Below are 144179 nucleotides of genomic sequence, written 5' to 3'. Positions count from 1 at the left end.
CGCAGGCACCACAATAGGTTGGTTCAAATGAAAAGCAGATACCACCTTAGGAAGAAATTGGGGACGAGTCCTCAATTCTGCCCTATCCATATGGAAAATGAGATAAGGGCTTTTACATGACAAAGCCGCCAATTCTGACACACGCCTGGCCGAAGCCAAGGCCAACAGCATGACCACTTTCCACGTGAGATATTTTAGTTCCACGGTTTTAAGTGGCTCAAACCAATGTGACTTAAGGAAATCCAACACCACGTTGAGATCCCAAGGTGCCACTGGAGGCACAAAAGGGGGCTGAATATGCAGCACTCCTTTAACAAACGTCTGAACTTCAGGCAGTTAAGCCAGTTCTTTTTGGAAGAAAATCGACAGAGCCGAAATCTGGACCTTAATGGAACCTAATTTGAGGCCCATAGTCACCCCTGACTGTAGGAAGTGCAGAAATCGACCCAGCTGAAATTCCTCCGTTGGGGCCCTTCTGGCCTCACACCACGCAACATATTTTCGCCATATGCGGTGATAATGGTTTGCGGTCACCTCCTTCCTAGCTTTAATCAGCGTAGGGATGACTTCCTCCGGAATGCCCTTTTCCTTCAGGATCCGGCGTTCAACCGCCATGCCATCAAACGCAGTCGCGGTAAGTCTTGGAACAGACAGGGTCCCTGCTGCAGCAGGTCCTGTCTGAGCGGCAGAGGCCATGGGTCCTCTGAGAGCATTTTTTGAAGTTCTGGGTACCAAGCTCTTCTTGGCCAATCCGGAACCACAAGTATAGTTCTTACTCCTCTCCTTCTTATTATTCTCAGTACCTTGGGTATGAGAGGCAGAGGAGGGAACACATAAACCGACTGGTACACCCACGGTGTCACTAGAGCGTCCACAGCTATCGCCTGAGGGTCCCTTGACCTGGCGCAATATCTTTTTAGCTTTTTGTTGAGGCGGGACGCCATCATGTCCACCTGTGGCCTTTCCCAAAAGTGTACAATCATTTGGAAGACTTCTGGATGAAGTCCCCACTCTCCCGGGTGGAGGTCGTGCCTGCTGAGGAAGTCTGCTTCCCAGTTGTCCACTCCCGGAATGAACACTGCTGACAGTGCTAACACATGATTTTCCGCCCATCTGAGAATCCTTGTGGCTTCTGCCATCGCCAGCCTGCTTCTTGTGCCGCCCTGACGATTTACATGGGCGACCGCCGTGATGTTGTCTGACTGTATCAGCACCGGCTGGTGTTGAAGCAGGGGTCTTGCCTGACTTAGGGCATTGTAAATGGCCCTTAGTTCCAGAATATTTATGTGTAGGGAAGTCTCCTGACTTGTCCATAGTCCTTGGAAGTTTCTTCCCTGTGTGACTGCCCCCCAACCTCGAAGGCTGGAATCCGTGGTCACCAGGATCCAGTCCTGTATGTCGAATCTGCGGCCCTCTAGAAGATGAGCACTCTGCAGCCACCACAGTAGCGACACCCTGGCCCTTGGAGACAGGGTTATCAGCCGATGCATCTGAAGATGCGACCCGGACCACTTGTCCAACAGATCCCACTGAAAGATCCTTGCATGAAACCTTCCGAATGGAATTGCTTCGTAAGAAGCTACCATCTTTCCCAGGACTTGCGTGCAGTGGTGCACCGACACCTGTTTTGGTTTTAGGAGGTCTCTGACTAGAGACGATAACTCCTTGGCCTTCTCCTCCGGGAGAAACACTTTTTTCTGTTCTGTGTCCAGAACCATCCCCAGGAACAGTAGACGCGTTGTAGGAACCAGCTGCGACTTCGGAATGTTCAGGATCCAGCCGTGCTGTTGTAGCACTGCCCGAGCCAGTGCTACTCCGATCAACAACTGTTCCCTGGACCTCGCCTTTATAAGGAGATCGTCCAAGTACGGGATAATTATAACTCCCTTTTTTCGAAGGAGTATCATCACCTCTGCCATTACCTTGGTAAATACCCTCGGTGCCGTGGACAGACCAAACGGCAACGTCTGGAATTGGTAATGACAGTCCTGTACCACAAATCTGAGGTACTCCTGGTGAGGAGGGTAAATGGGGACATGCAGGTAAGCATCCTTGATGTCCAGTGATTCCATGTAATCCCCCTCGTCCAAGCTTGCAATCACCGCTCTGAGCGATTCCATCTTGAACTTGAACCTTCTTATATAAGTGTTCAAAGATTTTAAATTTAAAATGGGTCTCACCGAACCGTCCGGTTTCGGTACCTCAAACATTGTGGAATAGTAACCCCGTCCTTGTTGAAGGAGGGGTACCTTGATTATCACCTGCTGAGAATACAGCATGTGAATCGCCTCCAGCACTGCCTCCCTGTCCGGGGGAGCTGTCGGCAAGGCAGATTTGAGGAAACGGCGAGGGGGAGACGTCTCGAATTCCAGCTTGTACCCCCGAGATACTACCTGTAGAATCCAGGGATCCACCCGTGAACGAGCCCACTGGTTGCTGAAGTTCTTGAGACGGGCCCCCACCGTACCTGGCTCCGCCTGTGGAGCCCCAGCGTCATGCGGTGGACTTAGAGGAAGCGGGGGAGGACTTTTGTTCCTGGGAACTGGCTGTATGTTGCAGCTTTTTCCCTCTACCTCTGCCTCTGGGCAGAAAGGACGCGCCTCTAACCCGCTTGCCTTTCTGGGGCCGAAAGGACTGTACCTGATAATACGGTGCTTTCTTTGGCTGTGAGGGAACATGGGGTAAAAATGCTGACTTCCCAGCTGTTGCTGTGGAAACGAGGTCCGAGAGACCATCCCCAAACAACTCCTCACCCTTGTAAGGCAAAACTTCCATGTGCCTTTTAGAATCTGCATCTCCTGTCCACTGCCGAGTCCACAATCCTCTCCTGGCAGAAATGGACATTGCGTTTATTTTAGATGCCAGCCGGCAAATATCCCTCTGTGCATCTCTCATGTATAAGACAGCGTCTTTAATATACTCTACGGTTAGCAATATAGTGTCCCTGTCTAGGGTATCAATGTTTTCCGACAGGGAATCTGACCACGCAGCTGCAGCACTGCACATCCATGCTGAAGCAATAGCCGGTCTCAGTATAATTCCTGAGTGTGTATATACAGACTTCAGGATAGCCTCCTGCTTCCTATCAGCAGGATCCTTTAGGGCGGCCGTGTCCGGAGACGGTAGTGCCACCTTCTTTGACAGGCGTGTGAGCGCTTTATCCACCCTAGGGGATGTCTCCCAACGTGACCTATCCTCTGGCGGGAAAGGGTACGCCATTAGTAACTTTTTAGAAATTACCAGTTTCTTATCGGGGGAAGCCCACGCTTCTTCACATACTTCATTTAATTCATCAGAAGGGGGAAAAACCACTGGTAGTTTTTTCTCCCCAAACATAATACCCTTTTTTGTGGTACCTGGGGTAATATCAGAAATGTGCAACACATTTTTCATTGCCGTAATCATGTAACGGGTGGCTCTATTGGAATGTACACTAGTCTCATCATCGTCGACACTGGAGTCAGTATCCGTGTCGACACCTGTGTCTGCCATCTGAGGTAGCGGGCGTTTCAGAGCCCCTGATGGCTTTTGAGACGCCTGGGCAGGCACGAGCTGAGAAGCCGGCTGTCCCACATCTGCTATGTCGTCAAACCTTTTATGTAAGGAGTTGACACTGTCACGTAATTCCTTCCACATGTCCATCCATTCAGGTGTCGACCCCGCAGGGGGTGACATCACATTTATCGGCCCCTGCTCCACCTCCACATAAGCCTCCTCATCAAACATGTCGACACAGCCGTACCGACACACCGCACACACACAGGGAATGCTCTGAACGAGGACAGGACCCCACAAAGTCCTTTGGGGAGACAGAGAGAGAGTATGCCAGCACACACCAGAGAGCTATATAATGCAGGGATACACACTACACAAGTGATTGTTCCGTATAGCAGCTATATATATATTATATGCGCCTAAATTTACTGCCCCCCCTCTCTTTTTTACCCTATGTAGTCTGGAAACTGCAGGGGAGAGCCTTGGGAGCGTCCTTCCAGCGGAGCTGTGAGGGAAAATGGCGCCAGTGTGCTGAGGGAGGTAGCCCCGCCCCTTTTCCGGCGGACTTCTCCCGCTTTTTAAATGTATATTTGGCAGGGGTATTTTACACACATATATAGTCTTTATGACTATATTATGTGGTATTTGCCAGCAAGGTACTCATATTGCAGCCCAGGGCGCCCCCCCCCCCCAGCGCCCTGCACCCATCAGTGACCGGAGTATGTGGTGTGCATGGGGAGCAATGGCGCACAGCTGCAGTGCTGTGCGCTACCTTGATGAAGACCGAAGTCTTCTGCCGCCAATTTCCAGGAACGTCTTCTTGCTTCTGGCTCTGTAAGGGGGACGGCGGCGCGGCTCCGGGACCGGACGACCGAGGCTGGGCCTGTGTTCGATCCCTCTGGAGCTAATGGTGTCCAGTAGCCTAGAAGCCCAAGCTAGCTGCAAGCAGGTAGGTTCGCTTCTCTCCCCCTAGTCCCACGTAGCAGTGAGTCTGTTGCCAGCAGATCTCACTGAAAATAAAAAAACCTAAAATATACTTTCTGTTCTAGGAGCTCAGGAGAGCCCCTAGTGTGCATCCAGCTCGGCCGGGCACAAAATTCTAACTGAGGTCTGGAGGAGGGGCATAGAGGGAGGAGCCAGTGCACACCAGGTAGTCCTAAATCTTTCTTAGTTGTGCCCAGTCTCCTGCGGAGCCGATATTCCCCATGGTCCTTACGGAGTTCCCAGCATCCACTAGGACGTCAGAGAAAAATAACAGTTCGGAGACATGTCAGCGGGCTGCTGTGTGTGAGATTGGTGTGCTGCCTTACTTGGGAACCAGTTGCAGTTGCTTTGTACATAAAGCCCACAGTGTGATTGGAGTATTCTTAATACTAGTGTGTAGCCAGCCTTATTTGGGGCCTAATTCAGAGTTGAGCGCAGCAGCAAATTTGTTAGCAGTTGGGCCATACCATGGGGGTCATTCCGAGTTGATCGCTCGCTGGCTAGTTTTAGCAGCCGTGCAAACGCTATGCTGCCGCCCACTGGGGAGTGTATTTTAGCTTAGCAGAAGTGCGAACGCATGTGCAGCCGAGCTCTGCAAAAACAGTTTTTGCAGTTTCTGAGTAGCTCTGAACCTACTCAGCGCTTGCGATCACTTCAGCCTATTCGTGTCCGGTTTTGACGTCATACACCCGCCCAGCCACGCCTGCGTTTTTTCGGACACGCCTGCGTTTTTACAAACACTCCCTGAAAACGGTCAACTGACACCCAGAAACACCCCCTTCCTGTCAATCTTCTTGCAGCCGCCAGTGCGAAGGAAAACTTCGCTAGAACCTGAGCACAACGACAAAGAGCTTTGTACCCGTACGTCGTGCGTGTGTATTGCGGGGCATACGCATGCGCAGAAATGCCGTTTTTTCACCTGATCGCTACACTGTTAAAATCTGCAGCCAGCGATGAACTCGGAATGACCCCCCATGTGCACTGCAGGTGGGGCAGATATCAGTGGCGTGCGGTGAGGTCAGTGGCTGGTGAAGCACTACAGCCATAATGTCCGCCAAATCCTGCAGATGACCCCTACCGCCGCCGAGCCAATGCCCGCTACTGCCCCTGATCCGATGCCCGCTGCCACCGCCAATGGCTTACAAACTCGCCCACAATCAACTGACCCAGCCCTCCGCCACTAATTTGCATCTCAGTCCGATGCCGCCAATGTCCGCTGCCTGCCTGCTCATCATACTTGTGATATATTGTACATTTTTATAGAAAAAAAAAAAATAATGTTTGGGAAGGGAGTGGGAGGAGGACATGAATGCAATTTTGTTGTCCAGGGCTTCCATTAACTTAATGGAGAAGGGTCTGAATGGGTTAAAAAAAATAAATTAAAAAAATGCGTGAGGTCCCCCCTCCTAAGTATAACCAGCCTCGGGCTCTTTGAGCCGGTCCTGGTCGTTTAAATACTGGGGGAAAAATTGGACAGGGGTTCCCCATATTTAGACAACCAGCATCGGGCTCTTAGTCCGGTCCTGGTTCCAAAAATACGGGGGACAAAAGATGTAGGGGTCCCCCGTATTTTTAAAACCAGCATCGGGCTCCACTAGCCAGGGACATAATGCCACAGCCGGGGGACACATTTATGTAGGTCCCTGCGGCCGTGGCATTACCCCCCCCAACTAGTCACTCCGGGCCAGGGTTCCCTGGAGGAGTGGGGACCCCTTAATTCAAGGGGTCTCCCCCCCCTCCAGGCACCCAAGCGCCAGGGGTGAAGCCCGAGGTTGTCCCAAGCACCCCTGGGCGGTGGGTGCCGGGCTGATAGCCATGTGTGTAAAAAAAAGAATATTGTTTTTTTTGTGGAACTACAAGGCCCAGCAAGCCTCCTCGCTTGCTGGTACTTGGAGAACCTCAAGTACCAGCATGCGGGGAAATAACGGGCCCGCTGGTACCTGTAGTTCTACAACAACAAAAATTCCCAAATAAAAACACAACTCACACACCGTGAAAGTAAAAATTTATTAAAACACACTTACACACTCACACATACTTACCTACATCCCACGTCGATCACGTCCACTTGTCCAGTAGAATCCAATAGGGGTACCTGTAAAAATGAACATTATACTTACTAACTTCAAGCCACAGGAGGGGGAGAGAGAGTGAGAGAGAGAGAGATACTAACCTGCTGCTGTGAGCGGGAGGACGGAGCCGGCGGAGGAGGTCGGGGGAGAGCCGCACACCGCTGCCCCTGTCAGCGGGAGGACGGAGCCGGCGGAGGAGGTCGGGGGAGAGCCGCAAGGGGGAGAGCCGCACACCGCTGCTCCTGTCAGCGGGAGGATGGAACCGGCGGAGGACGGGGGGAGAGCCGCACACACTGCAGGGCCATCCCGGCTACCTCCAACGCCACTCACCGCCGGGACCCGCCGCGTGTGGGTGATTGGACAGCGGATCCAGCACTGGATCCGCTGTCCAGTCACAGGTGCCTCGCTGACATGAGGGTGGTGTCCCTGTCAGCGAGGCACTTTTTTCAGTGCCGCTTTCATCATCTTTTTGAATGGGCTTTTACAGCCCAGTGCTTGGACCCGCCCCCCGCTCTGTCCCCGTTGCTATCAGTGCCTCCCAAACGCATTTAAGCACAGAAAATTATTAGAATTAAATAAAGAAGATACTTATGACACAGAATATGTGTCATAAGTATCTTCTTTATATTATTTTCATAATTAATCACAGGGGAGGCACTGCCTCCCCTGCCTCCCCTGACTGCACGTCCCTGGCAGATATAACATGTGCAGAGAGAGTTAGATTTGGGTGGGGTGTATTCAAACTGAAATCTAACTTGCAGTGTAAAAATAAAGCAGCCAGTATTTACCCTGCACAGAAACAATATAACCCACCCAAATCTAACTCTATCTGCACATGTTATATCTGCCCCCCCTGCAGTGCACATGGTTTTGCCCAACTGCTAACAAATTTGCTGCTGCGATCAACTCTAAATGACCCCCTTAGTGCTTACTGACTGCCTACAGCTCACACTGAATGCAGGCCTGTGAGCGACTGGTATAGAACAAAAACTATTATTGTTCTATTTTTCAGGAAGAGCTGAGGTAATAAATAAGCTCAAAATAATACACAGCAAACAAAAAGAACTGATGCTACAGTACAGGTCCTTGTTGTGCTTATATTGCAGTCCTACACCCCTTTAGTTATACCTCCCCCACCACAAGGTGATATATCATCCTCCCTATGCCTATTTGGAACGGATTAAAACCCAGTTCCAAGATTTCTGGTAATAATTACCCATTTGCAATCACTGCCTGTCTGATCCCATTCTTGAGTTTTGTATACATGTACCTTTGGACTTATTTTACTGTATGATATGTGATTTTTTTATCATGAAAAAAAAAAATGTATCATGCTATGCGTTTTTTTCACTCTTTCTTGCATGTACTAAAAAAATATGAGACATCACTGAAAGAGGCATTTGGCACAGTACTGATGAAATTTCTATTGGAAAAAGGGGCCCCTCTCCTCTCTTAAAACACCACTAAAATACATATATATATATATATATATATATATATATATATATACACACACATTTATAGAACACTGGGAGGTCATTCCGAGTTGTTCGCTCGTTGCCGATTTTCGCTACGGAGCGATTAAGGCAAAAATGCGCATGCGCATTGTACGCAGTGCGCATGCGCTAAGTATTTTTGCTCAAAACTTAGTAGATTTACTCACGCCCGAACGAAGATTTTTCATCGTTGAAGTGATCGTAGTGTGATTGACAGGAAGTGGGTGTTTCTGGGCGGAAACTGGCCGTTTTCTGGGAGTGTGCGGAAAAACGCAGGCGTGTCAGGCAAAAACGCGGGAGTGTCTGGAGAAACGGGGGATTGGTTGGCCGGACGCTGGGCGTGTGTGTGACGTCAAACCAGGAACGAAACGGCCTGAGCTGATCGCTATTTGTGAGTAGGTATGGAGCTACTCCGAAACTGCTCATAAATTTCTATTCGCTATTTTGCGAATCTTTCGTTCGCTATTCTGCTAAACTAAGATTCACTCCCAGAGGGCGGCGGCTTAGCGTGTGCAATGCTGCTAAAAGCAGCTAACGAGCGAACAACTCGGAATGAGGGCCACTGCAAGAAAATGGATACGTACACAAATCCTCTTTATACCACATTCATGCACTGAACCCAAGAGCTCGCCGCCATTCAGCCACAATACCCCTCATTAAATAATACATTCCAATACACTGCCACACACGGGACTCCAACCCACAACCTGCTGCATCCCAGCCAAACAACCTACCCACCAAGCCACTTGATCCGGCATAAAAACTATGAGATTTCTGACTATATGAAGCTACCTGTAAAAAATTACCAGAACCATAAATCGAGCAGATCCAGGGGTTAAAGTGGGCCGGAACAGGGCGGAACTGCGTTCCGTCACCTCCTTCTGGAGGCGGAACTGTTCCGCCTCCGCCAGCCCACCTTCCCCTGGTTATACCCGAACAGATTCTGCAGATGAGCCGCGCTGCATGTCTAAATAGATGAGGGAGGCGGGCGGCACTACAGTGACATGGCCCGCCTCCCCCCTCCTATGGCAAGCTGGGAATGAGACGCGGTGACGTCATGGAGCGACGTCTGCCTCATTCCCAGCGACGCGCCGCACACGCCGCACAGAGAGCAGCAGAGGAGCTGCTGCTGGACTTGCAAGGCGGAAAGAATGCCGTCACTGTGCAGATTAGGAGCACCCAGACAGCCCCTACCTTACACGCGGCTGCACCCACTCTGTTCTGGATGTGGGAGGTGCACACAGCAGCCCACAGGGTACAGCGAGTGAATGCTGAAGGGAGGTATGGGGGGGGGGGGGGGGGGTTCTACTTATATCACATGTCTCTAAATAGTATTCTGAGGTTTAGGTTTTTTTTTTTCAAATCGTTTTTTTTTGGGGGGGGGGGGGGTTGGGGGGTGTTGTTAGTACTCATTGAGGATTTCTAGGGTTGTTATTAGTGAATAAGGGTGTGGGTGCTTTGGGGTGTTATTAATGAATGAGGGTGTTGAGTGCTTTGGGGTGTTATTAATGAATGAGGGTGTGGGTGCTCTGGGGATTTTATTAATGAATGAGGGTGTGGGTGCTTTGGGGTGTTTTTAATGAATGAGGAGTGTGGGTGCTGCTGAGGCATTAATGAAGGTAATGGTGGATTGAGGTGTGTTAGGTCAGGTTATGGATCTGCTTAGCTGACAAATGAAACAAAACTAATATAAAGTGTGTGTTGGGGGCAGCAGTGACTAGGGCAGTGGTTCTCAACTGTGTACCGTGCCTCTGGACCAGTGGCAATCAAAAGAAGGCACGGCTATTTCAAAATCTGGCATGAGCCAATCACGGCTCGCAGACTGGCAGCTTCTCATTAGCTGGCGGTCCGGGAGCTATGAATGGCGCACAATTGGCGCCAGATTCACAGTGCAGCCTTGCTTCTTTTGAATAGCAGCCGGTCTGTGAGCCAGGACTATCTGGCAGCTGCTGCCAGCTTTACACCACAGCCAGGACCTGATGATTCAGGCCACAGCCACTGATGCAGGAGACCCAATGCTCCAGAGTCCAGGCTTTCAGGATGCAGGGGGTGAGAAAGAAGCAGGGGGTGAGTTTGGGGAGGGCGTGAAAGAAGCAGGGGGTGAGTTGGGTGAGTGAGAGGAGCAGGTGGTTGAGTTGGGGGAGTGAGAGGAGCAGGTGGTGAGATGGGGAAGTGAGAGGAGCAGGGGGTGAGATGGGGGAGTGAGAGGAGCAGGGGGTGAGATGGGGGAGTGAGAGGAGCAGGGAGTGAGTTGGGGGAGTGAGAGGAGCAGGTGGTTGAGTTGGGGGAGTGAGAGGAGCAGGTGGTTGAGTTGGGGGAGTGAGAGGAGCAGGTGGTTGAGTTGGGGGAGTGAGAGGAGCAGGTGGTTGAGTTGGGGGAGTGAGAGGAGCAGGGAGTGAGTTGGGGGAGTGAGAGGAGCAGGGAGTGAGTTGGGGGAGTGAGAGGAGCAGGGAGTGAGTTGGGGGAGTGAGAGGAGCAGGTGGTGAGATGGGGGAGTGAGAGGAGCAGGGAGTGAGTTGGGGGAGTGAGAGGAGCAGGGGGTGAGATGGGGGAGTGAGAGGAGCAGGGAGTGAGTTGGTGGAGTGAGAGGAGCAGGGGGTGAGATAGGGCAGTGAGAGGAGCAGGGGGTGAGATGGGGGAGTGAGAGGAGCAGGGAGTGAGTTGGGGGAGTGAGAGGAGCAGGTGGTGAGATGGGGGAGTGAGAGGAGCAGGTGGTGAGATGGGGGAGTGAGAGGAGCAGGTGGTGAGTTGGGGGAGTGAGAGGAGCAGGGAGTGAGTTAGGGGAGTGAGAGGAGCAGGGAGTGAGTTGGGGGAGTGAGAGGAGCAGGGAGTGAGTTGGGGGAGTGAGAGGAGCAGGGAGTGAGATAGAAGCAGAGGCTGAAAGGGTCGCAGGGAGTGAGAGGTGCAGGGGGTGAGATGGGGGAATGAGGCACAGGGAGTGAGAGGTGTAGGGGGTAAGAAAAGGAGAGAAAGATTCAGATGATTAGACACAAAGGAGAGCATATAGGGAGTATGGGATACCTAGGATGAAGATATGGACACATGAGGAGAGTGACAGACAAAGGAAACAAGAGAGAGGTGAGCAAAGGTTGTTCAACATATACTGCTATATTGTGAATCGAATCTAAAATTAGGAGGGGGAGGGCACTGCTGTGGGCATTGTGTGTGTAAAGGGCACTAGTATGTTGGGCGGGCAATGTGAATAAGAGTGTGCTACTGTGAGGTATTATTTTTAATTAGGGGTACTTTTGTGGGGCCACGCCCCTTCCTTGTGAGGCCACACCCCTTTTGCGGTGCACATAGGGGGAGGGGTCGTGGGGGAGATGAGTTCCCCCACCTCTCCAGTACCACTTTAAGCCCTGAGCAGATCCATGCAGTGTGCAGCTACACATCCAATCCCTTGCAGCCACACACTACATAGATCTGCCCAGCTGCAACGCTGATCACCCCTTCACAAAATACAAGGTAAGCTTCAAATAGTTAGAACTCTCCAGCTTGGAATTCTCTAGCTTTCTATGCAAGGGCAGCAAGCTGAATGAATAGTGTCCAACTGCAATGCCATAGGCAACGAACGGGTTCGAATCCAGGGCACATCAGCATCCTGAAATGTAATAAAGGACAGTGTGACTGAACAAAAAAGAGCTATCAAGTCAACTCCATGAATGCTGTATAGCAAACATGTCAAACTCAAAATCCCACCTGGCCTGAATTATAAAGGTCCAAGTCTTGTGTGGGCCGCAAGAAAGAGATATTTATATACTGTATACAGTAAGTATCCTTGAAAAAGGGCATGCCGCCTGAAACGCGTTGGTTAGCACACATTACAGACACCAGCTACAGCCCCCGGAGAACGCAAGTCCAATATCTGCCACCGACGGGCACACGGGAGAAGGTGCAAGAAGGGAACCAGCTAGGAACAGCTTACCATACAAGCGTTCAGCATTTACCGCCAACGAGCGCACAGAAGAAGCCGCAAGAGGGAACCAGCCGGAAACCGCTGACTATACAGGTACTAGTGTTAGGAAGAGATAGTGGCTGTAAGTACCTGCTTCCGCTCCCACTCATCTACCAACAGTAATACAGTGGACTCTCTAATCATCACACTTAAAAGAGCTGTAGACAGTATTATCTAACAATTGTTTCCCCACAGGTGTGTATTCACATACAAACAAGCGCTCTGTTATTAATAGGGACACCACTGGGTTGCCAGGAGCGGGCACGGTGATATAAGAGGCCGGGCAGGTGAGCAGAGCCGCACCGTGCTGCAGATGAGATGCTGGGCGGGATGTGATGGAGTTGCTCCCCTGCTCGCTGCTCTTGCTGGCCGAGCTGTGTGTGCTGGGGGCTGTGCTGCTCGCCTGTGCCGGGAGCATCCTCCTCAGCCTGTTGCCCCTACTCCAGCCCACTCCCTTCCTTGCTCTCTGCTGCTGTCAGGAGCCCGCTCCTGCCCGTGGTGCTGCTGCCGCCGCTGGGGCGTGGCAGCTGCTGAGCCAGCCCCTGGTCATCCTACGGAGCCCAGATGAGGTGGGCTACATCCCGGGGCCGGATACCACTAACCTGGTCAGCGCTCAGGATCAATTCCCTTCCAACGGACCACATAAGGACCCCTGGCCAGGGACCGCAAAAGGATGCTGTAGGGACTGCGAGTTTACCACGCTTGCTGTACAGGTATTAGCGACGGAAGGGGTGGGGGAAGGAGACGGGACAGTCAAGAGATGCTGGGCTTAAAAAAGGGGGTAAGCTGCAAGTGAAAGTAATTAAAACAGGTAATTGACAAGTGCTGCCAACTGCCCCCCTACCCTGCAGCGCTATGTGCGGTACCCCCTCCGCACACACCTGGTTACGGCCCTAGTGTGAAGGGTCGCACATGTGCACTACGGCAAGTGCATATGTGGAGACAACCCGAATGCAGCCGCTGCATAGGAACGTGTGGCTGCGTTCGGGTCTGAATAGACCCCTTATTGTCCAACCTGGCTGGTTGGAACGAAAACCTGGTAATGTATGGGAGCAAATGACTGTTGACCATTTGCTCTGAAATGACAGAAAACTGACAAAAATGGTCACTCAGACTGTCATGTTTAAATACAGAAAGGAGGATCACAAATTATATGTGATCTAAGGTGTGGTGATTAACTGCAGGAATAATCACCAATAATGTTTTCAAGTGACTGTATATATATACTTTTGTATTCTTTCAGCCTAGATGTAACAAAATGGCTGACAGGCAATGTCCTGCGTTTAACCTCCATACATCCAGGCTGGGTGAGATCTGCAGACCATAAAGTATGACATGTGCAGTGACCAGACCAGAGGTTATGTTATGCACACCAGTGCCTGCAGGAATGTACTGGTGTCAGAACTGTTATGCACTCCAGTGCCTGCAGGAATGTACTGGTGTTTGAACTGTTATGCACACCAGTGCCTGCAGGAATGTACTGGTGTCTGAACGGATAGGTATGCAAAGCAAATGAACTCACAGACAGACACAGAAGGTGATAGGGTAACAAAATACACACAAAGTGAACAGAGAAGCCCAGAGGCTAAGGAACTGGGTGTCTCCCTAGTATTAGTAATGCTCAGATGGGAAAAGCAAGATGTTGTGTTTTAATACGTAGAGAACCCGAAATGCTGTTGCTAAGGGCAATAGCAAAACCCTAAAGGGTTACCAACGGGTGTGGCAGTAAACTCCTTGGTCAGAGATGGAATGATAGACACAAGGAGAGTCTCCACAATCCTAATTCTCACTTGCAGTGCACAGGTTCAGCTTACTGCCACTAAACTGACACCTGACACCTTGCACAGTGAGACAGGATTTAGGCAGGCAAGTCTTAGAATACAGCCGCAAACTTGCTAAGTTCACAGAGTAGTAAAAGAACCCCAGCAAGCTAAACGACTGACTCCAGTCTTACTGCTAGGTCTGGATTGGCAGAGTGTAGTACCAAATCCCCAGGCCTATTTGCAGTAAGCAACAACAAATACAAAGCTACACAGTACTGGCTAACTTTCAGGAACTGACTAACCAACAAAGATTCAGCAGCATCTGCTTAACCTGAGAAGAGGCCTTATAAAGCAGGTGCTGTCCACGCCCTACTCAGACCTCACAGACTGTGGGCACAAAAACCAGCACCGGATCCCCTGCCGTGCACAGAGCCTGTAACCACTGCACAGCAAAAGACCCGAACCGGAGTATCAGCTGCGCTCAGGTTACTCCGCTAGCACTTGTCTCCCGGTTGCCATGACGACGTGGCAGCACAGGGCAGGAGACCCTAACAGGTTATGAGTACTGATAAGAGGGAGAATTGTATATTTTTCAAAATATAAATTATCTGTGGCCTGGATCCTGACATGGCCATTTTAAAGGGGGATTACATTTCTACATCAAAAGCAGATATTGCCAAGCTCTAGACATTGAGGGCTGATAAGGCCAATTCGTTTGTTATGTCAACAGAGCGGCTGTAAACAGACCAGGGAAGTGTGTCCAAATTTCCTGATTGGAATGCAGGGATCCTATTTCCTGGCTAATGTCATAAACCTCATTCTCTGAAAGAGATTCATACAGTATAGCTTTGGGCTACACACCTTACCTCCCACCTTGGCTGTTGCCAAGCACCAAGTATGTAAAACTAGTGTACAGTATGTGTAGTGTCCAGCAGGGAAGTAGTTAAAAATCCCAAGGGAGGGGGCTGATGAAGCTGGAGACTATATATGTCTCCTTCATGGAAACAGAAAGTGTGATCTCTTCGGGACTCAACAATATGTTGGAGATGAGTTATTCTGTGAATTCCCCCACAACAGAAACAACTAAATTCGTTTAGAGTAAGTGAGTTAGGGTTTCTGCCGTTTTTATTTCTTTTCATTTATTGAGATTGCTGTATTCTGTGTTTTTTAAATATTATTAATAATCTTTTTAATCTTTTTGTAACTAAAGCTCTGAAGTATTCTTGAAATTAAAATTCTAATTTTAGTTCTGATTCTGTGAGTCTTATGAACTCAGGGCCTGTGTGGCTTACGCCTAGCTATTTTTCTAAGTATTGCAGTGCATGTGTGGCAGGTAAAGCTAAAGACGCCTGCAACGTACGTAAAACATTGAAAAGTCTTTGCTGGTGGCAGCTGAAGGTATTTAAGTAATCCCGTGTGTCAAAGGTGACCCCGCACGGCGTATGTGGCAATTCACAAACTGGCGTATTTGTGGAATTGGCCGGCAGCGTCGTCACACAGACAAATTGGTTAAATCCATTCGATTTGACCAATGTGTCTGAACGAGCGTTTTGTCAGTTTTCTGGAAATTCAGAGCAAATGGTTAACGGTCATTTGCTCCCATACATTACCAGGTTTTCGTTCCAACCAGCCAGATAGGACAATAAATCGTAGAATGTATGGCCAGCTTTATTCAGACTCGCCGTTGGAACCCCTCTGCCAGGTCCAGGAAGTCTGTGTCTGACGACGCAGACCTGAGCTCGGCAAGCCTACAAAAACACCCCTGTTTTGTTGACTGGTCCCAGTTCTTGCCCAACGAACGCCACAGCTAAGGGGGGACTGCAAGCAATCATGCAGGACTCGTTCTGCACATGCCCAGTTCCCCAGGTCCTCCACCATCAGCTTCGTACAGAAACCAGCGGGGTTGCGTAGAAAGCCAAATCAGGAGCAGAGCACTCAGTGCATATTCTGGAAAGGTCTCTTAGATACATATAACAGGAATGAGATACAGATTGGAAGTGGGGGCCAATGGACAGTAAGGTAAGGATGACATCTAGTGAGATTGAAGTAGAAATAGAGATGTCAGGTAGGTAACATCTAATGGGGATAATTACTATCTTTGTGAGTCTGAGGTGGTGAGAAGACATCCTAGATAATATAGCAGCAATAAATAAATCTGTATCTTGGGGTGAGGCTGGGTAACCCCACGCGTTAATTTGCCGCTGCAGCCCTGGCGGAGATCATAACTGGCCCCGTGTCACCAAAAAGGTTAAGTCCCAGTGCAATATGCTGAGGTTGCTAATAAGCGTATTTCAGTATGAAAGTGTATAGTAAGATTGTGTACAATAGTGTGAGAGATACAGCCTGGTGTAGTGGCAGTGAATGTGCTCACAGATAAATGTATAAGTGTTTCAAAATGTATTTAGTAAATTAAAATGTTCACTTATTCTAATGAGGAATTGGGGCTCCCCTGAAACTGTGGAGGGGTCGCAACCCCTTTACCCAGCTGAGATATGTCACCCACCATCCCTGCGGTCGCAGTGCAATGCCTTGTGATAAGCCTCCTGGACAGTGCCTCTTGGTGGCTCCAGGCTGCAAAGCACCATACAGGATCCTTGTGGGCTCAGGTAGTGGCGGCCAGTGGACTGCTCTCCCGGTATATGGGACTCAGCCCCTGGAGTTGATTTCAGCAGATCCTGGAGCAGTTCTCCTGCAAGTATTCTTGGATGGGAAATGTTTGAAGCTTAAATCTCCCACACAGACTAATGCTGGATACACACCTAGTTGACTTGATGGCTTGATACACCGTTGCGCCAACATAGCGGCCTGTTCAGGTAAGAATATACACTTACTGACTGGCCGCTCGATGTGTCATCCCGATGTCACAACTTTGCAGGACCATCTGTTCACACAGATATATCTGCAGATGAATCAGGCATCGGCTGTGCCGTACAGCCGACGTGTTATGTCCGTGAATGACGGTGTTCACAGACAAATCAGGTGTTCTCACCCGCCGGCCCGGCTCGCAATATATCGTCCTTTCGCTCGAACGGCTGATATATCGCCTTGTGTCAGTAGTGCACGCAGTGAAGGGGGGGGTCTGAGTACCCAGAAATCCCTCCCAGATGAGCCAAATTCCCTTTTTGAGAGGAGAGAGCTGTGTCTCCATCTCATCAATAACCGTGATCGTGACAGCTACCGCGATCGCAGTTGCAGGAAGCCATAGCTGGGACTCAGCAGAGCGGTGAGCTCTCTGCAGACATTGGGGGTCATTCCGAGTTATCATAGCTGTGCTAAATTTATCACAGCTACGATCATTCACACTGCCATGCGGGGGGATGCCCAGCACAGGGCTAGTCCGCCCCGCATGTCAGTGCCGGCCCCCCCTCCCCCGCAGAAGTGCATAGGCATCGCACAGTGGCGATGCCTTTGCACTTCAAGAGTATCTCCCGACCAGCGCAGCTTTAGCGTGCTGGCTGGGAGCTACTCGTCGCTCCCCGGCCTGCAGCGGCTGCGTATGACGTCACGCAGCCGCCGCCCCCCCCCACCCCCCCAACGGTGGCTTAACGCCACTGTCCAGCCCCCTCCAGCCTCTGCCTCAGAGGCGATAGCTAGGCAACGACAGCTGCCATGCGCCGGCGCATGCGCAGTTCCGACCCGATCGCTGCGCTGCGACAAACTGCAACGAGCGGTCGGGTCGGAATGACCCCCAATATCCGGAGCCAAAGCCACAGCAGCTCCCTCTCCTCACATGCAGCTTTGCCATGGCCGCCAGTGTCCTCTCATCATATGGTGGTGAGTGCGGGCAGTGACTGGCAGCAGTTCCTTAGTGCCCCTAGTTCTACTGCCAGTCAGTTCATTAACCCTGTAATTCCTGGACCTGTACCGCTGGTGAGAATGTTTTCTTATCTAAAGTTAAGTATATATTTATTTACACAGGTGATACTTGTTCTGCACACTTCCATGCAGCCTTAACTACTACTTGTTTTAATGGGTTGGGTATGGGTGACCGGCGCTTGGGATCCCGCCAGCCACCATCCTGACGTCTGGACACGCACAAGTGGGAATAGCCCGTTAGTCGGCATGCCGACTGTCTGGATTTTGAGGGGGCAGGATGTAGGCGTGGGTATATAATTTTAATTGTATTTTCTAAATAATGCTAATGTAATAGTAGCATTGTAATTCATGAGATATGCCTGCTTTCAGAAACACCCTACTGTGTGATTATCATATGTGATATATACTGTAAGTAGTGCATGTGTAAATACACAGAAATGTAATTTGGATACCCCCCTTCACAAATCCTGCGTTTGCCCCTGAGTGTGTACCCAGCTTTAGAGGCGCAAGAGTGCAGAATGGGGGTGAGCCCTTTTCTCTCCGGAATTGTGTGGACAGGAAGGACGAAAATACGCACCTGCCACAGGATCAGGGCTGTCTTAACAACAGTGTAGGCTCCCGGGCAAATCAATGCACTGGGGCCCCAATCCCAGCAGTCAGGGGGATGGAGGGGCTATCAGCGGCAGCTTTGATGTCCCGCGGGCGGTAGGGGGTGTTCTACCTTCCACTCAGCATGTAGGACCTGGAGCAATAATTTCTGCTAATTACTCCTTTACTGCACAGATGGTGGGAGATTGGGCAGGAGGGAGAACACTAATCTGTAGAAGGGGGCATTGGGCTGAATGAAGGGGCCCCGGTACATGACTTCCAGGGTGGTACGGGGTGTTTAATACGCAGGGGAGGGGTGGATAGTGGAGTGGGCATAATATTCATCATTTTCCGGTAGGATGGCAGCTTGCTTGACTGCAGATATCTCCAGTTCCTGAAAATAATAAGATTTTACTTACCGATAAATCTATTTCTCGTAGTCCGTAGTGGATGCTGGGACTCCGTAAGGACCATGGGGAATAGCGGCTCCGCAGGAGACAGGGCACAAAATAAAAGCTTGAGATATCAGGTGGTGTGCACTGGCTCCTCCCCCTATGACCCTCCTCCAAGCCAGTTAGGACACTGTGCCCGGACGAGCGTACATAATAAGGAAGGATATTGAATCCCGGGTAAGACTCATACCAGCCACACCAATCACACCGTACAACTTGTGATCTGAACCCAGTTAACAGTATGATAAATTTAAAGGAGCCTCTGAAAGGATGGCTCAACAATAATAACCCGAATTTTTTGTAACAATAACTATATACAAGTATTGCAGACAATCCGCACTAGGGATGGGCGCCCAGCATCCACTACGGACTACGAGAAATAGATTTATCGGTAAGTAAAATCTTATTTTCTCTAACGTCCTAAGTGGATGCTGGGACTCCGTAAGGACCATGGGGATTATACCAAAGCTCCCAAACGGGCGGGAGAGTGCGGATGACTCTGCAGCACCGAATGAGAGAACTCCAGGTCCTCCTCAGCCAGGGTATCAAATTTGTAGAATTTAGCAAACGTGTTTGCCCCTGACCAAGTAGCTGCTCGGCAAAGTTGTAAAGCCGAGACCCCTCGGGCAGCCGCCCAAGATGAGCCCACTTTCCTTGTGGAATGGGCTTTTACTGATTTTGGCTGTGGCAATCCTGCCACGGAATGTGCAAGCTGAATTGTACTACAAATCCAACGAGCAATCGTCTGCTTTGAAGCAGGAGCACCCAGCTTGTTGGGTGCATACAGGATAAACAGCGAGTCAGTTTTCCTGACTCCAGCCGTCCTGGAAACATATATTTTCAAGGCCCTGACAACGTCCAGCAACTTAGAGTCCTCTAAGTCCCTAGTAGCCGCAGGTACCACAATAGGTTGGTTCATGTGAAATGCAGAAACCACCTTAGGTAGAAATTGAGGACGAGTCCTCAATTCCGCCCTGTCAGAATGAAAATTTAGGTAAGGGCTTTTACATGAGAAAGCCGCCAATTCTGACACACGCCTAGCTGAAGCCAAGGCCAACAGCATCGACACCTTCCACGTGAGATATTTTAAATCTACCGTAGACAATGGTTCAAACCAGTGTGATTTTAGAAATCTCAACACAACATTGAGATCCCAAGGTGCCACTGGAGGCACAAAAGGAGGCTGTATGTGCAGCACCCCTTTCACAAATGTCTGAACTTCAGGTACTGAAGCCAGTTCTTTCTGGAAGAATATCGACAGGGCCGAAATTTGAACCTTAATGGACCCTAATTTTAGGCCCATAGACAGTCCTGTTTGCAGGAAATGCAAGAAACGACCCAGTTGAAATTCCTGTGTAGGGGCCTTCTTGGCCTCACACCACGCAACATATTTACGCCAAATGCGGTGATAATGTTTTGCGGTTACTTCCTTTCTGGCTTTTACCAGAGTAGGGATGACTTCTTCTGGAATGCCCTTGTCCTTCAGGATCCGGCGTTCAACCGCCATGCCGTCAAACGCAGCCGCGGTAAGTCTTGGAACAGACAAGGCCCCTGCAGTAGCAGGTCCTGTCTTAGAGGTAGAGGCCACGGTTCGTCCGTGAGCATCTCTTGAAGTTCCGGGTACCAAGACCTTCTTGGCCAATCCGGAACCACGAGTATAGTTCTTACTCCTCTCCTTCTTATGATTCTCAATACTTTCGGTATGAGGGGCAGAGGAGGGAATACATACACTGACTGGTACACCCACGGCGTTACCAGAGCGTCCACTGCTATTGCCTGAGGGTCCCTTGACCTGGCGCAATATCTGTCCAGTTTTTTGTTTAGACGTGACGCCATCATGTCCACCTTTGGTCTTTCCCAACGGTTTACAATTTGGTGGAAGACTTCTGGGTGAAGTCCCCACTCTCCCGGGTGAAGGTCGTGTCTGCTGAGGAAGTCTGCTTCCCAGTTGTCCACTCCCGGAATGAACACTGCTGACAGTGCTATCACATGATTTTCCGCCCAGCGAAGAATCCTTGCAGTTTCTGCCATTGCCCTCCTGCTTCTCGTGCCGCCCTGTCTGTTTATGTGGGCGACTGACGTGATGTTGTCCGACTGGATCAACACCGCCTGACCCTGAAGCAGAGGTTTTGCTTGAATTAAGGCATTGTAAATGGCCCTTAGTTCTAGAATGTTTATATGAAGAGATGTTTCCATGCTTGACCACAAGCCCTGGAAATTCCTTCCCTGTGTGACTGCTCCCCAGCCTCTCAGGCTGGCATCCGTGGTTACCAGGATCCAATCCTGAATGCCAAATCTGCGGCCCTCTAGTAGATGAGCCCTCTGAAGCCACCACAGGAGAGACACCCTTGTCCTTGGCGACAGGGTTATCCGTTGATGCATCTGAAGATGCGATCCGGACCATTTTCCCAGTAGATCCCACTGAAAAGTTCTTGCATGGAATCTTCCGAATGGAATCGCTTCGTAAGAAGCCACCATTTTTCCCAGGACCCTTGTGCACTGATGCACTGAGACCTGTCCTGGTTTTAGGAGGTTCCTGACTAGCTCGGATAACTCCCTGGCCTTCTCCTCCGGGAGAAACACCTTCTTCTGGACTGTGTCCAGAATCATTCCTAAGAACAGTAGACGTGTCGTTGGAATCAGCTGCGATTTTGGAATATTTAGAATCCATCCGTGCTGACTTAGCACTACCTGAGATAGTGCCACTCCGACTTCTAACTGTTCCTTGGTTCTTGCCCTTATCAGGAGATCGTCCAAGTAAGGGATAATTAAGATGCCTTTTCTTCGTAGAAGAATCATCATTTCGGCCATTACCTTGGTAAAGACCCGAGGCGCCGTGGACAATCCAAACGGCAGCATCTGAAACTGATAATGACAGTTTTGTACTACAAACCTGAGGTACCCTTGGTGAGAAGGATATATTGGGACGTGGAGATAAGCATCCTTGATGTCCAGCGACACCATATAGTCCCCCTCTTCCAGGTTCGCTATCACCGCTCTGAGTGACTCCATCTTGAATTTGAACCTTTTTATGTAAGTGTTCAAAGATTTTAGATTTAATATTGGTCTCACCGAGCCGTCCGGCTTCGGTACCACAAATAGTGTGGAATAATACCCCTTCCCCTGTTGTAAGAGGGGTACCTTGATTATCACCTGCTGGGAGTACAGCTTGTGAATGGCTTCCAGAACTGCCTCCCTGTCGGAGGGAGACTTTGGTAAAGCAGACTTCAGGAACCGATGAGGAGGAAACGCCTCGAATTCCAGTTTGTACCCCTGTGATACTACCTGTAGAATCCAGGGATCCACTTGCGAGTGAGCCCACTGCGCGTTGAAATTCTTGAGACGGGCCCCCACCGTGTCTGAGTCTGCTTGTAAAGCCCCAGCGTCATGCTGAAGACTTGGCAGAAGCAGGGGAGGGCTTCTGCTCCTGGGAAGCGGCTGCATGGTGCTGCCTTTTTCCTCTTCCTCTGCCCTTGGGCAGAAAAGAGTGACCTTTTGCTCGCTTGTACTTATGGGAACGAAAGGACTGAGTTTGAAAAGACTGTGTCTTTTTCTGTTGATGTGAAGTAACCTGGGGTAAAAAGGTGGATTTTCCAGCCGTTGCCGTGGCCACCAGGTCTGTTAGACCAGCCCCAAATAACTCCTCCCCCTTATACGGCAATACTTCCATGTGCCGTTTGGAATCTGCGTCCCCTGACCACTGTCTGGTCCATAATGCTCTTCTGGCAGAGATGGACATTGCGCTTACTCTTGATGCCAGGGTACAAATATCCCTCTGCGCATCACGCATATATAGCAATGCATCCTTTAAATGTTCTATAGTTAACAGAATATTGTCCCTATCCAGGGTATCAATATTCTCAGTCAGGGAATCCGCCCATGCGACTCCAGCACTGCACATCCAGGCTGATGCGATTGCTGGTCGCAGTATAACACCAGTATGTGTGTATATACTTTTCAGGATATTTTCCAGCCTCCTATCAGCTGGTTCTTTGAGGGTGGCCGTATCAGGGGACGGTAACGCTACTTGTTTAGATAAACGTGTGAGCGCCTTATCTACCCTAGGGGGTGTTTCCCACCGTGCCCTAACCTCTGGCGGGAAAGGGTATCATTTATTTCCTCAGACTCAGGAAAAACTATTGGCAGTTTTTTCACACCCCACATAATACCCGCCTTTGAGGTATTTGTAGTGTCAGAAAGGTTCAATGCCTCTTTCATTGCCGTGATCATGTAACGTGTGGCCCTACTGGACATTACGTTTGTCTCGTCACCGTCGACACTAGATTCAGTATCTGTATCTGGATCCGTGTCGACCCACTGAGGTAGCGGCCGTTTTAGGGCCCCTGAGGGTGTCTGAGACGCCTGAACAGGCACTAATTGATTTGCCGGCTTTCTCATGTCGTCAACAGTTTTTTGTAAATTGCTGACATTATCACTTAATTGCTTAAACACAATCATCCAGTCAGGTGTCGACTCCCTAGGGGGTGACATCACTAACACAGGCAACTGCTCCGCCTCCACCTCATTTTCCTCCTCATACATGTCGACACACGCGTACCGACACACAGCACACACACCGGGAATGCTCTGATAGAGGACAGGACCCTACTTAGCCCTTTGGAGAGACAGAGGGAGAGTCTGCCAGCACACACCCAGCGCTATATATATATACAGGGATAACCTTATATAAGTGTTAATCCCTTATAGCTGCTGTTAATCTAGTTATTTGCTGCCAAAATGCCCCCCCTTCTCTTTTTTACCCTGAATCAGATGCAGTACTGCAGGGGAGAATCAGGGAGCCGTCCTTCCAGCGGAGCTGTGAGGGAATAATGGCGCCAGTGTGCTGAGGAGATAGGCCCCGCCCCTTCACGACGTCCTTAACTCCCGCTTTTTTGTGTAAAATGGCAGGGGAAAAAATACATCCATATAGCCCTGGAGCTATATGTGATGTATTCCTTTTGCCAGCTAAGGTATATGTGTGTTATATTGCGTCTCAGGGCGCTCCCCCCCAGCGCCCTGCACCCTCAGTGACCGGAGTGTGAAGTGTGCTGAGAGCAATGGCGCACAGCTGCGGTGCTGTGCGCTACCTTAGTCTTGAAGACAGGATGTCTTCTGCCGCCGCTTTCACCGGACCTTCGTCTCTTCTGGCTCTGTAAGGGGGACGGCGGCGCGGCTCCGGTGACCCATCCAGGCTGAACCTGTGATCGTCCCTCTGGAGCTAACGTCCAGTAGCCTAAGAAGCCCAATCCACTCTGCACTCAGGTGAGTTCGCTTCTTCTCCCCTTAGTCCCACGATGCAGTGAGCCTGTTGCCAGCAGGACTCACTGAAAATAAAAAAACCTAACTAAACTTTTATTCTAAGCAGCTCTGGAGAGCCACCTAGTTTGCACCCTTCTCGGCCGGGCACAAAAATCTAACTGGCTTGGAGGAGGGTCATAGGGGGAGGAGCCAGTGCACACCACCTGATATCTCAAGCTTTTATTTTGTGCCCTGTCTCCTGCGGAGACGCTATTCCCCATGGTCCTTACGGAGTCCCAGCATCCACTTAGGACGTTAGAGAAAAATTTATTAGCTTTCAGTGGGATAACAAAGTTGAGAGTCCCACCTGTCAGGAGGTTCTGAGGTCTTGGGGATCAGAGTTCAGGAGTCAGAGTAATCCACCAATGAAAATATAAAACTGCATACCAGGCGTGTGGAGCTGGAGCAGGGACCGGCGGCTGGAAGGCGGATATCTCTGGTTCTGGGCGTAGTAGGGACGGGAGGCATTCGATATGACGGCTGTCGGGATCCAGGCGCTCAGCATACCGGCACCGGGATCCCAACAACTATTCTCCCTCTTGGGGTGTCCACGGCACCCTTGGAGGGAGAATAAATAGCATGGCCACTGAAAGGGGAGAGTCCCAGCTTTTGCCGTATACCCTCAGAAACACTAAGTCAGACAGAACCTGAGATATCTGGCTGGGATAAGCAATTAACAAGCTCAGATGGGGAGCACTGCTTTGAAGAATTATATCTCCGGTTCCCCTGGGTCGATTTTCAAAAAGCTGGTGCACCTGGAAAAAGGGGACCCTCAGCTATCAGCCCAGGGCCCTTATACTGCTGTGGCCCTTGGGCAAGTGCTCATTGAGCCCATACAAAAAGACGGCCCTGCACAGGATACAATGTTAAAATGTGTGAAACTCTCCAGGCCGATTAATAAGCTGCATGAATCAGCCAGGACTGTTTCCAGGGACGGGGGGATTGTTAACTCCATACCAATGTGGGTAGACATTGTTTATAAAGAGCATGTGAAGTGTGTACTGGCCGGTGTTTCTAGATGAATCACCAGAAGCACAAACTGTTGACCAGTTCTTATAGGATTATTTTCTACAAATAAAGTATAATTCTGCTTGTACGATTCTCCCGGATGCCTATTGCCTGCTGCATATCTGCTTTTCTGCATCACTGATGAAGTCTAGCTCAGACTAAACGAAACGCTTTGGCTTATATTCTCCTGGGACAAACACACCACCCTAGAAGGGCTGGGTACGGCGGTCAGAATACCAAACCTGGGATCCTGACTGCCAGAATGCCGGCAGGGGGAAGAGTGCAAAGAACCCCTTGCTTTCGGCGCCCGCCACAGCTATTCCTAGGAGTGGGAATAGCTGTGGCGGCGCTGCTGGCATTCTTGCATTTGGGATTCCGGCATCGGTATCCTGACCGCTGGGATCCCGACCGTCGGGATCCTCACTACTTTCCCCCTAGAAGTATAGCAAACAACTGTGGTCAGCAACATCAGTAAGGTCAGTGGGAGTAGCCGATTCCCCACTATAAGGGACTCAGCAGACATGACTGATACTACGGGTGGGGTTTGGGTGGCATCTACGGAATTCTCCCCGAGACCTGAATGAGTTTGACACTTATATCGTACACAGCACAGTGTGCATATACTTTGATACGGATTAGAAAATCCATGTATAATGGAACATCTCACTTACGCAATGTCGAACTTGTCTATGAAATATTATGACATTCTAGGCTTGCTGAATGGAGTCCTGAACTACCCTCTATAAACTGCTCAGATTATTCCATATACCCTACAGTAAGGCTGTGTACACCCCTATACAATCGTCAGCCCGTTCTCCCGATATTAGGTGATCGGGCCAACCATTGTACATCATATGTGTTTTTATTGCAGGTGCGTTAGCCAATAAACGCCCTTTAACGCTTCTGCATGACCGGGTCAGGAGGTCGCATGTCATGTACTGTTTAATATTTGTCGGGCCGACCTCCCGGTTATATAGAAGCCCGTACACACAGAGATATTTTAACAGTGTGCACTGGGCTGGGAGAAGGCTGACGGGGGGGTTACTCTGCAGGCACACTGCTCTGCTGATCGGGAGCGTTCACCCAATCAGCAGAGTGATGGTGAAAGGGTGTACCCAGCATTACCCACCGTCTGGAATACAATGATTTCTGCTATATGTGGTTCTGTGCGTTTACGTTGGTCTTTATGAGGTATGTAGGAGCTGTTTGATAAGTGGGATAGGAACCACTTGGCTCATCTAGTCTGCCCTGACAATGCAGCATTTGAGGAGCAGTAATTGGGCAACAACAGAGGAAAACACAAGCAGGTATTGTCTCAGGTGTAGCAATGAGGAAATCATTGTCGTCCTCAGCCAGTGAAGTCTCTGTGGAATGTTGGGTGTGGGAGCCTGCCTGCGGCGGGTCCAATAGCTTGTGCAAGGAAAGGAAATGTGCGAAGAAAGTGTAAGATGTGTGCAAGTCTAGGAGCTTGTCGAGGCCCGGTAGCTGAGAGATGGGACGGTAATCCGAGAGTCTGATCGGTATCACGGCGGTACCAGTGGAGAAAATAAGATTTTACTCACCGGTAAATCTATTTCTCGTAGTCAGTAGTGGATGCTGGGAACTCCGTAAGGACCATGGGGAATAGCGGCTCCGCAGGAGACTGGGCACAACTAAAGAAAGCTTTAGGACTACCTGGTGTGCACTGGCTCCTCCCTCTATGACCCTCCTCCAGACCTCAGTTAGGATACTGTGCCCGGAAGAGCTGACACAATAAGGAAAGGATTTTGAATCCCGGGTAAGACTCATACCAGCCACACCAATCACACCGTATAACTCGTGATACTATACCCAGTTAACAGTATGAAATATAACTGAGCCTCACTACAGATGGCTCATAACAATAACCCTTTAGTTAAGCAATAACTATATACAAGTATTGCAGACAATCCGCACTTGGGATGGGCGCCCAGCATCCACTACGGACTACGAGAAATAGATTTACCGGTGAGTAAAATCTTATTTTCTCTGACGTCCTAGTGGATGCTGGGAACTCCGTAAGGACCATGGGGATTATACCAAAGCTCCCAAACGGGTGGGAGAGTGCGGATGACTCTGCAGCACCGAATGAGCAAACTCAAGGTCCTCCTCAGCCAGGGTATCAAACTTGTAGACTCTTGCAAAAGTGTTTGAACCCGACCAAGTAGCAGCTCGGCAAAGTTGTAAAGCCGAGACCCCTCGGGCAGCCGCCCAAGAAGAGCCCACTTTCCTCGTGGAATGGGCTTTTACAGATTTAGGGTGCGGCAGTCCAGCCGCAGAATGTGCAAGTTGAATCGTGTTACAGATCCAGCGAGCAATAGTCTGCTTAGAAGCAGGAGCACCCAGCTTGTTGGGTGCATACAGGATAAATAGCGAGTCAGTCTTCCTGACTTCAGCTGTCCTGGAAACATATATTTTCAGGGCCCTGACTACGTCCAGTAACTTGGAGTCCTCCAAGTCCCAAGTAGCCGCAGGCACCACAATAGGTTGGTTCACATGAAAAGCTGATACCACCTTAGGAAGGAATTGGGAATGAGTCCTCAATTCCGCCCTACCCATATGAAAAATCAGATAAGGGCTTTTGTATGACAAAGCCGCCAATTCTGATACACGCCTGGCCGACGCCAAGGCCAACAGCATGACCACTTTCCACGTGAGGTATTTTAGCTCTACGGATTTAAGTGACTCAAACCAATGCGACTTCAGGGAATCCAACACCACGTAGAGATCCCACGGTGCCACTGGAGGCACAAACGGGGGCTGAATATGCAGCACTCCCTTAACAAAAGTCTGAACTTCAGGCAGTGAAGCCAGTTCTTTTTGGAAGAAAATGTACAGAGCCGAAATCTGGACCTTAATGGAAACCAATTTTAGGCCCATAGTCACTCCTGACTGTAGGAAGTGCAGAAATCGACCCAGTTGAAATTCCTCCGTTGGGGCCTTCCTGGCCTCACACCAAGCAACATATTTTCGCCATATGTGGTGATAATGTTTTGCGGTCACATCTTTCCTAGCCTTAATCAGCGTAGGAATGACTTTCTCCGGAATGCCTTTTTCCTTTAGGATCCGGTGTTCAACCGCCATGCCGTCAAACGCAGCCACGGCAAATCTTGGAACAGACAGGGCCCCTGCTGCAGCAGGTCCTGTCTGAGCGGCAGAGGCCATGGGTCCTCTGAGATCACTTCATGAAGTTCTGGGTACCAAGCTCTTCTTGGCCCATCCAAAACCACGAGTATAGTTCTTACTCCTCTCCTTCTTATTATTCTCAGTACCTTGGGTATGAGAGGCAGAGGAAGGAACACATACACCGACTGGTACACCCCACGGTGTTACCAGAGCGTCCACAGCTATCGCCTGAGGGTCCCTTGACCTGGCGCAATATCATTTTAGCTTTTTGTTGAGGCGGGACGCCATCATGTCCACCTGTGGCCTTTCCCAAAAGTGTACAATCATTTGGAAGACTTCTGGATGAAGTCCCCACTCTCCCGGGTGGAGGTCGTGCCTGCTGAGAAAGTCTGCTTCCCAGTTGTCCACTCCGGGAATGAACACTGCTGACAGTGCTAACACATGATTTTCCGCCCATCGGAAAATCCTTGTGGCTTCTGCCATCGCCATCTTGCTTCTTGTGCCGCCCTGTTGGTTTACATGGGCGACCGCCGTGATGTTGTCTGACTGGATCAGCACCGGCTGGTGTTGAAGCAGGGGTCTTGCCTGACTTAGGGCATTGTAAATGGCCCTTAGTTCCAGAATATTTACGTGTAGGGAAGTCTCCTGACTCGACCATAGTCTTTGGAAGTTTCTTCCCTGTGTGACTGCCCCCCAGCCTCGAAGGCTGGCATCCGTGGTCACCAGGACCCAGTCCTGTATGCCGAATCTGCGGCCCTCTAGAAGATGAGCACTCTGCAGCCACCACAACAGTGACACCCTGGCCCTTGGAGACAGGGTTATCAGCCGATGCATCTGAAGATGCGACCCGGACCACTTGTCCAACAGATCCCACTGGAAGATCCTTGCATGGAACCTGCCGAATGGAATTTCTTCGTAAGAAGCTTCCCAGGACTCGCGTGCATTGATGCACCGACACCTGTATTTGTTTTAGGAGGTCTCTGACTAGAGGTGACAACTCCTTGGCCTTCTCCTCCGGGAGAAACACTTTTTTCTGTTCTGTGTCCAGAACCATACCCAGGAACAGTAGACGCGTCGTAGGAACCAGCTGCGACCTTGGAATATTCAGAATCCAGCCGTGCTGTTGTAGCACTTCCCGAGACAGTGCTACTCCGACCAACAACTGCTCCCTGGACCCCGCCTTTATAAGGAGATCGTCCAAGTACGGGATAATTATAACTCCCTTTTTTCGAAGGAGTATCATCATTTCGGCCATTACCTTGGTAAATACCCTCGGTGCCGGGGACAGACCAACGGCAACGTCTGGAATTGGTAATGACAGTCCTGTACCACAATTTTGAGGTACTCCTGGTGAGGAGGGTAAATGGGGACATGCAGGTAAGCATCCTTGATGTCCAGTGATACCATGTAATCCCCTTCGTCCAGGCTTGCAATAACCGCCCTAAGCGATTCCATTTTGAACTTGAACCTTTGTATATAAGTGTTCAAGGATTTCAATTTTAGAATGGGTCACACCGAACCGTCTGGTTTCGGAACCACAGACATTGTGGAATAGTAACCCCGGCCTTGTTGAAGGAGGGGTACCTTGATTATCACCTGCTGGAAGTACAGCTTGTGAATCTGCCGCCAGTACTATCTCCCTTTCTCTGAGGGCAGCAGGCAAGGCTGATTTGAGGTAACGGCGAGGGGGAGTCGCCTCGAAACTCCAGCTTGTATCCCTGTGATACTACTTGTAGAACCCAGGGATCGACCTGTGAGCGAGCCCACTGGTCGCTGAAGTTCCCGAGACGTGCCCCCACCGCACCTGGCTCCACCTGTAGAGCCCCAGCGTCATGCGGTGGACTCAGAGGAAGCGGGGGAAGATTTTTGATCCTGGGAACTGGCTGTCTGGTGCAGCTCTTTCCCTCTTCCCTTGTCTCTGTGCAGAAAGGAAGCGCCTTTGACCCGCTTGCTTTTCTGAAGCCGAAAGGACTGTACCTGATAATACGGTGCTTTCTTAGGTTGTGAGGAAACCGGAGGTAAAAATTTTTCTTCCCAGCTGTTGCTGTGGATACGAGGTCCCAGAGACCATCCCCAAACAATTCCTCACCCTTATAAGGCAGACTCTCCATGTGCCTTTTAAAATCAGCATCACCTGTCCACTGCCGGGTCCCTAATACCCTCCTGGCAGAATGGACATTGCCTTAATTTTGGATGCCAGCCGGCAAATATCCCCCTGTGCATCCCTCATATATAAGACGACGTCTTTAATATGCTCTATGGTTAGCCAAATAGTATCCCTGTCGAGGTAACAATCTGACAGGGTAACAGACCACGCTGCAGCAGCACTATCCATGCTGAGGCAATTTTAAGGTCTCAGTATAGTACCGGAGTGTGTAAATACCGACTTCAGGATAGCCTCCTGCTTTTTATCAGCAGGATCCTTCAAAGTGGCCGTATCCTAAGACGGCAGTGCCACCCTTTTTTTTTACAAACGTGTGAGCGCCTTATCCACCCTAGGAGATATCTCCCCACGTGACCTATCCTCTGGCGGGAAAGGGTACGCCATCAGTAATTTTTTTAGAAATTACCAGTTTCTTATCGGGGGAACCCACGCTTCTACACACACTTCATTCACTCATCTGATGGGGGAACAAAACACTGGCTGCTTTTTCTCCCCAAACATAAAACCCTTTTTTAGTGGTACTTGGGTTAATGTCAGAAATGTGTAACACATTTTTCATTGCCGAGATCATGCTACGGATGTTCCTAGTGGATTGTGTATATGTCTCAACCTCGTCGACACTGGAGTCAGACTCCGTGTCGACATCTGTGTCTGCCATCTGAGGTAGCTGGCGTTTTTGAGCCCCTGATGACATTTGAGATGCCTGGGCAGGCGCGGGCTGAGAAGCCGGCTGTCCCACAGCTGTTACGTCATCCAGCCTTTTATGTAAGGAGTTGACACTGTCGGTTAATACCTTCCACCTATCCATCCACTCTGGTGTCGGCCCCACAGGGGGCGACATCACATTTATCGGCATCTGCTTCGCCTCCACATAACCTTCCTCCTCAAACATGTCGACACAGCCGTACCGACACACCGCACACACACAGGGAATGCTCTGACTGAGGACAGGACCCCACAAAGTCCTTTGGGGAGACAGAGAGAGAGTATGCCAGCACACACCAGAGCGCTATATAATGCAGGGATTAACACTATAACTGAGTGATTTTTCCCAATAGCTGCTTGTATACACAATATTGCGCCTACATTTTGTGCCCCCCCTCTCTTTTTAACCCTTTGAGCCTGAAAACTACAGGGGAGAGCCTGGGGAGCTGTCTTCCAGCTGCACTGTGAAGAAAAAATGGCGCCAGTGTGCTGAGGGAGATAGCCCCGCCCCTTTTTCGGCTGACTTCTCCCGCTTTTTTATGGATCTCTGGCAGGGGTATTTTACACATATATAGCCTGTATGACTATATATTGTGTAGATTTGCCAGCCAAGGTGTTTAATACTGCTGCTCAGGGCGCCCCCCCCCCCCCCCCAGCGCCCTGCACCCATCAGTGACCGGAGTGTGAGGTGTGCATGAGGAGCAATGGCGCACAGCTGCAGTGCTGTGCGCTACCTTGGTGAAGACCGAAGTCTTCTGCCGCCGATTTCCAGGACCGTCTTCTTGCTTCTGGCTCTGTAAGGGGGACGGCGGCGCGGCTCCGGGACCGGACGATCGAGGTCGGGCCCTGTGTTCGATCCCTCTGGAGCTAATGGTGTCCAGTAGCCTAAGAAGCCCAAGCTAGCTGCAAGCAGGTAGGTTCGCTTCTTCTCCCCTTAGTCCCTCGTAGCAGTGAGTCTGTTGCCAGCAGATCTCACTGAAAATAAAAAACCTAAAATATACTTTCTTTTCTAGGAGCTCAGGAGAGCCCCTAGTGTGCATCCAGCTCAGCCGGGCACAAGATTCTAACTGAGGTCTGGAGGAGGGTCATAGAGGGAGGAGCCAGTGCACACCAGGTAGTCCTAAAGCTTTCTTTAGTTGTGCCCAGTCTCCTGCGGAGCCGCTATTCCCCATGGTCCTTACGGAGTTCCCAGCATCCACTAGGACGTCAGAGAAAGAGAGACTACAGATTGGCTGAGCACAGGAGGCAGTGGCCAACTAATTTATGGGGAGTTGAGTAGATAGCTAGTAATAGGTAGTATAATGGGGGAGGGAGAGGTTTCATAATTTATTGGATGAAATGAAAACGGTGCAGGAAACGGAATTAAACATGTACAAACCAAGGGGCCGATTCAGACCTGATGGCTGCTGTGCGTTTTCTCACAGGCTGCGATCAGGTCTGCACTGCGCACACGTATGCACTGCAATGCGCAGGCGTGACGGACCGCAGCAACGGGGATCACCGGTCAGCGACGGGTTGGTGCGAAAATTCCGCACGCACTGGCGATCGCAAGGAGATTGACAGGAAGAGGGCATTTGTGGGTGGCAACTGACCGTTTATAGGGAGTGTCCGGAAAAACACAGGAGGGACCAAGCGTTTTGTGGGAGAATTTCTGACAACAGCTCCGGCCTCGATCATCGCAGTGTGTAAGTCCTGGGCTGTACAGAGAATGCACAAACTGTTGTTTGTGCAGCTCTCCAGCACAAGCGATCGCACACCTGCACACATACAATACCCTCCCCCTATAGGGGCGACTACCTGATCGCAGGGAGGTAAAAAACGCACGATCAGGTCTGAATCACCCCCCCCCCCCCCCCCCCAAGACATTTTAGTGGTTTGAGGGTTGAAACGCCTTTGAATGAAAACTTGCACTAAAACCAGATCTACGTTTCAAATGATTTTACTTTAAAATTGGAGAACATAACGAGCAGCATAAGAACAGGTTATAATATGGTTGTGCTATCATAATTGGTGAAGCTTAGTAACAATGGTTCCATTATTTTGTAAACATGTGGTTGTATATACAAACAGGTTACGTATTGACCTGATAATACAGGATGTCCCCATATTTTCACATTAAGAAAAGAAAAAAAAACAACCGACTGCCAAAAAGGAACAGTGGTCATAAAAAACATACAATGTCCGGTTACCTCCTCATGTACCCAGAGGAAAGGTGTTCATCAGAACCATCATTTGAGTTACTGTCCTCCTCTTCTTCCTCACTGCATCCGCCCTCAAATCTAGGCATTCTTAGTTCATCAATACTTATGTCACAGGGGAAATCTCTACAGTTTTCTGTGTCCAATGTAATCCCAGCTAGCTGTGGACTCATTAAAACCACTGGCTCCGCCTTTGGAGCCCCTTGTAAGCCTGTCCAGGCATCCTCCGGATCCGCTATGGCTACAGAGTTTAAATTGATGTCAAAAACTCCACTGTTGCTGAACAGGGAGCTTGAAGTCTTATTCAATGCATTTACTGGCAAAGGCGTACTGGAAGAGCAGCTGCCTTCTGATACTGCAGAAGAGATGTCCAGGCCTGCTGAAAGCTGCGCAGAAGTGTCTTCTTCAGAAGAGTCACTAGGTGGCCCGCTGGATTCTTCAGATGAAGACGTAGCCGAGGGCGGCTGATCACCACTGCCCGTGCCACTGACGGACTTGGTCAGGAACGGCTTTCTGCTTGCGTAGCCTTCCCCGCAGGATTTCTCTTTATCCTTGATGTCCTCCACCTCAATTTTTTTCTCCATGATCTCCACGGGGACGATGCGTGTCGACCAACCAAAGTCATTGCTTCCACTAAACGCACTTGGTGATGCCGGGATGGATTTCTTGAAGAGAAAGAAGACAGGTACTGTTAGAGACACACCAGGCTATACGCATTAAGAATCGCATACGGTCAGGCTCACCCACCCTCCAATACGATCATGGAGTCAGAAATATTAACACTGAGTTTTGGATTCTATTGGACGCAATGTCGCAGTCGGACGCAGTTGAGCAGTCCAACAATTGAGCATCCGTAGGCCGCGGCCACAGATGTCGCAGTTACAATTGAGATGCACGGGGAGGTGGCTATCAGACGCACACGATGGTCCGTCTTATGCCCGTGCTATGGGAGTCACGGCTATAGAGTCGGTACACCAAACCCACGACTACTCTATTTAACTACTGTCCATATCCAACTATTTCATGAATGGCAAATGTATTTTTATAAGTAACAAATCTACTTTAGTAAAATGGTAGCACAAGGCATCGTCATCACCACCACATACACCAGGCCACTTACACTGATATTTATCTATATTTTATAAAAATTTCTGTAGAAACTTTGAAAAATTCAAATGAAAGTATATATGCAAAATATGCACCATATACTGTAACGTTGCCATCGTAATGCGGACTAGCTGAACTCTAACAATAGAGCTGACGTATCTGTGCATGCCGCAAGTAAAGTCATGCAGTATTTTCCATGCAAGTAAAATTGAAAAAAATAAGATTTTACTCACCGGTAAATCTATTTCTCGTAGTCCGTAGTGGATGCTGGGACTCCGTAAGGACCATGGGGAATAGCGGCTCCGCAGGAGACTGGGCACAAACTACAGAAAGCTTTAGGACTAACTGGTGTGCACTGGCTCCTCCCACTATGACCCTCCTCCAGACCTCAGTTAGGATACTGTGCCCGGAAGAGCTGACACAATTAGGAAAGGATTTTGAATCCCGGGTAAGACTCATACCAGCCACACCAATCACACCGTACAACTCGTGATACTATACCCAGTTAACAGTATGAAAAACAACGAAGCCTCTCAACAGATGGCTTCTCAACAATAACCCGTTAGTTTAACAATAACTATATACAAGTATTGCAGACAATCCGCACTTGGGATGGGCGCCCAGCATCCACTACGGACTACGAGAAATAGATTTACCGGTGAGTAAAATCTTATTTTCTCTGACGTCCTAAGTGGATGCTGGGACTCCGTAAGGACCATGGGGATTATACCAAAGCTCCCAAACGGGCGGGAGAGTGCGGATGACTCTGCAGCACCGAATAAGCGAACTCTAGGTCCTCCTCAGCCAGGGTGTCAAACTTGTAGAATCTAGCAAACGTATTTGACCCCGACCAAGTAGCTGCTCGGCAAAGTTGCAAAGCCGAAACCCCTCGGGCAGCCGCCCAAGAAGAGCCCACCTTCCTCGTGGAATGGGCTTTTACAGATTTAGGATGCGGCAGTCCAGCCGCAGAATGCGCAAGCTGAATTGTGCTACATATCCAGCGAGCAATAGTCTGCTTCGAAGCAGGAGCACCCAGCTTGTTGGGTGCATACAGGATAAATAGCGAGTCAGTTTTCCTTACTTCAGCCGTCCTGGAAACATATTTTCAAGGCCCTGACTACGTCAAGTAACTTGGAGTCCTCCAAGTCCCTAGTAGCCGCAGTCACCACAATAGGTTGGTTCACGTGAAAAGCAGATACCACCTTAGGGAGAAACTGGGGACGAGTCCTCAATTCTGCCCTATCCATATGGAAAATCAGATAAGGGCTTTTACATGACAAAGCCGCCAATTCTGACACACGCCTGGCCGAAGCCAAGGCCAACAACATGACCACTTTCCACGTGAGATATTTAAATTCCACGGACTTAAGTGGTTCGAACCAATGTGACTTTAGGAAATTCAACACCACGTTGAGATCCCAAGGTGCCACTGGGGGCACAAAAGGGGGCTGAATATGCAGCACTCCCTTAACAAAAGTCTGAACTTCAGGCAGTGAAGCCAGTTCTTTCTGGAAGAAAATCGACAGAGCCGAAATTTGGACCTTAATGGAACCCAATTTTAGGCCCATAGTCACCCCTGACTGTAGGAAGTGCAGGAATCGACGCAGCTGAAATTCCTCCGTTGGGGCCTTTCTGGCCTCACACCAAGCAACATATTTCCGCCATATGCGGTGATAATGTTTTGCTGTAACATCCTTCCTAGCTTTAATCAGCGTAGGAATGACTTCCTCCGGAATGCCCTTTTCCTTTAGGATCCGGTGTTCAACCGCCATGCCGTCAAACGTAGTCGCGGTAAGTCTTGGAACAGACAGGGCCCCTGCTGCAGCAGGTCCTGTCTGATCGGCAGAGGCCATGGGTCCTCTGATATCATCTCTTGAAGTTCTGGGTACCAAGCTCTTCTTGGCCAATCCGGAACCACGAGTATAGTTCTTACTCCTCTTCGTCGTATTATTCTCAGTACCTTGGGTATGAGAGGCAGAGGAGGGAACACATAAACCGACTGGTACACCCACGGTGTCACTAGAGCGTCCCCAGCTATCGCCTGAGGGTCTCTTGACCTGGCGCAATATCTTTTTAGCTTTTTGTTGAGGCGGGACGCCATCATGTCCACCTGTGGCCTTTCCCAACGATTTACAATCATTTGGAAGACTTCTGGATGAAGTCCCCACTCTCCCGGGTGGAGGTCGTGCCTGCTGAGGAAGTCTGCTTCCCAGTTGTCCACTCCCGGAATGAACACTGCTGACAGTGCTAACACGTGATTTTCCGCCCAACGGAGAATCCTTGTGGCTTCTGCCATCGCCATCCTGCTTCTCGTGCCGCCCTGTCGGTTTACATGGGCGACTGCCGTGATGTTGTCTGACTGAATCAGTACTGGCTGGTTCTGAAGCAGGGGTCTTGCTTGACTTAGGGCATTGTAAATGGCCCTTAGTTCCAGAATATTTATGTGTAGGGAAGTCTCCTGACTTGACCACAGCCCTTGGAAGTTTCTTAACTGTGTGACTGCCCCCCAGCCTCGAAGGCTGGCATCCGTGGTCACCAGGATCCAGTCCTGTATGCCGAATCTGCGGCCCTCTAGAAGATGAGCACTCTGCAGCCACCACAACAGTGACACCCTGGCCCTTGGAGACAATAGGTCCCACTGAAAAGTTCTTGCATGGAACCTGCCGAATGGAATTGCTTCGTAGGAAGCTACCATCTTTCCCAGGACTCGCGTGCAGTGATGCACCGACACCTGTCTTGGTTTCAGGAGGCCTCTGACTAGAGATGACAGCTCCTTGGCTTTCTCCTCCGGGAGAAACACTTTTTTCTGGTCTGTGTCCAGAACCATCCCCAGGAACAGTAGACGTGTCGTAGGGACCAGCTGTGACTTTGGAATATTGAGAATCCAACCGTGCTGTTGTAGCACCTCCTGAGATAGTGCTACCCCGACCAACAACTGCTCCCTGGACCTCGCCCTTATCAGGAGATCGTCCAAGTACGGGATAATTAAAACTCCCTTTTTTCGAAGGAGTATCATCATTTCGGCCATTACCTTGGTAAATACCCTTGGTGCCGTGGACAGACCGAACGGCAACGTCTGGAATTGGTAATGACAATCCTGTACCACAAATCTGAGGTACTCCTGGTGAGCATGGTAAATGGGGACATGCAGGTAAGCATCCTTGATGTCCAGTGATACCATGTAATCCCCCTCTTCCAGGCTTGCAATAACCGCCCTGAGCGATTCCATCTTGAACTTGAATTTTTTTTTTATATATGTGTTCAAGGATTTTAAATTTAAAATGGGTCTCACCGAACCGTCCGGTTTCGGTACCACAAACATTGTGGAATAGCAGCCCCGTCCTTGTTGAAGGAGGGGCACCTTGACTATCACCTGCTGGGAATACAGCTTGTGTATTGCCTCTAACACTGCCTCCCTGCCTGAGGGAGTTGTTGGCAAGGCAGGTTTGAAGAAACGGCGAGGGGGAGACGTCTCGAATTCCAGCTTGTACCCCTGAGATACTACTTGAAGGATCCAGGGATCCACCTGTGAGCGAGCCCACTGATAGCTAAAGTTTTTGAGACGGGCCCCCACCGTACCTGACTCCGCCTGTGGAGCCCCAGCGTCATGCGGCGGACTTGGCGGAAGCGGGAGAGGACTTTTGCTCCTGGGAACTGGCTGTATGTTGCAGCTTTTTCCCCCTACCTCTGCCTCTGGGCAGAAAGGACGCGCCTCTAACCCGCTTGCCCTTATGGGGCCGAAAGGACTGTACCTGATAATACGGTGCTTTCTTTGGCTGTGAGGGAACCTGGGGTAGAAACGCTGTCGCTGTGGAAACAAGGTCCGAGAGACCATCCCCGAACAACTCCTCACCCTTATAAGGCAAAACTTCCATGTGCCTTTTAGAATCTGCATCACCTGTCCACTGCCGAGTCCATAAACTCCTCCTGGCAGAAATGGACATTGCACTAATTTTAGATGCCAGCCGGCAAATATCCCTCTGTGCATCTCTCATGTATAAGACAGCGTCTTTTATATGCTCTATGGTTAGCAATATAGTGTCCCTGTCTAGGGTATCAATATTTTCCGACAGGGAATCTGACTACGCAGCTGCAGCACTGCACATCCATGCTGAAGCAATAGCAGGTCTCAGTATAATACCTGTGTGTGTATATACAGACTTCAGGATCGCCTCCTGCTTCCTATCAGCAGGCTCCTTTAGGGCGGCCGTATCCGGAGACGGTAGTGCCACCTTTTTTGACAAGCGTGTGAGCGCTTTATCTACCCTAGGGGGTGTTTCCCAACGTGACCTATCCTCTGGCAGGAAAGGGTACGTCATTAGTAACCTTTTAGAAATTACCAATTTCTTATCGGGTGAAGCCCACGCTTCTTCACACACTTCGTTTAATTCCTCAGATGAGGGAAAAACTACTGGTAGTTTTTTCTCCCCAAACATAATACCCTTTTTTGTGGTACCGGGGGGTAATATCAGTAATGTGCAACACATTTTTCATTGCCTCAATCATGTAACGTGTGGCCCTATTGGAAGTCACATTTGTCTCATCGTCGTCGACACTGGAGTCAGTATCCGTGTCGACATCTGTGTCTGCCATCTGAGGTAGCGGGCGTTTTAGAGCCCCTGATGGCTTTTGAGACGCCTGGGCAGGCACAGGCTGAGAAGCCGGCTGTCCCATGTCGTCAAACCTTTTATGTAAGGAATTGACACTTTCACGTAATTCCTTCCATAAGTCCATCCACTCAGGTGTCGACCCCGCAGGGGGTGACATCACATTTACTGGCATCTGCTACGCCTCCACATAATTTTCATCATACATGTCGACACAGCTGTACCGACACACCGCACACACACAGGGAATGCTCTGACAGAGGACAGGACCCCACAAAGCCCTTTGGGGAGACAGAGAGAGAGTATGCCAGCACACACCAGAGCGCTATATAACACAGGGATCCCACTATAATGAGTATTTTTTCCCTTATAGCTGCTTATATTAAATATATACTACGCCTAAATTTAGTGCCCCCCCTCTCTTTTTTACCCTTCTGTAGTCAGGACTGCAGGGGAGAGCCAGGGAGCGATCCTTCCAGCGGAGCTGTGAGGGAAAAATGGCGCCAGTGTGCTGAGGGAGATAGCCCCGCCCCTTTTTCGGCGGACTTCTCCCGCTTTTTATGGAAATCTGGCAGGGGTATTTTTACACCTATATAGCCTTACTGACTATATATGGTGTAGATTTGCCAGCCAAGGTGTATTATATTGCCCTCAGGGCGCCCCCCCCCCCCCCCCAGCGAGTGTGAGGTGTGCATGAGGAGCAATGGCGCACAGCTGCAGTGCTGTGCGCTACCTTGTTGAAGACCGAAGTCTTCTGCCGCCGATTTTCCGGACCACCTTCTTGCTTCTGGCTCTGTAAGGGGGACGGCGGCGCGGCTCCGGGACCGGACGATCGAGGTCGGGTCCTGTGTTCGATCCCTCTGGAGCTAATGGTGTCCAGTAGCCTAAGAAGCCCAAGCTAGCTGCAAGCAGGTAGGTTCGCTTCTTCTCCCCTTAGTCCCTCGTAGCAGTGAGTCTGTTGCCAGCAGATCTCACTGAAAATAAAAACCTAAATTATACTTTCTTTTCTAGGAGCTCAGGAGAGCCCCTAGTGTGCATCCAGCTCAGCCGGGCACAGAAATCTAACTGAGGTCTGGAGGAGGGTCATAGTGGGAGGACCCAGTGCACACCAGTTAGTCCTAAAGCTTTCTTTAGTTTGTGCCCAGTCTCCTGCGGAGCCGCTATTCCCCATGGTCCTTACGGAGTCCCAGCATCCACTTAGGACGTCAGAGAAAATAAGAATTTACTTACCGATAATTCTATTTCTCGTAGTCCGTAGTGGATGCTGGGGACTCCGTCAGGACCATGGGGATTAGCGGCTCCGCAGGAGACAGGGCACAAAAGTAAAGCTTTAGGACTAGGTGGTGTGCACTGGCTCCTCCCCCTATGACCCTCCTCCAAGCCTCAGCTAGGATACTGTGCCCGGACGAGCGTACACAATAAGGAAAGATTTTGAATCCCGGGTAAGACTCATACCAGCCACACCAATCACACTGTACAACTTGTGATCTGAACCCAGTTAACAGCATGATAACAGAGGAGCCTCTGAAAAGATGGCTCACAACAATAATAACCCGATTTTTGTAACAATAACTATGTACAAGTATTGCAGACAATCCGCACTTGGGATGGGCGCCCAGCATCCACTACGGACTACGAGAAATAGAATTATCGGTAAGTAAATTCTTATTTTCTCTGACGTCCTAAGTGGATGCTGGGGACTCCGTCAGGACCATGGGGATTATACCAAAGCTCCCAAACGGGCGGGAGAGTGCGGATGACTCTGCAGCACCGAATGAGAGAACTCCAGGTCCTCCTCAGCCAGGGTATCAAATTTGTAGAATTTAGCAAACGTGTTTGCCCCTGACCAAGTAGCAGCTCGGCAAAGTTGTAAAGCCGAGACCCCTCGGGCAGCCGCCCAAGATGAGCCCACCTTCCTTGTGGAATGGGCATTTACAGATTTTGGCTGTGGCAGGCCTGCCACAGAATGTGCAAGCTGAATTGTACTACAAATCCAACGAGCAATCGTCTGCTTAGAAGCAGGAGCACCCAGCTTGTTGGGTGCATACAGGATAAACAGCGAGTCAGTTTTCCTGACTCCAGCCGTCCTGGAAATATATATTTTCAGGGCCCTGGCAACGTCTAGCAACTTGGAGTCCTCCAAGTCCCTAGTAGCCGCAGGCACCACAATAGGTTGGTTCAGGTGAAACGCTGACACCACCTTAGGGAGAAACTGGGGACGAGTCCGCAGTTCTGCCCTGTCCGAATGGAAAATCAGATATGGGCTTTTGTGAGACAAAGCCGCCAATTCTGACACTCGCCTGGCCGAGGCCAGGGCCAACAGCATGGTCACTTTCCATGTGAGATATTTCAAATCCACAGATTTGAGCGGTTCAAACCAATGTGATTTGAGGAATCCCAGAACTACGTTGAGATCCCACGGTGCCACTGGAGGCACAAAAGGGGGTTGTATATGCAGTACTCCCTTGACGAATGTCTGGACTTCAGGAACTGAAGCCAATTCTTTCTGGAAGAAAATCGACAGGGCCGAAATTTGAACCTTAATGGACCCCAATTTGAGGCCCATAGACACTCCTGTTTGCAGGAAATGCAGGAATCGACCGAGTTGAAATTCCTCCGTGGGGGCCTTCCTGGCCTCACACCACGCAACATATTTTTGCCAAATGCGATGATAATGTTGTGCGGTCACCTCCTTCCTGGCTTTGACCAGGGTAGGTATGACCTCTTCCGGAATGCCTTTTTCCCTTAGGATCCGGCGTTCAACCGCCATGCCGTCAAACGCAGCCGCGGTAAGTCTTGGAACAGACAGGGTCCTTGCTGAAGCAAGTCCCTTCTTAACGGCAGAGGCCATGGGTCCTCTGTGAGCATCTCTTGAAGTTCCGGGTACCAAGTCCTCCTTGGCCAATCCGGAGCCACGAGTATAGTTCTTACTCCTCTCAGTCTTATAATTCTCAGTACCTTGGGTATGAGAGGAAGAGGAGGGAACACATACACTGACTGGTACACCCACGGTGTTACCAGAGCGTCCACAGCTATTGCCTGAGGGTCCCTTGACCTGGCGCAATACCTGTCCAGTTTTTTGTTGAGGCGGGACGCCATCATGTCCACCTTTGGTTTTTCCCAACGGTTCACAATCATGTGGAAGACTTCCGTGTGAAGTCCCCACTCTCCCGGGTGGAGGTCGTGCCTGCTGAGGAAGTCTGCTTCCCAGTTGTCCACTCCCGGAATGAACACTGCTGACAGTGCTATCACATGATTTTCCGCCCAGCGAAGAATCCTTGCAGCTTCTGCCATTGCCCTCCTGCTTCTTGTGCCGCCCTGTCTGTTTACGTGGGCGACTGCCGTGATGTTGTCCGACTGGATCAGCACCGGCTGACCTTGAAGCAGAGGTCTTGCTAGGCATAGAGCATTGTAAATTGCCCTTAGCTCCAGTATATTTATGTGGAGAGAAGTCTCTAGACTTGACCACGTTCCCTGGAAATTTCTTCCCTGTGTGACTGCTCCCCAGCCTCTCAGGCTGGCATCCGTGGTCACCAGGATCCAATCCTGAATGCCGAATCTGCGGCCCTCTAGTAGATGAGCACTCTGCAGCCACCACAGAAGAGACACCCTTGTCCTTGGAGACAGGGTTATCCGCTGATGCATCTGAAGATGCGATCCGGACCATTTGTCCAGCAGATCCCACTGAAAAGTTCTTGCGTGAAATCTGCCGAATGGAATCGCTTCGTAAGAAGCCACCATTTTTCCCAGGACCCTTGTGCAATGATGCACTGACACTTTTCCTGGTTTTAGGAGGTTCCTGACTAGCTCGGATAACTCCCTGGCTTTCTCCTCCGGGAGAAACACCTTTTTCTGGACTGTGTCCAGAATCATCCCTAGGAACAGCAGACGTGTCGTCGGGATCAGCTGCGATTTTGGAATATTTAGAATCCACCCGTGCTGTTGTAGCAGTACCCGAGATAGTGCTACTCCGACCTCCAACTGTTCCCTGGACTTTGCCCTTATCAGGAGATCGTCCAAGTAAGGGATAATTAAGACGCCTTTTCTTCGAAGAAGAATCATCATTTCGGCCATTACCTTGGTAAAGACCCGGGGTGCCGTGGACAATCCAAACGGCAGCGTCTGAAACTGATAATGACAGTTCTGTACTACGAACCTGAGGTACCCTTGGTGAGAAGGGCAAATTGGGACATGAAGGTAAGCATCCTTGATGTCCAGGGACACCATATAGTCCCCTTCTTCCAGGTTCGCTATCACTGCTCTGAGTGATTCCATCTTGAATTTGAACCTTTGTATGTAAGTGTTCAAAGATTTCAGATTTAGAATAGGTCTCACCGAGCCGTCTGGCTTCGGTACAACAAATAGTGTGGAATAATACCCCTTTCCCTGTTGTAGGAGGGGTACTTTGATTATCACCTGCTGGGAATACAGCTTGTGAATTGCTTCCAATACTGCCTCCCTGTCGGAGGGAGACGTTGGTAAAGCAGACTTCAGGAACCTGCGAGGGGGAGACGTCTCGAATTCCAATCTGTACCCCTGGGATACTACCTGTAGGATCCAGGGGTCCACTTGCGAGTGAGCCCACTGCGCGCTGAAACTCTTGAGACGACCCCCCACCGCACCCGAGTCCGCTTGTAAGGCCCCAGCGTCATGCTGAGGACTTGGCAGAAGCGGTGGAGGGCTTCTGTTCCTGGGAAGAGGCTGTCTGCTGCAGTCTTTTTCCCTTTCCTCTACCCCGGGGCAGATATGACTGGCCTTTTGCCCGCTTGCCCTTATGGGGACGAAAGGACTGAGGCTGAAAAGACGGTGTCTTTTTCTGCTGAGAGGTGAGTTGGGGTAAAAAAGGTGGATTTTCCAGCTGTTGCCGTGGCCACCAGGTCCGAAAGACCGACCCCAAATAACTCCTCCCCTTTATACGGCAATACTTCCATATGCCGTTTGGAATCCGCATCACCTGACCACTGTCGTGTCCATAAACATCTTCTGGCAGAAATGGACATCGCACTTACTCTTGATGCCAGGGTGCAAATATCCCTCTGTGCATCACGCATATATAGAAACGCATCTTTTAAACGCTCTATAGTCAATAAAATACTGTCCCTGTCCAGGGTATCAATATTTTCAGTCAGGGACTCCGACCACGCCACCCCAGCGCTGCACATCCAGGCTGAGGCAATCGCTGGTCGCAGTATAACACCAGTATGTGTGTATATACTTTTTAGGACATTTTCCAGCTTCCTATCAACTGGCTCCTTGAGGGCGGCCGTATCAGGAGACGGTAACGCCACTTGTTTTGATAAGCGTGTGAGTGCCTTATCCACCCTAGGGGGTGTTTCCCAACGCGCCCTAACTTCTGGCGGGAAAGGGTATAATGCCAATAATTTCTTAGATATCAGCATTTTTTTATCGGGGGAGACCCACGCATCATCACACACTTCATTTAATTCTTCTGATTCAGGAAAAACTACGGGTAGTTTTTTCACACCCCACATAATACCCTTTTTTGTGGTACTTGTAGTATCAGAAATATGCAAAGCCTCCTTCATTGCCGTGATCATGTAACGTGTGGCCCTACTGGAAAATACGTTTGTTTCTTCACCGTCGACACTGGAGTCAGTGTCCGTGTCTGTGTCGACCGACTGAGGTAATGGGCGCTTTAGAGCCCCTGACGGTGTTTGAGACGCCTGGACAGGCACTAACTGACTTGCCGGCTGTCTCATGTCGTCAACAGTTTTTTGTAAAGTGCTGACACTATCACGTAATTTCTTAAATAAGACCATCCAGTCAGGTGTCGACTCCCTAGGGGGTGACATCACTAATACAGGCAATTGCTCCGCCTCCACACCATTTTCCTCCTCATACATGTCGACACACGCGTACCGACACACAGCACACACACAGGGAATGCTCTGATAGAGGACAGGACCCCACTAGCCCTTTGGGGAGACAGAGGGAGAGTTTGCCAGCACACACCAGAGCGCTATATATGTATAGGGACAACCTTATAAATAAGTGTTTCTCCCTTATAGCTGCTATATATGTTTTTATATGCCAAATTAGTGCCCCCCCCCTCTCTTTTTTACCCTGTTTCTGTAGTGCAGGACTGCAGGGGAGAGTCAGGGAGACGTCCTTCCAGCGGAGCTGTGAGGGAAAATGGCGCTTGTGTGCTGAGGAGATAGGCTCCGCCCCCTTCACGGCGGCCTTTCTCCCGCTTTTTATGAGGTAAAATGGCAGGAGTTAAATACATCCATATAGCCCAGGAGCTATATGTGATGTATTTTTTACCATAAATAGTGTTTTCATTGCGTCTCAGGGCGCCCCCCCCCAGCGCCCTGCACCCTCAGTGACCGGAGTGTGAAGTGTGCTGAGAGCAATGGCGCACAGCTGCAGTGCTGTGCGCTACCTTTCTTGAAGACAAGATGCCTTCTGCCGCCGATTTCTGGACCTCTTCACTCTTCTGGCTCTGTAAGGGGGCCGGCGGCGCGGCTCCGGGACCCATCCATGGCTGGGCCTGTGATCGTCCCTCTGGAGCTAATGTCCAGTAGCCAAGAAGCCCAATCCACTCTGCACGCAGGTGAGTTCGCTTCTTCTCCCCTTAGTCCCTCGATGCAGTGAGCCTGTTGCCAGCAGGACTCACTGAAAATAAAAAAACCTAAGTCTATACTTTTATTCTAAGCAGCTCAGGAGAGCTACCTAGATTGCACCCTTCTCGGCCGGGCACAAAAACCTAACTGGGGCTTGGAGGAGGGTCATAGGGGGAGGAGCCAGTGCACACCACCTAGTCCTAAAGCTTTTACTTTTGTGCCCTGTCTCCTGCGGAGCCGCTAATCCCCATGGTCCTGACGGAGTCCCCAGCATCCACTTAGGACGTCAGAGAAAATAATAATATTCATTTACACACTCAGCTGGGAGGGTATACGGTCAGCATACCGTTCGTCGGGACCCTGGCTGTCACAATACCGAAGCTAGAATCCCGACTGTGGCATCATACCATCGCCGGTATACCGGCAAGGTAGGTGATTCCCCCTCTATTGGTGTCCACGACACCCACAGAGGGAGAATAGAACCTGTGGAGAGCATAGCTCACCACCAAGCCCTCAAGGGCCTTTGTTGCGCTTGTCCCCCTGCCGGCATTCCACCGCTCAGGATGCCGATGTCGGTATACTGACCTTCGACATCCCATGCAGTGGGATCACATACCGATCCCGCTGGCAGTGCTATATGGTTTGGACAAAAAGTTTTTATTTTGAAGCTGAAGTCAGAACATTTCTACCGACTCGGACTTCCTCCAACAGACCTGATGGGAGTGTCGCAGGTGTGTCACTAAACTAGTTTCAAATGCAGACCCATTACGGCTCACACAGGAGGCCATACGCTCACAATCTGCACCTAGCACAGGGCTGGAGTCAGTTTCCACAGTGCGACAGATAGTTGAGCCCGAAGACAGAATTATACGCTGAAAATGGGCATCTCCGTCCTTGCACATGCAGACGCACAGCTGCACCCCAGGGAAGAGCTTGTACTGTAACGGTATTTGTCTAAAGTCGCAGAAGCAATACAGGCAAAAGATGCACAAACAGGCGCTGCAACGTCCGACTGAGAATCAGGCCCTGTGTTTTTAGGATTTACATTCTTTCAGGAGTCTACAGGACTACAAATCATCCAGTGACTAGATCACGATAATCCATTACCCAGTGTTCGCTGAAGCAAAATGTTACAGTAGAATGCTAGATAAAGATGAGTCTATAGAGCGCTGAAGGACTTACAAAAAGGAGGCTGAGGCCAGTTTTCATTATGGAGGTTCTTCAGCACTTTCTTGCCGGGATGTTCTGAAGTCCGACTTCGGCGGCCGTGCGGGATACCGGCCGAACAGAGACGTTTTTTAAAAGGGGCAATCATTTGCAAGACATGGTTTAGCCTTGTAAATGATTGCCCCTTTAAAAAAAAGGTCATTGTTCGCCCAGCAGCACGCACGGCCACGAACTTGGACTTTATTACATCCCGGCCTTAGGGGGGCATTCACTTAGTGCCGTTTAAAAAACTGCACTTTGACAGATTTTAGCTCAAATTTACATTCAACCTATTCAATGCCCGTGCCGGTTTTTTGACTGGTTAAAATATCCAGGACTGGCGAAAACCACGTTTATTGGTGAATTTGTCGTCAATACATGTGTTTTGGCAAATTTGCGGGCGTTTTCGCCCGTTTTTGGCGCAATGTTTGCCCATGCCGATTTGACAAAAAAAAAGTGAAACTGCATGGGCGAAAAATGGATTAAAAAACGTGCAAAAATGGCCACAATTGAATACCTTGTGTTGAATTGGTGCAGTTTTTCATGTGTGGGGTGGGGGGGAGGAACTTAATTGAATACCCCCCTAAGTGTTAAAGCGCACATATCCTATTCTCGATTTTTAAAGCAAAATGGTGTAAGATACTACAAACATGACATACAGCATTCAGAGTGTTTGTACAAAAGTTAGATTTTTTGTTAAGTGAAAATGTAATCGAATAGAGAAGAATGAACAGGACTGTTTTCCACCATATAGGCACATACTGGGCAAACATCTCACTTCATGACCAGGAAGGAAATTAATCCCCTGACAATGTGGTTTCAGAGATTTAAGGCAGTACAAATGTTAGTTTACCTCAGAAAAGATTTCTCAAGATGCTGAATAGGTCACACAGCGGTGTCATAAGGACATCCACCGGCGGCCCCTCCATATGCTGGTATAAAAATATCTAATAAGAAATCAAGTGAAGCGGATTCACTTAGACCAGCGCTAAGATCTGATAGTGTATGCCAACCACTTTACTTAATGTGAAGTGTAAATATAGTATATATACAAACTACCCCAAAACAACAATAAAAGCTCTCCTTTAAAGGCAAAAAACAAAACAAAAAAACAATAAAACAATTATTCTGTATCTCAAACACCAACAAAAAAAGAAGCAACCCAGGATTAATATATTGTCTTGGCCATAGAGTGTAATAAATAGATATGGTAAATAATCTAGCACAGGCTGGCCGTCTAAAGAAATGCAGCATTTTTTCTTTCAGCCTCAGGAGGTGCGAGATAAAAAATGTGTTAAAAAGTCCATAGTTTGGCCACCCAAAAGGCGGCCTTCAGATGCCCATTTAAGCACTTTAGATGGGTTTAGCTGCTTTGCGCTTCAAAACCCTGAGCTGCCAGGAGCGTTATGGGCGTCTGATCGGAGCAATAATTTAATAACTCCGATAGACGCCCATTGCTATAGACACCCAGCTGGGAGCAGAGAAAACAACTGAATTGGCCCCAGTGAGTTCAGAAAATCTGCCCGCAGAAATAAAGTAAGTTTTTCACCTTCTTCCAAATAACAACCTGAAGCCCAGCGGATCCCCTGACTGTTGGGGGTGCTGACCTTGTGGCGTTATTGGTATAACTGGATTAGTGAGGCCAGAGCTGCATGTGCCAGGGAAAGTGCCATGTTGTGAATGGAGGCAAGCTAGGACGTCACAGACAGACAATGGGGTGATCAGGGTCCACTGACAGTAATGAAACTGCTGTGTTGGGAGACCCTGGTGTCGGATGCATCATGCAGCTTCCACAGACCTAGCATATGCTGGGGTCACTTCATCCTGCCTCACTCCTGGCCCCCCTGCTCTGTCCCACTCCGCCCCCCTCTCTGCTCGCTCACAACACATCTCTCCCACATCAGCCCGTGAATACGGGCTTTAAGGGCCTGGGGATGCAGGAGTTACAGATTGCTACTAACAGCTTTATAAAGGGGGAACGCATCCCACACAAACGCCGGCTCCAAGGCCACAGGCTACAAAGGGAAATGACTGCGAGTTCTGCAGCAGCGACAGCCCGATCTCTGGATTCACTTATAATGAGGTGGGAGTACCGGGACCAGTCTGAGCAATCATGTGCAGCAGCTCTGTATGGAGTGACCTAGACAGTGGCTGCGGCAACCAGGTCACACTGAGCTTATCCTTGTGGACAATAGACGAGACCCGACACAGGCTCCCAGGTTACAAACTTATCACTAAAAATGTAACAGAAGAAGAAGAAGACGACGGAGGAAGAGGAGGAGGAGAAGGAAAATATAGTAAATGTGAACTCTAAAAAAAAAAAAAAAAAAAAGAAATTATAGATATACTAGGTGATTCATCGCGCCCTGCGGGCGCTCTTCACACCGTCGTAAGGGGCTACACCCCCTTAACCCTTGCACACCCTTGTGGCGTGCAATATTTTTATTATATGGAGTATTACATCCAATCATAATTGTATGAGTGGTTAAATATTGCACGGACAAAGGGCGTGCAGTGGTTAGTACAGTGAGTTTGGAGGGTGTATGTGGTGTGGGGAGTGTATGAGTTGGTGTAGGGGTGAGGGGATATGAGGTGTTGGAGTTGTATGTGTGTGTTTGTGACAGTTGTTGTAAGGTGGCATAGGTGTGGGTTTTCTGTAGGGTGTTGTGTGTAATATATTGTGTTGTGTGGTGTGTGGATGGGAGTTTGTGGTGGGGAGCAGAAAATGCCATGTGGGCGGGTGGTAGTGATAGTTGAAATGTTGTGGTCTAATAGGTGGGGTGATGGTTTGTCATAATTCATGGGGTGTATAGAGAGGGAGGTGGGTGTGTATCGAAAGTAGTGTGGTGTTGTGCAGGGTTGTGTCGGCTGTGTAAGGGAATGGGGGTGTTGGAGTGTTATGTTGGAGTGGTGAGTTGGTGTGTGGGTGGGGTTAAGAAAAAGAGTAGGGTAGTGATGTATGTTGGCTGTGGAATAGAGTGGGGGTGAGTGTCTGGCTCTGTATGTATTGTTGTAGGGGTGAGGGATGGGGGTAGTGGTAGGAATTATAAAGTAGGTTGAACAGCAGTAGGGTCTTAGTAGTAATGAGTTGTTGGTGAGGGGGTGTTGTGATTGGGTGTGTGTAGGGTGTGGAAAGTAGTGGATTTTGTTGACTGGTGGTAGGGTGTGTGAAGTAGAAAGTGTGGAGTGTGCGTAGAAATCTGTCTGTAGTGCATGTGTGTGTTTGTAGGGTAGAGGGGTAGTGTTGTAGGGTAGTAATAATCATTGTTGAGGGTCATAGTGTGTATTTGGTAGGTGTTGTATGTATTGCATGGTGGATTGTGGTGGGTGGTGAAGGAACAATGTGTGGACTGTAGTTTGCTGTACAAGGGGTACATGGATTGTGTTTGGTGTATAAAATGTGGTGTGTTTGGGGGCCTCAGGTGAGTGAGTTTGGAGGGAGGATGTGGTGTGGTCAGTGTATAAATTGGTGTAGGGGTGAGGGCTGGGTGAGGTTATAGGAGGTGTGGTAGTTGTAGGAGTTGTATGTGTGTGTTGTAGGATGAGTTTGTTGTAAGGTGGCATGGCTGTGTGTTGTATGTTTTGTGAGCTTTGTGTAGGGTATTGTGGTGTGTGGAAGTGTGAGGGGGTGGGGGTGGGGGGGGACATGAATTGGCATGTTCTTGGTTGTGTGTGGGACGGGTCCATTGTGGGCAGATTGTTGTGTTAATGGGTTGACAGAATGCATGGGCAGTATAGAGAGGGAGGTGGGTGTATAGTAGGTGAAGTGTGGTGGTGTGCAGGATTGTGGAGGGTCTGGAAGGTACTGTAGGTGTTGCCGTGTAATTGTAGAGGGGTAAGTGGTTGTGTGTGTGGGTAAGTTAACAGTGTTGGGTAGTGATGTATGGTGTTTGCGTAGTACAGGCAGCTTCCCCACCATGCCGTGACAGACAGGGGTAACAGAGTGGTGTGCAAACCCCCCCACCATGTTTTGGTTTGCAGGTGTGCTGCGGACACACAGTGATGTAATGATGGGGTCCACAGTTAAGGTTCCAGGGCTCCCCACTACCTCAGTACAAAGTGTATGATAGAGGGGACTCCGTTCCACACTGTACCAGGAGGCCCCATCATCAGAATGTCGGGACACTGTCGATGTCCACATTACCGTCAGCCGCAGCTGCCTGGGTGGGGGAGACTGGGCTGTTGGCACTGTAGTCCCCAGCGGCAGGTATAAAAAAAATCTCTCCCCCATGGCAGCAGTATTCTGCGGCACCCCCACCCTGGCAAGAGGCACACAATAATAGATGGGCATCTCCCCCCCATAATATAAGCCATCCCGCTCCCCCAATATCAGTCATCTTCCCCCCTTTATAAGGCATGACACTTCCCCCCCTTCCAGCACAATAGCAGCCATCAAGTTATCTTCCCCACCCCTCCACCAATATCAGCCTTCCTCCCAAAGTGTGGAGGGGGGGGAAGGAGCGCTACTGCTGGCTCCTATATAGTCCACATATATTCTTGTGTGGCTGATGGTGGTGGGGGGTGGATGGGGAGGGTGTTGTTTGAAGGATTGTGCTGGGTGATGGTGGAGTGGCGAAAGGGCTGGCGGCCGCAAGCAGACAGGTGCGGGTGACGGGGCTCACGGAGGCGGAGCTGGCGTGGTAGTGAGGGAGGCTTGCGGTCTGTTGTGGGCCTGCTCCGTGAAACAGGGTGTGCAGCGGTAGTGGAGAGGGGGTGAGCGCTCTGTGCGCTCCTGTCGTCCGCCGGAAGACAGCTGCGGGTGACGGGGCTGGTGAAGGGCGGAGGGAGCTGCTGTGGTAGGCTGGCTGTCGGGTGTCGTCCGCCTCCGTGAATGGGAGCTGGCGCGGTAGTGAGGTAGCCTGGGTGTCCGGTGTGGTCCGCCTCCGTGAGTCTGTGTGCAGCGGTAGTGTGGAGCGGTGTGTGAGGGCTGGGTGTTAGACGTGAGTGTGTGGGCACGGCTGCACTCTTACAGATGATGGGGGGGGGCTAGCAGCGGGCTCGGTTGCGGCTGTGTGTCCCGCCGTGGTGGGTAAGGTGGGTGTGGGTGTTTGCAGGGTATGGGGTGGTGAGGGTGTCTGGGTCTCCATGCTTACCTGGCAGTCTGGGGCGTCAGTGCACTGCTGGCTTGTGGAAGGGAATGGTGTGTCTGGGTGCTGGTCCCTTCTGCTAGTGATGTGTGCTGTGCTGACACTGGGACAGGCCAGGAGCTGCTAAGTCCGCCCAGGTCTGGTCTGTGACTCCACCCAGCGTTAGAAATGCGGGCACAGAGTCACAGGGCTAATATATAGGAGATAAATATAACATCAAATTTTACTTCTAGGCCCTGTAACACCATTGTGGATTTTTATAATGAACTCAAATCTGCAGTAATTGGAGTGTAAATTTCTGGGGTTGGACTAACTGGATAACGACAAGAAATGATCAGGGTAAAGTATATATTGTGTTCTTACACAAAGCAGTGAAAACAAAATACATGAGAAAAGGAAAGCATACGCACCAGGACTTTTGGAATGTAATTCTTCCCCTTGAAGATATATCCCGTTCTGTCCAGTCCAAATAAGATAAGCAATAAAGTGACCAATAGGATGACAGCACAGACCACAGAGACTACTATAAGGAGTGTGTTGTGCTCTGCAACGATAAATAAAACATCATGTGAATGTGCTACAAAAACAAAGAAGAAAAAACTGTATATTATGCACATACACACACACACACACACACACACACACACAAATAGATAGATACATACATAAATACATACATGGAAAATTTACCTATCATCATCTAGCTATCTCTCTGGAACTAGCGATATGATATATACACACATATACAGTATATTTTATATTATATTGCAATACCTGGAGGACAACATAGATAAAGTTGCAAAACTACCTCCCGTGCTGCGTTGCCTAGGGTTAAATCCAATGACACATTTTCCAAACTCATATGGTTGAGTATTTATTATCTTGACCTATTGCAATCACACTATAGACCACACGGCTGAATTTACATGGAACGATGTTGCGGTGATAGCCCGGCTATGGCACTAATCCAGTCAGGTGCCGCTCAGATATAACTATCCACCTGACAACTGAATCTGGGGAGAAGAATTAGGCACATACAGTACAGAGACAGGTGGGTCGCTGCAGTGGTACTTACCTGGGGAAGGGCATCCCTAGGGTGCGGCCACTTATAACAAAGCTGTTAATACTTCTTGTCTATATGATACAATGTATTGTGGGAGCGCTTGGTGAGGGGCCACACTTACCATTAGAATGGTTTGGCCCCGTGATGACACATTTGGGTGCAGATGGTATGGAAGGCGTGAGATTTATAGCTGTAGCCACAGTTACCGACACGCAGTAATTGGCTCTGGGCAGCAGATTTGAAATAATCGTGTTGTTTTCTCTACCAAACTCTACATCAATGCTGACAACCTGCTAGGAAAAGAACAGTGTATTATTAGAAAACATAGATTCACGGTTATCATCAAAATGTCACTTTAAGTAAGTTGTACAGTTATTAAATTATAAAGCAATTCTATTATTATTATTATTCTTTTATTTCTAAGGCACCACCAAATGTACAGGATAAACAGAAACAGGGTGCTACATCTTAAATACAATATATAAAAGGAATTTCATAGAACAGGGGTATTCAACATACTGCCCTCCAGCTGCGGTGGAACTACATATCCCAGCATTCCCTGCCACAGTCTTACCATGCCCTAATAAGAAAACTGTGGCAGGGCATGCTGGGATGTGTAGTTCCACAGCAGCTGGAGGGCCGCATACTGAATACCCCTGGAATAGAATAAGGACAGATGACTGGGGCAACGCCCTGAAGATAGGAGTTGAGGTTGGTAATAAACTCAGTACTCAGTGATCCTTTACGTATGGGCGAGCAGACAGAATCAGTAGCTGAAGGGGAGAGTCAGACAAGGGCGTGGAGCACGGGGGACACGGCTAAGGGAGAGATTAAATACTAATTAAGACATATATTTACATACTATAATAATGCACATGCGTTACTTTTATTTAAATGGAGTCAAATAGCACCTTTTAGTCTGCAGACAGGGCTGTAATGAGGGCAGTGCGGCTAGTCCCATCGCCAAAAGCACAATTCCCTGAGGCCCCATCCCGTAAGGACCCTGTCCACCTACTGCGGGATGATACACGCACGCCTGCCCCCAGCTCCACTCATAGGTCTCTGGCTGTTTACACTGGTGAACAGGACGTCATGGCAAATATGCTGTCAAAGTCAGAAAAATATCACGCTGCACACTGCCATATATGCACCTCATGCGTGTGCCCGCTGCACGTGCACAGGCCCTCCCGTGTGTGCGCATATTCGCAGTCGCGTGCACGGTCAGGCGCACGGTATGTGCATTTACGGTAGAGTTTGTGCGCGTCTAGCATGCGACTCGATCGCTACATATTTAATCAAAATAATGTATATTATAAGTTAATATTCCCCTGAGTTCAGCAGGTATCAATGGGTCTAAGATGGCTCTTAGACCTTAGAGATTCCCCTTTGCATGTTGGGAGGGCTTCACATGTTCTTATGCATAGTTAAGCACAGAAATAGTAATTGAAGATTAATTGTATTCCGAATAAATTACACCTAAGACCAGTCAGTTTCTTTCCCGCAGACGGAATACAATAGCCTTTAATTACTCTACGCTTTGAGATTCAATGAAGAGGACTGGCACCTTTGTTTACGAATGGGTTTAGGGTTGTCTCCAGAAGAATGATTGCTGAGATGTCATTGTCTCAACTGAAAGTGGACAGTGAGAAGACAAAACAAAACCCAGAGACAGGGGTTGTTTTGTATTCGCCAAACAATAGCTTCCCACAAGACAGGAATTTGAAATAATAACAAGTGTTAGTCATCACCCAACGTTTTGCATAACCAAGATCACATGGCCAGCTCAGCTCACTGATACAGCTAGCCCACATGCTGTGAAAGACACACACTTCCTGTGGATCACCCACCCCCCCCCACAGCTGGAACGCAGGTATGATATATCCACTGGAAATCACAGGGCTCACTCACTCAGAACCAACCTAGCATCCAGAAGCATGGCTTGCTCATCACCAGGACTGATCTCCTTACTAAGGCTAAGTATTGTATACACATGGCTTAATGGCATAGAATAGTTAAATATGTGTTTGTGGTAAAGTAGTTGTGAAATGATTGGCATAGAATAGTTAGTTTGGAGATACAAATGGCTTAAGGTTAATGATGCTTGTGCAGTTATGTGATTGTTGTGTGTTTGTGATGATACTCTATGAAATCTGTAATGAATTGGAACAGTAGACAATCTGTAGCATAGCATCTCTGGTATACATTTATGGATGGTGATTTATAACAGATTATAGTAGTTTCACATGATGCATCTTGCTGAAGGTTAGAAGTCAAAACATACTTCCTTTTGTTACTGTAGTCATGTGCTTGTAGCAATAGCAGGCTGATACTTGTGGGTACCTGGTGATCTGGTCTTGTGATGGCTCATATGGACAGCATGAGATATGTGGTGCTGATTCTGGAAGGATAGCATAGTCAGCATACCATATGCTCTGGTTATTGAGATACTGTGTTGGCTTGAAATTGTGAAAGGTGATTTAGATGGTTTGGAATTGTAAAATCAGCACATATGCATTATATTGAAGCTTAGACATTTTGCAATATAGTGGAGTCTTATGTCTTCTGCTATGTGATTATGGTGTAGCAAAGAATGCCATGTGTTTGGACTTGCAAATCTAAAATGGCTGCTGGCATTCCCTTTTGAACCATATGTTACAGACTTTGGAATCATGGGAGTTTTTCCCAAAATGGAGTCTAGCTTCTGTCCCATGCGGTATTGTAGGGACCATTGTGTTGTTGCTGTGTGTTGTGTATATAGGGACAGCCAGCCTGGGTGAGCTCATTTTTCTCTCCACAAAGGTTCTCAGCATTGACTAACTGCGCAGCGATCATTCCCACATGTGTAAGTTCTCTGCAGACATTTTACCTCCTATTTGTTGTAAGCCATTCTCCCTCTCCTTCCCCTTAAATGTAATTGTGCCACTATTGTATTTTAACGTGTAGTAATTCTGTTAGGTGTTTGTTAGTTTGGTAGTGTATAAATTGTATTGTGTATTCTTTTGCAATTGTACGTTCATTCTCTCCCTTAAAAGGTGTTAGAACCTTAAACCGGTATTTGAGTGTTTATTATATTGCTAAGTGTTCTCAGAGCGTCACAGACGCTCATACAGCTTTTAAACTAACAAGGTTACACTGCGTTGCATTTACACCTTATCACTGCACAAAGGTTTACAGTATAAGTACATTCCTTATGGTATAGTTATTGAGGTTTAATTCTGTGAGCGTCAGCGCCGCTTGTGATCTCCTCATGGTCTAGAGCGTCCGCTATGCTGGTAGCGTATCATTACGGTAGTCGGCAGCCTATAGCGTGCTTGCCTCTACGCATTAAGCCGTGAGCGAACGTGCCGCTCGTGCGTCTCTACCACGGCTAAGCGTTTGCTACGCTAAGTGCGTACCCTTACGGTATATCATACGCCAATTGCGTACTGTGTTCATTAACCTTTTAGAGTGTTTAAAATAGGATAAATCAGTTAGGCTTTATCAATTGCGGGCTCGTCCGTCCTCCACATATCCGCACTAACGAAAACAGACGTTATCTGTCAGCAAGGGCGGGAAGGCAGTAGTGCTGGCTAGATAAGCGTCTGTTTCGCTACGTTGTAGGAGTGCTGGTGGAATCCGGAACCAGAGGTAGGAACATTAAGCTATTGTCTTTGTAAATCTGGTTTTATTTCTATTTAGTGCCAACTACACACGCAGATTGGATGGTTTGTCTGTTTAAATAGGTTTAAAATTATTTTTAATCGCTCTGCATAGCGTGATAACTAAAAGGAGCTGGCATGATGATTTTCTTTGTGACAAAAGGTCTGTTCCCCATTTTGTGTAAACCTCATGGAGGTGGAAGGGGGAGGAGCAGCGGCCATTTTGGGAAGGTAAAAATTTTTTTTTTCCCCTAAGCGGCTGATTTTCAGTTGACTCAGGAAATAATCAGCCATCCATTGTCAAAAAGAAATCATCATTTAATGAGTTTTTTTTAAAATGCATTTATTTAATCTATATCATAGTCAATCATAAGTGGTTCAGATAGAGTTTAATAAAGGTTAATAATAAATTAAATATTTGATTTAGGAAATCCACAAATAAAACGTAGTGTTTTTTTTTTTTTTTTTTTGGTTTTTGTTTTGTCACTGTCTCTCTTCAAGAGCTTTAACTCTGCTTGGTGTAGGATAATCATTGAAGTGCAAATTAACCTTTGGGTTTTTTTTTTCTCTCCCAGCAGTGAAAGAAATCGCCTTTACAGAGTTAGTTAAAAAAAAAAGCACATTCATATGCAAATTAGAAGCACTGAATAAGGTCTCACATAAGTAATAGTGATTGGTACATATATGTAATATCTATATGCGTGTGCTTACAACAATGTATGTTATTAGATTAAATTTAGAATTGCATTTTCATCTGTGTATTTTCACATATCACTCTCCTGTTTGCCATTTCATAATTGATAACGTGCTAAGAAAGATTTGTTGCTATTGGTAGTTAAAAGAGTAAAATAATACATTAAGGGGTAATTTGTAAAACACGCACACAGCCCTGCCTAAAGACATAAGGAAAGACCTGTGTGGTGTTCGGTAGATGATTAAAGATCATCTACATTGATATAAACGTGTTAATTGTATTTCTGTGGACATATCTGGCTGGCATACACGTGTCTCTAACAAAAGGGTGAGACTAGTGTACGCAACACAAGGGTGGACGCACGGAGCGTATATTACGCAACGGAGCGTACGGATACACCCACATAATACAAACCGCACAATAGTATTGTTTAGTAGGCGATAAGGAAGTAACGCGATAACGCAAATCTATCTCAAATCCAAAAGTTTAAAGTTAAAAGAAAAAACCTTCTCTGTTGCAATTCTTCTGGGTTAGGCTAATACCGAATGAAAGGAATTCTGTACAGAAATAAGAGTGTTCGAATGTAAGAGTGTGTATATATAAGATTTCTCTTTTATTACGGACGTGGGAACCATAGGCCAGTAGAAAGAGGTACACCAGCGAGAGTGATAGCGCGGGGTGGCTTGGGAGGCGTCCCTTGTTAGTCTCGACATTAGGAGCAGTAGAGTCTGCTGTACATAACAGACCAGGAGGTCACGAACCAGGAGGTTCAGGTACAGCAGATTAGAAGTAGAGAGCACAACCCAGGGGGTTGGTGCGAGACCCATATAGGCCAATAAAGCTCCGGCTGAAGGAATTCGCAGCCGCAATTTTCGATTCCGTTGATCGTTCCGCACATAAGATTAGTTGCTTGTGTGCAGATACGATTGTACCGCATGTGATTGTGTGCATTAGCGTGTCTTGAATATTCATAAGAACGCTACTTGCACATTGTTAACGTGATTTGTGTAAATTTTTTTATTTTAAGGGAAGTAGCCTGATCACTCAGGGACATTCTAACGACTGATACTTGCTGGGGAGGATAGCATACTTCCACACGCCCGAGCAAGTAGACGTTCATAGGTGCCCTAGGTTGGGTACGGAACCTCTGGGAACTTTGGTCGCCGTATTGGCCAGCGTGGGCGGGAGTTAAGTGGGCGGACCTCGGTGCAAAACCCCCACCGCAGCCTTACCCCGGACATCTTGGTTTTTGTAAGGGTTGCCGAAGACCCTGATTTGAAGTCAGAGGTAGTGAAAGCAGCACCTGCAGAGATGGGGGCCAGTTGTTCAGGTAAGGGGCGATCAACCCAGGTTCAGGTTGATTTGGTAAACCGACCAATCGGGTCGGCAAGGTATATCATGTGTGAGAAATATGGTCATCACACAGAAATGTTGTGCAATGAATGGGAAAGGATGACTGTGCACGACGGGGAGAAGTTTCCCCGGGTAGGTACTTTTAATCCAGAAGTATTACAGAATTTAAGGAGAAGAGTTTGCCTGATTAAATCTTCAAAAAGGCGTATTAGACATTATGACTATTTACAATTGTGGCAACAGGAAAGTGAAATGCAAAGAAATTTAACTTACATATCTGACTCTCATCTTGGGAAGAGAGACATGGCAATGGAGAGGATTATGGCTGCAGAGAATGGCGCGATGGTGTACGATAAAAATGCACTTAGTAACTGTATTAAGAATGAAAGTAACAAATGTAATAATGTTTATAAAAATGAAAGTGTCAAAATTACAAATGTTAACCTGTGCAAGTCGCACCCCATGTTAAACTCCCCTCAGGATTACCAGCGAGAAGGTGAAACCAACACGATGTCAACACTCTACCCAGCAGTCATCATACGAGACACCCAGAGGGACACGGCCAAGTTGGTAAAGGCAATAGCAGAACCCCGTAACGGAGGGTCAGGTGAGGTCGTGTCAACAGGTAAGTACGGTATTGTATGTTTCTCACAGACAAATGCATCTTACACCGAAGAGTTAACACAAAATAGCATAATGGAACAAAATCCTGTCAGGGTGAACACAATATATTAAAACAAATGTACACTACAGGAAAGTAGCAGTTTATGTGTTAATAAATGGTTTAAAGGAAGTATTAAGAACGAGTATACAAGCCTCTCTACCTAACTAGAGAGATATCTCAGTGACCGATTTGAAAGAGTCCGCTATTAATCATGACCGGAACATCAAAAGCAAGCCACAAACCCCTGTGTATAGGTCAAAAGTAAGAAGGTGTTACAACTGCTTAAGGGAAGGTCATGTTGCACGAGATTGTAGGTCTAAAAAACACACACAAGGTATATAAACCCCCTAGACAAAGATATGAGCAAAGTTATGACACACCAAATTGTAATCAGAGATCACATAGGAAGGAGTTTGGGCCGCACCTGTAACATGCAATCAGGAAAGGTGATCATTAGGACTGATAGTAAGCCTGAGGTTACAGTTAATGAAATGGGAGGTCAGTTCCTTGCAGGCACAAGGACGGCCGGGTAGACGTTGTAATTTATCTGTAAATGTTCTTTTCCCCATCTCTGACGTTCATCGGCAGGACCCAAATATCACATAGCTATTTGGTCCTTGCACAAGTCTACCTAACCCCGTATGACCTACCAGCATCGATGTATCCTGGCCAGATACAAAGGGTGGAGTATGGAAATACTGGTGGGAGAGACTATGCAAAGATACCATTGGACATGTAGATGTGACAGCCTGATGTTGAACGGAAGATCTGACAATGTTTTTTTTTCTCTCCTGAAAAATGTTTGAAAAATGTTTTTTTTTCTGTTGTTGTTTATTGTTGATTTATGTGATGCATATATATATGAACGGTTCTCTCTCTTGTTGTTTTTTTCTCTCTCTCTCTTTTTTCTCATGTTCTCATAACGTTACAGATGGTATGTCACACATTAGTTGGACAAATGGTAATGCAAGATTTATTCTCCTTACAGAAAGAGCGCTGAGCTAGAAGAAATATTGTATCACCAGAATGTTTAGAAGACTGAGAGACAGCACCTTTGAGATGACAGCAGAACAAGAAGAACAACAAGACTAGAGAACTAATTATCGTAACAAGTTTCTCTCCCCCTCAAACTGTTTTCCTGTACCCCCATTACAAATTTCTCCTTTCTCCTCCTGTAAGATGGACTCGCCTCAAGAGACTGTGATCCGTGTTTTCATGTTGACCCTGATGTTGACCAGAGCAGTCTGTTTCGGTGAGAGTACCAGTGAGGTCGAGAAAGGATCCAGAAAGGTTCTGATGACAGAGATGGAGGCGTAGATTTCCAAGAACAACATAATCACCAAGCAAAGGCGAGTATCAGAAAACGATCTGGTAGCATTGACCATAGAAGGAATTGTGAAGGATTGTTAGCTGAAGAAAATTGCATCTGTAGGCATTATGATAACTTAGTTGAGGATGGGTGCATCAAGAAATGTCAGTCCAGTTTTAACATTAACATGGACCGGCATCCATTGGGTGACTATCACTCATTAGTGGGTAAGGTGTTAAACCAAACAGACTGTTGGGTATGCTCTCAAGTACCTCAAGGTCACAGCAAGTCAGGACTAGTACCATTTCCTTTAACGATAGGGGAGGTACTTGAGTTAAGTGGTGGGAGGCCGGTGGACAAGAGGTTTAATATCTCTAGTCCTCCTAGTTTGAAGCTCCACCAATATCATGTGGATAGGTCCTTAGTGTGTTTTAACATTTCCAATCCCCGAAAGCCGGGAAATTGGGAAGTGTCATGGAATAACAAAACCATGACCTTTTCATATAGAGCCGATAGAATGCCTACAGATACAGAGCTCATACGCCACATAGCCGATAGTGGAAAATATTTCCGATATAGGTATACCCTAGGAAGTAGGACCATGAGAGTTGGAGAAGTATCACCAGGATACTGTGCACATATCATACAACCGGATACGTGTACTAGACAGATGGGAGAATTAGGGTTAGGAGAGTCCACATGGAAAATGTGTAACATGGTAATGACATATTCAGTCCCATATGTTCTCCGCGATGATGCATATTTCATATGCGGGAGAAAGGCGTATGAGCGGCTTGCCCCAAACTCAGAGGGATTATGTTATATTGGAAAAGTACCGCCTGAAGTAATGACTGTATCGCATAACAAAATTGATTTGATTTACGACCCAACCATTGAAACCACGCTGTGATAAAAGGTGATTCCACGACCTGTTTCTTTCACCCGTTTCTACTTTGTTTTCCTCCAAGGTACAAGGACTCGCTTGGAAGAAGAATTTGAGGACCACATTTATACAAAGATTTTCTTTTATGGACAATGCCATAGACCCCCCATATCCCTAGTAACTTTAACTTTACGCTAGCCCAACACTTTTAAAAATTGTAAGTCTATGGACATTGAGAAAGCTTTTTGCTCGCATTTTGGCAAAAGCCCAAAGAGACTACAGTCAACATGTACATCAAGACAAGACACCAGACAAGACTTCAATCAACAAATGTATATTAAACTCACATAGTTTATGACTGCATTTGCCATAATTGCTCCTTATCTTCATTTCTACAACCTTCAGGTAATGACACACATAGTCGATAGGGAATACAGGCACAGATATCAGCACTCACATATCCCCCCATTCATGTATCATCAACTAAAATGTGCTCCCCCATTTTGTTGCAACCAAAAGCCGAAAAGAGCTCGGTAAAGTTTGACAGCCCATCCACAGACCCTTAATACGGGATAAGAAGGAATTCAAATGTATACTTCGCAATACCTCGAAGCTTGATTTAAAACACGTACGGCACGATGATACATGACCCCCCAAACATGGATTCATACACACATGCTTCTGCTATCTCACTAGGTCATACCCTTGTCCTACCTTCTTCTCTCCTCCCTTACCCAATCATAGAAATGTATTTACATATGACATATATTTTTCTCTTTTTGAACTGTTTTAGGAAGTGGCAGTTATTGGTGACTGCCAAAGGGTGGACTGTCAAAGTCAGAAAAATATCACGCTGCACATTGCCATATATGCACCTCATGCGTGTGCCCTCTGCACGTGCACAGGCCCTCCCGTGTGTGCGCATATTCGCAGTCGCGTGCACGCTCAGGCGCACGGTATGTGCATTTACGGTAGAGTTTGTGCGCGTCTAGCATGCGACTCGATCGCTACATATTTAATCAAAATAATGTATATTATAAGTTAATATTCCCCTGAGTTCAGCAGGTATCAATGGGTCTAAGATGGCTCTTAGACCTTAGAGATTCCCCTTTGCATGTTGGGAGGGCTTCACATGTTCTTGTGCATAGTTAAGCACAGAAATAGTAATTGAAGATTAATTGTATTCCGAATAAATTACACCTAAGACCAGTCAGTTTCTTTCCCGCAGACGGAATACAATAGCCTTTAATTACTTTACGCTTTCAGATTCAATGAAGAGGACTGGCACCTTTGTTTACGAATGGGTTTAGGGTTGTCTCCAGAAGAATGATTGCTGAGATGTCATTGTCTCAACTGAAAGTGGACAGTGAGAAGACAAAACAAAACCCAGAGACAGGGGTTGTTTTGTATTCGCCAAACAATAGCTTCCCACAAGACAGGAATTTGAAATAATAACAAGTGTTAGTCATCACCCAACGTTTTGCATAACCAAGATCACATGGCCAGCTCAGCTCACTGATACAGCTAGCCCACATGCTGTGAAAGACACACACTTCCTGTGGATCACACACCCCCACAGCTGGAACGCAGGTATGATATATCCACTGGAAATCACAGGGCTCACTCACTCAGAACCAACCTAGCATCCAGAAGCATGGCTTGCTCATCACCAGGACTGATCTCCTTACTAAGGCTAAGTATTGTATACACATGGCTTAATGGCATAGAATAGTTAAATATGTGTTTGTGGTAAAGTAGTTGTGAAATGATTGGCATAGAATAGTTAGTTTGGAGATACAAATGGCTTAAGGTTAATGATGCTTGTGCAGTTATGTGATTGTTGTGTGTTTGTGATGATACTCTATGAAATCTGTAATGAATTGGAACAGTAGACAATCTGTAGCATAGCATCTCTGGTATACATTTATGGATGGTGATTTATAACAGATTATAGTAGTTTCACATGATGCATCTTGCTGAAGGTTAGAAGTCAAAACATACTTCCTTTTGTTACTGTAGTCATGTGCTTGTAGCAATAGCAGGCTGATACTTGTGGGTACCTGGTGATCTGGTCTTGTGATGGCTCATATGGACAGCATGAGATATGTGGTGCTGATTCTGGAAGGATAGCATAGTCAGCATACCATATGCTCTGGTTATTGAGATACTGTGTTGGCTTGAAATTGTGAAAGGTGATTTAGATGGTTTGGAATTGTAAAATCAGCACATATGCATTATATTGAAGCTTAGACATTTTGCAATATAGTGGAGTCTTATGTCTTCTGCTATGTGATTATGGTGTAGCAAAGAATGCCATGTGTTTGGACTTGCAAATCTAAAATGGCTGCTGGCATTCCCTTTTGAACCATATGTTACAGACTTTGGAATCATGGGAGTTTTTCCCAAAATGGAGTCTAGCTTCTGTCCCATGCGGTATTGTAGGGACCATTGTGTTGTTGCTGTGTGTTGTGTATATAGGGACAGCCAGCCTGGGTGAGCTCATTTTTCTCTCCACAAAGGTTCTCAGCATTGACTAACTGCGCAGCGATCATTCCCACATGTGTAAGTTCTCTGCAGACATTTTACCTCCTATTTGTTGTAAGCCATTCTCCCTCTCCTTCCCCTTAAATGTAATTGTGCCACTATTGTATTTTAACGTGTAGTAATTCTGTTAGGTGTTTATGTTAGTTTGGTAGTGTATAAATTGTATTGTGTATTCTTTTGCAATTGTACGTTCATTCTCTCCCTTAATAGGTGTTAGAAGCTTAAACCGGTATTTGAGTGTTTATTATATTGCTAAGTGTTTTAGAGCGTCACAGACGCTCATACAGCTTTTAAACTAACAAGGTTACACTGCGTTGCATTTACACCTTATCACTGCACAACGGTTTACAGTATAAGTACATTCCTTATGGTATAGTTATTGAGGTTTAATTCTGTGAGCGTCAGCGCCGCTTGTAAATCTCCTCGTGGTCTAGAGCGTCCGCTATGCTGGTAGCGTATCATTACGGTAGTCGGCAGCCTATAGCGTGCTTGCCTCTATGCATTAAGCCGTGAGCGAACGTGCGTCTCTACCACAGCTAAGCGTTTGCTACGCTAAGTGCGTACCCTTACGGTATATCATACGCCAATTGCGTACTGTGTTCATTAACCTTTTAGAGTGTTTAAAATAGGATAAATCAGTTAGGCTTTATCAATGCCAACGTGATTCCACGTCGGTTATTGGCAATGGTGCCATTTGTCCAGTCACGATACACATTCACCACAGCACCACGCGGATAGGTCACACACTACGCTGTGTCAGAAATACCGCCACCCTTGGCCCGAAAGCCGATAATCAGCCCTTTTAGCAACTTGGATAAATCGCCCCTTTTACCAATGACAGCAGTGTGTGATATGTGTGCAGACGGCCTATCACACACCTTATATACCCACCAAGCCAGCGCATGACACGTGACGTCCTTCATGGGCTATGCGCTGCCGACGTCACATTTAGGCGGTAGTCCTAATAAAGTGTATATAGATTATATATAGACATACTGTATATAGAGGAGGTGCGTGCAGGTTATAGGCCTGAATAAAAAAAATAGGATTTTGGTTACCCACCGGTAAATCCTTTTCTCTATCGTCCTAGTGGATGCTGGGGTTCCTGAAAGGACCATGGGGAATAGCGGCTCCGCAGGAGACAGGGCACAAAAAGTAAAGCTTTACGATCAGGTGGTGTGTACTGGCTCCTCCCCCTATGACCCTCCTCCAAGCCTCAGTTAGATTTTTGTGCCCGGCCGAGAAGGGTGCAATCTAGGTGGCTCTCCTAAAGAGCTGCTTAGAAAAGTTTAGCTTAGGTTTTTTATTTTACAGTGAGTCCTGCTGGCAACAGGATCACTGCAACGAGGGACTTAGGGGAGAAGAAGTGAACTCACCTGCGTGCAGGATGGATTGGCTTCTTGGCTACTGGACATCAGCTCCAGAGGGACGATCACAGGTACAGCCTGGATGGTCACCGGAGCCTTGCCGCCGGCCCCCTTGCAGATGCTGAAGTAAGAAGAGGTCCAGAATCGGCGGCAGAAGACTCCTCAGTCTTCTAAAGGTAGCGCACAGCACTGCAGCTGTGCGCCATTTTCCTCTCAGCACACTTCACACGGCAGTCACTGAGGGTGCAGGGCGCTGGGAGGGGGGCGCCCTGGGAGGCAAATGAAAACCTATTTTGGCTAAAAATACCTCACATATAGCCTCCGGAGGCTATATGGAGATATTTAACCCCTGCCAGAATCCGTTAAGAGCGGGAGACGAGGCCGCCGAAAAAGGGGCGGGGCCTATCTCCTCAGCACACAGCACCATTTTCCCTCACAGAAAGGCTGGAGGGAAGGCTCCCAGGCTCTCCCCTGCACTGCACTACAGAAACAGGGTTAAAACAGAGAGGGGGGGCACTAATTTGGCGTTAGAAATATATAATAAAGATGCTATAAGGGAAAACACTTATATAAGGTTGTCCCTATATAATTATAGCGTTTTTGGTGTGTGCTGGCAAACTCTCCCTCTGTCTCTCCAAAGGGCTAGTGGGTCCTGTCCTCTATCAGAGCATTCCCTGTGTGTGTGCTGTGTGTCGGTACGTGTGTGTCGACATGTATGAGGACGATGTTGGTGAGGAGGCGGAGCAATTGCCTGTAATGGTGATGTCACTCTCTAGGGAGTCGACACCGGAATGGATGGCTTATTTAGGGAATTACGTGATAATGTCAACACGCTGCAAGGTCGGTTGACGACATGAGACGGCCGACAAACAATTAGTACCGGTCCAGACGTCTCAAAAACACCGTCAGGGGTTTTAAAACGCCCGTTTACTTTAGTCGGTCGACACAGACACAGACAGGGACACTGAATCCAGTCTCGACGGTGAATAAACAAACGTATTCCTTATTAGGGCCACACGTTAAAGGCAATGAAGGAGGTGTTACATATTTCTGATACTACAAGTACCACAAAAGAGGGTATTATGTGGGATGTGAAAAAACTACCGTAGTTTTTCCTGAATCAGATAAATTAAATAAAGTGTGTGATGATGCGTGGGTTCCCCCCGATAGAAAATTAGGGGCGGTATACCCTTTCCCGCCAGAAGTTAGGGCGCGTTGGGAAACACCCCTTAGGGTGGCTAAGGCGCTCACACGCTTATCAAAACAAGTGGCGGTACCGTCTATAGATAGGGCCGTCCTCAAGGACCAGCTGACAGGAGGCTGGAAAATATCATAAAAAGTATATACACACATACTGGTGTTATACTGCGACCAGCGATCGCCTCAGCCTGGATGTGCAGAGCTGGGGTGGCTTGGTCGGATTCCCTGACTAAAAATATTGATACCCTTGACAGGGACAGTATTTTATTGACTATAGAGCATTTAAAGGATGCATTTCTATATATGCGAGATGCACAGAGGGATATTTGCACTCTGGCATCAAGAGTAAATGCGATGTCCATATCTGCCAGAAGATGTTATGGACACGACAGTGGTCAGGTGATGCAGATTCCAAACGGCACAAAGGTGTATTGCCGTATAAAGGAAGAGGAGTTATTTGGGGTCGGTCCATCGGACCTGGTGGCCACGGCAACTGCTGGAAAATCCACCGTTTTTACCCTAAGTCACATCTCTGCAGAAAAAGACACCGTCTTTTCAGCCTCAGTCCTTTCGTCCCTATAAGATCATATCTGCCCAGGGATAGAGGAAAGGGAAGAAGACTGCAGCAGGCAGCCCATTCCCAGGAACAGAAGCGTTCCACCGCTTCTGACAAGTTCTCAGCATGGCGCTGAGACCGTACAGGACCCCTGGATCCTACAAGTAGTATCCCAGGGGTACAGATTGGAATGTCGAGACGTTTCCCCTTCGCAGGCTCCTGAAGTCTGCTTTACCAAGGTCTCCCTCCGACAAGGAGGCAGTATGGGAAAAAATTCACAAGCTGTATTCCCAGCAGGTGATAATTAAATTACCTCTCCTACTACAAGAAAAGGGGTATTATTCCACACTATATTGTGGTACTGAAGCCAGAAGGCTAGGTGAGACTTATTCTAAAAAATTTTTGAACACTTACAAAGGTTCAAATCAAGATGGAGTCACTCAGAGCAGTGATAACGAACCAGGAAGAAGGGGACTATATAGTGTCCCGGGACATCAGGGATGCTTACCTCTATGTCCCAAATTTGCCCTTCTCACTAAGGGTACCTCAGGTTCGTGGTGCAGAACTGTCACTATCAGTTTCAGACGCTGCCGTTTGGATTGTCCACGGCACCCCGGGTCTTTACCAAGGTAATGGCGTCTTAATTATCCCTTACTTGGACGATCTCCTGATAAGGGCATAGTCCAGGGAACAGTTGGAGGTCGGAGTAGCACTATCTCGGATACTGCTACAACAGCACGGGTGGATTCTAAATATTCCAAAATCGCAGCTGATCCCGACGACACGTCTGCTGTGCCTAGGGATGAGGCATAGGTGGAGCCAGCATTAGGAGGGCATGCTGGGTCCTGTGGTGCCATTTGGAGGATACAGGGGTGCCTCCAGGTAAACTAGCTCTCAACCTGGATATGTTCTGTATGTGCCATTATCATGTGGCCATACATTAAGCAATTGTATGACCCATAGTGGATGTTATTATTATTATTATTATGCTGTGTATGGGTTTGGGGAGTGGTACCCCCCGGGTCTGGTGGGGCTGGGCCACCTTGGGGTAGCATGCCATATTATTTATTTAGCACTTATGTAACACTCCTATTTTTTCACTAACATTACTCTTTTGAGTATTTTATTAACACCCTTATTTTTGTAGCACTTTCTAACCCATAGCTTCTGCTTCTTTCTTAACACATATTAACACTTTAGTATTTCAATGGTGTGCTGCCCTGGGGTGGTCGGGCCTGAGCCGACTTTGTGGGGTCCAAGCCCTGGACCTATGCTTAGATAGGGACCTCCAGTAATAGAGCAGCCGTGAAGTGGCCTGGAGGCTTATCATATCTTTTGCAAAACATATGTAACGAAGAGCTCTAAATTTCCTATTATTACATAGTATATAGCTCTTCTTACTAACAGCCAGCAGAGTGCGTGGGAAAAATCCCTTTTGTATTTCGTGCCTAGGGATGATTCTGGACACAGTCCAGAAAAAGGTGTTTCTCCCGGAAGAGAAAGCCAGGGAGTTATCCGAGCTAGTCAGGAACCTCCTAAAAACAGTGCATCATTGCACAAGGGTCCTGGTAAAAATGGTGGCTTCCTACGAAGCAATTCCATTCGGCAGATTTCACGCAAGAACTTTTCAGTGGGATCTGCTGGACAAATGGTCCGGATCGCATCTTCAGATGCATCAGCGGATAACCCTATATCCAAGGACAAGGGTGTCTCTCCTGTGGTGGTTATAGAGTGCTCATCTTCTAGAGGGCCGCAGATTCGGCATTCAGGATTGGATGCTGGTGACCACGGAGCCCAGCCCGAGAGGCTGGGGAGCAGTCACACAAGGAAAAAATTTCCAGGGAGTGTGATCAAGTCTGGAGACTTTTCTCCACATAAATATACTGGAGCTAAGGGTAAATTTATAATGCTCTAAGCTTAGCAAGACCTCTGCTTCTAGGTCAGCCGGTATTGATCCAGTGGGAAAAACATCACGGCAGTCGCCCACGTAAACAGACAGGGCGACACAAGAAGCAGGAGGGCAATGGCAAAAACTGCAAGGACTTTTCGCTGGGCGGAAAATCATGTGATAGCACTGTCAGCAGTGTTTCATCCCGGGAATGGAAACTGGGAAGCAGACTTCCTCAGCAGGCACGACCTCCACCCGGGAGAGTGGAAACTTCATCGGGAAGTTTTTTCCACATGATTGTAAACCGTTGGGAAATACCAAAGGTGGACATGATGGCGTCCCGTCTGAACAAAAAACGGGACAGGTATTGCGCCAGGTCAAGAGACCCTCAGGCAATAGCTGTGGACGTTCTGGTAACACCGTGGGTGTACCAGTCGGTGTATGTGTTCCCTCCTCTGCTTCTCATACCTAAGGTGCTGAGAATTATAAGACGTAGAGGAGTAAGAACTATACTCATGGCTCCGGATTGGCCAAGAAGGACTTGGTACCCGGAACTTCAAGAGATGCTTACAGAGGTCTTATGGCCTCTGGCTGCTAAGAAGGGATTTGCTTCAGCAAGTACCATGTCTGTTCCAAGACTTACCGCAGCTGCGTTTGTCGGCATGGCGGTGGAACGCCGGATCCTAAGGGAAAAAGGCATTCCGGAAGAGGTCATTCCTACCCTGGTCAAAGCCAGAAAGGAGGTGACCGCACAACATTATCACCACATGTGGCGAAAATATGTTGCGTGGTGTGAGGCCAGGATGGCCCCACAAAGAAATTTCAACTCGGTCGTTTCCTGCATTTCCTGCAAACAGGAGTGTCTATGGGCCGCAAATTGGGGTCCATTAAGGTTCAAATTTCGGCCCTGTCGATTTTCTTCCAGAAAGAATTGGCTTCAGTTCCTGAAGTCCAGAAGTTTGTCAAGGGAGTATTGCATATACAACCCCCTTTTGTGCCTCCAGTGGCACTGTGGGATCTCAACGTAGTTCTGGGATTCCTCAAATCACATTGGTTTAAAACCAGTCAAATCTGTGGATTTGAAGCATCTCACATGAAAAGTGACCATGCTCTTGGCCCTGGCCTGGACCAGGCGAGTGTCAAATTGGTGGTTTTTTCTCAAAAAAGCCCATATCTGTTTGTCCATTCGGACAGGGCAGAGCTGCGGACTCGTCCCCAGTTCTCTCCCTAAGGTGGTGTCAGTGTTTCACCTGAACCAGCTTATTGTGGTGCCTTGCACCTACTAGGGACTTGGAGGACTCCAAGTTGCTAGATGTTGTCAGGGCCCTGAAAATATGTTCCAGGACGGCTGGAGTCAAGAAAACTGACTTGCTGTTATCCTGTATGCACCCAACAAACTGGGTGCTCTTGCTTCTAAGCAGACTATTGCTAGTTGGATGTGTAATACAATTCAGCTTGCACATTCTGTGGCAGGCCTGCCACAGCCAAAATATGTAAATGCCCATTCCACAAGGAAGGTGGGCTCATCTTGGGCGGCTGCCCGAGGGGTCTCGGCTTTACAACTTTGCCGAGCGGTTATTTAGTCAGGGGCAAACACGTTTGTAAAATCCTACAAATTTGATACCCTGGCTAAGGAGGACCTGGAGTTCTCTCATTCGGTGCTGCAGAGTCATCCGCACTCTCCCGCCGGTTTGGGAGCTTTGGTATTATCCCCATGGTCCTTTCAGGAACCCCAGCATCCACTAGGACGATAGAGAAAATAAGAATTTACTTACCGATAATTCTATTTCTCGGAGTCCGTAGTGGATGCTGGGCGCCCATCCCAAGTGCGGATTGTCTGCAATACTTGTACATAGTTACAAAAATCGGGTTATTATTGTTGTGAGCCATCTTTTCAGAGGCTCCTCTGTTATCATACTGTTAACTGGGTTCAGATCACAGGTTGTACAGTGTGATTGGTGTGGCTGGTATGAGTCTTACCCGGGATTCAAAATCCTTCCTTATTGTGTACGCTCGTCCGGGCACAGTACCTAACAGAGGCTTGGAGGAGGGTCATAGGGGGAGGAGCCAGTACACACCACCTGATCGTAAAGCTTTACTTTTTGTGCCCTGTCTCCTGTGGAGCCGCTATTCCCCATGGTCCTTTCAGGAACCCCAGCATCCACTACGGACTCCGAGAAATAGAATTATCGGTAAGTAAATTCTTATTTTCTCGTAGTCCGTAGAGGATGCTGGGGTCCACATTAGTACCATGGGGTATAGACGGGTCCACCGGGAGCCATTGGCACTTTAAAGAGTTTGAGAGTGTGGCCTGGCTACTCCCTCTATGCCCCTCCTACCAGACTCAGTCTAGAAACTGTGCCCGAGGAGACGGACATCTTCGAGAGAATAAATTAACAAAGATAGTGGCGAGATTCACACCAGCTCACACATACAAGGCACGTCAAGCTAACTTGCTTGAAACTCTCAGCAACTGCTGAAACATTACTTACTAAATAACAATGCAGTACATAACTAAACAAAGATGTACTGAACCAGATAACGATCGCAGGAAAACGAAGCGCTGGGCGGGCGCCCAGCATCCTCTACGGACTACGAGAAATGGATTTACCGGTAGGTAACCAAAATCCTAATTTCTCTTACGTCATAGAGGATGCTGGGGTCCACATTAGTACCATAGGGCTGTACCAAAGCTCCCAGAACGGGAGGGAGAGCGCGGAGGCTCCTGCAGAACTGATTGACTGAACTTCAGATCATCAGAGGCCAAAGTATCGAACTTGTAAAACTTTGCTAACGTGTTCGACCCAGACCAAGTTGCAGCTCAGCAAAGTTGCACTGCCGAGAGACCCTGGGCAGCCGCCCAGGAAGATCCCACCTTACGAGTAGAGTGGGCCTTACCAGATTTTTGACACGGAAATCCTGCCGTAGAATAAGCGTGCTGGTTAGTAAACCTAATCCAGCGAGAGATCGTCTGCTTAGAAGCAGGACACCCAATTTTCTTGGGATCATATAGGACAAACAGATTCCGACTTTCTGTGACGAGAAGTTCTCTTCACATTGTAAAAGCCTAATATATATCCTATATTAAACACTCTAAAAGGTTAATGAACACAGTACGCAATTGGCGTATGGAATACCGTAAGAGTACGCACGTAGCGTACAAACGCGTGGACGAGACGCACGAGCGGCACGTTCGCTCACGGCTTAAAGCGTAAAGGCAAGCACGCTATAGGCTGCCGACTAACGTAATGATACGCTAGCAGCGTAGCGGACGCTCGAGACCACGAGGAGATCACCAGCGGCGCTGACGCTCACAGAGTTAAACCTTTGTAACAATATCATAAACAATGTACTTCAATTGTAAACCTTTGTGCAGTGATAAGGTGTAAATGCAACACAGTGTAACCTTGTTAGTTTAAAAGCTGTATGAGCGATTCTTACGCTCTGAGAACCCTTTAGCAATAATAAACACTCAAATACCGGTCTAAGGTTCTAACACCTTTTAAGGAAATGAATGAACGTTCAATCGCAAAAGAATACACAATACAAGTTATACACTACCAAACTAACATAAAATACCTAACCGAGTTACTACACGTTAAAATACAACAAAGACACAATTACATTTAAAAGGGGGAAGGAGAGAGAGAATGGCTTACAACAAAATAGGAGATAAATATGGTTGCAGAGAACTTACGCACAAGGGGAACAATCGCATGCGCCTTCCTGGATATCCAGCTCCCGATTATCAGTGATGAGAACCGTTGAGAAGAGAGTAGTGAGCTGGCCCAGGTCGGCTTGTCTTTATATACACTTACACATAGTACAATACAATGGTCCCTACATTCTTATTGTTCATTGGACACAGGAATCCGTCTCTGTATTATAACAAAAGGTCATAGGTTGGTTCATACAGGTGGGCTGTGACTATTTCAAACTGCTCAGGTGGGAGGGAAACTGGGTTTCCCGCCGCATGGATAATAAAGTGCAAATATAGTAAATGTCCATAAACTTCTTATGTCCATAACTATACGCACGAGCGAGTAATCCGCTTCAAACCAACACCGGAATATTGCTAATTATATTCTCTTCCGATGGATACTAAACACCACTGTGTAACCCCTGTCTGACCCTTCGTATCAAACAAAGAGGAATCTCTCTGTCCCCGAACATGCTATATTAACTAAACTTTCAGATTCTATCAAAGGGACCATAATCTACAAAATACATTATATGACTAAAATATGTTACGATTGAGTCGCCCGCTAGACGAACACAAACTCTACCGTAAATGCGCATACCGCGCGTCCGCGAGTGCACGCGACCGCGAGTATACGCACGCACGGGAGGGCTAATGCACGTGCAGCGGGCATACGCATGAGGTGCATATATGGCAATGTGCAGCGTGATATTTTTCTGACTTTGACAACATATATCTTCAGAGCCCTCACAACATCCAAGGACTTTGATGTAATTGAGGAGTCAGTAGCCACAGGCACCACAATAGGTTGGTTGATCTGAAATGCCGACACAACCTTCGGAAGAAACTGCCGACGTGTCCGGAGCTCAGCTCTATCTTCGTGGAAGATCAAGTAAGGGCTTTTAGAGGGTAAAGCCCCCAATTCGGAAACACGCCTAACCGAAGCCAAGGTCAACAACGTGACAGCCTTCCATGTAAGAAATTTGACCTCAACCTCCTGTAGAGGCCCAAACCAATCCGACTGGAGGAACTGCAACACCACGTGAAGGTCCCAAGTCGCCATAGGCGGTACAAAGGGAGGTTGGATGTGCAGAGCTCAATTCAAAAAAGTCTGAACCTCAGGGTGGGCAGCCAATTGTTTCTGGAAGAAAATGAATAAGGCCGAAATCTGGACCTTCACAGATCCCAACCTCAGGCCCATATCCACACCTGCTTGCAGGAAGAGGAGAAAATGTCCGAGGTGAAACTCCACAGTAGGAAACTTCTTGGATTCACACCAAGAGACATATTTCTTCCAAATACGATGGTAACGTTTAGACGTTACCCCTTTCCTAGCTTGTATCAGGGTAGGAATGACCTTCTTCAGAATGCCCTTCCGAGCAAGTATCAGGCGCTCAACTTCCATGCCGTCAAACGTAGCCGCGGTAAGTCTTGACAGGCGAACGGCCCCTGCTTCAGCAGGTTCTCCCGAAGAGGAAGAGGCCTTGGCTGTTCCTGCAAGAGATTCAGAAGGTCCGCATACCAAGCCCGCCTTGGCCAGTCTGAGCAATGAGGATCGCTTGAACTCTTGTTCTCCTTACAAGCTTTAGAACTCTTAAAATGAGTGGAAGTGGTGGAAACACGTACACCGACTGGAACACCCACTGAGACACCAGGGCGTCCACTGCCACTGCTTGTGGGTCTCTCAACCTGGAACAATAGCGTCAAAGCTTTTTGTTGAGACGAGAGGCCATCATGTCTATTTGGGGTAACCCCCAAAGGTCTGTTATTTCCTTGAACACCTCTGGATGTAGACCCCACTCCCCTGGATGGAGATCGTGTCTGCTGAGGAAGTCTGCTTCCCAGTTGTCCACTCCCGGAATAAAGATTGCTGAGAGCGCCAACGCGTGTCTTTCTGCCCAGAGGATGATTCTTGTCACCTCCAACAGCTCTACTCTTCGTTCCGCCTTGTCGGTTTATGTAGGCTACTGTCGTTACATTGTCCGACTGCACTTGAATGGCCCGATTTCTTAGAAGATGGGCCGCCTGAAGAAGACGGCTCTTAGTTCCAGGATGTTGATGGGCAGGCCGGCTTCCAGACTTGACCACCTTCCTTGGAAAGTTACTCCTTGAGTGACTGCTCCCCAGCCCCGAAGGCTCACATCCATGGTTAGAAGGACCCATTCCTGAATCCCGAACCTGCGGCCCTCCAGAAGGTGAGGTAATGGTAGCCACCAGAGGAGCGAAATCCTGGCCTTCGGCGACAGACGTATTCTCTGGTGCATGTGGAGATGAGATCCTGACCACTTGTCCAAGAGATCCAGTTGGAAGGCCCGAGCGTGGAACCTCCCGTACTGGAGAGCCTCGTAAGAAGCCGCCATCTTTCCCAACAGGCGAATGCATTGATGAACCGACACCCGGGCTGGCTTCAGGACATCCCGGACCATTGTTAGTATCACCAACGCCTTCTCCTGCGGAAGAAACACCCTTTGCACCTCTGTGTCTAGGATCATTCCCAGAAAGGACAACCTCTGGGTTGGTTCCAAATGTGACTTTGGAAGGTTCAGAATCCAACCGTGGATTTTGAGGAGGCGGATAGTGAGAACAATGGACTGCAGCAGCTTCTCCTTGGACGATGCCTTTATCAGCAGATCGTCCAGATATGGAATGATGTTCACCCCTTGTTTGCGGAGGAGAACCATCATCTCTGCCATCACCTTGGTAAACACCATCGGTGCTGTGGAGAGGCAAAATGGCAGGGCCTGGAACTGGAAATGACAGTCCAGTAATGCGAAACGGAGATAAGCCTGATGTGGCAGCCAGATCGGAATGTGTAGGTACGCATCCTTGATATCCAGGGATACCAGGAATTCCCCCTCTTCCAGACCTGATATCACCGCCCTGAGAGACTCCATTTTGAACTTGAACTCCTTTAGAAAGGGGTTCAATGATTTTAGGTTCAGAATGGGCCTGAACGAACCATCCGGTTTCGGTACCACGAAAAGGTTCGAATAGTAACCTGTGGTTTGCGAATCAGGACGAACTGGCACAATTACCTGTGCCTCCACCAACTTTTGGACAGCTTCTTGTAGGACAGTGCTGTCTGCCAGAAGAGTTGGTAAGCCTGATTTGAAAAAACGATGAGGAGGGAGACTTTGAAATTCCACCCTGTATCCCTGGGATACAATATCTATCACCCAGGGATCCAGGCCGGACGATACCCAGACGTGACTGAATTGTCTCGCTCCCACTGGCCCAACCTCCAGGCGGCGCGGTCCACCGTCATGCGGAGGACTTTGGCATACCTGAAGCAGGCTTTTGTTCCTGGGAACCTGCAGCGGCAGGTTTCTTGGACTTAACTCAAGCTCCCCTAAAGAAGGTATTGGACGGTCTGTCCTTTCTAGGCTTGTTAGGCCGAAAGGACTGTGATGCTGAAGAAGAGAAGGATTTCTTTGGAGGGAAGAAACGGAGACTTACCCGCTGTAGCCGTGGATATCCACGCGTCTAAAGCTTCCCCCAAAGAGAGCCTGACCTGTATAGGGTAGGGACTCCACACACTTTCTGGATTCCGCGTCGGTCGACCACTGGCGCAGCCACAGTCCCCGACGAGCTGAAACAGACATGGAAGAGATTCCCGCAGCCATGGAACCCAGGTCTTTCATGGATTCTACCATAAAACCTGCTGAATTGTGAATGTTGCGTAAATATAATTCAACATCACCCTTCTCCATCGTATCCAAATCCTCTAGTAAGGTAGCAGACCACTTTACTATAGCTTTTGCAATCCATGCACTAGCAATAGTGGGACGTAATATGGCCCCTGAAGCAGTGTACATTGATTTAAGTGTGTTATCAATTTTACGATCAGCCGGCTCCTTTAAGGCAGTAGATCCTGGAACAGGTAAAACCACCTTCTTTAGAGTCTGGACACAGATGCGTCAACAATCGGCGGGTTTTTTCATTTTTTTCTATCCTCCTCAGGGAAAGGAAACGCCACCTGTACCCGTTTAGGGATCTGGAATTTTTTCACAGAGTTTTCCCATGCTTTCTCAAATATAGCATTCAATTCCTTTGAGGCAGGGAAGGTTAGCGAGGCTTTTTTATTTTCAGTGAAAAAAGCCTCCTCAACCTGCTCAGGTGTGGTATCATTAATATGTAACACATCCCTGATAGCCTCCATCATCAATTGCACCCCCTTTGCAAGAGATGCAGGCCACCACAACACATCCCCATCACCGTCTGTGGTGTCAGAATCGGTATCCGTGTCATCCTGCGTGACATGCACAAGCGCACGTTTGTGGGGGTATATAGCGGAGCGTCCCGAGGTACCAGAAACAGGCCATACTGCCATAGAGTTCTGTAATACCTGGGCTGCAGATTCATTACTTGCAACCCTGTCAGAAATCTGAGAATTCCAAGATTTGATAGAGGAAAACCACTTAGGCTCTCTTGCTGGTATCTGTGCTAAACCAGTGCTATCCTGATTACATGGAATGGGATCATCCTGGGAGGACAAATCCTCTGCAACATATGACACAGTGTACCTGGACATAGCTAAAGTAGACCACCAAACACTTCACACACACACAGGGGATGGCAGACAGACAGAGTTACCCCCAAGAATGGCAAGAGAGACAGAGATTGGAGCCAACCCACACACAGCGCTTTTAAACAAAAGGGAGACCCCTTGTCAGTGCTGTGTACCTTAATAGGTTACACCATCGTATTGCAGCCTCCTCCCCCCCTTCTACAACCCCCTTTTACCGTTTGTAGATAGCTGGAGTTGCTGTGGAGGGACCTGATCCTCCTTGTCAGCGCTGTGCAGGCAGCAAAATGGCGCTGAACGCTGCTGGGTCCGCTCTGAGGAGAAGCTCCGCATCCTTAATGGCACTGTCTTCCCGCTCTTCATCAGATTATACTGGCCTGAGGATTTAGTGCTGGCTGAGATCCGGGGACCCCGACAGGCTTCTGGACCAGTGTAGGGTGTCGTGCTGGCTCAGGGCGCCCCTCATAGTGCCGCACCATGTACCTCTTAGCCATACCCGGAGCGCAGTTAATACTGCGCTCCTACCCTGCTGCCGCCATCTTCACACCGACCCCCCGCTTGCTTGGGGGGTCGCTGTCTCACTCGCCATCGATTCTTCAGCTCTGCAAGGGGGTGGCGGAATGCTGCTGGGGCGAGCGGTCCCCTGTGGCAGAGAACGATCAGACCCCTCTGGAGCTCAGTGTCCTGTCAGCGGAGACAGTGGCTCAGACCCCGCAGGGCGGACACTGCTCCTCCCCTTAGTCCCTCGCTGCAGGGAGGCTGTTGCCAGTAGCCTCCCTGTAAAATAATAAACTCTAAAAAAACTTTTTTCCAGGAAAACTCAGGAGAGCTTCCCTAGCTGTGACCGGCTCCTCCGGGCACATTTTCTAAACTGAGTCTGGTAGGAGGGGCATAGAGGGAGGAGCCAGCCCACACTCTCAAACTCCTAAAGTGCCAATGGCTCCTGGTGGACCCGACTATACCCCATGGTACTAATGTGGACCCCAGCATCCTCTAGGACGTAAGAGAAAAATAAAAAAAAATATAGGCCCACCCCCACACTCAGAGGCATGCCTCTATTGGCTCCCTTTCTGTGCAGCGTTACTGATCGTGGTGTGGCCCTGCCCCCCAGCTCTGCACAGCAGTGTCTGACTGTAGCACTGAGGCAGAGCTGCTGCTGCCTCATCTCTCGTCTCCCTGCAGCTTCGGGGATCTCCACAAAGCTGGTGAGGGTTATCTGACTATTGGGATCATTTATCAATGAGTGATAAATTTCACTGTGAGTGATAAATTGCACCAGTCAATCCGCTCCTGTCATTTTTCAAACACAGCCTATAACATGGCAATTAGGAGCTGATTGGCTGGTGCAATTTATCACTCACAGTGAAATGTATCACTCATTGATAAATAAGGGCATATATCTCCTATATATTTGCCTTAATCTGTGACTCTGTGCCCATAACGCTGGGCGGAGTCACAGAGCTGGGCGGAGTCAGCAGCATCTGGGGAGGGAGGAGGGAGGAGGAGGGGGGAGGAGAGACACCATGGCCTGTGCCAGCACCAGAGGTAACGTAAAAAATGCCCCCTGGCACAGTACAGAGGGGTGGCCATGGCCACCAGTATCACCACACACAGCTCCAGCCAGCAGCAGGGAGGCTAATACAGGCTATGCGGAGGGGACTTCCTAGCACCGCTGGACGCAACTTCCTGGCCCCCTTACACCCACACCAAGTAATCCCTCCCTTATGCATCCCCCAACACGTTCCCTGCCGCATCCAGCCAGTGGGGGGTTCGTGCAGGACGGCAGCAGGGACGAGCAGGTACAGCGGGACGGAGCACCGCACTCACCAATCCCCAGCGCCGCACGTACACAGCTACCTCCTACTGCCGCCTCGCTCCGCTCCGGCCACACCACTATGCCGCCCGTCTCACAGCCAGCCCGCAACTCCGGGAACACGCGCGGCGCCAGCCCCATTCCCGTCCCCGGCGCCAGGCACACACTGAGGAGGCCAGATCAGGTGCACCGGCCCGGAGCCTAGACGGGACACTGCTCCAGCCACTGTGCTGCTGAGCGGGATCTCCCTCCCTCCTGCAGCAGCCAAACCACTAGGTCACTGCATAGACAGGGAGTCCCCACTGCCCGCATCTGCTGCAGCCATACACCCCAGAGACACATCTCCTTCTTATCACACCAAGCCACACTCTTCTCCTTCACACACACTAACACCCCCCCCACACACACACACTAACACTCCCCCCCCCCCCCCACACACACACACCCTTCCCCATCCCTGCACATCTTACAACCCTCCCCAACACCTCATGCACCCCTAACCCTCACACCACTGCAACAAACACAACCCACGCACACCTACAACTTCTCCAAACAAACCTCTCGCCCCACGTGCAACACCCACCGCACCCACAAGCCCATCCCACAACCGAACTAGGCCCATACCTCCCACCCAGCGGACAGCAATCCTATTAGCGAGGAGAAGACACGCAATAAGCCAGATACCGCAGTGGCAGAGGTTAGTACATCCCACCCCCTGAGTCCCCCCTCCCCCCACATCCGCACTATCCCCACCCGCAACGCCACCAGACTCCCATCCATGGCACCACCGCACCCGCCCCTCCCCCACCCGTGGCGCGTCCAGACCCCCTATCCAAACCACAGCACCCCGCACCGGCCGCTCCACCACCCGCACCACCTATGGACCCCATCTCCCAACCGCGACACCCCCGCACCTGCCACTCCCCCACCTGCGTCAACTCCACTCTGCCCCCACCCCCTACACCTCCTACCCCCCTACCCCACTCGCAGCACCCTGGGTCCCCCCTCCACCACACCTGCCCCTTTCCCACCCGCAGCACCCATGCACCTGCCCCTCCCCCACACACAGCACCCTCACCCCTCTCCCACACCCACCCCTCCTCCACCCACAGCCCTCTACCACTAGCATCGCCACCAGACACCACCACCATCCGTCACATCCACACACCTCCCCCTCCCCCACCCGTGGCTCCTCCACACCCCCTACCCAAACCGTGGCACCCTCACACCCGCCACTGCACCATCCACTGCACCTATGGACACCACGCCCCATCCCCAGAACCCACGCACCTGCCACTCCCCCACCCATGTTAACCCTGCTCCTCTCCCACCCGCTACGCCTCCTGACAACCTACCCCACTCGCAGCACCCCGAACCCGCCCCTCCCCCACCCCCGGCAGCCCCGCTCCTCCCCCACCCCCGGAGCACCAGCACCACCAGACCCCATCCACGGCATCACCGCACCCGCCCCTCCCCCACCCGTGCCGCCTCCAGACCCCTACCCAAACCGCGGCACCCCGCACCCGGCACTCCAACACCCACAGAAACTATGGACCCCATCTGCGGCACCCCTGCACCTGCCACTCCCCCGCCTGCATCAATTCCGTGCCTCCCGACCCGCTATCACACTCGCAGCACCCGCACCTTCCCCACCCGCAGCACCCTCCCACACACACACCACACCCCAGCATCCACCACACCCCAGCACCACCGGACCCCCATCCACGGCACCCCTGCCCCCCTACACAAACCACAAAACCTTCGCACCTACCACTCCACTACCCACAGCACCTCTTAACCCCATCCGCTGCACCCCCGCACCTGCCACTCCCCCTGCCGCTTCACCCTCGCTTCTCCCCAACCCACTGCGCCTCGCGACCCCCTACATAACTCGCAGCACCCCCACACCCACCCCTACCCCCTGCACTGCCTCCATAACCCCGCCCCCATCTGCAACAGCCCCGCATCTGCCTCTCCCCCACCTGCGCCACCTCCATCCCTGCATCACACGCAGCACCTCTGGAACCCATCCCCCATCTATGGCCCCCACTTTTTCGGCCCTCCCCCATCCGCAACACGTCCCGACCACCTCCCCCATCGCCAGCACCCCGTCTGCCCCCACCCCTCCACCACCCACCCCTCCCCAACCCACAGCACCTCCTGCCCCCCTCCCCCATTCGCCACCCACCCGCAGCCACCCCTCCACCACCCACATCATCTACAGACCCCTTCCACGGCACCCCACAACCACTCCTCCCCCACCCGCAGCACCTCTGCAACCCCTCCCCAAAATGCACCCCCCTGCACATGCCCCTCCCCCACAGACAGCTCCTCCAGACCCCCTCCTTCATCTGCCGACCCTGCCCTTCCCCCACCAAAAGCATCTACATATCCCCTCCCCCACCCGCAACACCTCTGCAACCCCTCCCCCATTCGCTTCCCCTCTGCACCCGCCCCTCCCCCACCTGCAGCACCTCTTGACCCCATCCCCCATCCGCGCCCCCTCTGCAAGCACCCCTCCCCCACCCACAGCACCCCCGCCCCTCCCCCACCTTCGGTGACTAACAACACCCTCCCCCACCCGCGGCAACCTCGCAATCGCCCCTCCGCATCTCCCACGCACCCACCACTTCCCCAACCACAGCACCTACTAGGTGCATTTATCAGGCTTTGCATGAAATGTTCATGCCGTCGCAAGGGGCTACGGCCCCTTAACCATCCCACACCCTTTGTCCCTGCAATATTTAACCACACACAAAATTATCATTGGAGGTAATACTCCATATAATAAAAATATTGCACGCCCCAAGGGCGTGTAACGGTTAAAGGGGTGTAGCCCCTTGCGACGGTGTGAAGAGCGCCCGTAGGGCGCGATGAATCACCTAGTATTCATATAGTCAGTTAGATAACGGACTAGCGGAGAGCTTTTACATACGATTCCACTACACTCTCCTTACCGTTTGGGAATTCTTCAACTGTATTGTGTAGTCCAGTATTGGGTAGACATCATCAGACAGCATGGTAACATTTCGCTGTTGTTCTTCACTCCACAGATAAGACACCGGGGGCTGGATGGAAACTCTGAGACAATGGTCACAAGGAACAACGTCCACTATTGGTGGACCGAGAATGGCTGGAAAAGTCAATTGTAAAATCACTGATCAGACATTCCTATCAGTGTCATCACTGAGGCACAACAAGCACATCTCTCTATTCCCAATCTCATCATTTAGAGGTCTATTCATGAAGCAGTGAAAAGAGTGGTGAAGTGAGCCTGTGGAGAAGTTGCCCATGGCAACCAATCAGCTGCTCCGTACAGTTGCATAGTATGCAAATTATAAATGTTACTTCAATGCTGATTGGTTGCCATGGGTAACTTCTCCACAGGCTCACTTCTCCACACTTTTCACTGCTTCATGAATAGACCCCTTAGTACCAAAGCCCAAACTGTGCAGAACATCACTAATAATAGAAACCTGCACCAAAAAACAGAGAAGAGACTAACTTTGAGACTAAAGGGCCCTACACACTGGTAGATATTTAAGAACGATATGGACAATATCGGCAAAAATGAACGATATATCTTTCATATCGCTCAGTGTGGAGGCACCGTCGATGAACGATGCGCGTCCCCGCAGTCGGTAATAAAAACTACCTGAAAAATCATTCATTGCTCATATCTTTTATCGTGCAAATCTCTCAGTGTGTAGGGCCCTTTAATCAAATGAAAAATCACTTGAAGACAGACCGCTATAAATCAGACAGTGGGATACATTTACTAAGATGGGAGTTCTATTTAAGATGGGATTTTGCCCATAGCAACCAATCAGCCTCTACTTCTAATTTATCTAGCACCTTGGAAAACCTGAAATCTGATTGGTTGCTATGGGCAACATCCCATCTTAAATAGAACTCCCATCTTAGTAAATTTACCCCACTGTCTTAACACATCATAATTAGAAACAAATGCGACGTTCTATGCGCTCTTCTGTCTAGGACAGGTTAGTTGACACCATTCTGTTTTCCAGGAAATACCAGCAGTGATGGTTCCACTTAAAATCAGGTCAATTAGTTGGCACAATTCCATATCAGGGTCAATGAACAATGTATTAGCGTGGCTGTAGTGGCACAATGTGATAACTGCAGGTCAACAACAACTGGGGCTGGTGCTGGGAATATACTGGATATACTTACTGTTACTATTTGGACTAAACATTGTGGGTAGGTAGCCCTCTGAAGTACTCTGATTTGTGAAACTTTTGACCAGCACTGCATAACGTCCACGTAAGTCTGTGAAATCCTTGGTCAGGTCACAGTGCCGAACCGTAATATTGGAGCAATTTCCAGTGCTAACAAATTTCTGGCTGATGAAGAAAGAGAGAAACATGACTGAGGACCGTTCCACCAAGCACTGGTACAGTGCCAGTTTCACAGATTGCAGCCCATAGCACACAATGAACATTGTACTGACCAGGAATCCCACAAGTCAGACCAGTGGGAAATTCCACACTATGGTGGGATAATTGGAGTTGTTAGCAAACCAAAAAAGTTGGCAATTGGGCAAAACCACGTGCACTGTAGGTGGGGCAGATAGATGTAACATGTGCAGAGAGAGTTAGATTTGGGTGGGTTATATTGTTTCTGTGCAGGGTAAATACCGGCTGCTTTATTTTTACACTGCAATTTAGATTTCAGTTTGAACACACCCCACCCAAATCTAACTCTCTCTGCACATGTTACATGTACACCACCTGCACTGCACACCGTTCTGCCAATTGCTAACAAACCTGAATAGGGCCCTATGTCTGGTAGATAATAAATGGACACACACACACACACACACACACACACACACACACACACACACACACAAGAATTAAAAACATTGTCTCCTTAGTCACATTTCACAGGCCACAGCAACCCGGCAGCCCAGCCTGACTGCTGCATGGCTACATGTCATCCTGTGCCTGGGGTGGACTGATGTTTAATGGTACATACTACCAGGTATGAGAGAGAGAGAGAAAGGAGAGAGAGAGAGAAAGGAGAGAGAGAGAGAGGGGGGGGAGAGAGAGAGAGGGGGGGGGGAGAGAGAGAGAGAGAGGGGGGAGAGAGAGAGGGGGGAGAGAGAGAGAGGGGGGAGAGAGAGAGAGAGAGAGGGGAGAGAGAGAGAGGGGGGAGAGAGAGAGAGAGAGAGAGAGAGAGAGAGAGAGAGGTGGTATACTTTTGGGAAAGGGAAGGATAAATCAGTGGTTCTAAAGGGGTAAATTTACTTAAGCTTCTAAAAGTGAAAAGAGGTGATGTTGCCAATAGCAACCAATCAGATTCTGTCTATCATTTCTCTATTGCATTCTAGACAATGATAGACGATATCTGATTGGTTGCAGATTAGATCACCTCTTATCACTTTTAGAAGTTTTAGTAAATTTACTCCTAAGTGCTGACAGCACAAAGGCCAGACTTAAATCCTGTTGACTCGGTTATACTCACTGAAATAGTGCTTTACCATAAAGAGCAATGCAAGGCCAGTATTTGGCACTGGCATATATAGATGGCGATAAAAGAACTGTGGAATATTTGAGGTGGTTCCCCACCAGTCTAGAGTTCATGTACTCAGAAAGACTTGCAATCAAGCCACGCGTTTCACTGGCCAGTAATTTTCATCACTCCATACCTTTGAAACGCGCAGCTTAAAGTCTATCCAGTTTACCCAACTGTATGCCTACCTTACATATAAACACCAATTTACTTGTTAATACTTTTTCCAATAAAGCACTTGATTTGTGGGTGGGTTGGACAGACTGTGGGTGTGGCCTACATTTTCTAATCATGGAGATTTTTTATTTTTAATAAATTACCCAAAATCTCAAAAAAAAAAACGTTTCACATTGTCATTATGGGGTATTGTGTGTAGAATTTTGAGGGGGAAAATTAATTTATTCCGTTTTGGAATAAGGCTGTAACATAACAAAATGTGGAAAAAGTAAAGCGGTGTGAATACTTTCCGGATGCACTGTATCTGGGATGGAACATCTTTAGAACTCAGGTTGAGGGTAGGACATGAGTATTATCCGCAATGCTGGTGATGTGCCATCAGATTGGCATGGCAGCACTGGTAACACGGCAGGCACCCTCACCCCAATAGGGGTGCACAACCAAAAGACTGACTACACACTGGGGATAACTGAATTGTACCCACAAAAGAATATTGCACGGCCTTCTCGCTTCTACCACACGTAATATAATAAAAGGCCTGCAACAAAATCAAACTCGTGTCTATTGTAGCAATCAGGAACATATGGGATCAGGCACCATGTACACGCAATAGTCATTTGCAGACATACTGATTATGACTGTATTCCACGCTGTAGTAGACGGCGGACACATTGTTTGGGTCCTCCCAGGTCAAGATATGCTTAAAATTCTCAGATAACAGTTTGATGTTCTTCGGAGGTTGCAGAACGGCTGAAACTGTACAAAAGAGAAAGACACAGAGTATCACAAGTCAGGTAATAGTCCCATCTATAGCTATCCACATCTGATGTCTCCGGCCGTAGAGTATACAGAGAGAAGGCATTTCCTAGATGGAACCAACAAGAAAGTTACACATTTACACCTTAAGTAAATATAACCTACCTTAGGAGAAAGATTTTCTTGCCTTGTCAATCATCTAATTGATTATAGGGGATAATCCACTCCCTACTGTACATCATACGGAGGTCACAGAGGTGTACTACAACTGCATAAAGGCAGCAGGCCAAGCCACGGTCCTCAGAGATAATTAGTAGGGTGCATCATGGCTTATAAGCAGACGTCACCGGCACTAAAATGCACAACTTATGTATCTCACCCAAGAACGCACTTTTAAAGTGAGTGATGTCTCACAAGTGGCCAGAGACTGTAGAGGGCATACAGACAAATGGATCAGTCAAGTCAATCTTTGCCCTCGCAAATAAATACAACTGCTGCTTTAACTGTCCACATGGGTTATGGTCAACAAACCACCGTATCGTTGGTTGACCAGACACACAAGGGAAGAGGCTCTCACATAGCAGAGCAGGCTGTTTGGCGGCTGGGGGCAAATGACTAGTTCATCAAGTGTGGCATGGCGGACACACCACACGCACACGCTGGGAGATCTGAGAACCACACAGCTCTGTGACGCTACAATCATTTTATCTGTGTTAGAATATAGCGGTTTCCACCTTCGCCCTGGCGACTACGCAGACATAAATACCAATGCAGTGCCTCTGGGGGCGATCTCCTTTAAAATGACCCCTACTCTTCGGATATTTTGATTTGATTGCACATTTAAGGCCTGACACATACATGTAGCATGTCTTCCCTGACATAGCACTACACATACTGGTGTACGGCTATAGGCCCATGCAGATTTGCATAATACTGCCACTTATGCAAATTCCTCAGTGATGTATATGGGCCATAGTCAATCCACAATCTGTATAGTCATTAATAGTGGGTCACGCACAAAATGTCTTCCTCCGCTTTGTGGGCCCCATGGGTGCACTTAACACTTTCAGCTACAGAATAGCTGGTGATACTCTCTGGATTAATGGAGAAAATAATTTTTATTACACTCTTGCATTTAGATAAGAGACATGCAGAGAAAAAAAATTTCTGAGGTAAAATGGTCCAAATGGTAAGTATAGATGTCAGATAAGAGAAATATCCCCCACCGGACTTATTTGTGTGGCATGACACGCCTTGTGATAATGCATGTAGGGACACAGTCAACTGTTCACAGGAGGCCACTTACATGAATTGTGCGTATAAGAAGTTTGGATCGTATGAAAACAAATTGAAACAGGAACTACTGCTGGAGTCTGACGTATTTGTGTAGACTGGAATACGTTTATTGGCTGCCTGCCTCAGTTCCTTCTTCATGTGGGTTTGATCTAAAATTCTTAGGCTGGAACAAGAGAACTACAAGATTCAACCACGATGAACCAGGACACTTAGGGTAAGTATAAATTATATTCTGTATTAACATTTAACCTGATGCTTTGACACAGTCACCGGAGTTTCCATCACTTTCAACCTTAGCACACGGGTAATGTCGGAAATAGACTTACTCGGGGTGGGGGGGGGGATAATATCTCAAATAGGATGTTGCTGTACTAACCCACTCCTGAAGGTGCATTAACAGACCAGGTTTTAATGCTATCCATGCTTGACCACAGGTTGCTTAATTAGTGTCTCAGTCCCTGCTTCTTCATCATTAAGATTACACTAATGTATATTAAAACTTTAGAGCAGGGATTCCCTACCATGTTCTACAATGGGTGTAGTACGGGTGACCGGCGGTCTCCTGACCGCCGGTCAGCTTACAGACGCCGGGATCCCGGCAGCATACCGACCCCGGGATCCCGGCGGAAAGGGGCGAGTGCAGCAAGCCCCTTGCGGGCTCGCTGCGCTCGCCACGCTGCGGGCTCGGTAGCGACCTGCGCTCACCACGGGTTCTATTCCCACTCTATGGGTGTCGTGGAAATAGTCCCTGTTGGTCGGCATGCCGACCATCGGGACAGTGACCCGTCGGGCTGGTGGAGGAGGTCATGTGACTGTCTGTCAGCTGACCGGCAGTCACATGAATACCACCCGTCCACAATAACCGGCCAGGATTTAAGGAAAGCCATAGTTGGGCACAGGGGACTTAATTAGTACCTCAGTTATTTTGATTTAACCACCTGTGCTCAAGCACGGGTATCACTAAATCCTGCCTTGAGGGAACCCTTGCTTTAGAGAGACACATTTATGAAGGAATAATGGATGAAACACACCGGTATATCAGTGTTTTCACCAGGGTCTCACAAACGAGGGTTTTCACAAGGGATGTAATCATAAAGATCACTACGGGAAACAATATAATCTCAGTAACAATTACTCCGGTGAATATTGCATACTATAGATGGAGAATGAGACAGCGATGAACACTGACCAGGAACATTGGTTCCAAAAATAAACTCCCAAAATAGGATTTTAATTACCTACCGGTAAATCCTTTTCTCGTAGTCCTTAGTTGATGCTGGTACCATGGGGTATAGATGGGTCCACCAGGAGCCATTGGCACTTTAAGAGTTTGAGAGTGTGGGCTGGCTCCTTCCTCTATGCCCCTCCTACCAGACTTAGTCTAAAAACTGTGCCCAAGGAGACGGACATCTTCGAGAGAAGGATTATACACAGATAATGGCCAGATTCATACCAGCTCACACATACAAGGCAAACCAAGCTAACTAGCTTGAAACTCAGCAAAAGCTGACACATTACTCAACCAAGTAACAAAGGCAGTACTCAACCAAGAACAAAGAAACTGAACCAGATAACCACTGCAGGATCACAAAGCGCTGGGCGAGCGCCCAGCATCCTCTACGGACTACGAGAAAAGGATTTACTGGTAGGTAATTAAAATCCTTTCTCTTATGTCCTAGAGGATGCTGGGGTCCACATTAGTACCATGGGGATGTACCAAAGCTTCCAGAACGGGAAGGAGAGTGCGGAGACTCCTGCAGAACGGATTGACCAAACTTTAGGTTCTCAGAGGCCAAAGTATCGAACTTGTAGAACTTAGCAAACGTGTTCGACCCTGACCAAGTAGCCACTTGGCAAAGTTGTAAAGTCGAGACACTCCGGGCAGCCACCCAGAAAGAACCCACCTTACGAGTAGAGTGGGCCTTAACAGATTTTGGACACGGCAATCCTGCCGTAGAATACGCATGCTGGATATTGAACCTGATCCAGCGAGATATTGTCTGCTTAGAAGCAAGACATCCAATTTTCTTGGGATCATACAGGACAAACAAAGAGTCCGATTTTCTGTGACGAACAGTCCTCTTCACATAGATCTTCAAAGCACTCACCACGTCCAAGGACTTTGATGTCATTGAGGAGTCAGTAGCCACTGGCACCACAATAGGTTGGTTGATATGAAAAGCCGACACAACCAGCAGAAGTGCGAACGAAAGGATCGCAGAGCAGCTACAAAGTTTTTTTGTGCAGTTTTAGAGCAGCTCAAAACCTACTCAGCGCTTGCGATCACTTCAGACTGTTCAGTTCCTGTTTTGATGTCACAAACACGCCCTGCGTTCGCCAACCCATGCCTGCATTTTTCCTGGCACGCCTGCGTTTTTTTTCAACACTCCCTGAAAACGGTCAGTTGACACCCAGAAACGCCCACTTCATGTCAATGACTCTGCGGCCAGCAGTGTGACTGAAAAGCTTTGCTAGACCCCGTGTGAAACTACATAGTTCGTTGTAATAGTACGTCGCGCGTGCGCATTGTGCCACAGGCGCAGAAGTGCAGAATTTTTGCCTCATCGCTGCACAGAGAACGAATGCAGCTAGCGATCAACTCTGAATAACCACCCATAACTCTTGAGAAGGAGTGTTGTGAGAACAATGAATAGTAGAAACGACTGATCACACACTCATGCGCCGACTAGCAGCCTGAAAACCAGTGGTGTAAGTGTCACCAACACTTAAAGACAAATTGGAAAAAGGGGTTTTACCACATGGGATCTCGGGCGCTCTGGTGATAGATATATCATAGGACTAGCTCGTATCAGCAACCCAGGTATATAAAATATCTAAAAATGGAATAAAACACATAACATAGTGTATAACCGTAATATAATGTGACACAGTGTGATGCTGTTGTCAATGGCTGACTCGTACCGGATTTGATGGTCTGTTAATAAACAGACAGAAGCGCTTGTGTATTGAGCGGTTCACCGGTTGGCATATAATTCCAAATGTCCCTGGAGTCGTTTTTCCTCCATTCACCAATGTGTATTCATATATGGATAACAAATGGGACTTGATAGTGCATTATCAGACAGCCATTTTAATAAACATCACAACATATATAACATATACAGCTAGTGGACTCTCACCGATTCTTTTGGTCTACAGATGTTAGTAGACAATTGCGCATTAATAATTAGCCCAGGCGTCCCCAAGGGTAGTCATCAACCGCAAAGTGAGTCCTCCACGTGCCAAGCAATACCTCCAACCAACGCGTTTCGATAACTCAGTGTTATCTTTTTCAAGGTGTAAAGGTATCTGAACAGAAAGGGTATTTATACCCTATAGATTATTCAACAAGTAAAACCTATTTCCAGACATAGACTTCCTACAACTAAAATCCCCATAGAAATAACGTGATCCTCATCGATCCAGTCCTCCACTCCGGGATGTTGCTATTGTCCTCATTCCCGCCCGTTTTCTGATGGCTCCGATTGCGTTCCACAGCCGGTCGCGTGAGTGTCATTTCCGGCGGAAGTACGTCATGACGTCGCGGATCAGTCATTGTTTTGCTGGCGTCTCTTTGGGCGGATGTGCGTCACCTCATCCGGATGTTTGTTGTATTAATCCGTTTCAGGAAGTGCACCGTCCACGATATTATAATATTTTCGGACGCCATTTTAGTGTAGTTCAGTTCCCATTATACGGATCATGCAAATAGTAAACAAAAGACATGTTGTTAAAACTTTCAAATATAAAATAAACAGCTTATTTTAAGAGACTGTCTTAATCTATAAAAACCATTTGGTCTCAAAATCTTTATTGAGACCTAGTGGCTCCAGGGTTTTAAAAGTAAAAATGGTTTGCATTTCAATTTTTGCAAGTTTTTTAAGTGGATCCCCACCTCTTTTATCGGAGACCACTTTTTTAATAGCATAAAAGTTTTTAATATCATTGGGGTTAGAATTATGGGTTCTTTTAAAATGTGCTGATAGAGCATGAGTTTACAAACCTTTCTTCACATTACGAAGGTGCTCTCCCATCCGAATTTTTAATGCCCTACTAGTTCTGCCAATGTAGAATTTATTACAACTGCATTCTATGCAGTAAATGACATTCATTGAATGGCATGTAATAAAATCCTTAATTATACATTTTCTATCGTTGATGACAACCTCCTCTTTCTTGTTTCCAAAGGTGTTGGCAATGTTCCTGCAATGTTACTTGTTGAATAATCTATAGGGTATAAATACCCTTTCTGTTCAGATACCTTTACACCTTGAAAAAGATAACACTGAGTTATCGAAACGGCGTTGGTTGGAGGTATTGCTTGGCACGTGGAGGACTCACTTTGCGGTTGATGACTACCCTTGGGGACGCCTGGGCTAATTATTAATGCGCAATTGTCTACTAACATCTGTAGACCAAAAGAATCGGTGAGAGTCCACTAGCTGTATATGTTATATATGTTGTGATGTTTATTAAAATGGCTGTCTGATAATGCACTATCAAGTCCCATTTGTTATCCATATATGAATACACATTGGTGAATGGAGGAAAAACGACTCCAGGGACATTTGGAATTATATGCCAACCGGTGAACCGCTCAATACACAAGCGCTTCTGTCTGTTTATTAACAGACCATCAAATCCGGTACGAGTCAGCCATTGACAACAGCATCACACTGTGTCACATTATATTACGGTTATACACTATGTTATGTGTTTTATTCCATTTTTAGATATTTTATATACCTGGGTTGCTGATACGAGCTAGTCCTATGATATATCTATCACCAGAGCGCCCGAGATCCCATGTGGTAAAACTCCTTTTTCCAATTTGTCTTTAAGTGTTGGTGACACTTACACCACTGGTTTTCAGGCTGCTAGTCGGCGCATGAGTGTGTGATCAGTCGTTTCTACTATTGTTTGTTTGTTCACCATTTGAATACACATCTGCTGCCATGTTTCACAATAGAGAGGACAGGTTGAGGAAATTTGATTCCTTATTTTCTGTGCCATCAGGTGAAAATAACTTACTAGATGAGGACTTAGATAATGTCCTTCGTAAACTAGAGATAGTTCTTCTAAAAGAAAATAAAATATGGTGGGAGGTGGTTACTCTAGAGAAATACCACAAATCTAAAATTATACCGAGAGGCCTTAAGATCAATAAAAAGGCAAGCTTTACAACGGCTTCTGAACAATTCAAACACGAATGGAATCAAACTATAGATGATTGTTCCTATAAATTGATGGAACTCATCATCTCAGAACGTAAGAAAGATTTGAGGGCCCTAGATGAAGAAATCAAAGGATATAGGGAGATTATCACTCCATTCATGGACCAAGCTGATTTTAAAGAAAAGGAATTAAAGATAGAGTCCAGAATAGAAAAATCCGAAAAAGCCATCACCACAAGAAAAAGAAACAAATATTTGAGGGACAAAAGAGAAATAGGGACACAAGATATGGAGTCACAAAACATTAATGAAGTCCTTCCTCCGGTTCAAACCAATACTAGGAAGAGACGAGGTTGGATAAATAATACCAATAATAATAAGAGGGAATTCAATACAACTAGACCTCCTACATACTCCAGTCATAATATTGACCAGGATTCAGAGGGATTAGAACCTAGATATCAAAAGGAAGACTATAGATCTGACCAATGGGAAAAGAATATCTCCAATTGGAGAATCCCACGGCCGGAAAGAGAATCCAATCATAGACATTGGGAAAAAACATCCCATTGGAGGGATCGTAATCAAAGAAAAAACCCCACAGTAGAACGATGGGAAATAAATAATTGGCAAAGTCCAATTCACACGAGAAATAGGTTCCAACCATTGGATGAAAATAGGTATCAGACACCTTTTTTAGAGAGGGGCGGAAGAGCGAGAAATATAAGATAAGCTACCATCATCGGGGAACAAGGGGAGGCTGTAAAAAACGAGGGAGAAAAAAACCTAAAAGGGTGATCATTCCCCCCAAAGAACCAGCCCACCCCCTGACCACCCGAAACAGGTTGAAAAGGTAAAAATCTTCAACCTGAGCTCTCATGTACTTCTAGAGGCTGAACGTACCCTATTAGAGAAAGGACTGAAATATGCCCCGTCAATAAAAGCAAACCAATTCGACCTTTTTATTGACATTGAAAAGTTCACTAGAAAGTTAACCCTAAAAAAAATTTTTAAGATCAAAGAGGGTGAGGCGATGGTTACAGAAATAAGTGAACATAATATTTTCAAACCTAAGTCCACATTTTACCCCGCGCACCTTAAGGGATGCTTTATAGAAACTTTCATTCATGCAGTAAGAGCAGACTGTGAAAAACTAGAAACGGGGCGTATTCAACACAATCTGACTCTTCAAGAAAGGAAAGCGATTAACACATTGACTTCCAATAAAGATCTGATTATCAAGCCCGCCGATAAGGGGGGCGGTATTGTTCTTATGAACAAAAAAGATTATGAAGGCGAGATTTATCGCCAATTGGAAGACAGAACAACATACAAAAAGTTACGGGGTGATCCATCAAAAAAGATGCAAACTCAACTAAATGATTTAATAGAAAAACACAACAAGAAGGGTATCATTACAGAGAACGAATCTAAGTTTCTAGTATTAGAATACCCTATCATCCCCACGATATACGTTCTTCCGAAAATGCACAAAAGCCTTATTAGCCCCCCAGGTAGACCAATAGTCTCTGGGATTAATTCCATGACCGCAAATTTGTCCCAGATGGTCGATCATCATCTTCAGCCACTTGTGACATCAATTCGTTCACATCTAAGGGATACAGGGGATGTATTGCGACTTTTAGATGATACTACATGGAACGACAACTATTTCATGATAACGGCAGATGTAAATGCCCTTTACACCAGTATAGATCATCAATTGGGTTTAAGAGCAGTAAAGGAAACATTGGCAAGATCTGACATATCTAACAATATGCAGGAATTTCTAATAGATAGTATCAGCTTTATCTTACATAATAATTATTTCATTTTTAATGATGAATTCTTTCTGCAGAAGTGTGGCACCGCCATGGGCACCAGGTTCGCCCCAAGTTATGCTAATATTTTCATGGGCTCCTGGGAGGACCAATATATCTGGACAGGAGATGGCCATGGGGCGAACCTGGTGTCCTGGCATAGGTATATCAATGATATACTGTTCATCTGGAAGGGGAACGAGGAAACGTTGAAAGACTTTTGCACCTATCTAAATGCTAATAACCATCATATCAAATTAACATTTGATATCAGTAAGGAACAAGTTAATTTTCTCGACTTGACCATCTATATAGAAGAAGGGGGTATAAAAACAAAAACCTACATCAAACCCACCGATTCAAGATCATATATAGATAGGTCAAGCTGCCATCATGATAACTGGTTGGAGGGTATACCAGCCGGTCAATTCACGAGGCTAAAGAGAAACTGTACCGACCAGCAGACCTTTTTAGATCAAGCATCTGACATGGAAAATCGATTTAGAGACTCAGGATATGATGAACAGACACTCAGATCATCTCTTGAAAGAGTCTCGAGATTAGATAGAAATAATCTTACCAGAAGGAAGGACAATGAGAGGATAGAATCGAATGATAGATATAAATGGGCATTCATCACCGACTATTCATCTCAACATCAGAAGGTGAATAATATTTTGAGAAAACACTGGTCAATCCTTAAAAAGGACCCGGTCATTGGATCCGAGTTACCAGAAAAACCTACTTGTATATACAGAAAGGCACCAAACATACAATCAAAATTGGTGCATAGTTTTCATGCCACACCTTCAGAACAACCCATCATTACATCTAAAGGATTCTATAGGTGTGGCTCATGCTTGGCATGCAGGAACATTGCCAACACCTTTGGAAACAAGAAAGAGGAGGTTGTCATCAACGATAGAAAATGTATAATTAAGGATTTTATTACATGCCATTCAATGAATGTCATTTACTGCATAGAATGCAGTTGTAATAAATTCTACATTGGCAGAACTAGTAGGGCATTAAAAATTCGGATGGGAGAGCACCTTCGTAATGTGAAGAAAGGTTTGTAAACTCATGCTCTATCAGCACATTTTAAAAGAACCCATAATTCTAACCCCAATGATATTAATAACTTTTATGCTATTAAAAAAGTGGTCTCCGATAAAAGAGGTGGGGATCCACTTAAAAAACTTGCAAAAATTGAAATGCAAACCATTTTTACTTTTAAAACCCTGGAGCCACTAGGTCTCAATAAAGATTTTGAGACCAAATGGTTTTTATAGATTAAGACAGTCTCTTAAAATAAGCTGTTTATTTTATATTTGAAAGTTTTAACAACATGTCTTTTGTTTACTATTTGCATGATCCGTATAATGGGAACTGAACTACACTAAAATGGCGTCCGAAAATATTATAATATCGTGGACGGTGCACTTCCTGAAACGGATTAATACAACAAACATCCGGATGAGGTGACGCACATCCGCCCAAAGAGACGCCAGCAAAACAATGACTGATCCGCGACGTCATGACGTACTTCCGCCGGAAATGACACTCACGCGACCGGCTGTGGAACGCAATCGGAGCCATCAGAAAACGGGCGGGAATGAGGACAATAGCAACATCCCGGAGTGGAGGACTGGATCGATGAGGATCACGTTATTTCTATGGGGATTTTAGTTGTAGGAAGTCTATGTCTGGAAATAGGTTTTACTTGTTGAATAATCTATAGGGTATAAATACCCTTTCTGTTCAGATACCTTTACACCTTGAAAAAGATAACACTGAGTTATCGAAACGCGTTGGTTGGAGGTATTGCTTGGCACGTGGAGGACTCACTTTGCGGTTGATGACTACCCTTGGGGACGCCTGGGCTAATTATTAATGCGCAATTGTCTACTAACATCTGTAGACCAAAAGAATCGGTGAGAGTCCACTAGCTGTATATGTTATATATGTTGTGATGTTTATTAAAATGGCTGTCTGATAATGCACTATCAAGTCCCATTTGTTATCCATATATGAATACACATTGGTGAATGGAGGAAAAACGACTCCAGGGACATTTGGAATTATATGCCAACCGGTGAACCGCTCAATACACAAGCGCTTCTGTCTGTTTATTAACAGACCATCAAATCCGGTACGAGTCAGCCATTGACAACAGCATCACACTGTGTCACATTATATTACGGTTATACACTATGTTATGTGTTTTATTCCATTTTTAGATATTTTATATACCTGGGTTGCTGATACGAGCTAGTCCTATGATATATCTATCACCAGAGCGCCCGAGATCCCATGTGGTAAAACCCCTTTTTCCATTGTGAGAACAATGGACTGCAGCAGCTTCTCCTTGGACGATGCCTTTATCAGCAGATCGTTCATATATAGAATGATGTTCACCCCTTGTTTGCGGAGGAGAACCATCATCTCTGCCATCACCTTGGTAAACACCCTTGGTGCTGTGGAGAGGCCGAATGGCAGGGCCTGGAACTGGAAATGACAGTCCAGCAATGCGAAACGGAGATAAGCCTGATGCGGCAGCCAGATCAGAATGTGGAGGTACGCATCCTTGATATCCAGTGATACCAGGAATTCCCCCTCTTCCAGACCTGATATCACGCCCTGAGAGACTCCATCTTGAACTTGAACTCCTTTAGAAAGGGGTTCAATGATTTTAGGTTCAGAAAGGGCCTGATCGAACCATCCGGTTTCGGTAGCACAAAAAGGTTCGTATAGTAACCTGTGGCCTGCGCAGGAGGAGGAACTGGCACAATGACCTGTGCCTCCAACAAATTTTGGACAGCTTCTTGTAGTACAGTGCTGTCTGCCAACAGAGCTGGTAAGCCCGATTTGAAAAAACGATGAGGGAGACTTTGAAATTCCAGCCTGTATCCCTGGGATACAATATCTATCACCCAGGGATTCAGGCCGGACGATGCCCAGACGTGACTGAAGAGTCCGAGTCTCGCTCCCACCGGCCCCACCTCCAGGCCGCGCGGTCCACCGTCATGCGGAGGACTTTGGCATACCTGAAGCAGGCTTTTGTTCCTGGGAACCTGCAGCGGCAGGTTTCTTGGACTTAACTTGACCTCCCCTAAAGAAGGTATTGGACGGTCTGGCCTTTCTAGGCTTGTTAGGCCGAAAGGACTGTGTTGCCGATGAAGAGAAGGATTTCTTCGGAGCAGGTGCTGCTGAGGCAAGAAACGGAGACTTACCCGCTGTAGCCGTGGATATCCACACATCTCGAGCTTCCCCAAAGAGAGCCTGACCTGTATAGGGTAGGGACTCCACACTTTTTCTGGATTCCACGTCGGCCGACCACTGGCGCAGCCACAGTCCCCGACGGGCTGAAACAGACATGGAAGAGATTCCCGCAGCCATGGAACACAGGTCTTTCATGGATTCTACCATAAAACCTGCTGAATCATGTATGTTGCGTAAAAATAATGCAACATCATCCTTATCCATCGTATCCAAATCCTCAAGTAAGGTAGCCGACCACTTTACTATTGCCTTTGCAATCCATGCACTAGCGATAGTGGGACGTAATATGGCCCCTGAAGCAGTGTACATTGATTTAAGCGTGTTTTAAATTTTTCGATCAGCCGGCTCCTTTAAGGCGGTAGATCCTGGAACAGGCAAACCCCCCTTCTTTGAGAGTCTGGACACAGATGCGTCAACAATCGGCGGGTTTTCCCATTTTTTTCTATCCTCCTCAGGGAAAAGAAACGCCACCTGTACCCTTTTAGGGACCTGGAATTTTTTCTCAGGGTTTACCCATGCTTTCTCAAATATAGCATTCAATTCCTGTGACGCAGGGAAGGTTAGCGAGGCTTTTTTATTTTCAGTGAAAAAATAAGAATTTACTTACCGATAATTCTATTTCTCGTAGTCCGTAGTGGATGCTGGGGACTCCGTCAGGACCATGGGGAACAGCGGGCTCCGCAGGAGACAGGGCACATCTAAAAAGCCTTTTAGGTCACATGGTGTGCACTGGCTCCTCCCCCCACGACCCTCCTCCAAGCCCCAGCCAGGTACTGTGCCCGGACGAGCATACACAATAAGGAAGGATCTTGAATCCCGGGTAAGACTCATACCAGCCACACCAATCACACCGTACAACTTGTGATCTGAACCCAGTTAACAGTATGATAACAAAACGAAGTAGCCTCTGAAAAAATGGCTCACAACAATAGTAATAACCCGATTTTTGTAACAATAACTATGTACAAGCATTGCAGACAATCCGCACTTGGGATGGGCGCCCAGCATCCACTACGGACTACGAGAAATAGAATTATCGGTAAGTAAATTCTTATTTTCTCTAACGTCCTAGTGGATGCTGGGGACTCCGTCAGGACCATGGGGATTATACCAAAGCTCCCAAACGGGCGGGAGAGTGCGGATGACTCTGCAGCACCGAATGAGAGAACTCCAGGTCCTCTTTAGCCAGAGTATCAAATTTGTAAAATTTTACAAACGTGTTCTCCCCTGACCAAGTAGCTGCTCGGCAAAGTTATAATGCCGAGACTCCTCGGGCAGCCGCCCAGGATGAGGCCACCTTCCTTGTGGAATGGGCATCTACATATTTCGGCTGTGGCAGGCCTGCCACAGAATGTGCACGCTGAATTGTACTACAAATCTAGCGTGCAATAGACTGCTTAGAAGCAGGAGCACCCAGCTTGTTGGGTGCATACAATATAAACAGCAAGTCAGACTTTCTGACTCCAGCCGTCCTAACATATATATATATATATATATATATATATATATATATATATATATATATATATATATATATATTTTTAGGGCCCTGACAACGTCTAGTAACTTGGAGTCCTCCAAGTCCCCAGTAGCCGCAGGCACCACAATAGGTTGTTTCAGGTGACAACGCTGACACCCCTTTAGGAAGAAACTGGAGACGAGTCCCAGTTCTGCCCTGTTCAAATGGAAAATTCTAATATGGGCTTTTGTAAAACAAAACCGCCCATTCTTTTTGACAATCGCCTGGCCGAGGCCAGGACTAACAACATGGTCACTTTCCATGTGAGATATTGGTCAACAGCATGGTCACTTTCCATGTGAGATATTTCAAATCCACAGATTTGAGCGGTTCAAACCAATATGATTTTAAGGAATCCCAACACTATGTTGAGATCTCACGGTGCCCCTAGAGGCACAAAAGAACTGTATATGGAATACACCCTTTACAATCTGGACTTCAGGAACTGAAGTCAATTTTTTCTGGAAGAAAATCTACAGGGCCGAAATTTAAATCTTAATGAACCCCAATTTGAGGCTCAAAACACTCCTGTTTTCAGGAAGTGCAGAATCGACCTAGTTGAATTTCCTTCGTGGAGCCTTCCTGGCCTTACCCACGCAACATATTTTCACCACATGTGGTGATGACGTTGTGCGGTCACCTCCTTCCTGGCTTTGACCAAGGTAGGTACGACCTCTTATGGAATGCCTTTTTCCCTTCAGAATCCGGTATTCAACCGCCATGCCGTCAAACGCAGCCGCGGTAATTCTTGGAAAAGACATGGTACTTGCTGAAGCAAGTCCCTTCTTAGCTCCCCAGGCCCTTAGTCCTCTGTGAGCATCTCTTGAAGCTCCGGGTACCAAGTCCCTCTTGGCCCATCCGGAGCCACTAGTATAGTTCATACTCCTCTATGTCTTATAATTCTCAATACCTTGGTTATGAGAAACAGAGGAGGGAACCCATACACTGACTGGTACACCCACGGTGTTACCAGAACATCCACAGCTATCGCCTGAAGGTCTCATGACCTGGCGGAATACCTGTCCCGTTTTTCGGGCGGGACGCTATCATGTCCACCTTTGGTCTTTGCCAACGGTCCACAATCATGCTGAAAAACTTCCCTATGAAGTTTCCACTCTCCCGGGTGGAGGTCATGCCTGCTGAGGAAGTCTGCTTCCCAGTCGTCCACTCCCGGAAAGAACACTGCTGACAGTGCTATCACATGATTTTCCGCCTAGCGAAAAATCCTTGCAGTTTTGTCACTGCCCTCCTGCTTCTTGTGCCGCCCTTTCTGTTTACGTGGGCGACTGCCGTGATGTTATCCCACTGGATCAATACCGGCTGACCTTGAAGCAGAGGTCTTGCTAAGTTTAGAGCCTTATAAATTTGCTCTAAGCTTATTTATGCAGAGAGAATTCTCCAGACTTAATCACACTTCCCTGGAAATTTTTTCCCTGTGTGACTGTTCTCCAGCCTCTCAGGCTGGCCTCCGTGGTCACCGGCATCCAATCCTGAATGCCAAATCTGCGGCCCTCTAGAAGATGAGCACTCTGTAATCACCACAGGAGAGACACCCTTGTCCTTGGATATAGGGTTATCCGCTGATGCATCTGAGGATGCGATCCGGACCATTTGTCCAGCAGATCCCACCGAAGAGTTCTTGCGGGAAATCTGCCGAATGGAATTGCTTCGTAATAAGCCACCATTTTTACCAGGACTCTTGTGCAATGATGCACTGACACTTTTCCTGGTTTTAGGAGTATCCCGATTAGCTCGGATAACTCCCTGGCTTTCTCCACTGGGAGAAACACGTTTTTCTGGACTGTGTCCAGAATCATCCCTATGAACAGTAGACGTGTCATCGGAAAAAGCTGCGATTTTGGAATATTTAGAATCCACTCGTGCTGACGTAGAACTACTTAAGATAGTGCTACTCCGACCTCCAACTGTTCTCTGGACCTTGCCCTTATCAGGAAAGCGTCCATGTTTCCTTTTAAGAAAAATCATCATTCCGGCCATTACCTTGGTAAAGACCCGGGGCGCCGTGGACAACCCAAACGGCAGCGTCTGAACTGATAGTGACAGTTCTGTACCAGGAACCTGAAGTACCCTTGGTGAGAAGGGCAAATTTGGACCTGTAGGTAAGCGTCCCTGATATCCAGTGACACCATATCGTCCCCTTCTTCCTGGTTCGCTATCACTGCTCTGAGTGACTCCATCTTGATCTGAACGCTTGTATGTAAGTGTTCAAATATTTCAGATCTCACCGAGCCGGTTGGCTTCAGTACCACAATATAGTGTGGAATACTACCCCCTTCCATGTTGTAAGAGGGGTACTTTGATTATCACCTGCTGGGAATACAGCCTGTGAATTGTGTGAGGGGGAGATGTCTCGAATTTCCAATGTACACCTGGGATACTACATGTAGGATCCCGGAGTTCCCTTGCGAGTGAGCCCCCTGCGTACTGAAACTCTTGAGATGACCCCCTACCGCACCTGAGTCCGCTTGTACGGCCCCAGCGTTATGCTGCGGACTTGGCAGAAGCTGTGAGGGGCTTCTGTTCCTGGGAATGGGCTGCTTGCTGCAGTCTTCTTCCCTTTCCTCTACCCCTGGGCAGATATGACTGGCCTTTGCCCGCCTGCCCCTATGGGGACGAAAGGACTGAGACTGAAAAGACTGTGTCCTTTTTTGCCGATATGTGATTCGGGGTAACAAAAGTGGATTTTTCAGCTGTTGCCATGGCCACCAGGTCCGATGGACCGCCCCTTTATACGGCAATACTTCCACATGCCGTCTGGAATCTGCCTCACCTGACCACTGTCGTGTCTTCGTCTGGCAGATATGTAAATCACATTTACTCTTGATGCCAGAATGCAAATATCCCTCTGCGCATCACGCATATATAGAAATGCATCCTTAAAATGCTCTATAGTCAATAAAATCTTGTCCCTGTCAAGGGTATCAAAATTTTCAGTCAGGAAATCCGACCAAGCCCCCTCAGCGCTGCACATCCAGGCTGAGGCGATTGCTGGTCGTAGTATAACACCAGTATGTGTGTATATACTGTCATGATATTTTTCAGCTTCCTATCAGCTGGCTTCTTGAGGGCGGCCGTATCTAGAGACGGTAACGCCATGTTTTTATAAGCGTGTGAGCGCCTTATCCACCCTAAGGTGTGTTTCCCAACTCGCCCTTACTTCTGGCGGGAAAGGGTATACCGCCCATAACTTTCTATCGGAGGAACCCCACGTATCATCACACACTTCATTTAATTTATCTGATTCAGGCAAAACTACAAGTAGTTTATTCACACCCTACAAAATACCCTTATTTGTGGTACTTGTAGTATCAGAAATATGTAACAGCTCCTTCATTGCCCTTAACATGTAACTCGTGGCCCTAAAGGAAAATTACGTATGTTTCTTCACCGTCGACACTGGGGTCAGTGTCCATGTCTGTGTCTGTCGACCGACTGAGGTAAATGGGCGTTTTTACAAGCCCCTGACGGTGTCTGAGACGCCTGGACCGGTACTAATTTGTCCGCCGGCCATCTCATGTCGTCAACCGTCTTGCAGCGTGTTGACATTATCACGTAATTCCATAAGTAGACCATCCATTCCGGTGTCGACTCCCTAGAGAGTGACATCAACATTACAGGCAATTTGCTCCGCCTCCTCACCAACATTTTCCTCATACATGTCGACACACACGTACCGACATACAGCACACACACAGGGAATGCTCTGATAGAGGACAGGACCCACTAGCCCTTTGGGGAGACAGAGGGAGAGTTTGCCAGCACACACCAAAAGCGCTATAATGTATATAACAACCCTAGAAGGTGTTGTTTCTATATATGCGCTCTTAATATATCATTATATCGCCAATTTATGCCCCCCTTCTCTTTTAACCCTGTTTCTGTAGTGCAGTGCAGGGGAGAGTGGGAGCCTTCCTCACCAGCGGAGCTGATCAGGAAAATGGCGCTGAGTGCTGAGGAGAATAAGCTCCGCCCCCTTTTCGGCTGGCTTTTCCTCCCGGTTTTTTAATAACTGGCCTGGGTTAAAATACATACATATAGCCTTAATGGCTATATGTGATGTATTTATTTGCCAAATAGGTATTTATATTGCTGCCCAGGGCGCCCCCAGCAGCGCCCTGCACCCTCCGTGACCGTGTCAGTGAGCCGTGTGACAACAATGGCGCACAGCTGCAGTGCTGTGCGCTACCTCTCTGAAGACTGTGAAGTCTTCTGCCGCCTGTTTCCGGACCTCCGTTCCGCCGTCTTTCTTCAGCGTCTGTAAGGGGGATCGGCGGCGCGGCTCCGGGACGAACCCCAGGCTGACCTGTGTTCCGACTCCCTCTGGAGCTCAGTGTCCAGTAGCCTAAGACTTCAATCCTCCTGCACGCAGGTGAGTTGCCAGTCTCTCCCCTAAGTCCCTCGTTGCAGTGATCCTGTCGCCAGCAGGAATCACTGATTAGAAACCTAAAAAAAAACTTTACTAAATAGCTCCTTAAGAGAGCCATCCAATTTGCACCCTTCTCGGACGGGCACAAAAACCTAACTGGGGCTTGGAGGAGGGTCGTGGGGGGAGGAGCCAGTGCACACCATGTGACCTAAAAGGCTTTTTAGATGTGCCCTGTCTCCTGAGGAGCCCGCTGTTCCCCATGGTCCTGACGGAGTCCCCAGCATCCACTAGGACGTTAGAGAAAAGCCTCCTCAACCTGTTCAGGTTTGGTATCATCAATATTCAACACAAACCTGATAGCCTCTAACATCAATTGCACCCCCTTTGCAAGAGATGCGGACCCCCGCAACACATCCCCATCACCGTCTGTGGTGTCAGAATCGGTATCCGTGTCGTCTTGTGTGACATGCACAAGCGCACGCTTATGGTGGTATATAGAGGAGCATCCTGAGGTACTAGAAACCGGCCATACTGCCATAGAGCTCTGTAATACCTGAGTTGCAGATTCATTACTTGCAACCCTTTCAGAAATCTGAGAAATCCAAGATTTGATAAAGGAAAACCACTCAGGCTCTTTTGCTGGTATCTGTGCTAAACCAGTGCTATCCTGATTACATGGAATGGGATCATCCTGGGAGGACAAATCCTCTGCAGCATATGACACAGTATCCCTGGACATAGCTAAAGGAGACCACCAAACACTCTACACACACACACACACACACACACACACACACACGTGAGGGCAGACAGAGTTTCCCCCCCAAGAATGGCAAGAGAGACACAGAGATTGGAGCCAACCCACACACAGCGCTTTTACCAAAGGGAGACCCCTTGTCAGCGCTGACTGTGCACCATAATAGGACACACAGTCGTATTACAGCCTCCCCCCCCCCCCCCCCCCCCCTTCTACAACCCCCTGGTACCGTTTACAGATAACTGGAGTTGCTGTGGAGGGACCTAATCCTCCTTCTCAGCGCTGTGCAGGCAGTAAAATGGTGCTGAAACGCTGCTGGGTCCGCTCTGAGGAGAAGCTCCGCCCCCTTAATGGCGCTGTCTTCCCACTCTTCATGGATTATACTGGCCTGGGGAATTAGTGCTGGCTGAGATCCGGGGATCCCGACAGGCTTCTGGACCAGTGTAGGGCGCCCCTCACAGTGCCGCACTATGTACCGCTGAGGCATCCCCAGAGCGCAGTTAATACTGCGCTCTTATCCTGTGCCGCCATCTTCACACCGACCCCCCGCTTGCTAGGGGGGGGGGGGTGTCGACGTCTCGCTCGCTGATTCTTCAGCTCTGCAAGGGGATGGCGGCATGCTGCTGGGGCGAGAGCGGTCCCCTGTGGCGGAGAATGATCATACCCCTCTGGAGCTCAGTGTCCAGTCAGCAGAGACAGTGGCTCAGACCACGCAGGGCGGACACTGCTCCCCTCCTCAGTCCCTCGATGCAGGCAGGCTGTTGCCAGCAGCCTCCCTGTAAAATAATAAACTTTAAAAAAAAAACATTTACCAGGAAAACTCAGGAGAGCTCCCCTAGCTATGACCGGCTCCTCCGGGCACATTTTCTAAACTGAGTCTGGTAGGAGGGGCATAGAGGGAGGAGCCAGCCCACACTCTCAAACTCTTAAAGTGCCAATGGCTCCTGGTGGACCCGTCTATACTCCATGGCACTAATGTGGACCCCAGCATCCTCTAGGACGCAAGAGAAAATTATTTACACTCATTGGGCTGAATTTAGAAATAGTTGCATCTGCGCTCGCTGTTGCCGGAGTCGCGGCTGCGGTATTATCAATGTCACGCTTGTGCAGTTCCTCTTTCCTGCCTGGGGTGTCGCTCTCTGCTGTGGTGCTTCTCCGCACACTCTGATCTGTTACTCAGTGCTGTTATACAGACCTGTGTGTGCTGAGAAACACCAGAGCAGAGAGTGACACCCCAGGCAGGAAAGAGGAACTGCATGGATTTTGAAAGGTGCAGGGTGCTAGAATGAACACTATATATATGCCTGTAAGACAGACTTTTTCTGTGTTGAGTCACCGTCTAATAATGTTCATCACTTTCGCGCCCCATTTCTGATACGTCTGTCCCGGTCGCAACAGCACTTCTGTGCGTACACTGTTTCGCCCATGCGCCGTAGGGTCTTCTTTCTAAATTTTTGCGCGTGCACAGTTGACAAAAAACGTGAACACCAGCAAATCGAGCTACTTGGAATAAGGCCCATTATATCCCCAGGAGCTTTTACCTTCACATAAAACTATCACTTTCACCATGTTTTGTTTTACAGGGGGCTTGAGAACTAATCAGCAAGTAAAGAAGGAGGTTTAGTGTGTGACCCCCCCTTCCCCCCCTACCTTGAGGAAGAGCACTCCCACCAACACCTAGATGGAGTATAACCAATCTTTAAGCATTCAAGCAAAATAAAACAGTACGGACCGGATGGACCTGTTGCCTCTTTCCTCATACAACTATAAAAGCTTCAGATACCGCTAACAGCTAATGGTGTCAGACAACAGAAGATTGTAGTTCTCGCTGCACAATACTGTGAGATCGTCATGGAGTTACACCACACAACAGGAACTTGTGAAAGTTTAAATATCACCAATTATACGCAAATCTGGTACTTGCAAATATTTGATTCTGTCTTTCTTAGAAGTCAGATACACTTATCTGTAAAACTGCGCCCATTCCCTTTAAGCATGTACTGATGACTAAGGTGTGTATTCAATTATAGTCGGAACTGCTGTCTTGTCAGAAAGATGGCAGTGTCCGACTTTATTAGGTCGAATCGTGATTTGACCTATTCAATGGGGCTGCCGTTTTTCCAACAGGTCGGCAATTCCGACTTGTCGGAAAACACGTGGATCGGCAGATGAGCCGCGGATCCACGTGTTTTGTCAGATTTGCGGCCAAATCGCCAGCTTTTAGTCCCGATTTCGACAATGTCAGACTTTAAAAAAAGTCGGGCTGACACTGTCGAGAACGGCCAAAACCTGTCGGATTTGGCCGCAAATTGAATACTGTATTGTCGTATCTTGACATGCATTGAATAGACCCCTAAAGCTATTGCCAAGATAATATATTTTTGTATTATTTTATTGCTACAAAGGAAGTTAAAGCTCTTCCGGCAACTCTTACAGATAAATGATTTCCTTCTGTTACAATATAGTCTCAGCAATTTATTTAGAAATCTGTCATATAATTTGTAATCATCGAGGCACCTTTACCTGTAACATGCCCTGGCACCCGTGCCTGCCCATATCCTGTGTAATGAGAGGTTTGGATGGCAGGGCACTATGGGGCATGTAGTTCTACAGCAGACGGGAAGCTGCAAACTGGCTAACACTCAATGCAATATTCTCAGGATCTCCCAGTCAGGTCTTTCATTCCATGTTCCACTAACCTAAGGCTTTTATTGTCGCTTACACTGTGTACAATAGCTGGGAAGAGGCAGATTGAGCAGGCAATGTAAAAGGCTATAAAAATCCTTCTGATAACTTGGTGGGCGTAAGATAAGGCGCACCCTGAAGACTGGCAGTTAGACGGTTTCTTTTATATTTTAAAAATACAAATTCACATGAGGGGGGTAAGCAGTTTTAAAATAGAACACATACCCAATAAAGTGGCATGGCAGGTGTACAGGATAGCACGCAGCAACGTCATGGCAGATGAGGCATTTTCCGGGTCACACACATAAACCTGAGAATGGAAAAAAGACAATGAAGCTCACACCGAGATAGGATGTATATGCTATAAAGGTGTGTTTCACATCAAGCATGTCACAACAATGGCCGTATGAGAGTTCACTGTCCGACCTTGGTAACTGTGCCCCGTAGGAGCCACCAGTATCACCTAGTGCCTGGGCATCACTATCCATAACAGTCAGGTATAATAACACTATAAAACTTACACATAAATACAGAACGGAGAAGGACACAATGGAGATAGTTTAGGTTAAATAAAGCGTTACAGTGTGGAAGCAGACTCTAAGTGGCACAGAGGAGAGGATGTGAAACCAAAGACACCTGACTAGATTTCCGCTGACAACTTCCCCAAGCTAGAGAGTGGCAGGGACTTTTTTGGATGTAAATCATTACAGCGCCTTCTGTTACACGGTGTCATGCTGCTTTGGGGGCGTTACGTAGCAGAGGAAGCCTTCTCCACGGATGTGCTGTTCCCAACCAGGTTTTTAAGAACAATAAAATTCATTAAAATGTGGCTGTAGCAGACAGCAGGCAACGGGTGTGGATCATTGCATCGACAGGTTCTAGGTCGACAATGTTTCAGTCAACAGGCACTAGGCCGACAGGGTTGGAAAATCGACAGGGGTTCTAGGTCGACATCGTCTAGGTCGACAGTTCAAAAGGTCGACAGGAGTTTTCCATGTTTTTTTGGTGTCATTTTCTTCGTACAATGACCAAGAAGTCCAATTAGTGCACCGTGTCCCCTCGCATGGCGAGCAAACTTCGGGCAAGGTGCCTCGCGCAGCTACCGTTGCACTCGGCACAGATTATCATTCCAATCGTAGTTCACGTGGATCGTTAAGTATGAAAAAGTTAAAAAAAAAAAGTTTTTTTTTTTTAAAAAAAAAGTCACCGGAGCGTGGCCTGACGGGCAGACTGGAAGGACGTGCCTGAGGAGAGCTCCTGATTCCAGATCCAAAAACGCCCTATAACGACCCCTAACGGGCCCATATACGGATCCAATCCACTCCAGCTGCCTTAACTAATCCCCCCTGCATCTGTTAAGCCTAGTCCCGGAGCCGGAGGAGGCCTCCTGCCTCCTTGCGGGTTGGGGCCTAGGTGCTGAGCTCAAGCCGGGGGCTGGATTTTGGAGCAGACCCCGCTCGGGACGACGGGACCCGGCGGGAAAGACTACAACCTGCTGACCACACTGCGGCCTCACCAGCGGACACTACAAGTGCAGTGCCCCGCTATCGTCTGCCGGAGAGAGGGATCGGAAGCGGGCGGCGGCCTGCACGGAGCTCTGAGGGGGCTGTGGCGTCTGCCGCGATCCGCCGGAGGCCGGAGGCAGGCCCCCCCACTGGGCGACGGACGTCGGCGGCGGCGATTCCCCGCTACACCGGGACCACCTGTACTACATATTCCCACACCCTGCAGGATCCACCACGCAGGCCTGCGGAAGACAGTGTGGAGGCTGGCGGCCATCTTGTTACAGAAGCTAGGGATACGGGTGCGGCCCTCGGCGGCCAAAGGTGAGACTGGGGGACCCTGTGTGTCGGCTGGTCCGCGGATAGGAGCCCCCCTATGTTGACCCTTGTAGGATACTTCATCCATACACCCCCGACCTGCAGAAATAGAACGGGAGGCCCGCTGTGCCCGGAGCCCGTCGCCTGGCAGTACTTCACTGTCCCCCACCGCAGGCTCAGCTAGAACAGCCCAATCCACCCAGGCCTACAGTAAAAAAGACCGGAAGGGTCCCTCTGGCCCTGATTCTTCACCAGCCCAGGGTATTCTACCACAAAATCTATCCCTCATTTATTATGCTCTGCTGCACCCTTGATTTCTGAGCCTGGAGCTCCACCTACTGGCAGCCCTTATGCCTGATTCCAGCTGCAGGCTGAACACTCTATCGCCCATAATGTGATACATCGGGATATGCCCTGAGTTTCGGAGTCGCCTATGTCACAACATTGAAGCTGCTCCCTCCCCACCACCGGGACCGCCTTAAACACACCGCTGCAACGATTCGCTCTAATCAACATATACACACGCATGCTCAACATGACTAAAGGCAACAAAAAGCAACAGGGGGCAACGGCGACCCCGAGCCTGAAAAAATATGCCTACTCAAGTACCAAAACATCAGGACAAGAGGCTGCGTCACAACCTGACGTATCAGACTCGGAGGACTCCGACCATTCTCCTCTGACCCGTAAGGATCTCCACATGCTTTTCCGCGAAATCAAGGAGACAAGGAAATCTGTACAGGCGGTACAGGCGGAGGTTCATACCGCTATTACCTCTCTTAAAGCCGACATCACAGACCTGGGGGACAGGACGGACCACTTGGAGTCCAAAATGGATGAAGTGGCCGCTTTTCAGCAGGGATTAGAGGATGACGTCCATACCCTGAGACAAGAAATGCGCCTAATCCTGGAGCACCAGGAGGACCAGGATAATCGGGCGCGACGGAATAACCTTCGCATCAGGGGGATCCCCGAGGAAATTGATATGGCTTCCCTCCCCGGCTTTCTCAGGAAACTGTTTGTTCATCTCTCGCCCTCAACCCCGGTAGACCAGTTTCTGTTGGATAGGGCCCACAGGGCTCTCCGCCCCCGATCTCAAGACCAAGCCCAACCCAGAGATGTTATACTCCGATGCCACTATTATTCGGCTAAAGAGGACTTGCTCCGGGAGACTAGGAAGCTTCCCAAGCTGGACTTTCTAGGACATTCCCTTCAAATATTTCAGGACATTGCTCCTAGTACACTACTCAAAAGAAAGGAACTCCGTCCCATCACTATGGCTTTACGCGACAAGGGCATTCGATATAGATGGGGATTCCCCTTTCGCATACTAGTATGGCATCATAACCGCCTCCACTCGGCTAGGGACCTAGCCGAGGCTAAAGATCTCCTCCGCAACCTAGGCGTCACTCCATCTCCAGCCATGCCCGAGTCTCCAATGCGGTTAAATGAAGCTCCTTCTGTAGAAACGGCCGACACTCCGAGACGATCCCTGAATCGCGACTGGACACGGGTCCCCTCAACGCGGAAATCCGCCTCTGTTGGCCACGACTCCTGAGGACAGTCCAGCTTAAATGTTATTCTACTCTGCTATCCTATATCGCCTATGTGTGTGTTTACTTTTTTTCAGATATGCCCTCCCCCTGCTCCTGCCCCAACTTTGTCCCGCCTCCCCGCACCAAATGTTTTGCTGCTCAGATACAGCGACCCACAGTGGCCGCTGTTATTTTGCTAGATAATTTAGGAGGAGGTGGAATGGGGGAGCAGCTGTATTCGCATATACTCCCCTTAAGGTAGATTCCCAGACTCGGGGCACTGTAATGAGTGCCCGCTACCCATGTTACGTCTGGCTCGGCCAGGCCGCGTCCCCACAAATGGGTCCTATACCCTAGACCGGTCGATGTCACATTGTGACCCCCCTTGGTTTCCCCTTGACCGGCACGTATGGCCAGATGCCGTTTTTTCTGGCCTCCAACTTTCCTCTTTTCCCTGTCTTTCCCACGTTCTGTCCTTCCTGTTTCTATCTCCAACTCGGTATATGTGTTTTTTCTTTTCCTTTGTCCGCCAATGTATAAATACCGACCATATACTGCATGCATTCATATTGTTTTTGTCCTGGATTTTCGTAGGGTTGCGGTGTCCGGAGGGAGGTGGTGAAGCGTTTCGAGACCCGGTCGAACATGGCTCTTAAAGTCTATTCGCACAACGTCAAAGGTTTGAACAGTCCTAACAAACGCACCAAACTTTTCCTCTCCCTTAAGCAGGCCAAAGGTGACTTAGTTTTCCTACAGGAAACTCACTTTAAGAAATCCCTACACCCTGACCTAAAATCCAAAGCTTACCCCCTTACGTTTCATGCATGCGATGCCACACATAAGAAGAGGGGGGTCTCTATCCTGATAGCGGCTCACCTTACGTTTGAATTGCTGGACAGTCATGCAGATAAAGCGGGTAGATGGCTTATTCTAGTGGGGAAGCTGAATGATACCATATGTACCCTAATAAATATATACGCCCCAAATCAAAACCAAGCTACATTCTTCGGGAGACTAGGTGCACAACTAACTAGATTCGGTAGAGGAGAAGTCATCATGGCTGGAGATTTTAATGAGGTACTAGATGCCTCCCTAGATAGGTCATCCCCTCCCAGTCCCCGGTCCCCCCGCTACTCCAGACCGACTGTGGCGTCACTAGCTCTGCTAGACCTTCTGAAAACCCACTTACTATTTGATTCCTTTAGGGTATCTGAACCACTGACCAGAGACTACACCTTCTATTCCTCTGTACACAAGACCTACTCTAGAATTGACATGATCCTACTCAGCCGGGATATCTCCTCTAAACTGAAATCTGCCAGTATTCTCCCTATGATATGGTCTGACCACTGCCCTATCACTGCCGATCTCCAATCTATTACACCACGCCCTCCCCCCATGTCCTGGCGTCTGAACGACTCCATCTTACACAATCAGGAAGTCGCCACTCAAATCAAAGTCTGCCTAGCCGATTACTTCCTTCTTAACGACCTCCCAGAGATTTCCCCAACTACTTTGTGGGAAGCACACAAAGCGGTTCTCCGAGGCCACCTGATAAGCCAGGCGGCTAGGTTCAAAAAATCCCGTGAGCTCAGCTTCCTTTCCCTCTCTACGAAACTCCAGGCCCTTGAGCGTCAGCATAAACTCTCTCCCACTTCGTCTAACTTAGCGCCCCTACTAGAGGCTAGGAACGCACTATCACTTTCTCTGTCAGAACGCACGGCGAAGACTCTCCAGAGGCTTAACCAGACCTTCTACGAGAAAGGCGATAAAGCCGACAGAATCTTGGCATCCCGCCTCAGAGCACAAAGATCCCGTAATAATATACTAGCGATAAATACTGAATCTGGGGAACCTACATATGACCCAGAGGGCATAAACAAGATATTCCGTGATTATTACACCAAGCTATATAATTTAAACCCCAAGACCCCGAGTCCCGACCCTCCTGATGCGTTAATCTCAGAATTCCTACGCCGAGCCGATCTCCCCCAACTGTCTGCCACAGACTCTGTAGACCTGAATAGAGACATCACGGAGGAGGAAATATCGGCCGTCCTGAGAAACCTTAAATCTTCTAAGGCCCCTGGCCCTGATGGCTTCTCGGCCTCATACTACAAAAAATTTGCACCCCTGTTGGTCCCCCATCTTCGAGTACTGTTTAACGCAGTCCTACATGGCGCCCCATTTCCAAGTACTATGCTGGAGGCCAGAGTAATAGTCATACATAAAGAGGGCAGAGACCCACGAAATTGTGCTAATTATCGCCCCATATCCTTATTGAATCTTGATATTAAAATCTATGCAAAGATCTTGGCCACCCGCCTTAATGGTGTGCTATCTGAACTGATACACTACGACCAGGTGGGATTTATCCCAGGACGCCAGGCCAGAGACAACACTAGGAAAGCAATTGACATTATCCACCTGTTGAATAATAGGCAAACCCCATCTATTATTCTATCACTCGATGCAGAGAAGGCGTTCGACCGTATCTCATGGCCGTTCTTACTGCAGACTCTCCAGGCATTCGGGATATCGGCGGAATTTTTGACGGGGGTCTCTGCACTCTATTCCTCCCCAATAGCAAAAGTCCTCACCAACGGGATATTGTCCCCTTCCTTCCCATTGGCTAATGGAACTAGACAGGGATGCCCTCTCTCCCCCCTGGTGTTTGCCATGGTCATTGAACCATTGGCAGCCATGATAAGGAAGTCCAGTAATGTTCGAGGAGTGCAGATGGGCTCAAAGGAGTCTAAGATTTCGCTCTTCGCTGATGATGTCTTATTATCCCTAACCCAGCCGCAGTCATCCCTCCCCGCCCTATACGAAATAATAGAGGAATATGGTTCCCTCTCAGGATATAAAATAAACTATTCTAAATCCGAAGCCATGTTGCTCCACGTCCCTGGAGACCTCAGGCGCTCCCTGCAGTCCTCCTATGACTTACGATGGCAGACCAATAAGATTAAGTACCTAGGTGTCTATATCACCTCCCATTATAACTCCCTATATTCTGAAAATTTTCCGCGAATACTGAGCAAGATTAAATCAGATTTGACAAGGTGGAGGACACACATCATATCCTGGCTGGGTAGGATAATTGCCCTCAAAATGACAATCATGCCACAACTTCTATATCTATTCCAAACCCTACCTGTGAGGGTGCCAGAGAAGGTCCTCAGGGATGCCCAGGCCTCATTTGTGAGGTTTGTATGGAACGACAAACCCCCACGGATTGCCTTTAATACACTTCGGCTCCCTCGCTCTGCGGGTGGCCGAGGGCTCCCCGATATCAAATTCTATTATCTGGCCAGCCATCTTAGCCAAATGGTGGCCTCATATGCGCCCCGTGGCAGTATTGCCTGGGTTGATCTTACCGCACTTTCTATGGGAATCCGTTCGATGGCTTCGCTGTGGGGCCTGGGCAAACCACATCTGCTGGCTCACAGGGACATCCCTCCCTCCCTTAAGTTTCACCTGTCTACCTGGCACAAGGCTATTACGAAATACAGCTTATCTTCCCCACACTCCCCCCTTACACCCATCTGGGACAACCCGGCTTTCCCTGCCGGGGTCCCTCCTCGTAAATTTACGGCTTGGTTTAATGCCCGGATCCTTGTGGTCCACGACTTATCCCTACAAGGCCAATGGATGTCATTAGACGATATCAAATCTAAATTCCCCTCACTCTCTCCTCCCTTCTTTGAATATTTCCAACTTCGTCACTTCCTCCTATCCCTGCCGCAGACTGATGCCCAGCGGGACCTCACACCCTATGAGTCGTTATGTCTTGCAAAGCCCGTAAGCGGAGGGCTAATATCGCAAATATATACCCTGTTGGTTGGGATTTTCTCTGGGCTGCAGACCCGCCACGAGCGGGAGTGGGAGAGGGACTTGGGTCCCCCCCCCGACGAATCCTGTTGGGAGGAGGTACGAGAGGGCATCGCCAAGAGCTCGATCTCTACCCGACTCAAGGAGACATCCTATAAATTGTATTACCGGTGGTACTATACACCAGATAAACTATCCCGGATGTTCCCCTCTGCCACCCCGGTATGTTGGCGGGGATGCGGCCTACGGGGCACTCTCCTCCATATTTGGTGGACATGCCCACGTATCGCTACCTACTGGAAAAAAGTACTGGACATATTGAACTCAATAACTGGGCTTAAACTTACACTAGACCCATGGATGTTCTTGTTGGCCCGTCCGATCCCGGACCTTGACCCCCTACTGAATAAATTAATTTCCCATATATTAGTAGCGGCTAAGTCTTTGATTGCCAAAAACTGGAAATCCCCCGCCCCGCCCACGATCCCCGCCCTGAACAACCATATCTGGTTCGTAGCCAATATGGAAAAAATCACCTATTACCTGCATGACTGTCCCCACAAATTTGAATTAGTTTGGGGTCCCTGGATAGCCGCGCGGTCTTCCTTAAACGGGACTCAGGCCTGTCCTCTGACCCCACCCCATTAACCCCCGAATGGGATCCACTCGGGCCCTCCCTCTGGACACCGCCAAGCAAGCAAGCACTCTCGAATCCGCTGTGACTGTGCACAGATACATGCCCTGCAGGTACGCTTATCCTATGTGATTTGTAGTGCATGTGTGGTTTATGGATACCCCAGCTGTTGTGCCCCCATTGGAGCATAGAACAGCTCTGAAGCCCCCTTTCTCCCCTTCTTATTTCTTTTTTGTTCCCCTTTCCCCCCTCCCCTTTTCCTCTACCCGCTGTTGTTCCCAGTTACCCCACCTATACGCTCCCCTCTCGAGGAGAAATGTTACTACATGTTTAACTATATACAAAAAATTGGAAAACTGACGCCTTGAAGACTGTTGAGTGCTCTTTATTATGACATTGTTTTTGTACCATGTGATGTTGATTTTGCAGTCTCTCTTGGTGTAAATAAAGAAAATCGTTAAAAAAAAAAAAAAAAAAAAGTCACCTTTTGACCTGTCGACCTAGAACATGTCGACCTAGTGACTGCCGACCAATAGTGGTCGACCTAAACACTGTCGACCTAGACAGTCGACCTTCAGACCGATTCCCGCAGGCAACACGGCAGCAGGACAGGTAGATTTCAATAACAGCCACCTGAAAGATAGGTGGTCACTCTCCCTCTCAGATTCCAGATGAGCTGGATGGAGCCATCCCCAGACTAAACAGTCCCTATATAAGGGCAGGGATTGTAAGGCTCTTTACTCCGAGGGGTTATACAGGTTGAGTCTGCCTTATCCAAAATGCTTGGGACCAGAGGCATTTTGGATATGGGATTTTTCCGTATTTTGGAATAATTGCATACCATAATGAGATATCATGGCGATGGGACCTAAATCTAAGCATAGAATGCATTTATGTTACATATACACCTTATACACACAGCCTGAAGGTCATTTTAGCCAATATTTTTTATAACTATGTGTATTAAACAAAGTTTGTGTACATTGAGCCATCAGAAAACAAAGGTTTCATTATCTCAATCTCACTCAAAAAAGTCCGTAATTTGGAATATTCCGTATTTCGGAATATTTGGATATGGGATACTCAACCTGTATTGCTAACCTGCAGACGAAGGTCCGGTTCGCTTTAAGGGATCTTTAGCAGGTATAACTATTTCAGGGACAAGGACTAGATTAAGAGGCTGAGTTTCTGTTGCATGCAAGCAGCAGTATTTGCTGGCAGCCAGAGTTACTACCTTACGCTAATGCAATAATCTGTAGGGCTAATGGGGGGGTTTGTGCGTGTGCAAGTGGAACCACCTAACGCTCGTTGATTTTGCGGCAACCGCTGCAACCTTCATTATCAGTACCGGCACTTGCACCAGCCACATTCCCCATATGCTCTTGTAACCTGTACACAGGACACGCCAGCACACTCCAACAACACAGGGAGCTTCCATGCGACTGCATTGTTCCCACCCCGAAATGCTCAATTTCACTGAACGACAGAATAGAACAGACATACGCAAAAATGTGTAAATTCGTATCGGTGCGTGTGCTGTATGCAAAAACTCGCCATTTGCACCCATCAGATGCGTCTGAATCAGGCCCTACGGCTGGAAACTTGTGAGCACCACTTACAGCGGTATGCAGTCAATTTGCCGGCTGTCGTGATCCTGGTGGTGAGGATACCAACGGCGGAATCCCGACACCCGCTGGAATGCCGGCGGTCGAAATCCAGAACGCCGCCCGGAATCCCCACTTGGTAGATTAGTGTGGAGACCGAAGGTCGCCACCGGGTCCAAGGTGCAGCGAGCCCCGCAAGGGGACACGCTGCGCTCGCCGCCATTATGTCAGCTGTTGGGAATCCGGCGTCGGTCTTCTGACCGCCGGGATATCATACTCATTCCCTTACTGCACTGGCAATGTTCAAGAGGATGTGATCCAAGGAGAAAGCAATTTTACAATCTTTAATATCATCTAAAACATGCAGTTGGGGAAGTGGGATAGATTCTTCAAGATATATGGCAGGGTGCTTGGGTATTTTCCCATATAAACCCCTCCCCTACATTATTAGAGGTATGTAGTTTGGGTTTTTTAAAAATCCAAATCCTCACAAATTTGGGATCTTCCTGTAATGTCAAATCTGGGATCATTCGGGGGGGGGGGTCATTCCGACCCGCTCGCTGCGTTTTCACGCAGTAGAGCACACGGGTCCCTGTTGCGCCTTTGTGCGCCTGCGCATGTGGCACGGCCGACAGCCGTGGCAGGACAGCGATCGCCTCTGCCTGATTGATAGGCAGAGGCGATCGATGGGCGGTAGAGGCCAAACAGCGGCGTTAGGCTACTCCTCGCTCCCTGGTCCGCAGCGACTGCATATGACGTCACGCAGCCGCTGCGGCCCGCCCCCCCAGTACGGTCCGGCCACGCCCGCATTGGCCGGACCGCGCCTACGAAACGGCGGCCTAACGCCGCTGTTTGGCCTCTACCGCCCATCGATCGCCTCTGCCTATCAATCAGGCAGAGGCGATCGATGGGCGGTAGAGGCCAAACAGCGGCGTTAGGCCGCCGTTTCGTAGGCGCGGTCCGGCCAATGCGGGCGTGGCCGGACCGTACTGGGGGGGCGGGCCGCAGCGGCTGCGTGACGTCATATGCAGTCGCTGCGGACCAGGGAGCGAGGAGTAGCTCCCGGCCAGCTCGCTAAAGCTGCGCTGGCCGGGAGTTACTTCTGAAGTGCCAAGGGCATCGCCGCTGTGCGATGCCTTTGCACTTCTGCGAGGGGGGCCGGACTGACATGCGGGGCGGACTAGCCCCGTGCTGGGCGTCCCCCCGCATGTCAGGAAAGTTGATCATAGCTGCTACGATCAACTCAGAATGACCCCCAATATCAGGGGGCAAAACAGACTGTAAAATGAAAGTTATTGGTGTTAATAATACTATAGGAACAAAAGCTGGTCCAAATGACATGAATTTAGCATTTTTTTTTTATTTTTCAAAAAAATCTAAACCAAATCTGGGCCAAAAAACTTGAGGGTGGTTTTGCCAAAAATAAAAACCAAAACACTGAGGGTGGTTTTGGTAAAACCAAAACACGATGGTCCGCGGCACATCTCTAGACAATTTAGGGGAACTAAGACAGGGCAGATCAAAACAAAACCCATTTCCTGTTCAGTTTAAGTTTCAACATCAATTACAGGATTTAATATGTCTGTGCAGCTCGGCGTAAGTTCATCCCAGTCACCCGGAGGGAAGTTGGCGTTTCGAGGCCCCCCCCCCCCCCCCCCCTCAATAAGAAAAACGGGGGACTGGAACCCGCAGTGAATTGGCAGGACTCCAGCTATGCTGAGTGACAACAGCTGGTGTGTCAGGATCTCAGACTCACGAGATTCAGTCATCTGCAGCATGCAGAATCAGCGACCAGCGGTGGGTCCCATCTCACAGTCCAGCTGCAGGTGCACCGTCTCTTGCTACAGCGCAGGCTGAGCGGTACCAGATGAGATCCGTCCTGTCCCCTATTACAGGTGTTAGCGGGGTTCCTCGGATAGAGCCAATTAACTATGCAGCAGCAGTAGGTGCAGCGCAGAGCTCCAATGGAAGCGCAGCGGTCACACTTGGATAATGCTGTGAACAACACAGGAGCTGCAGTGCACACAAGTGTCCCTTCAGGGCTTGGAGCCCGAACGCAGGCGACACCATTGCCTCTGGGAGTTACACCCCTGCGTTTCTGTCTCTATAGAAGTATGTTTGTAGATTTTGAAATTATATTAACATAAAATACATAATATCGGAGCATTTTCCAAAACTATAGTTTATAAACAGAACAACTAGACAAACATTGATCGGGTAAAAACCCACCATAGATGTACGTGTGGTAAAGACCATAATAAGATTAATAGGGATATTGGTGGTCATTCCGAGTTATTCGCTCGCTAGCAGTTTTTAGCAGCCGTGCAAACGCTATGCCGCCTCCCACTGGGAGTGTATTTTAGCTTAGCAGAAGTGCGAACGAAAGGATCGCAGAGCGGCGGCAAATTTTTTTTGTGCAGTTTTAGAGTAGCTCCAGACCTACTCAGCGCTTGCGATACTTCAGACTGTTCAGTTCCTGTTTTGACGTCACAAACACGCCTTGCGTTTGACCAGCTACACCTGCGTTTTTCCTGGCCCGCCTGCGTTTTCTCAAACACTCCCTGAAAACGGTCAGTTGACACCCAGAAACCCCCACTTCCTGTCAATCACTATGCGGCCAGCAGTGCGACTGAAAAGCTTCCCTAGACCTTGTGTGAAACTACATCGTTAGTTGTAATAGCACAACGCGCTTCTTTGCCTCATCGCTGCACAGCGAACGAATGCAGCTACCGATCAACTCGGAATGACCCCCATTATTCAGTTTAATGGAGGGGGGAGAGAATATTTTGGCAAACAGCAGAATGGCAAAATGACACCGACAGTGAGAACAGCGTGCACCAGATAAATGACAAAGTAGCTCTATCCCAGGGGAGCCGCTGGGTATCTGGCAGATAGCCTGCAATACTGCCCTACGGCTGGATGCGATACAATATGACAATGTTGCACAGTTCTCCTCTGTAACACAACAGTGTAAAGCAGAATGATACAGAGCGGGGGGAATGGAAGTTACCCATCAGTAGATTGCAAAAAAAAAAATTCTCAAACTTTCCACAATTTTTCAAACTTTTTCTTTTAAACCAGTTCTGAGTAATGCGCTTCCCTCTAATCACTAGTGGTGCACGAATTATAGGGGGCCAACAAGACAGGGCACGAGCTCACACAGTGTAAGGATTATAGGATAGATAGATAGATAGATAGATAGATAGATAGATAGATAGATAGATAGATAGATTCTATATAAGAAGCCAGAGCTATATGTTAGTAAAGCTGTGCATCCCCAGCTGCTGTGGGACCACAAGTGCCAGAATAGCCTGCAGCCACAGCCTATGATGATGTACACATCATGATGATTACCTGCTTGGTACTCCCCGGTCAGTCCCGTTCCCAGCGCCCAGCCTCCTCCTGTGCAGGCAGCCGGCCAGTGGCACGGTAGATGCTAGAATCAAGTGGGCTAGGGAACTTTTCCGTAAGGGGGAGGAGTTACGACGCAAGGGGGGAGGAGCTAGGCCAGCGGGATAGTTCCTCTACTCCCAGTGGCACCCCTGGTTCAGCCTCAGGAACTTGCTGCTAGTAATGATGCCGTTACTTTCTCTTTCTGTCCTCAGCCAATAGCGAGACGTAAGGCGTGCTCTGATTGGACGTAGTGAAATGACTGACACCAGATCGGACGAATGACGGTAGAGCAGGAGGAAGAATGTCTGATTACGTACATACATTTCCCCTGCAGCTCAGCAGCAGCAGCAGTCAGTGGCTGTGTGTATGTGTGTGTGCTATGGCCGGGGTTATATGGCAGCAACTGATAGCGTCACAGTATGTTCATATGGACTTATCCAACCAGAGTGTATATAGCTAGGCCTGCAGGGAGAGGAGCCAGACACAGGCAGCTCTCTCCATCCACACAGCGAGGCCTTCCTCCTCTGTGCTTATGGCCTCCTAAGTCCCACAATGATGAGTCACATCACAGGCATGTGAGGACAGCCACAGTCACCTGCCAGCACACATTCCAGGGCATACTTGCCTACCTGACCCTCTCCATGAGGGAGAGAATGCTCTAGTCCTGGACTTTCCTGGTAATGTATGATTGCCATCACCTGTGGTGAAACACCTTTCTTATCAATTAACTAGCTCACCACAGGTGATGGCAATCATACATTACCAGGAAAGTCCAGGAACAGAGCATTTTCTCCCTAATGGATAGGGTCAGGTAGGCAAGTATGTTCCAGGGACAGACTGAAGTCATACTAATGGTGCCCATACACTTGTGCGATGCCCCGTGACGTGACATCGCGGGGCATCGCACCGGCAGTTCATCGCACCTGAACTGCCAAAGTGATTACTATGCGATCATGCGATAGATCGCATGGTAATCACGTGATGGGCACGTCACCGCCGAGTGGGAGCGGCCGGTGCCCATCGCACATCGCAGTGCGAAATATAGCATGTGTTTTTAAAACAAATATTAAGTGCGGCACATACTATCTTGAGGCGTGAGATTCGACCGGCGTGCCCGCGCATCGCGTCGTACCTAAAATGTTCATACAATCCTTCGATTTCTCAGATGCGGTCAAAATCGAAGGTTAGCACCGATTATCTGTGTGGGCACCATAACATCTGTTCCCGGAACTAATATGTGTAGATACATGTCTATCTATCTATCTATCTATCTATCTATCTATCTATCTATCTATCTATCTATCTATCTATCTATCTATCTATCTACATTACAGACAGCGGCGGCACTCGGAGACTTTAATTAAAGTGCATAAAGTGTTTATTCTCAAACATCTACGTTTCGGGGTACGCAGCCCCTTCGTCAGGATAACCAGTATAAATCAAATAAAGTGTTTAAATACCTTCACCCACGAGGACGCCCCGCTCAGCCTCCCTCCGCGTCGCCCGGGTTCCGGATCTGTCTCACAGGAAGTGACGACATCCCGGCCCGACCAGCCAGCGCGTAGGAGCTGTAAACAGAGTAACCATGGTTACCGTGTGAACAAAACATTACACCACATAACTTGTTTGCTTGTATCGTAACATACATACACATAAATCGTACTTGTACCTCAAATAATTAAAATAATTAAAATCATTTACACCAATTATTCCGCCATTAGCCGATACCAGGGTGCCCTGTCTATATGTAATTCATAGCTCCCCATATTACTTAACCATGCTGAGTATACATGAATTTACTCACATAACTACGATGTATCCCCCTCTCACAGATGGTGCATACTGGGAATTAAATGTTACCTAATCCAATTTCCTGATCACACAGACCAACATTCTATAGAAAACATTTGTAATTATTCATTTCGTTGAGACCTTTGGGAAAAATAGTGTTTAATTTATCGATCCACATCGCTTCCACCTGTAGCAATCTTTTGGATCTATCACCTCCTCTTATAGAACGTGGGACGTGGTCTATTAATTTATATCTTAATGTGGATACATTGTGCCTAGCCTGTGCAAAATGCCTTGCTACAGGCTGTTCACTTTGTCCAGATTTGATGGCCTCCCTTATTGCGTACCTGTGTTGGGCCATACGAACTCTGAACTCACAATCCGTTTTTCCCACATATACCAACCCACATGGGCAGGTGAGTGTATACACGACAAACTTGGATTTACACGAAAGTGGGAACCGAATGGTGTATTTCTTTCCGGTGTGTGGATGTTGAAAATATTCTCCCGGGCTAAGAAAACTGCATGTGGTACACCCACTACACCGGAAACATCCCTTTCTAGGTTTCAAAAAATGTGTCGGTTCAGAATTAAATTTTGACAGGTCTGTCTTTACTACCATGTCTCTGATACTTTTATTTCTCGAGTAACTAAATAATAATTTACTACCCACAGTTTTTCCTAGCTCTCTATCTGTGGCTACCACTGGCCACAGTTTTTTTACTTGTTTCGCCAGGTGTGGGCTGCTGGAATTATATTGTGTTACCCATGGAAATCTATTTCCTAATTCTTTCTTCTTAATAGGTGCCAAAAGTTTCTCGCGGGATTTTAGTAGCGCTTTCTTTTTGGCTTTCTCTAGGTCTACTACCAAGTACCCTCTCTGTAAAAATTTCTGAACCATTGTTTCCAATTGTCTATCCCTCTCAACGTTGTCACTGTTGATACGGCATACCCGTAAAAATTGGGAATAAGGTAAACCTTGTGTTGTGGATCTCGGGTGGAAGCTATCCGCCCTCAATAAATTATTTCGATCAGTAGGTTTACTAAACAGACATGTCGTTATATTCCCTTCATTCAAGGTAATGCAGACATCAAGAAAATTAATCTGTCTTTTATCCATGGTGGCTGTGAATTTGACCGGACTGTCCGTTTTATTGTGGTCTTCCACAATCCTGGTCAAACTCTCCTCATCACTGTTCCAAAAGATGATCACATCATCTATGTACCTAAAGTACATTGTCAGTTGCGATGAGATCTTGGGATCCATCAAAAATAGATCTCTCTCTAACTCCCACATATATGCGTTTGCGAACGCCGGCGCCACCGCCGACCCCATCGCACAGCCTGTACATTGGATAAAAAATGTCTTTTCATACAGAAAATTTTTTTTTGTAAGTGTGAATTCTAACAATGAAAGAAAAAATCCAATGTCTGGCCCGATGTATCTAGGGTTGTTAGAGATTAAATGTTTCACCGCTGCCAGTCCCGCTGCATGCGGAATGCAGGTATACAGACTTGTAACGTCTAATGACGCCAAAAGTGTGTTGTCAGGAATTTTCCCCAATTCAACCAACCTTCGTAAAAGGGACGAAGTGTCTTTCAGGTATGTGGGGGTATGTTGAATACATGGCTGTAAAAAACTGTCGCAGTATACTGCCAAAGGTTCATTTAACGACCCCCTGGCCGAAATTATTGGCCTACCTGGGGGTTTCACGGGGTCTTTATGTAATTTGGGGATTACATCTATTATTATCTATCTATCTATCTATCGTAAAGGCCCTACACATTGGGCGATGTGCCGCTGAGGTGCCCAACGGCCGATACGGGCGACCCGGCGGCGGGGGGGCAGTGACGGGGGAAGTGAAGTTTCTTCACTCCCCCCGTCACCCGGCTCCATAGATGTGCAGGCAAATATGGACGATATATTGGCCTGCATTCACAGCCGACATGTCACCAGCGATGAACGAGCGCGGGGCCGCGCATCGTTCATCGCTGGTGACTCCACACTGCACGATATGAACGTTATCTCGTTCATTATTGAATGAGATCGTTCATATCGTGCAGTGAAGTCGGCCAGTGTGTAGGGCCCATTAGGGTGCACTCCGTGCAATCTTAAATAAAGCAGTGGGTTATACAGCTGATAAATGCCGTTTATTATGAACTTTTTTTTTCATACAGACACACACATATATCATACCCTCCAGCTGCACCTATTTACCAGGTACAGTACCTTTTTTTATGGTCTGTACCGATTTTTGGCTGTCCAAACTTCCATTGACAGAATAGGAAAAGCATTTTCCCGTGGCCACGCCCCCTTTTTGAATTTGTAGCGATTTTTGTGTGCAAAATGTTGGAAGGTATGATATATATGTGCATCATCAGAGACTTTGGTCCTAATTCATACCTGATCGCGGTTGTGCAAAATCGCACAGAGGCCGATGAATGACTGCGCATGCGTATTCACCATAATGCGCAGGTGCGAGCCCAAACAGCGACAGAATGGTGCAAAAATTTCGATCGCAAGGTGAACGCGGGCTGATTGACAGGAAGCGGACGTTTCGGGGTGGTACAGAAAAAAACCAAGTATACCTGAGTGAGCGAACGTAGGAGTGAGTAAAATTCGAACCCCGTAATGCGGGATCCCGTCGTTTGGTACATCAAGTGAGTGGAGGCTTGGTGGCGTGAGGCGGCTGACTCACGTTAGTATAAGGTTTAATACGTAAGTCGTGAGGAGACTTACACAGGAGCGTGGTAGGGAATTGTGAATTATGAACTGTGAGACCCATGTAGTTTTTTTTTATACACTCCGGCTGAGGTTTCGCAGCTTGTGATTCGATTCCAGTAGTCGTACGGCAGATAAGTAACAAGTACGATTGTACCGCGCGTTTGTGGGTGCGATATATAGCGCAACGTGATATCCTTTTTACGAGCTTTTGCGTAAAATCGCGGTATCATCAGCGCTGTATAGAGCATACGCAAGCGTGATTTGTGTATAATAAAGTGCATAGGGAGTTTTCGCTGGTCTCTCTCAGGAGAATCTCCAACGGCCGATACTTTACTGGAAAGGGTAAGTTATTCCTAAAAACTTCCAGTAAATATAGGTCACATAGGGCCCTAAGTTGGGTACATTGCCTTCACTATCGACAGTGTATGGTAGTACTGGCCAACGTGGGCGGTTAGCGGGTGAAGAGCGCTCGGAGAACTTTCACCGTTACCTTATATTGAGTATTTTGGTGTTTGTGGGAAAAGGCCCACAATTATGGGAGCCAGTTACTCAAGTAAGGGACGTTTTGTAACCAGGGTTCAGGTTGAAGAGCCGCGGCCTATGGGGTCAGCGAAGTTTAAAGGAAAAAGTATTGAAGACTTTTTGTCTAAATGGGAACATGTGACTGACAAAGATAGGTAACCATTCCCTAAGGTGGGCAGCTTTGAACCAGAGGTATTGCAGAACTTAAGGATAAGAATATGTCTGATAAAATGCCCAAAACAAAGGGTCAGACATACAAATTGTTTAAACCTGTGACAGCAAGAGGGGTTGGTGAGTTTGATCCTAAGGTATTGCAGGTGGTATGTTTAACCAAAGTCATATAAGACAAGGATGGAAATATAAGAACTGTTTGAACTTGTAGCAACAATAAATAAGTAGGAAGAAAAAAAAAGAGAATGCAAGTACACCACCTTATGTAGATGTGGAAGCAGTTACGACCAGCATACAAACAAACTATGGAAAATAATAAAAATATGAAAAAATATGACTGTAACCTATATATGTACTAATGAATGTTGAAGTTTTATTTAGGAGGAGAACGTGACCTGATCGTTTTCAGCCATTTCTCATGCGTCCAGAGGAGTATCTAACCGGTAAAAGAAGAGCAGTAGCCTGTGGGGGAAGTGGCTGAGACCAGTGGAACAGGTAAGTATGGTATCATTCGTGTACATATATAGTAAAATCCAAAAAAATGAAACAAAAAAATCAAGAAAGTAACGTCAGAAATGGAGAAAAACCTGTCCGCGCATTAGTTTCTCTAACGTCCTAAGTGGATGCTGGGACTCCGTAAGGACCATGGGGAATAGCGGCTCCGCAGGAGACAGGGCACAAAATAAAAGCTTGAGATATCAGGTGGTGTGCACTGGCTCCTCCCCCTATGACCCTCCTCCAAGCCAGTTAGATTTTTGTGCCCGGCCGAGAAGGGTGCAAACTAGGTAGCTCTCCAGAGCTGCTTAGATTAAAAGTTTAGTTAGGTTTTTTTATTTTCAGTGAGTCCTGCTGGCAACAGGCTCACTGCATCGTGGGACTAAGGGGAGAAGAAGCGAACTCACCTGAGTGCAGAGTGGATTGGGCTTCTTAGGCTACTGGACGTTAGCTCCAGAGGGACGATCACAGGTTCAGCCTGGATGGGTCACCGGAGCCGCGCCGCCGTCCCCCTTACAGAGCCAGAAGAGACGAAGGTCCGGTGAAAGCGGCGGCAGAAGACATCCTGTCTTCAAGACTAAGGTAGCGCACAGCACCGCAGCTGTGCGCCATTGCTCTCAGCACACTTCACACTCCGGTCACTGAGGGTGCAGGGCGCTGGGGGGGAGCGCCCTGAGACGCAATATAACACACATATACCTTAGCTGGCAAAAGGAATACATCACATATAGCTCCAGGGCTATATGGATGTATTTTTCCCCCTGCCATTTTACACAAAAAAGCGGGAGTTAAGGACGTCGTGAAGGGGCGGGGCCTATCTCCTCAGCACACTGGCGCCATTATTCCCTCACAGCTCCGCTGGAAGGACGGCTCCCTGATTCTCCCCTGCAGTACTGCATCTGATTCAGGGTAAAAAAGAGAAGGGGGGGCATTTTGGCAGCAAATAACTAGATTAACAGCAGCTATAAGGGATTAACACTTATATAAGGTTATCCCTGTATATATATAGCGCTGGGTGTGTGCTGGCAGACTCTCCCTCTGTCTCTCCAAAGGGCTAAGTAGGGTCCTGTCCTCTATCAGAGCATTCCCGGTGTGTGTGCTGTGTGTCGGTACGCGTGTGTCGACATGTATGAGGAGGAAAATGAGGTGGAGGCGGAGCAGTTGCCTGTGTTAGTGATGTCACCCCCTAGGGAGTCGACACCTGACTGGATGATTGTGTTTAAGCAATTAAGTGATAATGTCAGCAATTTACAAAAAACTGTTGACGACATGAGAAAGCCGGCAAATCAATTAGTGCCTGTTCAGGCGTCTCAGACACCCTCAGGGGCCCTAAAACGGCCGCTACCTCAGTGGGTCGACACGGATCCAGATACAGATACTGAATCTAGTGTCGACGGTGACGAGACAAACGTAATGTCCAGTAGGGCCACACGTTACATGATCACGGCAATGAAAGAGGCATTGAACCTTTCTGACACTACAAATACCTCAAAGGCGGGTATTATGTGGGGTGTGAAAAAACTGCCAATAGTTTTTCCTGAGTCTGAGGAAATAAATGAGGTGTGTGATAAAGCGTGGGTTTCCCCCGATAAAAAACAGCTAATTTCTAATAAGTTATTAGCACTATACCCTTTCCCGCCAGAGGTTAGGGCACGGTGGGAAACACCCCCTAGGGTAGATAAGGCGCTCACACGTTTATCTAAACAAGTAGCGTTACCGTCCCCTGATACGGCCACCCTCAAAGAACCAGCTGATAGGAGGCTGGAAAATATCCTGAAAAGTATATACACACATACTGGTGTTATACTGCGACCAGCAATCGCATCAGCCTGGATGTGCAGTGCTGGAGTCGCATGGGCGGATTCCCTGACTGAGAATATTGATACCCTGGATAGGGACAATATTCTGTTAACTATAGAACATTTAAAGGATGCATTGCTATATATGCGTGATGCGCAGAGGGATATTTGTACCCTGGCATCAAGAGTAAGCGCAATGTCCATCTCTGCCAGAAGAGCATTATGGACCAGACAGTGGTCAGGGGACGCAGATTCCAAACGGCACATGGAAGTATTGCCGTATAAGGGGGAGGAGTTATTTGGGGCTGGTCTAACAGACCTGGTGGCCACGGCAACGGCTGGAAAATCCACCTTTTTACCCCAGGTTACTTCACATCAACAGAAAAAGACACAGTCTTTTCAAACTCAGTCCTTTCGTTCCCATAAGTACAAGCGAGCAAAAGGTCACTCTTTTCTGCCCAAGGGCAGAGGAAGAGGAAAAAGGCAGCACCATGCAGCCGCTTCCAAGGAGCAGAAGCCCTCCCCTGCTTCTGCCAAGTCTTCAGCATGACGCTGGGGCTTTACAAGCAGACTCAGACACGGTGGGGGCCCGTCTCAAGAATTTCAACGCGCAGTGGGCTCACTCGCAAGTGGATCCCTGGATTCTACAGGTAGTATCACAGGGGTACAAACTGGAATTCGAGGCGTTTCCTCCTCATCGGTTCCTGAAGTCTGCTTTACCAAAGTCTCCCTCCGACAGGGAGGCAGTTCTGGAAGCCATTCACAAGCTGTACTCCCAGCAGGTGATAATCAAGGTACCCCTCTTACAACAGGGGAAGGGGTATTATTCCACACTATTGTGGTACCGAAGCCGGACGGCTCGGTGAGACCAATATTAAATCTAAAATCTTTGAACACTTACATAAAAAGGTTCAAATTCAAGATGGAGTCACTCAGAGCGGTGATAGCGAACCTGGAAGAGGGGGACTATATGGTGTCGCTGGACATCAAGGATGCTTATCTCCACGTCCCAATATATCCTTCTCACCAAGGGTACCTCAGGTTTGTAGTACAAAACTGTCATTATCAGTTTCAGACGCTGCCGTTTGGATTGTCCACGGCGCCTCGGGTCTTTACCAAGGTAATGGCCGAAATGATGATTCTTCTACGAAGAAAAGGCATCTTAATTATCCCTTACTTGGACGATCTCCTGATAAGGGCAAGAACCAAGGAACAGTTAGAAGTCGGAGTGGCACTATCTCAGGTAGTGCTAAGTCAGCACGGATGGATTCTAAATATTCCAAAATCGCAGCTGATTCCAACGACACGTCTACTGTTCTTAGGAATGATTCTGGACACAGTCCAGAAGAAGGTGTTTCTCCCGGAGGAGAAGGCCAGGGAGTTATCCGAGCTAGTCAGGAACCTCCTAAAACCAGGACAGGTCTCAGTGCATCAGTGCACAAGGGTCCTGGGAAAAATGGTGGCTTCTTACGAAGCGATTCCATTCGGAAGATTCCATGCAAGAACTTTTCAGTGGGATCTACTGGGAAAATGGTCCGGATCGCATCTTCAGATGCATCAACGGATAACCCTGTCGCCAAGGACAAGGGTGTCTCTCCTGTGGTGGCTTCAGAAGGCTCATCTACTAGAGGGCCGCAGATTTGGCATTCAGGATTGGATCCTGGTAACCACGGATGCCAGCCTGAGAGGCTGGGGAGCAGTCACACAGGGAAGGAATTTCCAGGGCTTGTGGTCAAGCATGGAAACATCTCTTCATATAAACATTCTAGAACTAAGGGCCATTTACAATGCCTTAATTCAAGCAAAACCTCTGCTTCAGGGTCAGGCGGTGTTGATCCAGTCGGACAACATCACGTCAGTCGCCCACATAAACAGACAGGGCGGCACGAGAAGCAGGAGGGCAATGGCAGAAACTGCAAGGATTCTTCGCTGGGCGGAAAATCATGTGATAGCGCTGTCAGCAGTGTTCATTCCGGGAGTGGACAACTGGGAAGCAGACTTCCTCAGCAGACACGACCTTCACCCGGGAGAGTGGGGACTTCACCCAGAAGTCTTCCACCAAATTGTAAACCGTTGGGAAAGACCAAAGGTGGACATGATGGCGTCACGTCTAAACAAAAAACTGGACAGATATTGCGCCAGGTCAAGGGACCCTCAGGCAATAGCAGTGGACGCTCTGGTAACGCCGTGGGTGTACCAGTCAGTGTATGTATTCCCTCCTCTGCCCCTCATACCGAAAGTATTGAGAATCATAAGAAGGAGAGGAGTAAGAACTATACTCGTGGTTCCGGATTGGCCAAGAAGGTCTTGGTACCCGGAACTTCAAGAGATGCTCACGGACGAACCGTGGCCTCTACCTCTAAGACAGGACCTGCTACTGCAGGGGCCTTGTTGTTCCAAGACTTACCGCGGCTGCGTTTGACGGCATGGCGGTTGAACGCCGGATCCTGAAGGACAAGGGCATTCCAGAAGAAGTCATCCCTACTCTGGTAAAAGCCAGAAAGGAAGTAACCGCAAAACATTATCACCGCATTTGGCGTAAATATGTTGCGTGGTGTGAGGCCAAGAAGGCCCCTACACAGGAATTTCAACTGGGTCGTTTCTTGCATTTCCTGCAAACAGGACTGTCTATGGGCCTAAAATTAGGGTCCATTAAGGTTCAAATTTCGGCCCTGTCGATATTCTTCCAGAAAGGACTGGCTTCAGTACCTGAAGTTCAGACATTTGTGAAAGGGGTGCTGCACATACAGCCTCCTTTTGTGCCTCCAGTGGCACCTTGGGATCTCAATGTTGTGTTGAGATTTCTAAAATCACACTGGTTTGAACCATTGTCTACGGTAGATTTAAAATATCTCACGTGGAAGGTGTCGATGCTGTTGGCCTTGGCTTCAGCTAGGCGTGTGTCAGAATTGGCGGCTTTATCATGTAAAAGCCCTTACCTAAATTTTCATTCTGACAGGGCGGAATTGAGGACTCGTCCTCAATTTCTACCTAAGGTGGTTTCTGCATTTCACATGAACCAACCTATTGTGGTACCTGCGGCTACTAGGGACTTAGAGGACTCTAAGTTGCTGGACGTTGTCAGGGCCTTGAAAATATATGTTTCCAGGACGGCTGGAGTCAGGAAAACTGACTCGCTGTTTATCCTGTATGCACCCAACAAGCTGGGTGCTCCTGCTTCAAAGCAGACAATTGCACGTTGGATTTGTAGTACAATTCAGCTTGCACATTCCGTGGCTGGATTGCCACAGCCAAAATCAGTAAAAGCCCATTCCACAAGGAAAGTGGGCTCATCTTGGGCGGCTGCCCGAGGGGTCTCGGCTTTACAACTTTGCCGAGCAGCTACTTGGTCAGGGGCAAACACGTTTGCTAAATTCTACAAATTTGATACCCTGGCTGAGGAGGACCTGGAGTTCTCTCATTCGGTGCTGCAGAGTCATCCGCACTCTCCCGCCCGTTTGGGAGCTTTGGTATAATCCCCATGGTCCTTACGGAGTCCCAGCATCCACTTAGGACGTTAGAGAAAATAAGATTTTACTTACCGATAAATCTATTTCTCGTAGTCCGTAGTGGATGCTGGGCGCCCATCCCTAGTGCGGATTGTCTGCAATACTTGTATATAGTTATTGTTACAAAAAATTCGGGTTATTATTGTTGAGCCATCTTTTCAGAGGCTCCTTTAAATTTATCATACTGTTAACTGGGTTCAGATCACGAGTTGTACGGTGTGATTGGTGTGGCTGGTATGAGTCTTACCCGGGATTCAATATCCTTCCTTATTATGTACGCTCGTCCGGGCACAGTATCCTAACTGGCTTGGAGGAGGGTCATAGGGGGAGGAGCCAGTGCACACCACCTGATATCTCAAGCTTTTATTTTGTGCCCTGTCTCCTGCGGAGCCGCTATTCCCCATGGTCCTTACGGAGTCCCAGCATCCACTACGGACTACGAGAAATAGATTTATCGGTAAGTAAAATCTTATTATTTGCCAGCAGGAAAGCGGCCAGAGACAAGGTAACCCCAGGGTATTTCTTAAGAAGTATTTGTTCCTAGTAATGCCCCTAGTAAAGATGAGCTCGGAAATGTTTGTTGGACCATGTACAGACCCTTAATACGGGATGAGAAGGATTGAATGAATACTTCGCATGACCTAGAAGCTTGTTAATTTTTTTTTTTGGTTTTTGTCTCTTGCAGTAATAGATAACTCTCCATCTGGATAAGACGACTGGTAAACACTAATTCGGCAAATGGGAGGTGGCTGTCTCTGTGCAAATGGACGGGCTCAATAAGGCATTGAGTGTCAGAGTGCAGACTTCTTTGCAAAATTGGAAAGGGGTCACAGTAGCTAATCTTAGATAGTGTGCTATTAAACATCACAAGAATAGTGCTAGGCGCAGAGAACAACAGGTGGAGAGGTTGAGGACGGTAAGTATACTGGCACATACAGGAAAGACCCATCAGTCCAAACCCCAGATCCCTAATGGTCAATAATATGTTACACTTGTAGGAAGGAAGGGCATTTTGCTAGAGATTGTAGGAGTAGTAGGACACATAGTCAATATAGATCCCCTAGACAGAAAACACAAGCCACATTATTAAACACATAGACGGGACCAAGGGACATATAGTAAGGAATCATAAACCATATAGAAAACACAGATTCGGTTAATGGGAAGAACAGGATAAATGCAACTTACTAATGTTACATTTCACTGTTCTAGATGCATGTCCATCACAGGTAGAAGAAATTAACTCACAGATACCGGGTTCCCTATGAACTTAGGATGGACAGGACACTGGATTGATGGCTGGGATAGTCCCAGTAGAGATAAGACACACAGAATTTTTTTTTTTTTAAGGGGTATAAACCAAGTAGAGAATCACTTCCCCGTAGTGCCCAATCCAGTTGTCAAATTTTTATAAAATCTTCTTCACCTCTACAAACTCATCTGTCACCAACCTCTATTCTGTTTCTCTACAGTTTTCCTCTTCATCTTTTGCATTCACACAGGGTGGTACAATACATGGTCCCAAGTACAGTTCAAACTCCACATGCCTAGGTCCTTCAGAGTTCTGCCCAAACCCAGTATATCTCAACAGCACGATGACACCAGTATTACTGCAGTGTGCCTTGTTATACACAAAGGGTGGAGAATGGGAATACTGGTGAAGGGAAATTTTGTATAAACACTGATATGTCTGTTGGTGAATGGCAAACCTGACATTTTCTTTTTCATGTTCTTCTTCTTTCTCTCCTCTAGAGATGTTTCTTTTTTTTTTTTTTTTGAGTTATGCTCATGGTACTCTACATTGCAAACACACGATAGTTAAATTAAGATACAAAAATATGTGTTCCCTGCAGGAAGAGGCAGTCTGGAGGACAAAGGGGTATGGCCAGGAGTCCTCAGGACTGTGGGCAGGTGGGCACGGTACGCCAGTAGCCCCCAGAGCATACCTTCCAAGTCTAGCTGAGGTGGCACATGGCTGACTCATCTAGGCAAAGAGGGTAGGTACAGGCTGATGAGAGCCTACTGGTGTGCGCCAGGATTCTATTCTCATGCAGGTAAGAGAGCAATGACCTGTCTTACTTGCTTGAGGAAGAATATTAGTAAAGCAATACCAACAGAGCCATCTCATATCCCTCCTGCAGACGGATCTTTTCAGGAAATACAAATCGACTTCGTACAGTTAACACCCTTTAGGAATTATTGTTATGTATTGGTGTGCACTGATGTTTACTCAAACTGGGTAGAGGCATTTCCTGCCGCCACGGATCCTGCTGTGTTTACCGCAAAGAAAAATTGCGCAGAAATTTGTGTGTAGATAAGGATATCCCTGGAAGTAGGAGCAAAGCCTAAAATTGTACTATTGTCATAATAGATACTGCCACTAGTATTATGTAGCTTCTGAACCACTCCCAGATCTTCACTCAACGAATCACCCTCTTCGAAATTTGTTTTTGATTTTGTTTTGGTATTTGTGTCTTTTTGGTTGTTTTTGGAAGACAACCTCATGTCATGATTGATCCACACAATGATCAGAAATACACCAATGAGGCGACAGTACAGTACCTTATTGAGATGAGCCAGCATTTGAGAACTTGACAAAAGAACTTGAAACTGTTGATTGCTGGTATGCCAAATGCTAACTGTCTTGATTATGAACCAAGAGACTGTGTGATTGTCCTTACCAGTGGCTGCCCCCGCAGTCCTCGCGGTGGCTTGGGGGCGAGGGGCTGCGGGGGCGCCACCGACTTAGAACAGATTGACATGCGGACGAGCGTCCGCATGTCAATCTGCGGTCTCCTTCCCTCCGCTGCTGTGTTGGAGGGACACGGAGGGCACTGCGCGCACCTCTCCAGTGTCCCTCCTGGCTCTCCGGCCGGTCTAATAAAGGAAGTGCCGTTCGTGAGCTCTGATTGGCTCACGAACCGGCACTTCCTTTATTAGACCAGCAGGAGAGCCAGGAAGGACACGGGAGAGGCGCGCGCTGTGCCCTCCGTGTCTCTCCAACACAAAGGAGCGGCGGGGGATAGGGGAGCAGGCACTGTGGGGGAATATCTGGGACTGGGGGCATGTACCTGGCGGCACTGTGGGGGAATATCTGGCACTGTGTGGAGGAATATCTGGCACTGGGGGCATATACCTGGCACTGTGGGGGAATATCTGGCACTGGGGGCATATACTTGGCACTGTGGGGGAATATCTGGCACTGGGGGGGAGCAGGCACTGAGGGGGCTTATGTGACACTGTGGGGGAATATCTGGCACTGGGGGCATATACCTGGCACTGTGGGGGAATATCTGGCACTGGGGGTATATACCTGGCACTGTGGGGAAATATCTGGCACTGGGGGCATATACCTGGCACTGTGGGGGAATATCTGGCACTGGGGGGAGCAGGCACTGAGGGGGCATATGTGGCACTGTGGGGGAATATCTGGCACTGGGTGCAAATACCTGGCACTGTGGGGAATATCTGGCACTGGGGGGAGCAGGCACTGAGGAGGCATATGTGGCACTGTGGGGAATATCTGGCACTGGGGGCAAATACCTGGCACTGTGGGGGAATATCTGGCACTGGGGGAGCAGGCACTGAGGGGGCATATGTGGCACTGTGGGGAAATATCTGTCACTGGGGGCATGTACCTGGCACTGTGGGGGTATATCTGACACTGGGTGCATATGTGGCACTGGGAGCACGGCCCTACCAACAAGCACTACCCCCTAGCAACGAGCATGATACCCAGTGCATGAAACCCCTGGCAACGAGCATGACACCCTGAGCATGAAAATCCCTAGCACCATGCATGGAACCAAGAGCATGAAACCCCTGGCAACGAGCAGGTAATTTAAAAGTAATTAGAAGCCTTACTGTAGAACTTAATGTGTAATGGGCATTACGGTGTGTGGCATAATGTATCACGGACATTGCGGTGTGTGTCATAATGTGTCAGGCATTACGGTGTGTTGTATACTATATCACGAGCATTGTGGTATGTGGTATAATGTCTCAGGGTCATTGCGGTGTGTGCCATAATGTGTCACAGACATTGTATGTGCTATAATGTATCAGGGGCATTGCAGTGTGCAGCATAATGTATAACGGGCATTGTGATTCCTGTCATAATGTGTCACAGGCATTACGGTGTGTGGCATAATGTGTCGGGGGCATTACAGTGTGTGCATATTGTGTCATGTTCATTATTGTGTGTGGAATAATGTCTAAGGGCCATTGCAGTATGTGGCATAATGTATACTGGGCATTACTATAAGGAGGAAAAATGACAAATAATGTAAGGGGCATGAATCAGGATTATTTTTCTTTCCTGTGGTGGCTAACGTCTGGGCGTGCAGGTTGCAAAACTGGGGTATAAGATAGTCTTTTCCTGCAATACCACGCCCTTTTTGGCGGCGCGCGTCTTCTGCGCGCGCATATTTGTCCCTTTACTTGTGCCAATTATGGGGGGGGGGGGGGCGAAGAATTTTTTTGGCTTGGGGGAGAAAAATTTCTAGTTACGCCACTGGTCCTTACGCTCAGGTTGCCTAATAGACGGGTGGGAAGGACCATACCAAGATTTGTTGACAGCACTAAATGTCGCCGAAAGAGAGATTTGGGTCCACTCGTCCCACTGCAAGAAGGTCGCTGACCCGGAGAGAACTCGTGACAAAGTAGTTTATTGCTCACATTCATCGAGTTTGTGAACTGTGTATTCGAAGTGAACTGTGTGTTCAAATAGCAAGGTGGAGAGCAAAGTGAACTGTGTGTTCCAAGTGAACTGTGTATTCAAAGAGCAAGGCAAAGAGAACCTCGTATCACCAGAGACTCTGTTTCGTGAAGACTGAAAGACGGCAATGTTGGATACTACCTGAGCGTACTAAAGGACTGCAGAAAGACCAGTCATTGTAATTGATTTGTTATGAACAAGAGTTGTTTTGTTCTATTTCTCTTTTCTCTCTTTCCCGCTGACAAACATTTTCTTTCAGGATATTCTATTTTTGCAAGGTTTCTTTTTATGAGGAGTTGAGTGTGGGACTGGAACTGGTTCTGTAGGAAGGAGTGATTTCCTTATAGGATCCCAGGATTAGCCGATCAGTTTGTTAAAATCAGAGAAAAATCAAATGCCTAGTAGTTATGGAGTTCAGAGGTAATCAGGAACAGTCAGACAATGGCTATTCACACACTGCAAATAAAGAACTCACTAACATATGTGGAAGAAAGGTTTATGAGTGGCTCTCCCCGAACTCCGAAGGTTTATGTTATTTAGGAAGGACACTACTTATAACCCTTACATAGTAACATAGTATCTGAGGTTGAAAAAAGACAATTGTCCATCGAGTTCAACCTATTTGTGGTCTCCTATGCATGATGATTTGATTAAAATTTCTGACTGATGCTGCTGTCAGCCGTTGCATTTTATCCCTATTTATAGTAACTATAATGCATGACTATGCACCATACCCCTGGATGTCCTTATCCATTAGGAATTTATCTAACCCATTTTTAAAGGTGTTGACAGATTCCGCCATTACAACTCCCTCGGGCAGGGAATTCCAAACACGTATTGTCCTTACCGTGAAAAAGCCTTTACGCCGTATTGTGCGGAATCTCCTCTCCTCTAACCTGAGCGAGTGTCCACGAGTCCTCTGTGTTGATCTAACCAAAAACAGGTCCCACGCAAGCTCTGTGTATTGTCCCCTTATATATTTGTAGATGTTGATCATATCTCCTCTTAGTCTCCGCTTTTCCAATGTAAACATGCCTAGTCTTTCAAGCCTTTCCTTGTATTCCATCGTCTCCATGCCCTTAATTAGTTTGGTCGCCCTCCTCTGTACCTTTTCAAGCTCCAGGATATCCTTTTTGTAGTACGGTGCCCAGAACTGTACACAGTATTCAAGGTGTGGCCTCACTAGTGATTTATATAACGGGAGAATAATACTCTCGTCCCTAGCATCAATACCCCGTTTTATGCATGCTAATATCTTATTAGCCTTCTTTGCTGCAGTCCTACTTTGGGTACTACTGCTTAGCTTGCTATCTATGAGGACACCTAAGTCCTTTTCCAGTACAGAATCCCCTAATTTTACCCCATTTAGTAGGTAGGTGTAATTTTTGTTCTTGTTACCACAGTGCATTACCTTACACTTGTCTGTGTTGAAGCGCATTCTCCATTTGGCTGCCCATGCTTCTAATTTAACTAAGTCGTTCTGAAGAGACTCGGCATCCTCCTCTGTATTTATAGCCTTACACAATTTGGTATCATCTGCAAAAATTGACACCATGCTCTCTAGACCTTCTGTTAGGTCGTTAATGAAAATATTGAACAATAGCGGTCCTAATACTGAGCCTTGCGGCACACCACTTAGCACTTCAGTCCAAGTTGAAAAAGATCCATTAACCACAACGCGCTGCTTCCTATTATCTAACCAGTTTTTGACCCAAGTGCATATTGTGCTTCCTAGCCCTGATTCTTGTAGCTTGTATATAAGTCTCATGTGTGGTACAGTATCGAACGCTTTGGCAAAGTCTAAAAAGATTACATCCACGTCTTTACCCTGATCTAGGTTTGCGCTTACTGTTTCATAAAAGCCAAGTAAGTTGGTTTGACAGGATCTGTCCTTCATAAACCCATGTTGATTCCTTTTAATGACCTTATTGGTTTCAAGGAACTTCTGAATACTATCTCTTAGAATACCTTCCAATACTTTCCCCACTATAGATGTAAGACTAACTGGTCTATAATTACCTGGTTCAGCTTTACTTCCCTTTTTGAATATAGTGTTATGCACACCAGTGCCTGCAGGAAAGTACTGGTGTCAGGACTGTTATGCACTCCAGTGCCTGCAGGAATGTACTGGTGTTTGAACTGTTATGCAAAACAAATGGACTTACAGACAGACTGGGGAATATGACATAACCTACACAGAAGGTGATAGGTTAACAAAATACACACAAAGAGAACAGAGAAGCCCAGAGGCTAAGGAACTGGGTATCTCCCTTGTATTAGAACTGCTCAGATGGGAAAAGCAAGATGTTGTGTTTTAATACGTAGAGAACCCGAAATGCTGTTGCTAAGGGCAACAGCAAAACCCTAAAGGGTTACCAACGGGTGTGGCAGTAAACTCCTTGGTCAGAGATGGAATGATAGACACAAGGAGAGTCTCCACAATCCTAATTCTCACTTGCAGTGCACAGGTTCAGCTTACTGCCACTAAACTGACCCCTGACACCTAGCACAGTGAGACAGGATTAGACAGGCAAGTCTTAGAATACAGCCGCAAACTTGCTAAGTTCACAGAGTAGTAACAGAACCCCAGCAAGCTAAACGACTGACTCCAGTCTTACTGCTAGGTCTGGATTGGCAGAGTGTAATACCAAATCCCCAGGCCTATTTGCAGTAAGCAACAAACAAATACAAAGCTACACAGTACTGGCTAACTTTCAGAAACTGACTAACCAACAAAGATTCAGCAGCATCTGCTTACCCTGAGAAGAGGCCTTATAAAGCAGCTGCTGTCCACGCCCCACTCAGACCTCACAGACTGTGAGCACAAAAACCAGCACCGGATCCCCTGCCATGCACAGAGCCTATAACCACTGCACAGCAAAAGACCCGAACCGGAGTATCAGCTGCGCTCAGGTCACTCCGCTAGCACTTGTCTCCCGGTTGCCATGACGACGTGGCAGCACAGGGCAGGAGACCCTAACAGTACCCCCCCTCTGACGAGGGGTCAAAGAACCCCTACCACCGGGTTTATCGGGGAACTGCGAGAAGAAAGAGCGTATCAGTCTGGGGGCATGAAGATCACAACTGCGCACCCACGACCGCTCCTCCGGGCCATACCCCTTCCAGTGCACCAAAAATGACAGCCGACCCCGAACCACCTTGGAGTCAAGAATCCTTTCAACAACAAACTCCCTCTGGCCACGTATCAGAAGAGGGGAAGGTCTTCCACTGGAAGAAGGATTACTAATCACCCGTTTTAAAAGGGAACAATGAAAGGTTTTATTGATACCCAAAGAACGGGGCAGATCTAACTGAAATGCCACCGGATTGATAACCCTGGTGATCTTATAAGGGCCGATGAACCGGGGGCCTAACTTATGAGATGGCTGTCTCAACTTCAAATTCTTGGTAGACAACCAGACGAAGTCTCCTAATTTGAAGCTGCAGGGTCTTTTCCGCTTATCAAAAACCCTTTTGGTCACTAATGACACAGACACAAGGGCTTTCTTCACTTTCCGCCAAATACCTCTAAGGACCGAAACCACAGAGGAACCACCAGGCGTGGAGTCCAGGGGGTCAAAAGAATTGGCCTTAGGATGATGCCCATACACACAAAGGAATGGAGAGATCCCTGTAGCAGAGTGAGCCGCGTTGTTATAGGCAAACTCCGCCATGGACAGATGAGCAACCCAGTCAGTCTGACACTTGGAGACATAACACCTGAGGAACTGCTCCAAGGACTGGTTCACCCTTTCAGTCTGCCCATTAGACTGCGGATGGTAGCCCGACGACAAGCTGACAGAAATCTGGAGATCGGAACAAAATGCCCTCCAGAATTTGGCCACAAACTGGGATCCGCGGTCAGAGACCACATCAAGTGGCAACCCGTGGAGACGCACAACATGCAGCATAAATAATTCAGACAGGCGTCTGGCCGATGGCAGCCCAACCAGTGGAACGAAGTGCGCCATCTTCGAAAACCTGTCAACGACAACCCAGATGGCTGTCATCCCCGAGGATTTGGGCAAGTCCACCACAAAATCCATTGAAATGTGGGTCCATGGCTTAGATGGGATAGAGAGTGGATGTAATGGGCCAACCGGAACCCCTCTAGGAGTCTTATTTCGGGCACAGATGTCACATGCCCGAACCCACTGATCCACATCCTTAGCCACCGAGGGCCACCACACCGCCCTAGATAGCAACTCCCGAGTTCTGGCAATACCCGGGTGACCTGCAGACTTCTTGGCATGGAATTCCAGGAACACTCGCTGTCTTAACCTAGGAGGCACAAACAAAAGACCTACCGGAAGGTCTGGAGGAGCCTGCTCCTGTGCTCTAAGGACTAATGATAAGAGGTCCTGGGTAATGCCCACTTTAATACATGATGGGGAAACAATGGGCAACGGCTCCTCGGTGGTCTCCTGGATTGGAGCAAAACTCCGCGAGAGCGCATCAGCCTTGATGTTTTTTGACCCAGGGCGATATGTTATCAAAAAATTAAAGCGAGCAAAAAACAAAGCCCATCGTGCCTGCCTGGCATTGAGACGCTTCGCTGACTCTAAATATGCCAGATTCTTATGGTCAGTGAGAAATGAGACCACAAACTTAGCCCCCTCAAGCCAGTGTCTCCACTCCTCGAGTGCATCCTTAATAGCCAACAATTCCCGGTTACCCACGTCATAATTCATCTCGGCAGGCGAAAATTTACGGGAAAAGTAAGCACAGGGATGAAGGCGATTATCAGACACTCCCATCTGAGAAAGCACTGCCCCAATACCCATCTCAGAGGCATCCACCTCCACCACAAAAGGACGCTCTGGATCTGGGTGTCGCAGCACCTTGGCCGAAACAAATGCCCTTTTGAGACGGGCAAAAGCCGCTTTAGCCTCACAAGACCAGTGAGCAACATCCGCCCCTTTCTTAGTGAGTGCCACCAAGGGCGCCACTATAGACGAAAATCCAGCGATAAATCGTCTATAAAAATTCGCAAAGCCCAGGAAACGCTGAAGCGCCTTCAAACTAGTGGGCTGCACCCAATCCAGGACTGCCTGTACCTTGGAACCCTCCATTTGGAAACCTTCTGGGGAGATAATATATCCTAGAAATGCGATTTGCTGAACTTCAAATTCGCACTTCTCCAGCTTCGCCCCAAGCCGGTGGTCTCTGAGTTTCTGGAGGACTAAGCGTACATGCTTCCGATGTTCCTACAGGGAATGGGAGAAGATTAGGATGTCATCTAAGTATACAACTAAGAATCTATCCAAATATTCCCTGAGCACATCATTCATGAAATCCTGGAAGACTGCCGGGGCATTACAGAGCCCAAAAGGCATCACCAAATATTCATAATGCCCTGAGTGGGTATTAAAGGCAGTCTTCCATTCATCCCCCTCTCTTATTCGGATTAGATTGTACGCACCGCGTAGGTCAATCTTAGAAAAAATGGTGGCAGTACGAAGCTGGTCAAACAAGACAGAAATGAGAGGCAGTGGGTATGAGTTTTTAATCGTGATACGGTTCAATTCCCTGAAGTCGATGCAGGGTCGCAACGAACCGTCCTTTTTACCCACGAAGAAGAACCCCGACCCAACTGGAGACTGTGAAGGTCTGATAAATCCCTTAGCCAAGTTCTCCTGAATGTACTCTGCCATAGCCTGAGTCTCAGGACGTGACAGGGAGTACAACCTGCTCTTGGGAAGCTTAGCATTTGGCAACAAATCAATGGCACAGTCATAGGGGCGATGGGGAGGTAGTACCTCTGCAACTTTTTTGGAGAACACGTCCGCAAAATCTACATAACACCCTGGCAATCCTGGCAAACTTAGCTGCGAGAGCCTGACTGGAAGGCTCAAGCAACTCCTGAAACAATCAGTACCCCAACTAAGAATCTCCCCAGAGACCCAGTCAAATTGAGGATTGTGGGCCCTTAACCAGGGTAACCCCAACACCAATGGGGCAAAAGTACAGACAGTCACATAAAAGGACAATTTTTCAGAGTGTGTGGCTCCAATAAACAAAGAAATCTGGCTAGTGCAAGAGGTAATTTTACCTTGGGATAATGGTTCCCCGTTTAACCCACAAATCTCAATTTCTGATGCCAAGGGTACTAAGGGAACAGAGTGTTTCAGGGCGAATTGGCGGTCCATAAAAACCCCGTCGGCCCCACTGTCCACAAAGGCCTCAGTCTTGACAGTTTGACCGAGGATCTTCAAGGTCACCGGAATGATAAAAGTCTTCTTGGGAAATTCTGACTTCTGGCCTGACAGGATATTTCCCATCACCCTCAGGCCCTGAAGTTTTCTGGCTTTTCTGGGCATGATACTACCACATGACCTTTATTCCCACAGTACAAACACAACCCCTGCTGTCTCCTCCGCGTCTTCTCACGCGAAGAGAGGCGGGTAGCCCCAATCTGCATAGGCTCCTCTGAAAATTCCTCAGAGTCTGAGGTTCCCTTGGGAAGGAAGGAAATCTCAGTCTCCCTTTCAAGCCTACGCTCTCTCAGCCGTCTATCCACCCGGATGGATAACTGCATGAGCTGATCCAAGCTATCAGGCAAGGGATATTGTACCAGTTGGTCCTTTATCTGGTTAGAAAGACCTCTTCGGTACTGGTGTCTCAGGGCTGGGTCATTCCACTGGGTATCATGGGCCAACCTCCGAAACTCCGTACAGTAAACCTCAACTGGCCTTCGCCCTTGCTTAAGGATCGAAATCTGAGCCTCGGCTGAGGCCGTCTTGTCAGGGTCATCATACAACATGCCCAGTGCCGTAAAAAAAGCATCAACACTTTTAAGCGACGGACAGTCAGGCTGCAACCCATATGCCCAGACCTGTGGGTCTCCTTGTAGCAAGGAAATCACTATGCCCACCCGCTGAATCTCCGACCCAGAAGACTGAGGCCTAAGCCGGAAGTATAGCTTGCAGCTCTCCTTGAAACAAAAGAACTGCGAGCGATCTCCAGAAAAACGATCCGGGAGATTTACTTTCGGCTCCTTAACCCCTGCAGGTGCTGCTGCTGCGGGAGCTCCGCCAGCAGCCTGGGAGGTGTGCATTTTAATGGACAAATCATTAAATTGTCGAGTCAGGACCTGCACATGATCGACCACCTGTTGCAACGTATTTTGAGGGGTATGCTCCATATTCCCACAAAATTTCAACAGGAGTATTAGGCTGCTGAATATGTTATGCACACCAGTGCCTGCAGGAAAGTACTGGTGTCAGGACTGTTATGCACTCCAGTGCCTGCAGGAATGTACTGGTGTTTGAACTGTTATGCAAAACAAATGGACTTACAGACAGACTGGGGAATATGACATAACGTACACAGAAGGTGATAGGTTAACAAAATACACACAAAGTGAACAGAGAAGCCCAGAGGCTAAGGAACTGGGTATCTCCCTTGTATTAGAACTGCTCAGATGGGAAAAGCAAGATGTTGTGTTTTAATACGTAGAGAACCCGAAATGCTGTTGCTAAGGGCAACAGCAAAACCCTAAAGGGTTACCAACGGGTGTGGCAGTAAACTCCTTGGTCAGAGATGGAATGATAGACACAAGGAGAGTCTCCACAATCCTAATTCTCACTTGCAGTGCACAGGTTCAGCTTACTGCCACTAAACTGACCCCTGACACCTAGCACAGTGAGACAGGATTAGACAGGCAAGTCTTAGAATACAGCCGCAAACTTGCTAAGTTCACAGAGTAGTAACAGAACCCCAGCAAGCTAAACGACTGACTCCAGTCTTACTGCTAGGTCTGGATTGGCAGAGTGTAATACCAAATCCCCAGGCCTATTTGCAGTAAGCAACAAACAAATACAAAGCTACACAGTACTGGCTAACTTTCAGAAACTGACTAACCAACAAAGATTCAGCAGCATCTGCTTACCCTGAGAAGAGGCCTTATAAAGCAGGTGCTGTCCACGCCCCACTCAGACCTCACAGACTGTGAGCACAAAAACCAGCACCGGATCCCCTGCCATGCACAGAGCCTATAACCACTGCACAGCAAAAGACCCGAACCGGAGTATCAGCTGCGCTCAGGTCACTCCGCTAGCACTTGTCTCCCGGTTGCCATGACGACGTGGCAGCACAGGGCAGGAGACCCTAACATATAGGCACTACTTCCGCTATACGCCAGTCTTTGGGAACCATACCTGATATAACTGAATCCTCAAAGATCAAAGATAGCGGTTTTGCCAGTTCAGAGTGAAGCTCCATTAGAACCCTTGGATGAATACCATCGGGCCCTGGTGATTTATTAATCTTTAAATGTTTTAATCGGTCACAGACTACTTCCTTGCTTAAATAAGTACCTATCAGTGTGATATTGTCATTATTGAGATTGTGTGTCAGTCCCTGAATTGGGTCCTCTCTAGTGAATACTGTTGAAAAAAACTCATTTAGTGTGTCCGCTATGTCATTATCATTTTTGCTTAAGACTCCCAACTTGTCTTTCAAAGGGCCTATACTCTCCTTTTTTAATCTCTTGCTATTAATGTATTTAAAGAATTTTTTGGGATTCGCTTTGCTTTCCTTTGCTACTAGTTTTTCAGTTTCTACTTTAGCCGCTCTTATTTCCTTTTTGCAATTTTTGTTACATTCCTTATAGTGCTGAAATGACTCTGCTTCCCCGTCAGATTTGTATTTTTTAAATGCTCGCCTTTTCTTGCCCATAAGTTCCTTAATCTTTTTGTTAAGCCACATCGGTTTATGATTTTTATTCCCTTTTTTGCTACTCATAGGAATATATTTGAGTGAACCCTTGTTCAATGATTAAACAGAACTAGCATACGTTTCAGAAATGGAAACAATGTTCAGAAAATGATAGGAATATGTAGATCACGAAAATTTTATATGACACTGTCACGATTTGTTTGTGTCTTTTTCATCTACCCAGCAGAACCTCAATCGAATCCAAACATCAGTGTACAAAGACGTAGGTACATGTATGTGTGAAATGTTTGTCGCAAATCAGACATTATAGGCCAAAGCACTGTCCCAGCATACTCTATAGGTTGAATGTTGTCACACACCCAACCAGTGGTCCCATGACCGCCGAGTGCATATAGAGGATGTCTCGTCCTCCTCCATTCTTCCCCAAATATAGTCAAGTGTCTGATTTGCGAAATGCATACATACTTGTGTCTAGGTCACCGATTATGGTATGAAATATTTTTCTTATGTTAATAATTGATGGCAGTTATTGTTTACTGCCAAAGGGTGGACTGTCAAAGTCAAAAATATTACTTAAAGAGAACATACAAACTACACACATTTAAGTCGCTATACTTGCAAATACGCGCAGCGAGCA

At 48.0% G+C, this 144179-nt stretch overlaps 1 protein-coding gene across 2 annotated transcripts; it reads right to left on the bottom strand.

Annotated features, from left to right (window-relative positions):
• Positions 1-32863: 32863 nt before the first annotated feature.
• LOC135050204 (interferon alpha/beta receptor 2-like) lies at positions 32864-119337 on the bottom strand. Of its 2 annotated transcripts, none has more exons than XM_063956457.1 (8): positions 119096-119337; positions 106540-106624; positions 85268-85394; positions 83121-83290; positions 81884-82059; positions 52914-53082; positions 52140-52273; positions 32864-33803 (listed from the first exon to the last, which is right to left on the bottom strand). In XM_063956457.1, the coding sequence occupies exons 2-8, from the start codon at positions 106586-106588 to the stop codon at positions 33126-33128; spliced, it is 1503 nt and encodes a 500-aa protein (XP_063812527.1). In that variant the 5' UTR covers positions 106589-106624; positions 119096-119337; the 3' UTR covers positions 32864-33125. The 2 variants fall into 2 exon arrangements, with proteins under 2 accessions (XP_063812527.1, XP_063812526.1); XM_063956456.1 differs by having other exon boundaries at positions 52914-53085; positions 119096-119336.
• Between the last annotated feature and the right edge of the window lie 24842 nt (positions 119338-144179).

Source organism: Pseudophryne corroboree, chromosome 2 (genome assembly GCF_028390025.1).
Source record: "Pseudophryne corroboree isolate aPseCor3 chromosome 2, aPseCor3.hap2, whole genome shotgun sequence".
In the NCBI taxonomy this organism is placed as follows: domain Eukaryota; kingdom Metazoa; phylum Chordata; class Amphibia; order Anura; family Myobatrachidae; genus Pseudophryne; species Pseudophryne corroboree.
The sequence above is the reverse complement of the archived record's forward strand: the minus strand, read 5'-3'. Positions and strand labels throughout refer to the sequence as shown.

Coding starts and splice junctions, on each gene's coding strand:
- LOC135050204 (XM_063956456.1), bottom strand. CDS start 106,588: ATGACGTTGCTGCGTGCTATCCTGTACACCTGCCATGCCACTTTATTG. Junction 85,395..106,539: donor CTGCCATGCCACTTTATTGG/GTATGTGTTCTA, acceptor TCTTTTGTACAG/TTTCAGCCGTTCTGCAACCT. Junction 52,274..52,913: donor GGGGCCAAACCATTCTAATG/GTAAGTGTGGCC, acceptor TTATCGTTGCAG/AGCACAACACACTCCTTATA.